The sequence below is a fragment of the Eucalyptus grandis genome, chromosome 6 (genome assembly GCF_016545825.1).
Source record: "Eucalyptus grandis isolate ANBG69807.140 chromosome 6, ASM1654582v1, whole genome shotgun sequence".
Classification (NCBI taxonomy): domain Eukaryota; kingdom Viridiplantae; phylum Streptophyta; class Magnoliopsida; order Myrtales; family Myrtaceae; genus Eucalyptus; species Eucalyptus grandis.
In genome coordinates this window covers 35789255-35930480 of record NC_052617.1, presented here as the reverse complement: position 1 = coordinate 35930480, position 141226 = coordinate 35789255, and the positions used below count along the sequence as shown (strand labels likewise).

General features: G+C 39.4%; 13 protein-coding genes across 17 annotated transcripts in view; 8 read left to right on the top strand and 5 right to left on the bottom strand.

Moving 5' to 3' along the window:
* The first annotated feature begins 20673 nt into the window (after nt 1–20673).
* Nucleotides 20674–27231, top strand: LOC104449446 (LEAF RUST 10 DISEASE-RESISTANCE LOCUS RECEPTOR-LIKE PROTEIN KINASE-like 2.4). The gene is made up of 3 exons (XM_039316173.1): nt 20674–22304; nt 25682–25711; nt 25795–27231. Exons 1-3 carry the CDS (start codon nt 21533–21535, stop codon nt 26967–26969), a joined length of 1977 nt encoding a protein of 658 aa, XP_039172107.1. The 5' UTR covers nt 20674–21532; the 3' UTR covers nt 26970–27231.
* A 3986-nt stretch (nt 27232–31217) lies between these two features.
* On the top strand, nt 31218–35176 carry LOC104451915 (LEAF RUST 10 DISEASE-RESISTANCE LOCUS RECEPTOR-LIKE PROTEIN KINASE-like 2.1). Its single transcript, XM_039314524.1, has 4 exons — nt 31218–31304; nt 33412–33634; nt 34032–34695; nt 34747–35176. The coding sequence occupies exons 1-4, from the start codon at nt 31218–31220 to the stop codon at nt 35174–35176; spliced, it is 1404 nt and encodes a 467-aa protein (XP_039170458.1).
* A 4675-nt stretch (nt 35177–39851) lies between these two features.
* On the top strand, nt 39852–43242 carry LOC104449445 (LEAF RUST 10 DISEASE-RESISTANCE LOCUS RECEPTOR-LIKE PROTEIN KINASE-like 2.8). Its single transcript, XM_010063605.3, has 3 exons — nt 39852–40715; nt 41823–41861; nt 41946–43242. The coding sequence occupies exons 1-3, from the start codon at nt 39869–39871 to the stop codon at nt 43088–43090; spliced, it is 2031 nt and encodes a 676-aa protein (XP_010061907.2). The 5' UTR covers nt 39852–39868; the 3' UTR covers nt 43091–43242.
* Nucleotides 43243–44410: 1168 nt separating this feature from the next.
* On the bottom strand, nt 44411–50676 carry LOC104449444 (chloroplastic group IIA intron splicing facilitator CRS1, chloroplastic). Of its 4 annotated transcripts, none has more exons than XR_001988372.2 (9): nt 49736–50676; nt 48420–48939; nt 47899–48029; nt 47472–47822; nt 47243–47399; nt 46612–46904; nt 46435–46494; nt 45963–46268; nt 44411–45322 (listed from the first exon to the last, which is right to left on the bottom strand). XR_001988372.2 is itself a non-coding variant. In XM_010063602.3 (8 exons), the coding sequence occupies exons 1-8, from the start codon at nt 50537–50539 to the stop codon at nt 46239–46241; spliced, it is 2346 nt and encodes a 781-aa protein (XP_010061904.2). In that variant the 5' UTR covers nt 50540–50676; the 3' UTR covers nt 44413–46238. The 4 variants fall into 4 exon arrangements, 1 of the variants encoding a protein (XP_010061904.2); XR_726554.3 differs by having other exon boundaries at nt 44411–45297; XR_726555.3 differs by having other exon boundaries at nt 44411–45261.
* A 1827-nt stretch (nt 50677–52503) lies between these two features.
* LOC104449443 (plastidic glucose transporter 4) lies at nt 52504–58856 on the bottom strand. Its single transcript, XM_010063601.3, has 14 exons — nt 58523–58856; nt 57974–58255; nt 57508–57622; nt 57243–57310; nt 56794–56926; nt 56615–56714; nt 56426–56538; nt 56014–56107; nt 55708–55864; nt 54681–54827; nt 54519–54592; nt 53468–53556; nt 53263–53377; nt 52504–53071 (listed from the first exon to the last, which is right to left on the bottom strand). Exons 2-14 carry the CDS (start codon nt 58218–58220, stop codon nt 52889–52891), a joined length of 1635 nt encoding a protein of 544 aa, XP_010061903.2. The 5' UTR covers nt 58221–58255; nt 58523–58856; the 3' UTR covers nt 52504–52888.
* A 2654-nt stretch (nt 58857–61510) lies between these two features.
* Nucleotides 61511–67467, bottom strand: LOC104449441 (pyruvate dehydrogenase E1 component subunit beta-1, mitochondrial). Its single transcript, XM_010063600.3, has 15 exons — nt 67414–67467; nt 66872–66947; nt 66710–66784; nt 66404–66484; nt 66280–66306; nt 66111–66173; nt 65903–65989; nt 63388–63513; nt 63093–63226; nt 62938–63010; nt 62787–62852; nt 62498–62536; nt 62293–62417; nt 62098–62212; nt 61511–61874 (listed from the first exon to the last, which is right to left on the bottom strand). The coding sequence occupies exons 2-15, from the start codon at nt 66920–66922 to the stop codon at nt 61806–61808; spliced, it is 1131 nt and encodes a 376-aa protein (XP_010061902.3). The 5' UTR covers nt 66923–66947; nt 67414–67467; the 3' UTR covers nt 61511–61805.
* An 8045-nt stretch (nt 67468–75512) lies between these two features.
* LOC104449440 (zinc finger protein 6) lies at nt 75513–76524 on the top strand. Its single transcript, XM_010063599.3, has one exon. The coding sequence runs from the start codon at nt 75700–75702 to the stop codon at nt 76378–76380; it is 681 nt and encodes a 226-aa protein (XP_010061901.2). The 5' UTR covers nt 75513–75699; the 3' UTR covers nt 76381–76524.
* Nucleotides 76525–78962: 2438 nt separating this feature from the next.
* Nucleotides 78963–82781, top strand: LOC104449439 (chloroplastic group IIB intron splicing facilitator CRS2-B, chloroplastic). Its single transcript, XM_010063598.3, has 9 exons — nt 78963–79092; nt 79400–79615; nt 79739–79823; nt 79950–80017; nt 81044–81094; nt 81191–81264; nt 82042–82100; nt 82177–82253; nt 82513–82781. The coding sequence occupies exons 2-9, from the start codon at nt 79403–79405 to the stop codon at nt 82627–82629; spliced, it is 744 nt and encodes a 247-aa protein (XP_010061900.1). The 5' UTR covers nt 78963–79092; nt 79400–79402; the 3' UTR covers nt 82630–82781.
* A 1459-nt stretch (nt 82782–84240) lies between these two features.
* LOC104449438 lies at nt 84241–85648 on the bottom strand. The gene has a single exon (XM_010063597.3). It carries the CDS (start codon nt 85307–85309, stop codon nt 84521–84523), a length of 789 nt encoding a protein of 262 aa, XP_010061899.3. The 5' UTR covers nt 85310–85648; the 3' UTR covers nt 84241–84520.
* Nucleotides 85649–89913: 4265 nt separating this feature from the next.
* LOC104449437 lies at nt 89914–94131 on the top strand. Its single transcript, XM_010063596.3, has 10 exons — nt 89914–90296; nt 91105–91200; nt 92268–92352; nt 92689–92810; nt 92948–92972; nt 93057–93140; nt 93238–93267; nt 93355–93460; nt 93575–93639; nt 93881–94131. The coding sequence occupies exons 1-9, from the start codon at nt 90207–90209 to the stop codon at nt 93636–93638; spliced, it is 702 nt and encodes a 233-aa protein (XP_010061898.1). The 5' UTR covers nt 89914–90206; the 3' UTR covers nt 93639; nt 93881–94131.
* A 14234-nt stretch (nt 94132–108365) lies between these two features.
* LOC104449436 (G-type lectin S-receptor-like serine/threonine-protein kinase At2g19130) lies at nt 108366–111305 on the top strand. Its single transcript, XM_010063595.3, has one exon. It carries the CDS (start codon nt 108433–108435, stop codon nt 110926–110928), a length of 2496 nt encoding a protein of 831 aa, XP_010061897.2. The 5' UTR covers nt 108366–108432; the 3' UTR covers nt 110929–111305.
* Nucleotides 111306–126951: 15646 nt separating this feature from the next.
* Nucleotides 126952–132263, bottom strand: LOC104449435 (elongator complex protein 5). The gene is made up of 10 exons (XM_010063594.3): nt 132050–132263; nt 131822–131914; nt 131357–131523; nt 131233–131279; nt 129246–129315; nt 128692–128918; nt 128495–128584; nt 128337–128412; nt 127976–128201; nt 126952–127483 (listed from the first exon to the last, which is right to left on the bottom strand). Exons 1-9 carry the CDS (start codon nt 132214–132216, stop codon nt 128023–128025), a joined length of 1116 nt encoding a protein of 371 aa, XP_010061896.2. The 5' UTR covers nt 132217–132263; the 3' UTR covers nt 126952–127483; nt 127976–128022.
* Nucleotides 132264–140958: 8695 nt separating this feature from the next.
* Nucleotides 140959–141226, top strand: part of LOC104449434 (mannose-6-phosphate isomerase 1) — a 4642-nt gene continuing 4374 nt past the window's right edge. Inside the window, exon 1 of one of the 2 annotated variants that reach the window (XM_039315945.1) lies at nt 140959–141226. This exon is cut by the window's right edge and continues 394 nt beyond it. The gene's annotated coding sequence lies outside the window, so the exon portion shown is untranslated. The other variant, XM_010063591.3, reaches the window with a different exon arrangement.

The window sequence follows — 141226 nt, the reverse complement described above, 5'->3', positions numbered from 1 at the left end:
TTTGCAACATCGAGTTTCTATAATCCACCACAAAAATAGACATTTAGACTCGAGACAATCCAACCACTAGCAAGGATCATATGTACCACTTCCTTAAAACATACCAAACAAAAATAGAAGTCTCCAAAAGTTTCCCACCGACGGTGCTCTCGCTTTATTCGCCGCTAACCGAGGAACCTAAAAAGATTAAAGGAGGAGTGTGATGAGCAACCACAGCTCAGTAAGTAGTACATATCTTCTAAACAAACTGAACAACCACTATGCATGTATACAAAGCAATACCAAACTTCATAACGCCAATTCAATATATAAAATACATATTGTACCTTATAAGAGTTATTTCTTATCATCAAAGCTTTAAAATAATATGGAAAACTCATTTAAATGGTCATCAAAAGTCAAGTATCAATGGTCGAATCCATTGAATAATCTCTATCAAAAACACATATCAATGGTATATCCATTGATCAATATTTTGCTCAATAACTAACTATGGTCACAACACAACGCCTTGTGACAAGGCGATCAAGATTCTCCCATTGGCAAGGTCTCCACCTACAAAGCCGATGGCTAGGCCCAGAAGGATATCCTAAACCTGGTATGCATACCCCAAAAACTCATCACTAGGTTCAGTCATATTGAGCATAAATAACCATTCTCCAATACCATAAATCCAATCCTAAATCAATATCTTAAACCAAACAAATAACATTTTGCAACGTAGCCCATCATCCATTTCATATCCGTTTCTCAAATCATCATAAACCTTTCCATAAATCAGTCACAAAGCAATTTCATATATGTTTCTCCACAAACCTTGTATAACATGCTTTTCAAAGATTCACAATAAATCAAAGGGTAGCAATTGCTCGATCTGGCTTTTATACAATAAAAATGCTCTTCTCAATTCAATATATATACATATATACTTCAATACATGATTTTACAAAACTAAAGAACATATAGTACCACTTACCTCGTTGTCTACGACCAAACGACGAACGATACCTGTATCGTTGAACTCACGGCCCTATGAAATAACTGAAGAATAATGTTAAAATCTAATAAAATTCTATCTCGACTACGACATGACTAAATTATGTCTTAACTCTAACAAAAGGACTTCTACACGCTAACAAATCGCATAACCAAAGCGATTGTTCAAGCCATTTGCAACACGAAGTTCAAGCGCAAAACTTGATCGCGCCTTAACTTTCTCTTCCGAACCCCGATCCGAACGTATTTATAGTCAATAGAGAGCCCTTGACACATATTACAAGAATCCCAACTTGGCCGCCCCGGAATCAAGCCGAAAAATGACAAAATACAGGCCCGAAGCTGCTGGACCCGTACTGTTCATTGCGCGCAGGAAACTTTGAAATTTTGTTTCGGACAAACCATAAGCTCAAATCACGATCCGTAAAATCTCACGGCTCCATAACACCCTAAACTACCATTCCTACAAAAATACGCAGATCAACAACTCCAAAATCGGACTTCGCCGCTCGATTTTCCAAAAATTCCGAATTTGAGCCCTAAACCCAAAAATTACTTCAATCGGACGAACGAGGGGCTTGATCTCTTATTGAGATCGAGACGTTTGAATATGAGATTCACAAATTGCGAGTCTCCGTATCTCTAGCATCATCCGTACTCGTTGATGCGCACGTATGCATATTAAGGTTAGTCCAAATCTTCTCTAGGACTGCACAAACCTCGATTTAATACACCCAGTTGAGATATCAACTATAATTAGTCGGAATCAATTAAGGAAAATATAAAAAATTCTCTTAAATATATCTCTAACACACCCAACGTCTTCTTCACACCATAAGGGAATTAAGATAATGCCATGGTTTTCTATAGAAAGTGATATCTACATTCTAATTATATAAAGCTCGTCTTACCAAGTTGGGAGGACCAATCTTTTGTCCCTCGTATCGCTTCGTGGCAAGCCGTTCCTTTCTTTACATTCGTCCCACTCAAACCAACCCCAACTGAATTTTCAACGTAAAATTGGATGCTCTGCTTTTGAGACAATTTCAAATAGAAAAAAAAATTACCAAAAAGTTATAAATTTATTGCGCTTTTACCAATTTAATCATAAACCTTTAATTGTCCAAATTGAGTTCTAAATATTTTCATATTTTACCAATTGAGTCCATTTTGCCAATTTATTTACTTGAATTTATTTACTTTTTCTTTTCTTTTCTTTTCTTTTCTTTTCTTTTCTTTATCTTTTCTTTCTTTATTTTCCTTCCCCTCTTCCTCCTCTACTTAGTCCCATGGCACCGGCGATGGTTGACGACCGACCAAAGGCGAGGGCTGGCGAGGCTCGCCCTTGCCAATGCCGACCCTCGCCTCTGGCCAGCAAGAGTGAACTTTGCCAAAGGCCAATGCGTCGACCTCATTGGCCCTACTTCTTGCTAATTGCCAAGGCCCATCAACTAGCTAGACAAGGAGGAAGGGAAGGAAAAATAAATAAAAATTCAAAAATATTAAAATATTATTTAAAAATGTAGCCAGTGCCTACCATGCCATGTAGGATGACCGGTATCCACATCAATGATTTTTTGTCAAAATTGGCTAAATAAACTTAATTAGCAAAACATGAGAATATTTATGACTCAATTGGCATAATTAAAAAGTTTTTGACTAAATTGATAAAAGTATAATAGGTTTAAGACTCTTTGGGCAACTTTCCCATTCAAATCGAATTCATAGCTGTAGGTCTAAGAATATGATGATTGTTGTTGACTTCATCCGAGGCCAACGAGAAATTTTCTGCCCGTGAACTATCGAATTAAGTATGATGCAAGTAAAAAGTGAATTTCTTCCATAGTCTTATCAAGAAATGAGCGAATCGTATCATAATCATCTCGCTCTTTATATGTTCTCGATTAAGAGGAAAGGCAATGACCGTGAACGAATTTGGCAGATTTTGATTTCGTCAATAAAAGATATAGTGGGTTTAATTTGAAAGCAAGTTTGCTGATCCATCGCCATAAATATATCAATCTTTAGATAATTTGGGACATGCCAAAATATCTCATGCTTGAAATTCATCTCAGAGAATTGCATGTGAAATTTTGGTCACCCTCCATCTCATAGTTAAACTTCTGAATTCCGTTTTCTGACTTTAATACATTTATCAATCAAAGCAACAATTCTCTACGGTGCAATTTCACATCCAGCTGCTCGAGACTTGAATTATAGGAGAAGGCTGAATCGTAATGAATGAATCATGAATGAAATCAAAGCTCAAGTCAATTCAATTACCTCCCAATGGAGGTTTAAACCATTGATATGAGTTTAAACGAAAAATATGCTTTGAACGCCTCTTTTTCATTTTTAGGACATGATTTTACAAGTCATGGAAGAGATAAGCATCACACCGCCAATCAAAATCAAATTAAAAATTACACCGCCTGAAATTTTCAAAATTCTATCAAGAAGGATTAACCAAATGTAAAACTTAAAACTTACGTTCCAACTAACTTTGACTAGGACTGTTAGGCGATGCTATTTTGGGTCAAAACGTCCACCAGGGTCGACGAGAGGAAAGCTGTTTAAAATGGCCTGGACTGCAGCAAAAACAACTCCAGTTCTTGTCCGCCCATCGAAAGGGGCACCTCTCTAGATAAATTCCTCTCGAGACGAGAGAAGAGAACTAATGATAGGAATGAAAAATGAACCAAGAAATGTAAGGGCCCTTGGGCCACAGAATTTCAGAGTGGCTTGGCAGTCGACACTCGCCATATCACTATATCAAAGAGATTACATAACGAAGTCTAATAAATACTTTTGTTAACATTCACTTCAGTAAGATCAATACTGTTACAGGTTTTGCAATACCACGTACTCTATATGGTGAATCCAATTCGACCCATCTAGGCATCCATCGTTTTCCAAGGTTGTAGAGACGTGGGACTTGCTTGAATGAACCGTGCCCGCATCTATACAGCATGACACAAGTCCTTAGCTATATGTTCTTTCCTATGGCGTCCATGTTGTCTATTAGCCAAGTTAAGATATGTTGAAGATGTTGAGAAAATTTCTCAAATTGATTTTGAAGATTTACAAAACTGGAGTAAATACTTTGATTCTAATAATAAGTATTTTTCCGGTAGAAAGTCTGATGGGATGTGATCAAAGTTATCAATCAGAATCGGAATCGCTTAATTATTTCCTTTCTTATGTGCTTTGTCAAACGGTTAGGAAGAAGATAATATCCTCATGCAACGGCTAGTAGCGATTAGTTAGATTTCCCGCCTTCTATATAAGGAGTTCCAAAGGAAAGTGTCTCTCGAAGATTTGGATTTCTTGGAACGTTAGACTTGAGACGAAACATTCTTTTCAAGTTGAAGCACTTGACTTATGGAAACTCAAACTACTATATGAGTAGCAAAAATTTTGAGAAGCATCAACCTCGCGATCATGAGGCAATCGGAGATCTTCTCAACCGAGATCCGAGGACCAACGGGTAGATTGGCTGGATAAGTCATCCCGAAGATATGTCCAATGGTCAGCTTGAATTCAAAGGAGTATAAGAGGAGGTTTCAAAATTGAAGGAAACATAATTCACATTTACGAGAATTGAAGCTTTTAATTCCAAAGTTTGAAGACTGTTTATGATCTTATACATTTGTCTCTCTGAGTATCATTGTGTAACCATTTAGAGGTTTAGAATATGTGAAGAGTTATACACACGAGCTTGAGTGTTCAAAGCTCGGATCTTGTAACCTCTTATTTATTCTTATCAGTAGATTTCAGCCAATTAGCTGTAACGCGAAAAAGTGGCGTAGGCTTGTAAAAGTTGACTGCTATAAACTTTAAACTTTTGTGTGCAATTCTCTATCTCTTGCTCTTTTTATTCATTGTAATAAAATTGTACACCGATAAGATCTGACAACTTCATCAAAAGTTGTCTTGTTGCAATATTTATTTAAATTCATTCATTTCCGCACTATCATCTAGGTGATAAATCTAGCCATAACTATTGGTATTTAAGCCCGATTACTCTTTACCGAAGTGTTTTATTACTTCTGAGTTAACGATCTTTCGATGGCTAGTAATATTACACTAGGTCTAATGGAAGGTTAGAGTGATACAAGGAGATGCAAACCCCTAGAGTATCATAACTTGGCAGAAAGAGACACTTAAGTGCCATAACTTACGAAATGTACACTTAAGTGCCAAAATAGGAGCAAAATGGATCACTTGAGTGCCAATTCGGCTAAAATCCGGCCAAATTGTATACGTGGCATTTTTCTAGCGAAGCGAGTGTAGAACGACGCCGTTTTAGTATTTGTTTCCTTTACAAAAAAAAAAACTACGTCATTTTACACGCTAACATGGCCAAATAATGCAAAATTGGCATCGATTTGGGTTGACGTAGTAAAATAATATAAAAATTAATTAAATTTAAATTCAGTTAAAATATTTAAAATTAATAATTTTAAAATTAAAAAAAATGGGGGAGGTGGTTGAGGCTCAGCCCTTAGCCACCGTTGCCGCCTCCCGCCATTTGGGCCCCGGCCAGGGTCGCGACCCATTGGCCGATCGACGGCAAGGGCTCGCGAGCCCTCACCCCAAATCGAGGCAAGGGTTGGCGGCCCTCGCCAGCCGGGAGCCAGGGCCACCACCCCGCTAAGGTGACCCCATGGGGGTGGCGGCCCTTTGCCCGGCCAGGCGAGGCTGTCGACCCTCGTCGGATCGGGGCGAGGGTCGCGGGGGGAGGAGGAGAAGGGAAGCAGCCGGCGAATGAGGAGAAGGAAGAAAAATGGGGGAAGGAGGAGGAGGGGAGGCAACCGGCGGGGAGGGCTGGGCCACGGTGGCCCCGACCGACCCTCCCCACCTTCCGCAGTGACGGCGGGGAGGCGGTGGTGGCGAGGGCTCGGACCTCAGCCGCGGTGCCTTCCTCCTCCTCCATTTTTTTAATAAATATAAATTATATTATTATTTTTTAAAATTTAATTTAATTAATTTTATATTATATTAAAATTCAAATTATGCCAAAACGACATTGTTTTGGCCGATTTAGGAGCTCTATTTTGGCTAACACCCGAAATGACATCGTTTGGGTGAATTAGAGTGACTCGGCTCTCCCCCGAGCCACCACGGCGAGAAATATTAATATTTAATTGCCACATATGATTTCCGGCCAGCTTCGCCAGAGGTGGCACTCAGTGTCCCACTTTTCTTAAAATATGACACTTAAGTGTACCTTTCGTAAGTTATGACACTTAAGTGTCCCTTTGTACCAAGTTATGGCACTTGAAGCATTCTTTTGCCATGATACAAGGCCTCTGTACTTCAAAGATTACAACATTTGGAAGAACAAAATGAAAGCATTCATCGGATCCAAGGATCCTTGGAGTGAGACATTGTTATGAGGGCATAAATCCGACACTTCTTCATCTAAAGAAGAAGGCAAAAAACCTTAAGTCTCGGCCTCATCTAATGCGAACATCAAGAAAAGAAAAGCACTAGATGCTAAAGATCTTAATTCGTTATATTGCGCATTATCTCCATATGAATATAACTGAATTTCCTCATGTGAATCTCGCAAAAGAAATTTGGGATAGGTTTGTAGGTGACGTATGAAGGGGCGATTGGGTTAAGGAGGTGAAGATAAACATTCTTCATCGGGCTACCCTACCAAACGGAGGTAGGCCAGCCCTTCCTCTCGCTCTATTTGTATTTTCTTACAAATGTATATAGGTATCTCGGAACATCAGGGGTCTTGTTAACCTAGTTAAACAAGCTGAGGTCTGCACCTTGGTCGCCTCAAATAGTCTTTGCTTGGTTGGGCTTTTGGAAACTAAAGTCTTGGAGTCTCTATTTTCTACCATTTCCAACATATTATTGTGGGATTGGTGCTAGATAGCGAATTATAGTTGCTCCCCCAAAAGGAGGATTTGGATTGGCTGAAACCCTGCCATCGTTAGTTTTGAAGCTTCTTCGATTAATGCTCAAGTGATTCATGAGAATCTTAGATAGTTGTTGTCTGGCGATGACTGTTGTATTTCAGTAGTTTATGCTGAGCACACCTTTCCCTCCTGGAGACTGTTATGGGAGGACCTCATCCGTTCAAGTGTAGCAATGCAAAACTCACCTTGGCTTGTGGCGGGTGACTTTAATGCTATAAAGGAACTGCTTGACAGACTAGGTGGTACAAATGCTTGGATCCCTTACTTTGACGAATTTGGTCAGTGCCTAGCTCAGGCAAAGTTGGATGATCTTAGGTATATCGGTTTTAGATTCACTTGGTCAGCTTCCTCTAGCTCTAGGCGAAAATTAAGAAAGATTGATAGGGTATTGGTGAATTTGAGATGGAGTTTCGTTTTCTCCTATTTGGAGGCTACCTTCCTTGCCCCAAGTATCTCAGATCATTTGCCGATGATTGCTAAGGTGTTGAACTCCGTCAAGCGGAGGATCCCCTTCAAGTTCTTCAATTATTGGATGAAGCACCCTAATTTTCATTCATTTGTCTCACGGGTTTGGGAGGATCATGGAGTAAGTGTTCCTATGTTTAGACTAGTGTCTAAATTAAAGTTTTTGAAAGGTCGCCTCAAGCAGCTTAATAGGGAATCTTTCTCCAATATTTCTTCTAGGACAAGCCGAGACATGGTTTGAGCTTCGAGCTATCCGAACTCGCCCTTCAACAAGACCCAACCAATGCTACTCTTACTGAGTTGGAGAAGACATAATGAATAATTTTCATGGACCTTCATGAAAAGGAAGAGTCATTCTTCAGGCAAAAGTCCATGATCAGATGGCTCTCTGAAGGAGACCAAAATACTAAATTTTTCCATCACTATGTGAAGAACAGACAAATGAGGAATAGGATACTCTCTGTCATGGATAGCTCTGGTAGTCTTATCATGGATCCTAAGCTGGTACAGTAGACCTTCGTCTCTTACTTTCAGGACCTCTTAGCACCGAGGGATGTGCAAGGAAGACCCTCAGCATCGGAAATTCGGTAGTATATTCGGCATCCTTTAAAAGTTAACCAGCTGAGCTTGCTTTTCCTTAGCTCGTGGGAAGGCTCTTGGACCTGATGGATTCACTATCAAATTCTTCAAACATAACTAGGAGATTATAGGTCTGTTGGTCACTAATGTGGTGAAGGATTTCTTTGCCACGAGGGAAGTTGCTAAGAGAAATTAATAATACTATCTTGGTTTTAGTACCAAAGTGCCTAATGCCACTTCGGTGACAAATTACAAGCCTATTGCCTATTGTAACACTATATACAAATGCATCACCAAAATGTTGGCCAACCGGATAGCCGTGGTTCTCCGAGATGTGATAAGCCCTTTCAGTAACGCTTTTGTGAAAGGTCGGCGGATCGAGATCATATTCTTCCGGCCTAGGAACTCTTCTTGGATTCCACGTCAAGCCATATACTACTAAGTGTGCAATTAAAGTGGATTTCTAAAAAAGCTTATAACACGGTTAGTAAGGATTTCCTTGAGCTTGTTACGCAGCTTCGGTTCCCGAGTATTTGGTTCGTCTCATTCTAGTATGTGTTCGTACCCCTAAATTCTCCATTGCATTAAATGGGGAGTTACATGGATTCTTTACTAGTGGCAGAGGGTTTCGGTAGCGTGACCCTATCTCCACCTACCTTTTCACCTTGGTAATGGAGGTTTTCTCTGAAATCCTCTATAGGCGCTCTTTGAGGCCGGTTCAAATATTTTGAAGGTGCAAAGTAACAAGCTTGTAACATTTATTCTTCGTAGACGATGTCTTCTTGTTTTGTCAAGCTGACTTGCCATCGGTTTGCATCATAAAGGAAGGCCTTGACTTATTTTCTTCTTGGAGTGGTCTTCTTCCTAACCCAATGAAGAGCGAGGTCCTTTTGGTAGGAGGTTCGGCAGCTTCAAGGAGTGAAATCCTGCACTCACTAGGGTTTCATGATGGAAGCCAGCTGTCGCGACCTCCCCGAAGTGGGTTGGACCACCTAAGGGTTCGGCTAATGGATTGTTAAGCCTAAACTTAACTCGGGCTCTCCCAAGCCCATACCAATTCACGACTTAGGTTCAAGTTCTTAACATGCAATTGATTTTCAATTAGGAGTCGCCACTAATCTATTTTTGGTGGGTAGATTAGAAACCCAAGTAAAGTAATGGGAGAATTACTTCACTCCTACGAACGAGAGATTGTGAGTTCGGGGGACTTGGTTACACTAGATTTCTCTAATGCCCTTTCGGTACCATTCTTTTTATTTTCAAAATGTTTTTGCAGGCAGCTTGAATTGATTTTAATTTATCTTCCTAACATGTGAGGTGATCATGCGGGTGCGTAAACCACCAATTTAACACCCAAGAAAGCGATAAATAAATTGCAGGACTTACCTCATAGCAACGTAAAGCATGCGGTGTTAGATTGGAATTTACATCGATAGTCCTAGATATGATTTCTAATTAACACGCAATTTCTTTTTTTTTTTTTTGGTTTTCACTCATTTAATAAAAATCATGCAATATGCAATGCATGCTACTAATCTAACATGGAATAATATGACATGATAATATGGCCTAATGCGATGTTTTTGCATTTTCTTAATAAGCATGCAATATATCCTAGAGAATAAAATTAATTCTAAGACAATTCTTTTGGTATTTTTCATGAAATTGAAATGAAAATTGTCCAATAATTAAAGGTGCAATCTAAATTAACCAAATGGCCTAATTTTAATGACAAGCAATTTCTAATTAAGCGATAATTACTAAATGACGTGCATTTCATGAACCTAATTCTACATGACATGCGCATGATTTTTTTTAATGAAAATTCGTAATTAAAATTGCTAAAATATAAAAAAAAAATCTAACTAAAGCGAGACATTATCTATTTTAAGTTAGGATTAGACTAATCTAACTCCTATCTCAACTTAGAAAATTATCTCATCATGCAATTTAATTCAAAAGATTTTATCTAACCTAGATGCCATCTAAACATGCATTTTTACTATCTATTTTATCATGTAATTTTATCTAGGAAAATCAATTCTAATCTACATGAAATGCAAATGCAATTTTTTTGTATTTTTGAAATAAATAAAGCAATTAAAAACACAAAATCCTCCATGGTTGTTTCGCTAATAAAATCAATAAATTGATCTTAAGCCTTAAAGACCAAGATATCAATTTTATTCCCGCGTGATTAATTATTCCATCTAAAGCCTTATAGATGAAATAAAAAAAATCATTGTGCGGTTGCGAATTAGGTGATACGTCGGGGATTTTCAAACATGCATCAAGAACTAATTCAAATAAAGAAAGAAAGCATAAAATAACATAACCTAAAAAAACGAAATATTAAAGATAAAATAACATAAAATAAAACAGATCTACCTAATAAAATAAAATAAACTTACCTAATTTGGACTTTTTCCAAATTTGCCTCAACAAGTGGTGCTTTATGGACCAAGACAGGGACTCAGCTCACGGCCGGGGTGGCTGCTGTTGCGACGGGCAACAGTGGGCGGTGGACACGGTCGGAGGAGGAGCTCCGGCAAAGGGGCAGCGAACCCGCGGCGAGGGAGGAGCAGGAGTCGCGTGCGGTTGATGGTGCGAGGCCGACTCCGAGTGAAGCTGTTGTGGGGACAGGCGAGCAGGGGCGTCGGGTCTCGCGAGTTGCAGCGGCAGCGAGCAGTGGCGGAAGCTGGCGGAGGCGCAAACTGTGGCGTCACGGGTGAGGGAAAGCAAGGCGGGCCGCCGCGTGACGAAGCAGCAGCAGGGCGGCTGGCGCGGAGGACAGCAGGCGGGGCACGGTGATGCTGTGCGGGGGTCGGTCACAGCGCGAGGGGGAGGCCGACGCTCTGAGGAGGGTGCTCACGGCATCGGACGGAGTTGCAGGCGCGGGCAGAGACGGTGGCTTCACGGGCTGCTGGTGTTCGGGCGAAGGACTGAGCGGTGGTGGAGAGAAGTGGCGGGCTTGAGCGGTTGCTGTCACGACGAGCAGCGGAATGTAGTGGTGCTGGCTTGGAGGTGCTGCTCGCGGCGTCGGACGGAGGTGCAGGCGCGGCGCAGGTTGCTGGGCGTCGGGTCGTCGCGGGTCGGCTCGAGTTGCAGGCGGAGACTGGCGGGCGCGATGGAGACGAGCGACGGCAGCTGCGGAGGCAGAGGGGCCGTCGGGCGTTGCGGGTGGAGGCTGACTGAGAGGCAGCGGCGCGGGCAGTAGCAGTGACAGTGTTCAAGCGGGCTGCTGCAACGGTTGCTGCGGTGGGGGCTACGAGCAGAGGTGCTGCTGGTGTCGCGGACGGGCAGAGGCGCAGGAGCAGGGGCGCAGTGACGAGAGCTCGCGGCGTCGGGTGGTGGTGCAGGCACGGGCTGCGAGCGTCGGGGTCGGCTCAGATGTGGGCGACGGCAGCAATGGTGGCGGAGGTGGAGGCGCGGCGGTGCGAGCTCGGGCAACGGGGGTCGACGGCAGAAGCCTCGCCAAGAAGAAGAACAGTATCTGTTCTTTTTTTTTTCTCTCGCCTCTCACGTCCACTCCCTCTCTCTCTCTCTCTTCTTTTCAGTGTACTTTTCTGTTTCTGTTCAGCTCTTGTACCTGATTTCTTTCTTTTTTTCTTTTTCTGGCAGACTCTCTATCTTTTAATCTCCCCCTCTCTCCTTTCACTTCCCCCCTGACTTCATTTTTTCTTGGTTCTCTTGACGAGCATCTCTTCCTTTTTTAATCTCTTCCTTTCTCTCCACTCGGTCTGTCTCTCTACGGGCTCTCTCTTTTTTAATAGCTCTCACACAACCTCTTCAATCAATTTTCTTCGTTCTCCTCCTCCTGACTTCACTCTTTCCTCGCTTATTTATAGGCAACAGGTGAACAGGAGGCAGCCGCAAGTTTTCCTTGCTTGTTCAAGTTTGGTTCTTCTTTTTCAAATATGGTGGCCACCGCCTGACAATTCACCTATTTTATAATATTTTATGAGTTCATCTTGCTTCTTTGAGGCTCCTTACGTCCGCCGAATTGTGTGCATGCATGTACATGCATTAATGAGCGTGAGACAATGGACGTGTTCTTCTCCAGCCGATTTGCTCTCTAGGAAGGAAAGTATTATAAAATGTCAGCCCATCTTTTTGCATGCGTCTGTAGAATTTTCACGTCCCCCATTCATGCGCGCATGTGCAGGCATTAATGAGGGGAAGAAAATGCACGTTCATGGATTCTTCTTTCTTCTGCATGCTTGGGGTTTCTTATACGGCTACTTGTCTCTCCCTTCTATAGGATAGCCACAACTTTTGACTTTTCTTGTTTGCTATTTGCTTCCTCCTTCAGCAAATTTCTCGCTGCTTCTCCTGACAACCCACACTTGAGAGAGAGCATATTATATAATATTATTTCATGGGCTCATTTTGCCTCTCTAAGGGTTCCTCTAGAGTCCGCACGTCCGCCGAATTTATGCGTGCATGCGCATGCATTAATGAGGGAGAGACAACGGACGTGCAAGAACTTCTTTCCTCTTCTTTTTTTTTTTTTTTACTTTCGCTCTTTTGCGTGCTCAGACCAGTGGAGAGAGACCGTCTTTTTGTGCATGCAATCGACCACGAGCCGCTGCGTCTTGTTGCCTTTTAGTATCGATGCAAATGCGACTACATGAAAAATGCAATTTTACTATTTTTTCTTAGGGGTTAAAGATTAATCCCTAAATTTTCATGCAATTAATTATTAAATGATTAATCAAAATTTAGGTGTCAACACCAGCCGATTCGCTACTTGGGGGGTGCCAATCACTATCAAGAGGCTAAGTAAGACAGACTGTCGTATGCTTGTTGACCGTATTACAACGATGGTACAATCTTGGACCCATCGATTTCTATCTTTCACGGGCTGGCTACAAGCGATCAAGTCGATCCTTCATGCGAGTCAAGTTTTTGGGCTAATGTTTTCATTATTCCCATAGTTGTATTGGACCGATTGAGTGAACCCCGAGGCGTTCCCGGAAAGGCCCCGCCCTAGGTAAGGGAGGGTGCAAAGGTTGCTTGGAAGGATGTTTGCCTCTCAAAAGATGAGGGAGGGCTTGGCATTAGAAGGCTTCAGGATTGTAATAAGACAGCTATGCTCAAGCATATATGGATCTTTTTCTCTGATAATGAGTCATTATGGTACAGGTGGAACCACTCCACCTTTTTAAAAGAAAAAATTTCTGGGTTGCAAGCAAACCAACCCACTATTCGTGGGCTTGGAAGAATATCCTCCAACTTAGGTAGGGGTGAGCATGGTCCGGGTTGGTCCGGGCCACCCCCTAACCCTAGGACCCAGGCTGATGTCGGTCCTCAATTTTTAGGACCGAGGACCGACCCTATTGAACACGGGACCAAAAGACCGGACCGACCCAATGGGTTCGGTCCGGTTCTAGGGTCAACCCGGATCGATTGATAATTTTTTCGTCTTATTTTTATACTCCTTAAAAAAGCAAACCTACAAATTCAAATTACACATCCATCAACAATGCGGCATTGTGCAACTAAACTATAAATACTAATACATATTTAGCAAATTTAAGATGACACAATAATATAAATTTCGTACCTGCTAACCGCTCATCGAGATATGGGACAAGATGGAAAGTTCTTGTAATTATCTATCTTTAATATTCATAACACCATATGCAAAAGTGTTTTCTTGCATTTGATCATGTAGAGTCCACTCAACCAAAAAATGAACTTCACACCACTTGACTAGCAAATCACCGTAACAACTGCAGTACTACTCTACTCTTCAAAAACTTCTACCATTTGACACAAATTGAAATGCAAAGTGCAATTGAAATTTATTAGTAAAATACAATTAAACCATAAAAATTCAAAATACTTAATATAAACTATGAATATAAAACTTCACATCTTGTTAATTCACTTGAACTTCTAAACACCTGAAAACAAAACAAATGACACATAATTAATACTCAACAAAAGTTTTAAATTGAAATTATTATTAATGCTATTGATAGAACATCTCAATATACTATAATATAACAAACATTTTACTTAGGTTTGAATATATAAAATAATTATAAATAATATAATATAATATGCATGGTTGGTCTAGGGTTGGACCGACCCAAAACTCTTAGGACCGAGGACCAACCCGTACAGTGTTGGTCCTAGAATTTCAGGACCAATGACCAACCCAGTCCCCTTGGGAACCTGACCAGGACCGGCAGGGTTGGGCCGATCTAGAGTCGGTCCAGGGTCGACCCTAGACTCCTGCTCACCCCTAAACTTAGGAGGCTTTATCGAAACTACTTCAGGTGGAGTATAGGGGATGGTTGCTCAATTTCCCTCTAGTTCAACTACTAGCATCCTAGGGGGCCATTAAATCTAATCTTTTCAGACTCTTTCATCTACAGCTCCAGGATTCCATAGCAAGCAACCGTTGCGGATCTTTATTCCCCCACTGGTCAGCCTTTAAAGGACGTTCTGGATTCGTGGCAGCATGCTCTTCCCATCCCCTCTCAAAATGTAGATCGTTTCCAGTGGAAGGAGTGTCCGTCTGGGAGTTTCACTATCACTTCAGCTTAGGAGGCCATTAGGCGAAAGAAGGATCGTGTCTCCTGGCACACCTTCATTTGGAGTTCTTCCATCTCACCCCACTACAAGTTCAATCTCTAGCTTATTACCAAGTATAGACTCCCTACCCAAGCACTATTATTGTCATATGGTAGAATTGATAGTGGCTTGTGTGCTTTTTGCAATGAGATTCCAGACTCCATTGACCATTTGTTCTTTGGGTGCCGTGTCACCGCCAGCCTTGCTTTTTTTTTGGGCCGCCAGGTGCAATCTACCTTGGCGCAACAGAACCTGGGCGAATAATCTTCAATGGGCTATGTCTCTACTCTCGAGTAAAGAATTCGTTAAATGCATTGCTCGTTTCTCCATTAGAGCCCTCTATCACATTATATGGAAGAACATGAATGATATTTTGTTTAGAGAGCTAACTCTTACGATCCCGGCCATGAAGAACCATCTCCTTGAGGTTGTCCGAGATAAGGCTCTAACTTTCAGTAATGTTGATAGTACCGCGAGGAACAGGAGACTCCAGTGTGCCTAGGGCATTGATTCGATTGTTTTCTCTACAATGAATTCTTGACCGAAGCCATGAAGCTGCTTTTCGTGTAGCTGCTTTTTCAACGGCTTTGATCCTTGGGGATGGCTGTTCCACCAAACAAAAGGCATGCTTGAAATGTGCCTTTTGTGTTTTTGTTTGGTGCTTGGGGTGATCTGACTGCGTCCGTTTTGATCCCTATGTTGCCTTTTGTTTTTTGCTTGGGTTGGCCGTCCTATGTGGCTGATACCATTTGTTGCTTATTGCTTTTGTCTCGGCACCCTTCCACTCGCCTTGACGTCTTGTCATTCTGAGTGCAAGTTTTTTGTGCCGAGATTTCATCTTGTATAGTTCGTAAAGCTCAATACAACTACTTACTTTCACCAAAAAAAAAAATTTATTCTCCAGCAATACGAAGCCTTTAAAAAGAAACTTGAAAAAACCGCAATTGACATGTTCAGTAGATTTATTGATATTATCAACGGATTGGTGTATCAAGGGCAATTTGTATCAGATCCTATGAAAGTGAACAAGATTCTTCGAGGATTGTCAAAAGAATGGAACAGCATTAAGATGCCCATTTGAGAAACTCAAAGGATATCACCTCTCTGCATGGATGAACTCGTGGGAACACTCAAATCCTATGAAGAAGTACATCTGAACGATGAAGATCCTAAAGGTAAGAAATTGATGACCTCAAAGTCTAAAATTGATTTTGATGTTTCAGATGTAGAAGATTCAGAAGATGACGGCCTGGAGATAGAGTTGCTGACCAAAAGATTTCAACATCTTACAAGAAAGAGAATAAACTCTAAACAGAAAAAGCCAACCAAGAAATTCGAATGAAGAAATTTTTATGATAGAGACAACAATGAAGGTAAGGACGTAATATGTTTTGAGTGCAGGGAAAAGTGTCACATAAACTCCGGTTGTCCTTTATTCAAGAAAAGGAAGGGGAAATTTGAAAAAAAAAAAAAAAAAAAGCTCTAAAATCTGAGACGTTGAGCTACGAGTTTGAATCTAGCGGTGATGAGCAAGGAAATCTATGCATAACGGTGGATATTGAATCAAGAAGATGAGGTGATTTTTTCGGATCCTATTCTCGGCGATGATGATCTTTTTGAAGAGTTATGCGCTAAACATAAAAAAGTGTTGAAGAAAATTTTCGAGTTGAAAAAGGAAGTCTCTAAATTGAGATAGCAAAACATTATGAATGAGAAAAAGATCAGTGAGCTGGAAGAGGAGACTTCTTCGACAAGGAAGAAAAAGATATTTTTGCAAAAAAAAGTTGATTCCTATAAGGAAGAAATTTCAAAAATTTGCAAGAAATTCTCTCTTGGCTCAAAGACATTCAAGCATGCCCTCTCTATACAAAGGTCGTACTACAACAAATCTGGCATCGGCTTTGAAAATGCAAGCAAGATCAAGATGACTCTCCAAATGTCAAGGAAAGATTAAAGCGCAGGCCATCAATCCAAGTATTATCGAAATCATTTTGGTAAACAATTTGTCAAGCCTATTGTATCTCATTATTATGATTGCTTGAATTGTGGTGATCCTAAAGCAACAATGTCTATTTGATTGGAGGAAATCCAAGTCAATCAATTGTAGGTTTGATGCCTCCACTAACTAGAAAGAACCGAAACAAATTTGGGTACCAAAGAATAAATGAATTGCTCTCTTTCAGGTACTAAAGAAAAAGAGAAAGAAGATTTGGTAAGTAAAGGTATGTTTTTAATTATCTATTTGCTATGATTATATATTTTGAATTTATATTCTCATTGTTTTTTGATATCCTGTTTTCATATTGTGCCTAATATGACGTGCTCCATAAAGTAAAATTGGGTTGTGCCACAAATATCTTTTATGAAAGGATTGTGTGATGCATTTTTGGTGGTTCATTCGATATGATCAATAATATACAAGTGATTGATTGATATATTGTTTAAAGATAATTTAGATTTCTTGGGCTGATTTTATATTTTTATCATGTGTTGCGAAGTGAGAATTTTTTTAAAAAAATATTATTTGATTATGCATATTATTCACGTGATGATCTTTCTACGCCATTAGATTATGGAAAGAATCCTTGGATGTTTTATGAGGTTTTCCTATTTTGCGTCTAACAAAAGGAAAGGATCCATTTATGTGGATACCAAAAAGGAATGAGTTTATTGCAAGCAATTGTACAAAGAAAGCTTGATTGCGATTTATGTAAATCATGATGCAACCAACGAAGCGAGAATTTTTTAAAGGAAAGGTATTTTCTACATGCTATTGGGATATGAATTGGTAATATGTATTGCCATATTTATAAGATCTTTAAAGATTTAATACATATATCATCTACATTCCTTTTGTGAAATATGTTAATGTTATATTGATATTTATATGCATTTGAGATTTATGTTGAAGGAAGAAATTTTTTTCATCTCGAAAGAATATTATTGCGTATTTTCATATATTTGGATACACTTGCTATATTTTACAAGTTATCTTATAATTGGCAAGATTGATCCGCAAATCAAAGCAAGGTACATATGTGATATTCTCTATATTTTGCAAATATTGTTATCTCTTTTACAAGAAATTGCAGGTGACAAAGGAATCTATTCATATGAAGTTTGGAAAGTTTGATCCGAAAAATTGCGACGATTCTGCACAATTTTCAAAGGATTGAAAATTCTCCTCTTTGTGCAAAATTTGTGCAAATTATTGAAGAAGGAAAAAGTGGATGCAAAGAAGGAGAAAATCGCAATCATTTCAAAAAAAAAAAAAAAAAACAAAAGGGGCATCAAATTAAGGGGAGCATAAGTCAAGTGTGATTAAGTCAATTTAATTTTTGTCTCCTCTTGATTATGAAAGAAAAGGTAACGTATGTTTGAACTTGATAAGTTCTACATGATCCGGTTAGTATATTTTTTATTTACACTTACTTTTTTGTCACTATAAATCTCATATTTCCATTATTTTTTATTATGACAAAAAGGTATGTGCAATTTTTATATTGCATTTGTGATCATGGATATATATTGATGTCTATGGTATTTGATTCTACAAGAACATGAACTATATTGCATATATTTATGTTCACAGTAGCATCTATAAGGTATTGTTTCAGAAAATTACGTTTCATGCCAAATATGTTTTCAAGATTGTGTGTGAAGATGCATAATCTTTGTAATATTCCTTCCATTATTATTTTTTTTTTTTTTGTGATGCTGACAAAATGGGGAGAAAAAAAAAAAGCATAACACTAAATGTAACATGAAGATTTTGAAGATCTTTCATGATCTTGCTCTGCTCACACGGAGCTATATAAAAACAAGAAGTTTTCTTGAATTTATTCTTATCTTAGACTTTTTAATCAAAGTTTCTTTACAAATCTTATTCACTCTTATTAGCTCGATATTCTATAAGGAGTTTGTAATTATCTTTACTATATCAACAAAAATTCTTATAGAATTTGCATTGTGTCTTATCTAAAATCATGCTTTTGATAGAGTTATTTGATTATTAAATTTTCTCAAAATCTTTTGTTAAGTTACGCTTAAAAGTTTTGTCATCATAAAAATGGGGGAGATTGTTGATGAAATTTCTCAAATTGATTTTGAAGATTGACAAAACTTATCGAAGTAAATATTTTGATTCGATGATAAGTATTTTTAGGTGGAAAGTCGATGAGATGTAATCAAATGTTATCAGACGTTATCAATCAGTATCAGAATCACTTAATTATTTCCTTTCTTATGTGCTTTGTCAAACTGCTAGGAAGAAGATAATATCCTTGTGCAACAGCTAGTAGCGATTGGTTAGATTTTCTACCTTATATATAAGGAGTTCCAAAGGAAAGTGTGTCTCGAAGGTTTGGATTTTCTAGAACATTAGACTTAAGGCAAAACATTTTTTCCACGTTAAAACACTTGGAAACCCAAACTGCTGTATGGGCGGCAAAAGTTATAGGAAGTATCAACTTCGGCGATCCCTGAAGCAATTAGACCTTCTCAACCAGATCTAGGACCAATGGGTAGATTGGTTGGATAAGTCCTCTTAAAGATATATCCAGCTAACTAGGAGGAATTTAAGAGGAGGTTTCGAAACTGAAGGAAACAGAATTTACATTCACGAGAATTGAAACTTTTAATTCCAAAGTTTGAAGAGTGTTTATGATCTTATACATTCGGCTTTGTAAGCATCATTATGTAACCATTTAGAAGTTAAGAATATGTGAGGAGTTATACACATAAGCTTAAGTGTTCAAAGCTCAAATCTTGTAACTTCTTATCAGTTCTTATTAGTGGATTCTTCGCGAGAAAATGGACACAATCTTGCAAAAGCCTAATTACTATAAATTTCTTTGTGCAATTCTCTATTCCTTACTCTTTTTATTTATTGTGATAGAATTATATACTAGTAAGATCTAACTAAAGTTATCTCGCTGCAATATTTATTTAATTTTTTTTCATTTTCACATAATTACTTATTCACTCTCTTTCTCTCTAGAGGATAGATCTAGCCATAATAGAAGAGGCACCGGCTCTCTCTCAAATCATCCCGCAAACTGTCGAGCAACTTGCCAACTTGCGAAGACTTTTACGGCCGTCTAGAATTCTCTGAAGAAATATCGGCCAGTGCAAGGTGGCAAGCACTAAATGCTTGAAGACCACGGACTTCCCATCCCTACCAATAGGCAGCCTCGCCTTCCCAATTAGCGTGCGTGTGGGTAGAGAAAAACAATTTAAAGGGTTGATAGTAGAGGAAGAGTAGGAAGGATTCTCCTACGTGTGAGGTCCGCAAACAAAGCAGGGGGTGAAGTGACGTTGCTAATTATTATTTTTTTCAGAATATATGATTACCCATGTTCTCGGCACTAGTCGTCGCCCAGGCTCGTCTTTGGCTGGGAATATTTCGGCTCAGGACAAATGGTATTAAAGCGGGTTTACAAACAATATGGGCAGATACCAAGAAGAAATTTATTGTCACATTTTCAACTAGCTAGTGAAAAGAGGTGTTGTCGAGGTAGCGCGATTAGCTCTGAATGCCACACTTTTGACGAAGAGCACAAGTAATTGGAGATTCGCAAACAATTTTGACCGAAGGAAAATGATCGATGTTATAAGGTAGTCTTCCATCGACCTCCCATTTCTAAGGTGACAGAGACGTTGTAAGGCAGCCTCCAACTCTTGCCTATACCACCTAACCTTCGCTTCTCCACCGGTATCACCGAGGTATTTTGAAAGAATACATAGTCGTCATCAGTGTTCATCAATACCGAGGGGCAGGAGTCGGGAGAAACTGTGATTTAGGCAGGAAACACGGATACCAGCGTGGCAATACGTATGGTAAAATAGGACCTGAATCTCCTTGGACATCTACTTTTCGCACCTTCAGCTCAAAATCAAGTCATTTGTAGATCATGTATATACGGGAAAGACATGCATTTCTCCTAAGGTGTACGAGAAAATATTGGGGACAATAATTGTGCCCAATTAGGGGGAAAAAAGAGTCCATCCGTTTATCGACACGTGTCTAGTAGGTCCACATCTCAGATTTTTCAAAAAATCTTTTCTCAATCATTTTCTTTCTCCCATAAACACCCTACGTCTCTCTCCTCCGTCGCTCTCTCCATCTCTTTCCTTTAGGAACAGAGGCAGAGATCTTGGCGTTTATGGAAGCCGGTCTTTCCTTCACCAAGATCTTGGCCTCCGTCAACCGGCCGGCAACGGAGTAGTCGATGGAGGCCGAGATCTTTGTGCGGGGGGAGAAAGGTGACGGGGTGGTGGAGGTCGAGCATCTCGCCGCGGAGCTTGTCGGGCTTCGCATTGATGAGGGCCAGCTCGTCGGCGAGGTCCTAGGTAAGGGATGGGTCTAGGCGATGGCTATGCCGACGCTGCCGACCCGGACGACGGCGATCTTAGTGTGGCGCTTGGAGGGCGATGGCTGGGGATGTTCTGGATCGGCTTGGTGAAGGCTTGGGTTAGGTCCAAGCCACCGGGGATGAGGTAGGAAGCTGACGAAGCTTTGTGCATCTGCGACAGTGTTTTGAATTTGAGGTTTGAGAGAGAGAGAGAGAGAGAGAGAGAGAGAGAATCGAGGATGAGTGAAGACGGAGGAAGAAGAAGAAAGAGGGAGGGGTGTTTATGGAAGTCAAAAGACAAGTGAAAAAGATAATATTTTAAAATCTGAATTGGGCGCAGCGGATGGACTCGTTTTTTTTTTTGTTGACCGGGCACAACAGCTGTGCATTGACTACAAGTCAACAAAAGGGAGCAAAAGCCATCGTGACGCGGAAGTTTCCAAGTCTTCTCAAACTGCTTTAACTTTTCCAAACCCATCTCCCATCTTCCGTTTCTCATCTTGCACTCCAGTGATTCATCCCTCACAAACCATCTTTTTGAGCCTGCTATCTGTTTTCTGAAGCAACAGCAACAACCACGCTCCATCCAACCGAGCAGGAACTTGTTTTTCCACCAGAATGATTGCTCATCTTCAGATATGTGCCATGTTCTTGGTCTTGCTGATTGAGATCACTCGATCGCGAGGCAATGATGACTTGTACTCGAATTGCAGCAACCTATTCAACTGCGGGAACATCCAAGGCGTCGGCTACCCTTTTTGGGGCGGGAACCGATCCGAGAGTTGCGGCTACCCGGCGCTACGACTTGATTGCGAGAACAACACTGCCAGTATCACGATATCCAATGTCAAATACAAGGTTCTTGATTTCTACCCCGACACCGACGTACTACAGATCGCCCGTGAAGATTTCTCGGCTGGAATCTGCTCCCCTGACTTCACTAACACCACTCTCGACCCTGCACTCTTCAGCATCCTCAACGGCTACATCAACTCCACATTCATCTACGGTTGTGCATCTAAACCGACAGGGAATGTTTCGAGCAACTTCTTGTGCACAGACAGTTATGTGATTCCCGAGGCTGTTGGTTATGTGATTCCCGAGGCTCTTGGGCAGGAAAGATGCTTGGGGAGCGTGGTGGTCCCCGTCTCTCAGACCCTACCGTCCCAGTTGGGAAAAAGCCGGGCGAGCGTGGAGAAGATATTGCAGCAAGGATTTGAGGTCAAGTTAGGTGTGGATACTGCAGCGTGTAAAGAGTGCGCTCCAGGAGTCTGCAGTTACGATCTCTCAACGAATAAAACGGTTTGTCATTGTGCGGATGGATCCTCGGGGTCGGCAACGTGTGTGCCGTCTGCCGCCGGAGGGCCTCAAGGGCAGCCTGGTTCAAAAGGTATGTCTTTCTGCAAATTAATTTCTGATTATTCAATTGACAAGAAATTAAGAAATTAAGGGAATGAAAAATCCCCCTGGTTAACTCAACGATTATCTGGCTGAACTCTGCATTTTGACTAAAGTGAAAATTGCACCAGTAGTCCTCCCAATATTGGCCTGACTCCTGAGTATGTTAAACATGACTATAGCAGAGCTGTGGTACCATGACTATTCTGATAAACAAGCCATTTTGCATTCGGTCCAAATAGTAGTCATTGAATCATCCTGTGTATGAGGAACGAATTGGAGCTGTAATGGTTTTAGGGGAGAATTATATACTCCTCTGCCTAATATCTTTATTTGTTTTGATGCTTCTCGTACAAAATTCATGTAGAGTGACATTTTCAGTAATGCATCTTGGAGGTAGTTTAAGGTGAGGCAGACTTTGCACCTTCTTTTCTCTATTCTTCCTTTGTTGTAGAGGCACAATGAGTTCGTCAGGCCACATGATTGCCTGCTCTCTCAGAGCATGTTAGTCTGCTCACTGAGATGGGACTGAATGTTACTATTTTCCTAATCAATGTTTCTGCTTAGAGCTTCTTACCAGACCTGACAGTTTTCTATCACACAAGCACAAAGGGAATTTTTAGTACTTTCAGTACCATCGTTGGCCATTTACCTCATGCAGCCAAGTTAAAATTGCCAAGACTGATATGAGGATCTGTGATAAGGACCTTATCTTGAGTTTCACCATACAGATAATTGAATATTCTGTCTGTGATCCATTATAATCTGGAGGTGGAAAAAAAGTAAGCAGGCTTAGCAAAGCTTGCTTAATCAAAGTTGTGGATGGCCAATGCTCCGCAAAGTCCAATAGGAGCTTTCAGTGGACCGAGAACCACCAAGCACCAATAGCTTCCTAACCTGTTCATTCCCTTCCACTAAATTTCTCATGTGGAAATTCTTCTTTACTTTGAGCTCTATGAATTAGGTCATTCCAGAGAAACCATTCCTTGAATGTACTGGTTGCTCTAGCATAGCTAAGCAAGTCATTACCAGAACTGAAGTGGCCAGTAGTTGTGCAACTCTCGGTGTTATGTAGAAAATACAGTACATTTTAGATCATCAACCTCCTACCTTTATTAAAATCTCAGTGTCATGCCTCACTTCATGGGCATAAATTGACTCAGTTCATTATATGACCTTATCCTTTAATATTCCTCTTCAGCTTTCTGATGCTGTGCAGTGGCCTGATTTCTAGAGAAAGCACCATTTAGCTCCATATTCCAATCCATGGTTCATGTGGAAACTCTTCTTCACTTTGAGCTGTATGAAATAAGTCATTCTGAACAAGGCAATTTGTGGAACATACGGGGTTGTTGCAAGCATATCTGATGCTATTGCCATTACAACATTACTCTGTCAAGGACGAAAGAGCTAAAATTGCTATAGCTATATGCCTTAGGCCATGACCTTGCATTTGAATGTTTTGCCGTGCTGCGCCGACAATGTTAGAATCTTGTCCATCTGAGATCTATGAAACTGTTGATGACCATTGTTCCCCCTCTTTTTTTAGGGCATCATCACTTAATTCAAAAAAGGCTTGAAATGGCAATTATTGCTAAAACAAATAGTGTATTTTGTGCTTGCTGAGATGATCATACCGGAACTCAGAAGCCCTTTAATTGGTAATCATTAACTCTCACCAAATTACCAAACTCAGTAGCGCTTTTGCTTGTCAAAAACCTGGCTAGACTCGAATTTGTAAATTAATTGATAAAGAGAGACCAGATCAGACCAAGTCGCACATATTCAAATTGACTGGCAGCGGCATCTAAGAATTTTCATACCAAAGGTTCTCTTTGAACAATTTCTCTTCTTTCTTTACCAAAATCCACCAACTTCTATCATCGATTCCTAGTCAAGCTTGGAAATCATTTTACTTTTCCTTCTCTTCCTTTTTCAATGTGTTAAGTCCAAACTAATGTTCTCTCCTCCTGATTTCATCTCCCAAAAGAGATGCATCACCATCACCATGCTCTGTGGCATCTCTCCAGATGCGTTTTATCAGAATCCGGATCCCAACCTTAGCTTCAAAGTCATATGGTGTCAGCCTGCAGAACATCATTTACCCCTTCTGGGGGTTGAATTGCGCCTCACATGGCAGCTTGGCCAAGTGCGCAGAACACCATATTGAACCGAGCTTATCAGGTTCTCTGGGTTGCTAACACCTTCTAAATGAAGTTCACTAGAACAGACTATTGGAACACGATCTGCACAACATATTTCTATGTACCACCCAGAAATCATCAGCCCTTTCTCCTGCATCACACATTCACGTGACCCGTAACCTGACTCTGTAGTATAGCTGCCAGGTAGGCCTAACTGAAGCCTCACTGGCTGTGAACGGCCAGTTTAACTGGTCCATCAATGACACCACTTTTCGATAAGGAAAGTTAGCAATATCACAAGTTACTCTTGTGTCGACCTCACGTCCTTTATGGGCTACTTTGGCACGTGCAATAAGAGCATGGTACTGGCCGTGAACCAACCAACAATTTAGCAGATAGAGTCTAATCTGACCAACATAACAGTAATAGCAGCCCATGAGGCTTTGGTCTGATGTGGACGGTGGGTGATAACTGCAACAGTCTCTAGACTCAGGCGGGCAGTGCAGACAGGATACAAAGTCTAGCAATTTTGTGTGCTATTGTCAAGATAAGTCCTACTCAATACATGCTCAGCTATGTCATGTTCTAAGTCTTCATTGGGTCATTAGTTTGATCTCCGGCTGAGAAATTCATTAGGTCACTGGAAGTGAAATCTTGGACTTTGAAATGCTCAATGACGTTCATAATGCTGCGCCATGGCTGCAGCTGGGCATGGGCGAATAGATTATGTGGAAATTATGATCAACCATGATGAAAATTATGAATATCCTGGAAAGTCAATGTTATATATAGGTCCATTCTCACTGTTCGATTTATTTATAATGTTAGTATAAACTGTACTGATGAGTCATAAGATGGTCAGTATGGTTTTAGGCCGACGAGTCTGAGAAGGCTCCACTGTGATCAAACCTTTTGTAAGTCATCTTAATCCATTAAAAACCTTCAGACTGCAAAAAAAAATATACTAACAAGTAAGAGGGCTAGTAGATTTTCTATCAAGACCTCCAATCCAACGGCAATTGGGTCTTTATACTCTCAAGAAATTGAATCCGCCATTCAGTTGTCCCTATTTGTTACCAATGCCTCTTATTTTATTGAACTAATAAGTGTTTGAAACATGCGTAAGACATAATTAAGTTTTTTACTGAAGCACTAAAATAGATTCACAAAACATTTTAGACATAATTTGCATCAGATTTGGAAATAATAGATATTCCTTTTCCAGGATTCCACGGGTGGGGTGAAATCTTCTCAGGTAAACATCTCTTTGCTATCACTAAATTTGTATCTCTTGCTTTGGTAAATCACTAATATCTTTCAAGTGATTGAAAATGACAGCCGGAGTTCTTGCTATTGGTGTTTCCATATCTGCAATTGGCACCATTTTCATCTTCAAGATTACAAATGGAATCTTCCCATGGAAGCTTCTACTCTTCAAGAAAGAGAAAGATCAGGATGTTGAGAAATTGATGGGGATCCATGGATCTCTTGTTCCAAAAAGATACCGATATATTGATTTGAAGAAAATGACAAACTCATTTTCAGAAAAACTTGGTCAAGGAGGATTCGGTGTAGTGTACAAAGGGAAGATCGGAGATGGTTGTCCTGTGGCAGTGAAAATTCTGACAGAGTCAAAAAGTAGCCCAGAAGAATTTATCAATGAAGTGGTGAGCATTACTAGAACTTCTCATGTTAATGTAATCACTCTTTTAGGTTTTTGTTTCGAGGGGAACAAACGAGGTCTAATATTCGAGTATATGCCTAATGGTTCATTGGATAAGTTCATATCTGCTGGAAGAGCTTTAAATATGAACAGTCTATATCAAATTGCGATTGGCATAGCTCATGGGCTAGAGTATCTACACCGAGGCTGCAATACCAGAATCTTGCATTTCGATATAAAACCTCAAAACATCTTGCTTGATAGAGATTTTATTCCCAAGATTTCAGATTTTGGTCTTGCTAAACTTTGTCACGGGCAAGAGAGTGCTGTATCAATTCCCGGCATGAGAGGAACAATTGGGTTTATTGCACCAGAAGTTTTCAATCGAAACTTGGGGAGAGTCTCTCACAAATCAGATGTTTATAGTTACGGAATGTTGGTTCTTCAAATGGTAGGCATTAGAAATTCCGACATCAAAGTTTCCAACAGCAGTGAAATGTACTTTCCAGAGTGGATTTATAAGAACTTAGAGGTTGGCAAACATCTAAAATTGCCGATGAATGTGACCGAGGAAGAGGAAGTGCTAGCAAGGAAGATGCTTATCGTGAGTTTGTGGTGCATTCAAACCAATCCATTTGATCGACCTCCAATTGCGAAGGTGATAGAAATGTTGGAAGGAAGTTTTGAATTATTGCAAATGCCGCCGAAGCCCGTGTTCGATAATACAACACGGCCACCGTCGCAACATCGGGAAATGACGACTTCGAATTCCAATGGGAGCCATGAGGAGGACAGAATAGTAGAGAATTTAGAGGAAAGCAATGACAAATGGCAGAGTGGTAATGCCTGACACAACTTCTCGAGGTAATTGTCATGCCTTTCTTTAGATTCAAATTTTTTTCGTAGAATTACAACGAAAATAGAGAGAACAGATAAGCGGATTTTCATTTGGACAATCGTAGCTACTTGCAAGACCAGTAGCGAGAATGATATGAGAAGTTCAACTAAGTAGATCAAAGGCTGTTTGTAAAAACACCGGAACTTGGAAGATCAGTGTCATCTCTCATAGGACTCACACTGAAATTGATCCCAGCTACTTCACACTTCTAACATCATGTAGATTGATATTCTTTGCATTTATGACACGACCAAAGAGTTGAGCGACGTTTTCGTGAAACTCCAAGGACTTTTCGTCTGAAAATCCTGGTGGTCTTCCTCGCTTTTGCCAAGCATCAGAGTTCGAGACGTCACACTTTCGCGTTCTCCGGTATTTAATGCTGTTCATTTTGTGGATTATTCTCAAATTTCCATTAAAAGTAAAATGTATGCCAAGCCTCATTATCCGTTACACAAAGAACAATTAGCTTTCTCATTTCACGTCGCGCATTGCATCAATCACATGCATGTATAACAATAATAATAATAATAATATAACCATGTATGTCACAAAATTATCAGCATAGACCTTCCTTCATAATAGTGTAACAATGGACAATACATTAATCTCATGATTTTTTTTTTTTTGTATAATAAATCAGGTTCCATGTATCTCATCAATGCGCCATAATAACTCCACACTACATGCTGCATAATCACATCCGTGAATATCACATGGCATTAATAGCAATGCGGCTCATGTGTCAATTTTCTTTTTAATCAAGCTCTACTGATCATTCATTTGCCATTTGATCCCCATGACTATCTTGTTGATACTGTCATACATGTCTCAGATTTTTAAAATTACCAAAGCAACTCACCCTTCATTATAATATCTCAATTACTTTAAATTTCAAGAGAGAGTCCAAATTAGGCATTCAGTTGTGAAATTAACTAAGAACTACCATTATAAACATTCTTAACATGTAATTTTGCTACCTAAAAGTACGGCTACCTAAAGTACGGTTTCTAGGATTGGAAGGCTTCGGTTTATAAGAAGAAGCATAATGAAAATTGTTGCGGCATTGAATCATTTGTGAAAATCTATAGATCTCTTGCCTAAAGGAGATGCAACTATTCCGAGGTGAAGAAAATGACCAACTCACTTTCAGAAAAACTCGGTCAAGGAGGATATGGCGAGGTCTACAAGCGAAGTTAAGTAATCTCCGTCTTGTGGCACTAAAATTTCTGAGGAACTTGGAAGCTAATGGAGAATGAAGTTGCAAGAATGAGTAGAACAGCCCGTGTGAATGTCATCACTCTTTAGGTTGTTGCTTTGAGAAGCATAAAAGAGCCTTGATCTACGATTTCGTGCCCAATGGATCTTTGGTTAAGTATGCCCTTCGGAAAAGACCGAAGTGCAATAGTTCCTTGGGATGGAAAGTTCTCCATCACATTGCACTTGGCATCGCTCCAGGGGTAGAGCACACCCGTCAAGCTGCCACACGAGAATTTTTGCCCTTTGATTTCAAACCTCAGAACATTTTGCTTGATCGCGATTTCATTCCAACGCTTTCGGTTTTTGGTCTCGCCAAGCTTTCCTAGGGAAACGAGAGCACGAGGTCGATGTTCAGCACGAGAGATGGTAGATGAGCTCGTGCTAATGCCACCAAATTCCTTTTTATCTTCTCCAGCGAAACCACCTTGATATTCGGAACACACCTCATTGTCGAAGTTCACCGCTAGGACTGCAAAGAAGAGGAATTTAGAATGAAGAAGTATATGGAACAAAGATTGCATTGGGTGAGGTTTAGCTAGTATCAAAAAGCTTTTGAGATAGCTTTTTGCAACAAATTTGTGACTACGGTTCACATGAAGGATGTGAAGGACATTAGTTAGTCTATTTGTTTGGATTCCAATTTACAGTCCATTTATTTCAAAAAAAATAAATAATTTGAAAAATATTTCCCTAAAAATAATCATTTATATCGATTAATATAATTAGTCAATGAAAAAAGTTTCATTCATTCATTTTTTCAAATAATATAAGTGATCAATTTTAGAGAATCCAGATTTTTTATTTTCTAAGAAACAAACGCATGAATTGTGATTTTCAGAGCTTAAAATATTTATCATGAATAAATTTCAATCTTAACATTTTTATGATGCACAAATTCCAATCTCCAATCAGAGTCAAATTGTACTAAATTGGAAATGGCACTTTGTTTGGCATAATATATTGAAATGGTAATCGTGCCTCTATAGCTCACCCGTGAGAACGTTACAATGATCTAAAACATACACGATTATGGTAAATCAAAAGCATGCTAAAACTGTGCGTTCATTCCAACTTGTCCTAACATAGGATTGAAATAGCATGTTGTTGGCATGAATTGTCGATTAAGACTAATTGAAGAAATTGTAGGGCTGATTGATTGCTAAATTTGTATTGTATAATATCCTAATTTGAGAATCAACCAGATTCTTAGTCTAAGTATTAGTCTATAATAGCTTTGGTGATTTGTTCTCTAAGAGAGAAAAACATATATGTTCATCAACATGGACTTCTTAAGCTTGATGGACTTTAATTCTGTGATACGTTGTATTAAAAAGTTTGTTCTTTTCTTCTTTTTTTTTTTTAACATTTTATTGGTTTTGATTTCATGAGGCTGATTAAGTTTGAAATATTTTTGCTCTGTTATTTTAAGAGAAAAATGTTGGCTAATCATACTACCGATAAGTCATGCTCAAAGGGCCTTTAGATCAATAAATGTCTAATGTAAAACCATCTTGTCGAGGTCCGTGAAAACTTATCTGGACACCACTTGACATGTTATATTCCACAAAAGTATCAAGTTTAGCCCCGCCCTCATGCCAGTGAAAATTATATTAATACAGTCGACGTCTTCTTCACACCATATGTGAATTGAGGCAATGCATGAACATTGGCGGGTCCAGTCTTAATAGAATGTTATATCGTCATTCCGACAATATATAGCCATTAGTAATATGTCGTCTTCCAAAGTTGGGAGGACCAATCCTGTGGTTTCTCATTGATTCCTTCGGCAAGATGTTCCTTTCTTTAGATCCCTTCCTCACCCAACTGCATGTTCGAGCGACAGAATTGGCTGGCTCTGTTTTTGAGACCGTTTCAACTACGGGCTTCGGAGTCCTAGGTCTGAGAATGGATGACTATTCTTGACTCCGTCCATGGCCAACTGAAAGTTATCTCCCGATGATTTATTAGATTAAGCACAACGAGAGTAGGACAGTCAAAATGGTCATAGATCCATTTTTTAACCCATATTTAATAAGCAGAGTTATTATGTAGGCAAATAATGTTTAGTAAATAGATCCTAAGTGACTCATATATAAGTTTGAAATGGTAAAGCTAAAATAATTATTCCATCTATATTTTTTGACGAACTTGGATTTAGACTTCTTCTTGGCAATTTCCCCAAGTGAAGGTATTGGACTTTTGCTGCGCGCTTTTAACAAAAACATCCTACTTGATTAGGACTTGTTTCGAAGATTTCAAATTTTGGCCTTGCCAAGTTGCAGAAAAGGAGGGAGTGTTGCATCAATATAAGGCACAAGAGGAACTTTAAGGTACATTACTCTTGAACTAATCTCTAGAAATTTCAGAGGAGTCTCTCACAAGTCTAATGTCTACAGTTATGGAATGTTGGTTCTTGAAATGGTAGGTAGGAGAAATAATTCTAATGCTCAACTATCAAACATAAGCCATATGTACTTTTCGGAGTAGGTATATAGGCATCTCAAGCTAAGAACAATTGAGGGGGACTAACACACCCGAGGAGGAGATAGCAAGAAAGATGATCATTGTGAGGATATGGTGCATTCAAACTAATCATCCAGATCAACCTTCAATTTCTAAGATGATTGGGATGTCGGAAGGTAGCCTCAAACTCTCACCTATACCACCAACTACCTATTTGACTTCTCCACAGGTATCAAGATATCCATTTGGATCAACCTTCACTCAAAAGCTTAAACTAATAAGTTATGGGTCAACTAAGACATATTAACTACTCCACGCCATATTAATTCTCTAATGTGGGATTTTTTAACACAACTCAGACACGCAACTCAATAATATCAATATTCAATGCAACAAGGATGGTTGGTGAGCTCTTGTTCGTGCCACCAAAACCCTTTCTATCTTTTCCGACGCAACCACCTTCAAATTCTGAGCACCTCAATGTTGAAGCTCGCCAATAGAGACTACGAAGAAGAGGAAGCTAGAATTTGGGATGAAGCATATGGACCGAAGATTGCATTGGGTGAGGTTAGCTAGTATCAAAAGCATTTCACATAGCTTTTTGCCACAAATTTTGACTAAGGTTCAAATGAAGGATGCGAAGGATACCAATTGGTCTATCTGTTATTGCAATGGGTGAGGTTAGCTAGTATCAAAAGCATTTCACATAGCTTTTTGCCACAAATTTTGACTAAGGTTCAAATGAAGGATGCGAAGGATACCAATTGGTCTATCTGTTTGGTTTCTAATTCAATGAATTGTACTATTCAAAGCTTATGATGTTCATCTTGAATAAATTCCAATCTAGAATCGAAGTTTGGTCGTGTTAAATTGGAAATAGCATTTTGTTAAGTTTGGTCATATTAAACTAAATGAAGTCCAATCTATTCCAACTTGTGCTAAAATATAGAATTGAAATGGCATGGATAAGTTTGACGAACTTTTATTTCGTGACTAATTGTATTAAAAAGCTTCTTTTCTCTTTCCAATGGGCACGATTAAGTTGACAATGAATTTGCTTTGTTACTTTAAGAAAAATGTCTGCTCATCATACCATCACCGACGAGTCACGCTCGATTGGCCTTCTGATCAATATTTGTCTGACGTAAAAGAGCATTGCTGAGAAACATGAAAATTACAACACTAGACCTGCTAAGCCCATTTTTGCGAGAATAGGGTATGACTCTGGGCATGCTCACTGAGCCTTGATCTTGACAAAACTGGACACAAACACAGAAATTTTTGTAGCATGGTTGATGAAATGTCGAATTGATGCACTCAACATCTTATTCACACCATAAATGAACTGAAATATTGCCTTGGTCATTATGGTCCCGTTTCAAGAGAAAATTATATCGACATTCTGACTAAGTCAAGCCTTAATATTATATCGTCTCACCAAGTTGGGAGGACCAATCCTGTCATTTTTTGTGCTTCCTTTGGCAAGTTGTTTGTTTCTTTAGATCCGTTCCTCTCAACCAACCCAACTAAAGTTTCGAGCGACAATATTGCCTGGTCTGCTTTTGAGAACGTTTCAAATGCGGCTTTGGAGTCATAGGTCCGAGTACTGATGACTGTTGAATTGAGTATGATTTTTATAATAATCATCTTGCTCTTTGAATATAGGAAAGGAAGTGACCCTGAATGAGTTCCCTTTGAACCAGTCACCAAGGTATTATGGAAAAGAAAGGACTCATATTGACGACAAATTTACCAAATCAATGAATTTTCTCGCACTCTTACCCAAAAAGAGACATATCTATCTCTTTCCCACTTATCAGCTTTGTCATTTTTCGTGGACGTTGACTTGCAACCGAAGCATTGCAATAATATCTATCTGGAGTTCTTGCCCATCAGGGTCAACTCTCACAATTTGGTTATATTAATCGAACATTTGTCATCCAGTTTTATTATTAAAGTTCAAGGTCTTCATCATCCTTTACATCCTCTTGCATCTAGACCTGATTCCTGATCCTCTCTCTCTCTCTCTCTCTCTCTCTCTCTCTCTCTGTGCACAAGCACTAGATTTGCAGGGAAAAAAATGCAACAGCCGCACCGTATCTTCCCTGTATTGGGCCTCGGTTTCTTGAATATATTCCTGAACCTCATCCAAGCTCCAATATCTTTCTGTGCTGATGATCCACGGTACTTAAACTGCAGCTCCACAATTCAATGCGGCGACCTGCAAGGCGTAAGCTACCCATTCTGGGGTCTGAACCGGGCCCGTTACTGCGGCCTGTCACCCGAGTTTCAAATAACTTGTAACAAAAGTGCACCAATCATCACAATCACGAACCAAAACTTCCGAGTCCTTCACATCAATAATGCCTCGCGTGTTCTTACTGTCGCTAGGTCAGCCTACTGGTATAACCTCTGTCCCCAGTACCTGCATAATACCTCCCAAGTGGCTCCTTTCACTTACACTTCGGATACGGTCACTGACAACCTGACCCTCTATTACGGATGCCCATCGAGTTCTTCTACAAATGTAGGATCAATGATGGAATCTAGTCGTTTCACTTGCAACGACTAATCAGAGTAGTATTGTTGGTTATGTCTTGGTGAAGAAAGCCGGTGATTTTACCAGTGCAAACCTCACATCCATAAGGGATTACTTTGGGGCCTGCAATACCAGTGTTATCATTCGGTAAACCTGTCGGCGATTCAGGACATTGAGGCAAACGTGACCCTGGACGCCCTAAAAGCAGCAATCAAGCAGGGGTTTGGGATGCAGTGGCCAGATGACGACGGTTTGTGTCAAAAATGTCTCAAGTCGGGCGGGCAGTGTGGACAGGTTCAGAACTCTGGCGAATTCACCTGTTATTGCCGCGAGCGGTCCCACTCATCGAGTTGCCCAGGTATGCCTTGAATTTAACCCGCCATATTTCTGTTGAGTGTATTTACTCAAAGCATCTTACATGCTAGTTTCCCTTGGCCAAATTTATTGTATTTTAGACACCACTGTTAGTTTCATGGCTTAATAAAGGCCTTCGACAATGCACAGCACCGAAAGGTTCTGCTAATTATTTAGCTTAGCAAATCTCGTCATGAATTTTTTTTTTTTTTAATACAAATGCAATCAGTACAATAACTAGCGAAGAAATTCAAATGTCCTTCTACTGCATCGCAGGATCAAATTCCAAGGGGGGGCCCAAAATTTTGATGATAGGTAACGTTATCTTGACTAATTTCCAATTGAGAAGTTCTAGCTAGCCTAGGCAAAGTATTGACTGTTTCCATTAAATTTAAATGCAGCTTTTCTGGCCGCGCTTAGTGTCTCCATGACTACCGTCCTGCTGATTTGCTTTATTAGGAAGACTAACCTTTTCAAAAAGGAGAGGAGTGAAAATCACTGTGATGTTGACGAGTTCATGAGGAATCATGGGTCTCTTGTTCCAAGAAGATATAAGTACACCGATGTCAAGAAAATGACGAACTCCCTTTCCGTGAATGTTGGTCAAGGAGGATACGGTGTGGTTTATAAAGGAAAGCTTAAAGATGGTCGCCCCGTCGCAGTAAAATTCCTTAAGGAGTCCAAAGGTAATGGAGAAGAGTTCATCAATGAAGTCACAAGTATCAGCAGAACAGCCCACGTAAACATCGTCGCTCTTTTAGGTTTCTGCTATGAGAAGAATAGAAGAGCTTTGATATATGAGTATATGCCCAACGGGTCTCTAGACAAGTATCTTCCTAGTCAAGGAGCTTCGAGTGCAACTGGTCCTCTAGAATGGAAAATCTCATACAAAGTTGCACTGGGCGTTGCTCGAGGGCTTGAGTACCTTCACCGTGGCTGCAGCACTAGGATTTTGCATTTTGATATAAAACCTCAAAATATCCTACTCGATCAAGACTTTGTTCCGAAAATTTCAGATTTTGGCCTTGCCAAGCTGTGCAAAGGGAGGGAGAGTGTTGTGTCAATGTTAGGCACAAGAGGAACCTTAGGGTATATTGCTCCTGAACTAATCTCTAGGAATTTCGGAGGAGTCTCTCACAAGTCTGATGTCTACAGTTACGGAATGTTGGTTCTTGAAATGGTAGGCGGCAGAAATAATTATGATGCTCAACTATCGAAGGGTAGCCAAATGTACTTCCCGGAGTTGGTATATAGGCATCTCGAGCCAGACAAAGGTCTGCAATTGAGGGGAATCAACACACCTGAGGAGGAGGAGACAGCAAGAAAGATGATCATTGTGAGTATATGGTGCATTCAAACTAATCCATCAAATCGACCTTCGATTTCTAAGGTGATAGAGATGTTAGAAGGTAGCCTCGACCTCTTGCCAATACCACCAATACCCTATTTGACTTCTCCACCAGTATCGCCCAAACATTTCGAAACAACCACATCGTCGTCATCAGTGTTCATCAACAGCAAGGGCCAGGAGGTGGATAAACTGTGATTAAGGTACAAAACAGAATACCAACATGGCAACATCTATAGCAAAATAGAAACCGAATCTCCTTACGTAGCTAGCGTTCGTTTATTTAGCTTGAAATTAAAAGCAATTTGCAGATTATGTACATGGGAAAGTGCGAAGTGTTGGCCCTTAGACACATATTCAAAAAAAATTAGTATGGCGCACCTTTTTCGCCGTCGGAACTCACATAACATATCCTCCACACTTGATCTTAAAAGTTTCGTCGACCACAAAATCCTCAATCGGTATGAAAAGAAATCAATGCAGCTCAAAAAAACTTGATCTCAAATTGTTTGATTGTTGCAGTCTTGAGCACCTTCCAGAGTCCAAAAATGCCCACTATCCGCTGAAACCAGAAGAACTTGATGGATGCAAACACCTGTATTTTAAACTCTCTAAATGCTAATGTTGCAGAAAAACGAGCGACCAAAACAGCAAAGTAGATATATTAAGGGAATTAATTGGTCATTGGTTTGATTGATGAGACCACCACGGGAAGAGTAGTTTATAAGTGCACTCGAATCACTCAAACCTTCTCTGTGTTTTCCATCCATAATTAAATTTAGTAACACATACAATGTTTAGCCCTCATAATTCCTCTTAAAATAATTTCTCAATCTTTCAAAAGAATTAACACATCTTACCACAATATTTATTGGCTTCAAAGCACTTGCAATTTATTCAGGATGTCACCAAAATGCTGATGAATTGATTGTTTTGAGCCAAAGGTCCTCTACTCTGGTGTGCTAAAATCAAAACCCACACCTATTTGGATGCAAAATAGGAAATCCTCTTAACTGGCTTGAACTAAATCTACTCCAATTAAGAATCCAACTCATGTAAAGTATTTCAATAGTTGCTTACTTGTTCAGACGTCAAATACACAAATCCTATTTATTTGGAATTTCTATTGGAATCGGATTCCTTCATGGATTCAAACTTGAAACATGTTCTCAGATTAATAAAGCAGACAAACACAGTGCCATAACTCTCTTTTTTTAACCACTTGACTACTATAAATTATAACAAACATTCACTTGAATGTCAAAACTTTTTAAAAACATTTACCTAAGTATTGAAAATTTGACATTGTATAGCACTTGCACTAAATGTTATCAAATAGTTATGGCACTCAGACAATCTAAGAACTCGACAAACATGATGAAGAAGATAGAGATAGCGGAGAAATTGACAGACGTGATGACAAAGCATATTCATTTGGCAAACTTGAGCTCAATTGGCATCCATCGGGGCAATGGAAGAGTAGCATGAATGATGAGTATTGTGATGTGGTTTCAAAAGTCGAGCCATGATAAAGAATTGTTAAATTATACCTCAAGTTTGAGCTAACGTATGAAAACCATTTCAAGTTGGATGATGTAAATCAACATTATTAACTGAATCCTCTTTTGTTGTTGAAGAATTGTTGCTGTGGCATTATCTATTAATCTTAAGAAGACGCACAGTGGACATCTACTCAAGAAAGTCATGAGTTTGAATCTTCGGTGGGGTCCAAGTGAAAGTTGTTTTTGTTGACCCCTACAAAAGGAAGATCATAATGGCACACAAAAGTTAATGGATTCGTTCATTGAACGGATAATGACACAAATGGTCTTCAAATTTTAATATGGTCCCTAAACTTTAAATTTATTTAATATGGTCCATAAACTATTGTCCAATATACAATGTAATTCTGAACTTTTAATTTGTTCAATATGAACCATGAACTTTTGGTATATATTTAATTTAGTCCTAAACCGTACGAAAAATTTCAATATTATCCCTGAACTTAAATAAATGGAAGAATAACATTGAACATTTTCATATACTTTAACATTGAAAATTTTCTTATAGTTTCGAGACTAAATTAAATATGTATCAAAATTCTAGGAACCATATTGAAGAAATTAAAAGTTCACGGACTACATTAAACAATGGGCTAAAGTTTAGGACCACATTAAATAAATTTAAAGTTGAAATATCACATTGCAAATTGGGCCAAAGTTCAAAGACCATTTATGTCATTTATTCTTCAGCAAAAGTTGTAAAAGTTGTTGATTTAATTGCAAAATCCTATCATTTTTGTTAGGAGTATATAACATAAGCCTAATACTATTGTTTAGTGAGATCATTAGGGAAGAGCCCAAATCTAAGCCCATCAACATATCCGTTTGGACCAACCTACAGTTAAAAACTTAAGTTAATGAATTATGAGCAAACTAGGATATATTAATTGCTCCACACTACACCGATTCTCTAATGTGGGACTTTTTTGCACAACGCCACATGCAACTTAACAATGTTAATGTGCAATAGGGATGGTCAGTGAGCTCTTTTCTATCTTCACCGGCGAGACCACCTTCATATTCTGAGCACATGGAGTTCACTGATGGTGAATACAAAAAAGAGGAAGCTAGAATTTGGGATGAAGCACATGGAACAAATATTGCATTGGGTGAAGCTTAGGTAGTATCAAAAGCATTTTACAAAGCTTTTTGCAACAAATTTTGACTAAGGTTCATATGAAGGAGGTGAAGGATATCAATTGGTCAATCTGTTTGGTTTCTAACTCCATGAATTGTAATATTCAAAGCTTACTATGTTCATCTTGAAGAAATTCCAATCTAGAATCGAAGTGTGGTCATATTAAATTGGAAATAGCATTATGTTAAATTTGTTCATATTAAAGTGAATGAATTTCAATTTATTCCAATTCATCCTAAAATATAGAATTGAAATGGCATGGATTTCTTAAGTCTGACGGGCTTCTAGTTCATGATGGATTATATTAAAAAGTTTCTTTCTTTTCTCTTTCCTATGGCCATGATTAAGTTGACAATGGAATGCTTTGTTACTTTAAGAGACAAAAGTCTGCTCATCATACCATCACCGATGTGTCACGCTCAATTGGCCTTCGACATGTAAATGTCTGACGTAGAAGAGCAATGCTGAGGTACGTGAAAACTAATTCGGACATCATTCGACCTGCTAAGCCCGTTTTCCTGATAATAGAGGTTTGGCTTTGGGCAAGCTCTCTGAGCCTTGATCTTGATAAGACTGGACACAAACATATGAAATTTTGCATCATGGTTAATGAATTGCCCATTAAATACACTCAACATTCTTTTCACACCATAAATGAACTGAAATAATGCCTTGGTCATAGTGTCCCCTTTTGATTAGGGAAAAAAAAATTATATCAGCTTTCTGACTATGTCAAGCCATTAATTTTATATCGTCTTACCAAGCTGGGAGGACCAATCTTATCGTTTTTGTTGCTTCCTTTGACAGCTTGTTCGTTTCTTAAGATCTATTCCTCTCAAACCAACCCCACTGAAGCTTCGAGCGACAAAATTGGCTGGTCTACTTTTGAGAATGTTTCCAATGCGGGTTCGGAGTCATAAGTCCGAGGACTGATTGTTGGGAAGAACCGAGCAATAATTTACCGAGAATTAGGCCTAATTTAGGATCAATTTTTCCCTCAAAACTAAAATGATCAAAATCGACTTAATCCCAACAACAACCAGCAATATATAATACTGAAATGATGATAAGACAAAGCCAATGACAAACCTAACGCTAGAAAAATTATGAATCGTTCAAAAACTTTCACTAATTATTAAGAATAATAGGGATACACAAAGTGTTACTCTAGTCATGCACCAGAGGCACACTAGAAGCTCAATATCAAAAATATAATCATATTTCCTTACCACACAAAGCTGGATTAATATAAATAAAATAAGAAAACTTTAACCGCAATTGAAAAATTTGGAGGAGAGGAGGTTCTCAAGAAACAAAACTGATCAACTCATAAGGCCTCTATCTCACAAACAAAGTATTCAAATTTTCAACTAATTTCATCAACGTTTGGCCTTCAAACCAAGGCCACAAAATCTCAGGCGTCTTCTTTTCCTTCGCGTGCTCTCTCTCGGTGAAGGCACTCTGTTTTTTTTATTTTTTTGGCTCTCTCTCTCTCTCTCTCTCTCTCTCTCTCTCTCTCTCTCTTTCTCTCCTCACTCTCACGTGCGCACTCACGCTCGAAGCAGCACTCGCTCACTTCTTTCTTTTTTTGCTTTTGACTTTATGAATTATTTTTTCTTTTATCTAATGTCAGCTGGGCCCCACGAGAGGCGGACCCAGCCGACACTGATGAGTATTGAATTGCGTATGACTCGTGTCGAAAGTGAATTTCTTCCATAATTCTACAAAGAAACGGCCGAATCGTATCATGGTCAACTCGCTCTTTGAGCAGACGATAGGCAATGGACGTCAGGGAATTCTCTTTGATCCAGCAATTAAGGCATTATGGAATAGAAAGGACTCAGATTGATGACAAATTTAACCAGATATATGAATTCTCTCTCTCTTACCCAAGCCAATAATAGACATTCTCTCTTTCCCACTTTCCAGCTTTGTCATTTTCTGTGGACATTGGCCTGCAACTGAATATTGCAATAATATCTATCTGGGGGAGTTCTTGTCCATCAGGGTCAACTCTCACAAATTGGTTATATGACGATTTGGTTACATTAATCGAACATTTCTTATCAAGTTCTACTATTGAAGACAAGGTCCACAGGATTTTTAACATTCTCTTGCATCTGGACCTGAGTCCGGATCCTCCTCTCTCTCTCTCTCTCTCTCTCTCTCTCTCTCTCTCTCTCTCTGTGCATGCGCACTAGATTTGCAGGAAAAAAGGGAATGCATCAGCCTCTCCGTATCTTCCCTGTATTGGGCCTCTGTTTCTTGAATACATTCCTGAACCTCATCCAAGCTCCAATGTCTTTCTGTGCTGATGATCCGCGGTACTTAAACTGCAGCTCCACAATTCAATGCGGCGACCTGCAAGGCATAAGCTACCCGTTCTGGGGTCTCAACCGGGCGCGTTACTGTGGCCTGTCGCCCGAGTTTCAAGTAACTTGTAACAAAAGCGCACCAATCATCACGATCAAGAACCAAAACTTCCGAGTCCTCCACATCAATAACGCCTTGCGGGCTCTTACTGTCGCTAGGTCATCCTACTGGTATAACCTCTGTCCCGGGTCCCTGCATAATACCTCCCAAGTGGCTCCTTTCACTTACACTTCAGATACGGTCACTGACAACCTGACCATCTATTACGGGTGCCCATCGAGTTCTTCTACAAATGTAGGATCAATGATGGAATCTAGTCGTTTCACTTGCACGACTAATCAGAGTAGTACTGTTGGTTATGTCTTGGCGAGGAAAGCCGGTGATCTCACCAATGCAAACCTCGCATCCATAGAGGATTACCTTGGCACCTGCAATACCAGTGTAATCATTCCAGTAAACCAGTCGGCAATTCAGGACCTCAAGGCTAACGCGACCCTGGACGCAATGAAAGCAGCAATCGATCAAGGGTTTGGGATGCAGTGGCTAGATGATGACGGTTTGTGTCAAAAATGTCTCAAGTCTGGGGGGCAGTGTGGACAGGTTCAGGACTCTGGCGAATTCACCTGTTATTGCCGCGAACAGTCCTACTCATCGAGTTGCCCGGGTATGCCCTGAATAAAATCTGCCATATCTCTGTTGAGCGTATTTACTCAAAGCATTTTATATGCTAGTTTCTCTTTGGCTAAAATTATTGTATGTTAGACACGACTGTCAGGTTCATGCCTCAATAAAGGCCTACGACAGTGCACAGCCCTGAGAGGCTCTGCTAATTATTTAGCTTAGAAAATCCCGTTGTGTGTTTTTTTTTTTCTTACAAATGCAATCGGTACAATAAGGACGCGTTTGGTAACGCTTCTATTCTCAGGAACAATTTCTAATTAGAAATTATTATTTTTTATTCTTATCCGAGAACAATTTCTAAGTATTTTAAGAAGTTTGGTAACTATCCAAAATTTCAATTCCGGAATATAATTGCATTTAGTATCGTACTCAAAATTTCTACTCCAAATTATTTTTAAAATTTTTAATTAATTTTATTACTTTTTTTCTTTTATTCTTTTCTTTTATTCTTTTTTTTTTTCACTTTCTTTCTCATATTCTTCTTCTTCAAGTGGCCAATCGCTTACGGTGGCCGGTGACCGGCCAAACGAGGGCCGACGACCTCACCGGAGTGTCGCGGCCCTCGCGAGGCCGGCCCTCGTCAACCGAGCCTCGCCATGGCTAGGCGAGTGGCCTCACCCAAATCTGGCGAGGTTGAGCCCCACTGGGCGGCTAGGCGAGCTCAACCTCGCCAGATCTGAATGAGGTCCGCCTTGCCGATAGCTAGGCTTGCCTCCAGTGAGCTCGTCGAACCGATTGCCGGCGACCGGCGGTGGTGGGCGACAGACGACAACCGCGGTAGTGGCAACAGATGAAGAAGAAGAAAAGGGAAGAAGAACAAGAAAAAAAAAAAAAAAGAAAATAGATTTTTGATCCTAGAATTGTTTTCGGAAACAAGAATCAACTTTTTTTTACTCTTGATTCTATTTCAAATTTACTTCAGGGAACAAAAAATAGAAATTTATTCCCGGAAATAAAAAATTTTACCAAACGCAATTTTGTTCAAAATTTACTTTCAAAAATAAAAGAATAGAAATTAGCACTATTTGGCTAGTTACCAAATAGGCCCTAACTAGCAAAGAAATTCAAATATCCTTCTACTGCATTGCAGGATCAAATTCCAAGGGGAGGCACAAAATTTTAATGATAGGTAACCTCATCTTGACTAATTTCCACTGAGAGCTCTAGCTAGCCTACGTAGAGTATTGAATGTTTCCATTAAATTCAAATGCAGCTCTTCCAGCCGTGCTAAGCGTCTCTGTGACTATCATCGTACTGATTTGCTTCATTAGGAAGACAAAGCTTTTCAAAAAGGAGAGGACTGAAAATCACTATGATGTTGACGAGTTCATGAGGAATCATGGGTCTCTTGTTCCACGAAGATATAAGTATACCGATGTCAAAAAAATGACAAACTCCCTTACGGAGAATCTTGGTCGAGGAGGGTACGGTGAGGTGTATAAAGGAGAGCTTAAAGATGGTCGCCCCGTTGCGGTGAAATTCCTCAAGGAGTCCAAAGGCAATGGACAAGAATTCATCAATGAGGTCACAAGTATTAGCAGAACAGCCCATGTAAATGTTGTCGCTCTTTTGGGTTTCTGCTATGAAAAGAATAGAAGAGCTTTGATATACGAGTACATGCCCAATGGGTCTCTGGACAAGTATCTATCTCGTCAGGGTGCTGCGAGTAGAACTAGTCCTCTAGAATGGAAAATCTTATACCAAGTTGCACTAGGCGTAGCTCGAGGGCTTGAGTACCTTCACTGTGGCTGCAGCACAAGGATTTTGCATCTTGATATAAAACCTCAAAACATTCTACTTGATCAGAATTTAATTCCGAAAATTTCAGATTTTGGCCTTGCCAAGCTGTGCAAAGGAGGGGAGAGTATCGTATCAATGTTAGGCACAAGAGGAACATTCGGGTACATTGCTCCTGAAGTCATCTCTAGGAATTTCGGAGGAGTCTCTCACAAGTCTGATGTCTACAGCTATGGAATGTTGATTCTTGAAATGATAGGTGGGAGAGATAATTTTGATGCACGACTATCAAACGGTAGCCATATGTACTTCCCCGAATTGGTATATAGGCACCTTGAGCCGAGCAAAGGTCTGCAATTGAGGGGGATCAGCACGCCCGAGGAGGAGGAGATAGCAAGAAAGATGATCACCGTGAGTATATGGTGCATTCAAACTAATCCATCAATTCGACCTTCGATTTCTAAGGCGATAGAGATGTTGGAAGGTAGCCTTGACCTCTTGCCCATACCGCCAAAACCCTATTTGACTTCTCCACCGGTATCACCGAAACATTTTGAAACAACCACATCGTCGTCATCAGTGTTCATCAACAGCGAGGACCAGGAGGTGGAGAAACTGTGATTTTAGGTAGAAAACAGAATACCAACATGGCAACATGTATAGCAAAATAGCAACCGAATTCCCTTACATAGCTAGTGTTCGCATCTTTAGCTTGAAATTAAAAGCGATTTGCAGATCATGTACGAGAGAAAGTGCAGAGTGCTGGCCATTGCACACATGTCAGATGTGCACAGCTACGGGATGTTGGTTCTAGGGATGACAGGTGGAAGAAGTAACTCCAATGACCACAAGTCGGACAGTAGCAAAATGTACTTCGCCGACATGGTATATAGGCACTTGACCCAGACAAAGGTCTACAATTGGATGGTATCACCACAGAAGAGGAGGAAGATATAGCGAGAAAGATCATCATCATCAGCATATGGTGCATTCATGCAAATCCATCCGATCGTCCCTCAATTTCAAAGGCGATAGAGATGCTTGAAGGCAGCCTCGAACTCTTGCCTATGTCACCGAACCCAGCCTCGTCTTCTCCAATAGCATCGCCAAGAAATTTTGAAATAATCTCCCCGTCAGGGACGTTCACCAATAGCTAGAGCCACCAAGGGCAAGAGCCACAAAGAGGAGAGAACTATGCATCGGTACGAAACCAATAGCAGCTTGCACCCCATCGTACTGGGAATACGACCGTCAACTGTCATTTCCGCCAGGAAGATTAGAAATCCCTTTGTTTCGTAGGGCCAAAGCTCCGGAGCTATGGCTTCAACCCCATTTATTCTCATGCATATGTCACTTCAATCACATTGCTTCTTTGAATCTTAATTGGTAGACAAATACAATCTGAGCAATTGTCGTAATTTTTATTTTTACGTTAACCAAGCTGTTCAAAGTGGCCTCTACCGTAACAGAAACAACTCCAGATCTTGTCTGCCCATAGACACCTCTCTAGATAATTCCTCTCAAGACGAGGGGTGAAATGGACCAAGAACGTGTAATGGTCTTGGACCACAAAATTTAGAGGTACTAGGCACTCGCCATATCAAAGATAACAAAGTGTAACAGATGTTATTGTCAGAATTCACTATGATGACATCACTAATGTTACAAATTTGGCAAGACACGTAGTTTTTGTGGTGCATCCGAACCGATTTGTCCAAGCATCGTCAATTTCCAAGGTTACTGAAATGTTGGAAGGAAGCTTTTTACTTTTTCTATGGAAGAAACTAGAAATATCATCTTGGAAGGAAACCCTGAAATCTTGCAAGTACCACCTATCTCAGCCCTGTCATCTTTAACCATAAGCACCAAGTCATTTTTAAGGATCATCATTATCATTAATGCTTGAAGTAGCAACGCATACAGGAGTTAAAGGCCACAGCACAGAGGGAAAGCTAGAGTTATACGCACTGTATTCAGAAACAATGTGCATGCAAAACTACCAAGTTTACACGTATTTCCTGAAAGTATACTTATAAACTGGCCAAAAGTGTCTTCCGCAACAGCAAAAGTTATTAGTGGAAGAAAAACGAGGAAATTAGCAGTTAGCTGTTTCATTTTTCTAATGACCACAGATTTTTCTCTAGGTTCTCTTTGCCCAATTCAACGGCAGATCCATTAGTAAACAGGAGCTGCTATCGTTCACCTGGCTGGATGCCTTGGGATTAATTCGAATGACATCTGACAGAGAGATGGTACATGAAACAGATCGACCTGATTCTGATACACAAAGGAAGTGCTATTACTTGTCGCTAGTTTCTCCACAACTGAATATGAAAGAAGCCATTACCTCACACGGAGAAAACACCACACCATAGCATGCAGTGGCTATAGCCTCATAGACCCATAGTATCAACTATCTTAACGCCCATTTCAACAGTTGGAGTTAGAGAAAGCTATTAATTCCATTTGAATAACTCTGTTTATACAGCTTGATTGACATTAGGATGTCTTGTCAATGAGAGCAAGTTCACTTAGCAATGCCACAATCACCAAGAAGGAAAAGAAACAGAGAAAAGAGAGATTCTAGTGATCGTGGGAGATGAGGCTCCAGTATATATCTGTATTGTGAATGGTTAAAAGGATAAATTAAAGATAAACCTGAAGGGGTCAATGCCATTTGATCACAACCTTCCAACCGCCCTTATGTTAGCGGGAGTGAATGACTTATTAACTGGCAAGTGAAGCACTAGGCTCAGAGGCTCCACTGTACTTGTAGACCCAACAATCCAACCCTGGTGATTAATCCGAAAAGCATGCCCTTCATATTCCTGAAGTCCAGAGCCGCACATAGATCTAAATGCAATTTAACATGGAGCAAAGCAAAGTACAGGAAATTGGAAAATGAGACATAGTTGTAGATAGGATTCTTAGTTTTATTCAGTCACTTACACTTGCTTCCCCATCCACACTTCAAAATGGAACAAAAATATTCAATTATAAAATGTCATTAGACCTATCAAAGCAAATGGAATCTAGATAACGATAATTTTAGAGAACCCACATTAGCACTAGATTTTTTCTTAGTTCCATCTATGAGACATATTTTGTGCCACGCAACATCTCTCATCTTTCAACCAAGAAATTGAAAAGATGGCACTTTCCTTAAGTGAAGTATTTGATTCATTACACTGAAATTTCTCTCAGATGTTCCGTAAATTCTTAATGGGTTCAAGGGGCAAAGGCTAAAAAGCTAATAGTTCAGAGTGAAAAGTTGTATAAAGTGAATTGCTTGCAGAGGGGCTGCAGGCACTTTATGGTGAATCTACCAGAATATGGCAATGTCCCTCTAGTTTAGTGTCTTAAGTGCCAAATTTGCCATGAATTAGGAGGCCAAAGAGAAAATTTCCCCAGATTTTGATTATTCTGAAAGTGCGCTTTAGATGGCATGTCCAATAAAAAGATGGGAAGTCCAGTGCAAATGTTAGAGCCATACCATTGTCGTTGCATGCTCACCCCGATATAATGAGCTCTGCCATAGGAGGTCCCAAGTAACAAAATCAGGCACCATGGAGTTTGTGCAATCTGCTGCCCTCAGTTCCACTTCCACTCAAAAGAAGTCAAGCAACCAGATTGTACAAGGAATCCCAAATGATGGATGAGAACCTTCATAATTCATTTCATGCCACAAAGGAATCCTTGTGCATTTCGTGTACTGAAAACCACAGAAATGCCCTTTATGATGATTTACAAACTTCATCGTATTCTGTCTTTATTGTCCCAGCTGATCTTTTAGTTCTGCCTACAAATTTTCCAGAAAGCATCCCATTAATTACACTTACAAGAAGTAAAACCAGATAAATCCCATCTACACAGAAGAAAGTCAAAATGTTACTTTATTAAACCTTAATATGATGCTAGCACAAGAATTGAGTAAACTATATCATTACAAACACTTCAACATTTACCAGTTTCAGTTGCAAGTCAGAGATCTTCCGTTGCTTTCGATTTGCAAAAAACTTCAGTGACTGAGAAAAAAAGAAGCTTCAACCTCAATAGATGCAGCTAAATACGTGCCACCAAGAAAATGATGACATAAATCCAGAAATGAAATGGTTGGTTCAGAAAGGTGGATCTTCACTTACACCAAATCGCTGCATTTCAAGAGATCGCAGAAGTGCTTTTCTTTTTGTTAGTAGATGCTCTGTTGACAACTTTACAGGACGCTTGTAGTTTTTGCCACGGTATATGATTATACCATGGCCATGCTTCAGCTTGTCAACTGAAACTAAAATCCCACCAGTTTCTGCTTCGAGCAGTTTTGCAGTACACATGACCTGTGGATATGCCCTCTGCATAGAAATGACCTTGACCACTTCTCTATGCTTCCAGTGCTGATGCATTGCTTCAATAACACCATCAAAGACACCACGCCTTCCTGAAGACGGTATGAATGAAACGACTAAGAGGACTGAAAAGAGTAGTACTGCAAGAAACTAATGATCTTCTAATCAACAGATCGTTTACAAAGATTCTACCTCTATTTTCAGTTCTAACGAGCAAATGAATGAATTAGAAGCCTAGCTGTGGTGGCATGATTGTTTGACAAATAAACAGATTAGTCCAACCATGAGACTTGCAGAAGTACTAGCATGTGATAACAGTCAAACTTGAGTCATTATTCATTTTTTCCAATATATGAGGTCAAATATGGCATTCCCAGAGCAAAAGAAGAAGGGAAACTTGGATGATAACACAAGTAATTGTTTTTCTCACCCAGCACTAAACTACCGTCCATTTTCAGTCCTATCTTCCTCAAACACTCTTTTTCCTCTTCTGTCATCATCTCTTTGTCTGTGTCCTCCTTGGCAGGTCTCCATCCAGAATTCAACTTTGACAGCTGTTTTGCTGACTTGCTCATCTTACTTTTAAGCTGCACAGACACTATTCATGTTATCACAAACAGCATGCCAAACAGAATTAAGGCAATAGCTGTGGACCTTACAATGAAAAGCTTGTGCTGCTCCTGTCGTAGCTCCTTCTTTAGTCTTTCTATTTCCACCACCACTCTGATATTGACCTCCCCCACTCCTCTTATCTGCTCCTGAAAATCTGTCTGGATTTTTAGGAATTCTGATAGTGTTCCCATGGAGCAAGCCTTTGCCAATGGCTCATTTGCTGCAGCTAATCTTTCAGACGCCTTTATTCTTGCATCTTCCTCAATAACTTGGCATTCTCTCAGCTCCAATTCCCTCTTCACTATTGAACTTGTAAGTGTTTGAGGAAGAAAGTCCTTGCCTCTATGAAGTATAATGTAGAACTTGTTTCGTAGCAGCAGAATCCCTCCAGTGAGACACTGCAATGTTCTCCAAGGTGTGACTGGAGATGTCTATCATTTATTTTAGCAGAATGCACAGTTATTTATGACTCACCTTGAGCTCATCTGCCATTTGCTCATTGTTAGTGTTAGGTACACCCCACTTCACCGCAATCTTGGCTATAAGACTCTTCTCCCATAATTTCATAATTGCAGCAGCTAACCCTTGCAATTTCCTGTTTCTCCCTTCAATATGAAGAAGTGACAACAACCAAAAAACCTTAAACACAGCCACCTCATGCTGGTGCACAATGCTGCTAGCAAATTGCATGTTACTGGAAGACTATCATAATGCATCAATTGAATGTTCATTTACCATAAAGTGTTGATGCAGCTTAAAATAACTGAAGAAGCTCTTGAAGGAACTTAGCTGGCTTACCAACATTTCAGGTGATCATATAAATTTTGAAGTTAGCAAGTCAAAAGGAAAGAATATTCAATTAGATCTTCTGCCTTTCACCAACTAAACAAGACCAACTAAGAATCAACTATCCTCTTTACAACAATATAAGATGTCCCTTGTTGAAATTTATTTCTGGAAAAACAAACGAAGAGTTACTAGGAAGATTTTCATACCAAGGACAAAATGAGTTGGCAATGGGTGAGCAAGCTTCCTTAAATATGTTAACTCATCATCAGTGAGCTTTGGCCGTTCATTTGGGGGACAGAGTCTTAGCGGGGGACTAAAGCCAGGTACCACTTCTGGAAGCAAATCAGCATCTACAGGCAATGGCTTGTGCATCCACCAGTCAACAAAGCGAGGACCCAAGCCATCCAACAATCTATCAGTTTCCCTCTCATACAGTGAACCATTGATTGACTCAGAACATGCTTTATAGTCTATTGAGATGGCAGTAGACTGCCTTTGTCCATCCTCTCCTTTCATCTTCTCATCCAGAATACGTTGATTATCTTTCAACGGTGTTATAGACATGACATGTTTAGGGTTAGACTGCATGCAGACAAAGGAAAGTCTTTCTTGACCATTAGCTGGGATGTGGTCCTTCTCCTGAAAGACTTTATAGGGATAGTGGATTCCCCTGTATAAGACAAGAATGTCTTTTTTCCTCCAAATAACCAAGCCGCCAGTCTTCATCTATTCACAAGAAACAATCAAGGAATCAACCATGGGAAGCTTCCCTTCATCATACATAACTGGAAAACATAACCTAGATAAGGTAATGGCAACAATGAGAAAGGGGTTCCAACTTTTTAAATATTTTTTGGTTTCTATCGTAACAGTCTAAACTGTATACCAGCATAAATTAAACAGAGGCATAAGGAAATTCAACAGTGAAAATTATTTCATTTGAACAGTGTCATCCCAGTTATGGCTCATGAATCACTCCACCAAAAGTTCAGCATGTGTTACTCCACCAACATTCCAGCCAAAGAAGTGAGATGTGCCAGTAAGGAGATGATTGACATACGAGAAGAGCAGGAGTGAGTACTTTGGTCCCTTTTTTCCTCTCTTTCTCTGTTGAAAGAGAACAAAACCAAACGCACACACAATCCAGACAATGCCCCGGACTGTATGATTTCTAAAGCAACACCAATTTTAAATTCATAAAAACATGAATCTTTTATTCCATAACCACCTTGTTAGTTAATGTCAATGAGCCACTGTCTAATCACAAGGAGGAAAGGAAGCCATCAAGATTCAAGAGCAACGAAGGTACTCTTGACTCATCATGTTGCCCAACCTCATGCACAAGCAAGCAGTCAGGAATATCAAGGACAAGCTCAGATATTCCAATCCCCCATTGTAACCAACAACAGCTTTAAATTTTACAAGTCACGTTCCAAAGCTTCTGATTCCGCATAACCGGAGGACCACAGCAAGATATCAAGACGATGGAATCTCGTCAAGAGGGACAGGAAAGTGAAAGAACCTCGAGGATTTCTTGAGCTCTGTCCATGTTGCGGCACAGAGGGACGTCGAATTTCACCATGGCGAGCTCGTTCCTCCTCCAAGTCCACTTAATCTCATCCACAACCGCCTGGGACACTCCAATCTTCTTCACCTTCACCCACTTCCGCAGCTTCGCGGCCTCCTTCCTCAGCCTCCCCAGCAACTCCTTCTCGAGGCTCAGTTCCGCCACGTCCGCCGCCTTCTCCGCCTTCGCCCTCCCGAACACCGCCTTCTCGCCTTCCCTCACCCACGGCATTTTCCCGCCAAAACCCGACCGGGCTCCTCCCTCCTTCCTCTCCTCCGCCTTCAACGGCCCCAGACAGAGCCCGAACTCGACCTCCCCCGATTCGTCCCCTCCTCCGCCCGCCTCGCCCCTCCCCGCGAGCTTCTCGATGCTCCGCACGATCATCCGCACCGCCTTGTTTCCTCTGACGCCACTGGCCCGGTCGAGGAGAGCTCGATCCGACTTCTCGGGTTTCCGATCGCCGGAGCCTCTGTTGCCGCTCCGAGGCCTCGAGAGGTCCAAGACCTCGCGGGGCGGGACGAGGAGAGGGCCTCTCATCCACGGGGCCGTGGGCATCCTGACCGGATCGCTCGGCCGCGAGCCGGGGTCGATGGAGACGGAGGAGTCCGGGCTTCTCGTGGGGCGATGCTCCCCCATTACTACTCTGGAAGAAGAAGAAGAAGAAGGAGAAGGAGAACTCGTCGCGCTTGGGGAGGAAGAAGCGAGAAAGCGCGGCTTGTTCGTGAATGCGGGAGGAGAGAGGAAAAGGGTGGCCGCCATGGCTACGGAGCGGCTGAGGTTCTTTCTCGGTGAGCTCTCGCGAGCTGCGAGAGCGGTCGCGGGACGCCTTTCGGTTCGGTCTCTGCGAGCGCGAGCGCGAGATATTTCGAGTGGGAAGCTCCACGGGAGGATGCCAATTCCCACGGTGACCAGGATGGGGATTGTTCTGGTGTACTTGATAATAATTTTATTTTAGAAAATAATTTTTAATCATTTAATAATTTTTTTCATTCGGTTTCTGAAAGTAATTTTTAATATTTTAAGATATTTAATAACAGTCCAAAATTTGTATTCTCAAAATAAAATTACATTTAATATCATTTTTAAAACTTTTAATCCAAATCATTCTTTTTAATATTTTTAATATTTTTTTTTCTTTTTATCACTTTTTTTCCTTTTTTTTTTGATTTCTTTTTACTTTTATTTTCTTCTTCTTGAGCTTTTGGTTAATCATTGACCTTAGGACGACAATATTAAATAGATGACCAGATTTTTAATATCTTTTACGACGTCAATAATCCAAATAATAAAGATACGAAGGCTGCCTCGTCTGTTGAGTCTCGCCTAGCTCGCTTTGGGTCACCGGGCTCAATGAGGCTTGTTGCTTCTGCTCGCCATTCGATACTAATTAAGTTCGTGGCCAAGGAGGCCGAGGCGAGACCTCAATGCTTTTTAAGAAATACAAAAAATAAAATGAAAAATTATTGAGCCTCTCCGATGGCAAAAAGGCAAGCCTAAAATCGACAAGCTCGCCTAAGCTCAAATTTTGCCCAACTAGTCGTCACCAACCAACAATGGTGGACAGCGACAACGCTTTGCGGCAGATGAAGAAGATGGAAGGGGAAGAAAAAAAAACTAGAAAGAAGAGAAAAAAAAAAAAAATTGGTTTGATTCGAAACTATTTCCTAAAAAAAAAAACTTTTTAACTCATTGACTCTATTTTTATTTATAACTCAAATTGATTTTATTATAAATTTATTCGAAAACAGTTGCCAAACGCGCTCTTAGTGTAATAAAAGGGAACACCTCCTGATTTCTAGTGCGTTTGGTTAAATTTTTAGAATAGACATTGGGAAATGTAAATGACTTTAACTTAAAGGAATTTTTCAAAATACAAATTGTATTTAGTTAAATGAAATATTTTTGAGTAAAATTTTTATTATAAATGACTTTTTGTAATAAAAAGAAAGGAAAAAATAGTTGGTCGGCGAAGGGTAGGTGGCCGCTGCATTGCATTGCGCCCAACGTCTCAAGTTGCAAGAATAGGACACCACGGCAAGGGCCACTTGGTCACACGACGAAAAAGAATCAGAATCAAACACTATTTGCGACCTAGATCTAAAGTTGCCAAACGTGCCCTTAGTGTCATGGGCCTGCGATTTTCACTTTTTGCCTACTCAATATCAAATATCCAATGCACTTTATGATACTGGCGTTTTGGCTTCCTCCAGATGCTTTGCGAATCTATGATCTTTTTTTAGGTAGGGAGATTCTTTAGCCGGATTGATCCCGGGAGCACAATGCCTGACAGAGAACTCCAATCGGCATTCCGTATGACCTTGAGATTTTACAAGTCCGGCTCTTGTAACGTTCCGAAACTAGTTCAGCGTTGTAGCATGCTCCCGGATAGGGATGACAGAGGCACTTGTACCGCAAAAATAAATGCATCAGGGTGCAGTAAGGCAATCGAAGAAGTTCGTGAATAGACCGTGCTCCTTGTTGGAATCAGAACCCTGTCATTCTCGCTCATTCGTAGGGAAAGAAAGCTAGTGACCATGTCAAAATATTCCAAGTTCATCTCCACTCCAGTAGCCCTTCCATCATGCCAAACTCATTTACATTACCATCCAGGCTCAGAGCATTTTACCCTTTTCGTCTTTCCTAAATTTTCGGTCCAGGCAAACACAGATCTCGTTTTACACTGCGATTCATTTCATCGGTTCTCCTATTTCCATCACAGCACCTGAGGAAAGATTCCATCTTATTTTGACGTCGTTTGAAAATCAGCCAATCCAACAGTTCAACTAGATACATGAGGTTCCGCTCAAGAGATACAACGATGAACAGAGTTGTCATCTGCTACCCAGATTATTCCTTCTCAACCCACCACAACGTGTCCTAGAATTAGAAGTCAAGTACTCAATCCAAAAAAAGAGCAAAACAGAGCCTCTTGACGACTGACTTGAGATACAACATAGAAGAACATCTTAAGGGAAAAGGAAAATCCAGTATGTCCCTGGGTCGAGTCCTAAATGAAAATGGAAATGCTATCTGCAGGAAAAGAAGAGAGTAACCATACTGGTACGATCTCCTTGGATGTGTAGTTACAGAAGAAATTGTCCGCATTGATCAAGTTGACGGGTTAAGAGCACGTTCAATTTCCTCCAGGGATCTCCCCTTCGTTTCCACAACGTTACCAGCTATATACAAGACAGCAAGGAGACAGACGGCCGCGAATCCCAGGTACACTGAGCTGATTCCATACTTGTTCACGAAACTCAAGAAAAACAACCCGATCACAAAGTTGGAGATCTGGCAGATAAGAAATTCCCTTAGTATCACGAGGATTGTGCAGGTGAGAGCATAAAACTTATTTTCAGTAGAATGTGAATCCATTTTGTTGTTTACAGTTGTACATCGTTACAAGAGTAAGTTATTTAAATGAAAGATAATCCAGAAAACAGCGATAACCATGAAGACGTGATCAAGTTTGTCAAACTCACCCAATGCATGCCAAGTGATAAAGAGACGGCTTTTGCTCTGATTCTAGAGGCAAATATCTCTGGCAGAAGCAGTGCAGGAACAGGTCCAGCACCAAGAGAGAATGACAAGACATACCTAAAGAAACAGAATCAAAGTAAAATTATGTAACAACTCATACAAGAAAATGAAGCCCACAAACTTTGCTAATCAAATAAGAAAACTCACAGCACAGTTCCAACTACTGCAAGAGGGCCAGCATAAGGTGCTAAGACTTTCCAGGTGAAGGACAAGGAAAGAAGCAACATGGAAGTAGCCTTCAAAAAAGGGGGAATAATATAAGCATCCAACCAATAGGGAAAGATTCGACCAAAAATAAATAAATAAATAAAAACCAATAGGGAAAGATGGAAAAAAGACCCAAAAGAGGAGATTATATCCGGAAGGATAACAATGGGGTGGGGGGAAGGGTTGTTTGTGTGGGTGTGGACAGAGAACACGCTGAGTCGCAACAATAAGACATTAAAATCACCAACAGGAAACATCCACTCTATCAAGTCCCAAGGATCCAAGTCCATTAGGCATCTGTTCAATACCAATGGAGGCTATGGATGCCACCCAATATCAACCCGGTTTAGCACTGGAGATCTGTGTGATGAAATTACCAAGCAAGATAAATTCACGCCTGACAATCAAAGAAAAAGCCGTAGCCATCTACAACAAAGGTGTTACATGGGATCAGGAGGCAAGCAGAGAAGCACCACTAGTTATTGCGAGAAGAAAGATCTTATTACACATTGGAATAAAAAACTTAAATGAACCAAAATCTGAACAAACTCTGGCTCTCTGGCTCATGTTCACATTATGGGTCATTATAAGGTGGAGATGCTATAACAGAGTCGATAAGGTCATAACAGAACTTCGCACAAGTGACCAGGAGTGTGAAATTGACTGATCTTCAGTTATAAGAATCAAAGAATAAACTCTCTGGTTCCAAAATCATTACCACCAATCGTTTTTAAGTTGATCAATAAACACTAGACTCTCATACAATAAGTTAATTTCAGGATGAAAAAAGAAAAAAGAAAAAACAAGAGATTATAATATGGCATGTAGTTTATCAAGGATTTAAAATCAGGGAAAGAAACAGTACCATCTAGCTGGAAAAGACGATTTACCCTACACATATTATTAGGCAACATGCTCCACTAGAGGCAATACTCAAACTATAGGAGAAGGTAATTAATCCGTTTCTGATTCTTAAGTAAAGGAACTGTACCATTCCAGTGAAGCTTATCATCAGAAGACTTTTTCTCCCTTGCTTGTCCATCAAAGAGGAGGCAACAGTTGTCCCTGCATACCAAAATATGCACCCCTTAGAAACTTATCTAGAATATAGTATATTTGCTCAGACTCGTGAAGATGAGACGAAAAAACTAACCTAAAACATTTGCTGCCCCAACTAAAGCACTTGCTGCAACATCAGATGCAATGCCAGCACTCCGGAAAACAGATGTAGAATAATATACAACAGCATTAATACCAGCCAACTGTTGAAATAGAAAGAGTGCTGCCCCAACACTCACGACTGCATAAAGAAAATGAGAGCCAAAGCATGATGAGGCTGATAATGTGATCATTTTCTGAGAATAAGCAGGAATACAACAAAAACAATGCCACTCTCAAAAAGAATGCTTATCTGCTACCAACTATCTTTACCATTTGCTGCTCAAAATCAGCTTTATCAATTATCCATGAAGGATTGGATATCAAGATTATTTTAGAAAATAACTGATGAAGATAAAACCAAGCAAGATATGTACGAAAATTACTAGAATGTAGAATAAATTAAAGGATCGAACAATAAGGGAATGGAATTTTGGCAGGCACAACCGATGATTCATATTATGAATGCCACATATTGGACATTACATCTCTAGGCAGCTAAGAAGCATGCTACTACTCTAAGGAAATAACACAAACTAAAACGCAAGCAATGCAAGTGGCAGAAAACATCTTATATTGTTCAGACACTACAGAATTTATCACGTTGACAGCATAACTCAAACAAAAGTAGACACAATGCTTCAGCAACAATGTCACAAAAAGGCGCTATAAAATTGCTCCCTAGTGGGATAACAAATGAATGAACTAGTTGAAGTGGTGCATGAACCAAATCGTAATTTCTCAGTCAACTCCAATCATGAGGCTCAATCAGTATGAACAAGGCTAAAAGACCACTATTATTTTGGTTTACTCATATATGACAACAAGGACCTGTTACACAGATGTGATGCAACACATATTGATTTCCAAATTACATCATTCCATATTGTTACACCAACGGCAGCTGGTTTAATTGGAACTGAAGCAAATATATATATAAGCAATACTATGCACATCATATATGTCAAAGAAATTTCTCTAGACAAATATATTGGGCTCTTCATAACTCCTGATAGAATTACCTTTCCAGTAGCGGCTGCTGAATAAGTCAAACCATCCAGCTTCTGGTTCAGCAGAGCCGCCCTGACTAGCATAAGTTAAATCTTGCATAACCTCAGCTACCTTGTCCTTTCCACATAGCGTCTTTATAGCCTTTTCAGCTTCAACAATTTTTCCTTGCTTCAAATAGAATACCCATACCTCAGTGCTCTCATCAATGAACTTGCTAAAAAACTATGCTTTCTCTTTTGCATTAGAAGCTAGGGCAGGTACATAAATTGCTGACATTATGGACTTTTGTAAAACTCATAAATAAGCCAACTCATTACCTGAAAGAGCCATCGAGGACTTTCTGGAGAAAATCCCATTCCCAATGCCAAGAGAACAGAAGGGATTAGTGCAATCCCGAACATTGTCCTCCACCTGTCATAGCACAATAGGAAATAAATGAACATTCCACACTATTCCTTCAGAATGACATTTCAAAATCAGAGATAGATGGCATCTAAGCTCTCAAATTACAAGACCTCTCTTCCAGACTCTGTCACTAAAGCAAGTAATCCTCATTCACAACTAGAAACTACCTCAGAAGAAATTGCACACAAAACAAAAACAACAATTATTCCACCTACTTCTTCTTTACTCTTGATGTTAATACGTAAAGCAACAGTATTGAGCAGAAAACTGATGAAAGACAACTTTGGAGAAAATTTTACTAATATCTGTAGTGTATAGAAGTACCATAAAGGGTTCCCTGCTAAGGGTAACCCAGCAACCAGTGCGGCAAGAATCCCGATGCATATGAAAAGTTGATTCACTGATCCAAGAGCACCACGAATCTCGGTAGGAGAGATCTGACCATCACGAAGAAAGTGAGCAGTGTTGAATTTAAATTTTAGTGACCATACTTAGTTAAAGATATGCAAGTACCTCAGAAATGTAAAGTGGCACAATAGCAGAAGAGATGCCAATTCCAATTCCAGCAAGTAAACGACCAATTATCATAGTCTGCACACTCTGGGCAGTGGCACTTCATTATTGACACAGGTCAGTTTGAATTCAGGAATGCTTATGCATGACAAAAAGCGTGAACCCATGAAGAAACATACCAAAGAAAGGCTCCAACAACCAAAGGGATTGCATCTAACTGAAAAGTCTTTGTCCTGCCAAATTTATCAGCCAATGCACCTCCAGTAAATGAACCAACAGTGGCACCGGCAAGAAGTGTGCTGACAATCCACCCTGCATGATATTACAACATGAGGTTCAACCCCACAGAAAGCAAGAACAAAGCAACATGACAAATAGCAACAGATCAGCAGCGATAGTTTGTTGAGGATTTAATACTCATTACCATTGCTTTTATGTTCGTAATCACCTCCAAACTAAGTGAGTCAAGAAATCTTAGTTCATCACAATTAAGTAATGCTTCTTTGGTGGGGTGAAGCACAGCAGTTCACGCCCATGAGGTACATAAAACAAGGTAAGGGCGCCGTAGGGAACAAGAGACGAAAAGGATCAAAGACCGTAACACAGGTGGAAAATGAAATGCACTTGCCTTGTGCGACAGTGTTTTCAGCAATTCCAAGATCCTTAGACAGGTACTCAAGAGCGCCATTCACCACCCTGCCTCATAAGAGAATCATGAAACGCTTCACGGATGCAATAAAGTAAGAATTTCACTGATGGTAGTCCAAGAGTTCTACCAAAAATGCAAAGAATAGCCAAGAGGATCACCCATCAATTTCTTTGGTCAAATGTAACATTCGAAACTAACCACAGAAAGACGAACTTATGGCACTCGATATTTAATCAAGCCATACCCTAGATGATAGCCAAACAAGATAGCTCCAAGACAGGCCACGCCAACATAAGGTAAGACTATGCCTGAAGATGCAGTCTGCGGCTTAAGAGGAGCAACACCCTCAATATCTTCTTCTGAACCTCAGCAAAAAATCAAAATCAAATCAGCATGGTGAAAAATCACAAGGCAAAAAAAGATTTATTATACATAGACCACTAATATACCAAGCATATGATTACTTGAAGCAACAAACTAATACATAGCAGATCAGAAAGCATTCCAAGATGTCATTTCACAACCCATAAACTTCTTAAGTTGAAGCAAACCTATATTTCACTTCTCTCACGACAAGAAAAACAGCACGAAACTAACCGCTTTTCGAACATGTGCCACAGGCTTTAACACGCGCACACGAACAGCCACAACACAACACGTAGGGCAGAGAGAACGATAAGGAAGGGAATCCAGCAAACGAGTTAGCTCACCAGAAGCTTGAGCCCTGACCGATTTGGCCTTGGCCGAGGACCTGAGCAAGCTCCCGAACCCGATCCTGGCGCGCGCGAGCTCGGTCTCCATGAAGGCCGAGCCGCGACGCAACCCGCAGCAACCGATCCCGCCGCTCATGCGAACGCTCGATCTCGAACCCCTCCGACCTCCGCACTCGCCGTGGTATCCAGTCAAGCCCAATCCACACCCCGTCCTCGCTTTGACTGCAAGCGCGGCCCCTTGCATTTTTCAGCTGACGTAGACAAGACTCCTCCCCAGCCCTTTGAAAAGTCAAAAAGCCAATAAACAAACGAGTCCAAACGTATACTCGAAGACGCATAACCTCGAGTGCACGGAGCACTAGGCGCGAGCTAAGCAAAGCGAAGCACGGAAAACCCGCTGAAAGCGACGCGGACAACAAGCGGAGGACGTGGAAACGGGGAATTCAGCGAATCTCCCGCGATTCGAGCGAGACGGCGAGCAATGCGGCGGTCGAATCGCGACGCCGGAAGAGGACCGATCATCGGAGCAGGGAAACGGGGACTGACCTCTGGAATCCGATTCCGAGTAGTTGCAGGCGCCGATCGACGACGAAGAAGAAGAAGAAGAAGCGGTGGAGGTCTAGGAGATCAGCGTTGGTGGGGCCGCCTGGCCGTCTCGAGTGGAGGAGGGAGGAGGAGGAGCGTCGGGATTTGTAGGAGAGGGAGGGAGGGAGCATGGAAGAATCCGCTGACGAGAACGAGGCGAGAGAGAGAGAGAGAGTGAGAGTTGGAAAGGGAGAGACTGTTGGGTATGCTCAGTGCTGAGCGCCAGAGGACAAACAGGAGAGTCGGTCCAGTTGGTGGAGTCTCCAAGTGAGAGCGTCCGTCTCCTGCTTCAACCGTCCTTCTTCTTCTTCTTCTTCGTCGTCATTTTCCTTTCTTCTCTTCAGAAATTCCCGAGGACCATTATTTAATTGACTTAATATCTTAAAAAATCATAAATTCATATATTTATAATAAACTTATCATAAATTAATTGTTCTCGTAAAAAATCTCACATCAATACACATGCCACAAATTTACGGTCGTTGTTTTCCTTTCTTCTCTTGAGAAATTCCCAAAAACTATTATTTAATTGAGTTAATACCTTAAAAGTCACAAATTAATACATGTATAACAAATTTATTTAAAACTAATTTTTTTATTACAAAAAACCTCAAATCAGTACACCTACCACAAAAAAGTCATAAACCGATATACTTATAATAAATTTTCTTCAAATCCCACTAAAACTTAAACTAATATATTTGTGATAAATTTCCTATCCGGTAAATTAGATTAATACCACAAAAAAACCATAAAAATTATATAACTATCTCAAATTAGTACACCAGTAAACTGTCATGTATCATCCAACTTAGTAATTTGATAGTAAAATTTAACGAAAATTAATAAAGACTAAATTTATTACCAATGTACTAATTTTTTTGTAAAAGGTGTACTAATTTAGAGTTTTTAATGGTAAAAAATCAATTTGAAATAAATTTATCGCTACTATACTAATTTAGAATTTTTTAGAATATTAATCATATTTAATCTCCTCGATACGAAATGGTTACAAGAATTAAGACATCGCGAATAAGCAATTGATGGCCGTCGATTCAATGCTGGCGTAGCGAAAAACAAAATCATGTATGAAAAAGTAAGTGGGGAAAATCTTAAAAAGAGAGAGGAGTGAGGAGTACGTGGGGATCTTTGGGATTAGATTCGGCATCGTGTTGGACATGTCGCAGCGTACGTGGCTTGCTGGGCTGCGATCCCCTGCCTCCGGCACCACCGTAAGCACGCGTGCGCGTCAACGTCACGAAAAGAGGTGGACGTCAAATTGACGGTGGGATGGACTCCAAGCTGTGAAACCATGCTCGCTTGGAGACCCCCCTCGCCAGATCGGTTCCGGTCTGGTCCGGTAGTTTCCCATTTCTAAAACCGTGAACCGGTGGGACCAGGTCAACTGGTCTGGTTTCCGGTGGTCCAATAGAACGGGTGAATTCACGTATCTTGATTGACAATTTTGGATTAATTGAATTGTCGGTTTATATTGCAATTCAAATATGGGATTTCATCCAAGATTTGCGAGGAAGGCTAAGAGATAATGGGGCCGTGATTATAGGGACACGCTCAAAAAAAAAAAAAAAAAAAAGAGGATTTGGTGGATTTTTTTTCATAATTAGCAAATTCACAAATTTAAGGAATATGTGAATAAGCAAGAGAGGTACCGACCAAAAAAAAAAAGAATAAGCAAGAATGGTAAAATTAGTGAATCTTTACAAGAAAAGAAAGAAAAAGAAACAAGAGAAAAGGAGCAAGCTAAATGATTAGTGCAACAATGTGAAAGAAATAAAGAGTTGCTTCACCATCTCTTATAAGTGAGACGGGATAGGTTTAGGTTTACACTCTAATTTGTTTAGAGATAATAAAAAAAAAAAAAAAACTTAAATTGGTCTGATTCAAGTAGTCCAAACCCTATCTTGAAATTGTAAATCGAATCGATGCCCCTTAGAACCACCCAAAGCTACTCGATTTGGTTTAGGGCGCACACAAAACTCTATTTCTCTATTTTATTTTATTTTTTGTCATCCGGAACAAATTTAGAATAGAAACCCATTTGATAATGCAATTTCATTTTTTATTTTTGGAACAAATTTTTATTTCATAAATAAATTTGAAGCAGAAATCAAAAGCTAAGATTTTTAATTTTTCTATTTTTGGAATAAGAATGAAAAATAAAAACTCTTCTCATCGTTCACTTTCATCATTACCCGCCGCTACCACCCGCTGTCCACCCGTCTCCTGTGAGACGACGCCAACCGCCCACCTCTAGATGCCATATGTCGGTCCCCCACCTACCCATCACCCATGGGGACATCGAATGCCAGCCCCCTAGAAATAAAAATTTTATTCTATTATTAAATGAATTTCTATTTTAAAATTGAAAAATTTTAAATTATTATCAAACGCGTTTTTTTATTCAAAACTTGTTTAGGATATAAAAATTAAGAAATCAATTTTTGACTAGAAACTAATTTCTATTCTAAAAATTTGTCACCTTAGTTTAAGCGGTTATGCTCACCCCTACTCTCTATCGACTAACAAATGAGTATAAGATCGTCACGCATTCACATTAACTAACATATACCTGGCAAAACCATCTACTGATAAAAATCGATACACATTCATACTTTACATCGCCTGAGAAGAGAAGCAATGTTCGAAATGCCCGTAAATGACCCAAAAAACCTCGTAATCCAAATTCGTCACGAGAATGCAAATCGACAGCTCCGGCCCATGTCCAGTATGGGCCAACTCACATTTGTCTTTAGAGTAGGATTTTCTACCTAGGCGGCAGATAACTAGTAATGAAAAGTGAAAACGCTGTGCAGCAAAATAGCACCGCAAGTGCTCACGAGAGGAAGAAGATCAAGCACCATGATTTTCAAGTACCAGAACCAATAGGCTTCCCCCCCAAAAAAAAAAAAAACGTCTTGCTATACTTTATTTCGAAAAATAAAAATGTCAACGAAGCTTCTTTCCAACGCCATTGCCATTTTCCACTTTCGGACAGCAAAAGTTATTCCTTCATGATAAGAAAAGATGAACTTTCCAAGAAAATTATAGCAGTTCAACACTTCTGGCAAAAAGCAACCACCCCCCAAGAAGGCCAACAAACAAAAGGAGAAGATGTCGCCTCTGTATGTGGACATCCATATCCATTAAACCGGAAACCTAACTAATTCAGCAAAGCCAACATTCGGCTCGAAAAAAAATCTTTATTGGTTTTTCTCCCGTCAATTCAAGCTGCTGCAGCCATTGGCACGGATCTGTAGCAAGCTCGCTTTGCCGCACGAACAATATCTTCAACCTGCACAATGCACGATGAGAAACCAAAGCACGTCAGGTGCTAGGCAGTGCTAGAAACCCCTCCAATTCTTCAAGTAATGCTGATAAGAGATTTCTTAGTTTTGTGTATGCAGATTCAGTGAAGAAGAGGTGGTGAAATAGAGATAAGGGCACTCTTCAAGCAGTCTGCCTCAGGTGACTACATCTACTAACTACGTAGAAGAATCTGAAGGAAGTTAATCGACCTGAGGGACAGCCATCCTCTCCAAGTTGGCTGCATAAGGCATGGGAACATCAGCACCAGCGATTCTCTCGACTGGTGCATCGAGATAACCGAAGCTCTCCTCAATAACTGATGTGCTGCACAAACAAGTAGCAGAGATTATTTGTGCCTCTGTTACTGAAATTAGAAAATTAAGTAGCAAAGAGAGAGGACAAACCAGATCTCAGCACCGACGCCATGCTGAGGGAACCCTTCCTCAACGGTCACAAGCCGATTGGTTTTCCGGACTGAAGCATTGATAGTGGCTCTATCAAGAGGTCGAATAGACCTCAAATTAATGACCTGGATTAGAAGGATTGCTTCAGTTTACAAACATTTAACATAAATCAATTTTCTGTAAGCCTTACAGAAAATTAATTTACCTCAGCATTAATTCCTTCCTTTGCAAGAATATCAGCTGCCTGAACAATAGGCAAAAATCTCATTTAGATTAGTATAATCAAATTAAATGTCAGCCTAGTGACTGAAGCAAACCTAGAGGCATGCATTTCCCATAGAACTCACTTGAAAGGGGATCAGTCACTAAAGGGGATTCACAAGAAAAGAGCAAACTAAAGGTTGATACATTTCCTGTAAATACGTGTTCCAACTGGCAAGGACAATATATAGCATCTCAGGCAATAAAAGGCAGATAATAGATGGAAGACAAACCTTGAGAGCAAGGCCCACCATCTTTGAAAAAGCCGTTATCGTCACATCCTTCCCTTCCTTCTCAATCTGTTGAAAGTAAAAGGCGGAAAAGATGAGAAAATTGACCATATGAAATTACCAGTTCTGCAAAATTCACATGATTAAGAAATACCTTGGCTTTTCCAATGGGAAGGGAAAAGCTGGAATCTAGCACTTCAGCTGAAACAGGGAATGACTCACCATATCTGAATCCCAAATATTACTTCAGAGTTACCCCTAAATCAGAAAGAGAAATGCATACAAATCCAATAGTGAAAAACTACTCACAATAACTCATTCTCGAGGAAAACTACAGGATCAGGGTCCCTTATGGCAGCTTTCAACAGCCCACGGGCATCTTCAGAAGAGTATGGAGTCAATACTTTCAAGCCCGGGCAAGAGGCATACCACGAGGCATAACACTGGAAATAATCAACTAAATGGAATCAGTCATTATTATGGCCAAAACAAAAAGGATCAGTTATATGTAATCACAAGCAGTGCTCATCCAGTGGTCGAGACACTCAATCCATCAATTGTAAAGACACCAAGTGCTAAAAGGTTAGACATAAAACAGTCATACGTGAGAGTGTTGAGCGCCAACTCCTGCAGCAGCTCCATTTGGACCTCTAAAAACAATAGGTACTGACAGTTGGCCAGCAGACATATAATTCGATTTTGCAGCTGAATTAATGATGTGGTCAATTGCCTGAAGATAAAGCCAGGATTTATATTAGCAAATGAATTAGAACAAACCTCTAATAACTACAAAACAAATCAAACTTTTGACAATGTAAAGCATTTATGATATCTGAATCCAATCTGATGCAATAAAACTGGTAAATCCGTATAAACAAAAATGTCTTATTAGGTCAACTTTAGGTCATTGTCTAAGCAAAACAAATGGACAGTAACAAATTTTCCTTTAATGGTGTATTCAATATTCTTTATAGTTTCATCATAATATAACTGAAAATTTGAATAACTTATATGATATGGCACATAAATCTTCTTTTTTGCAGATGTCATACTTCTTAAGAACAATAATATGCTATAATATCTTATGTTATGCTTTATATGTGTTAGAATACTTAAATAATAATAAACCACATTTTCATTTAATAACTTGAACTTTTAGAACACTTGGTAATGATCCCACCAATATCTGATATCAATGTAGAAGATCCTGAGTTCAAATCTTTCTAGTCTTCATTTGCCACCCCAATTATATATGTCCACACTTAATACTAGGCAAAAAGACCAGACTAAGCGTGATAGGAAGTGTTAGAATACTTAAATAATAGCAAACCCCTCTTTTATGTAACAGCTTAAGTTTTTAAAATAGTTGACAATGATCCCACCAAAATCTCATGATATGTAGTAAAAAATTAGTCATCTTTGTCTTCGATCATGAATTTTGCTGAAAACGCAAGTTTTGTACTTTCCACTTGCTTCATATGAGTTCATGCCTAGAAAAATTAGTCAATTCTTGATCAATGATTTGAGTCAATTCTCGATTCATGATTCATGTATTTGAGATTTCATTCACAACGCGTATCTCAATCGGAGACCTACAAGTACAATAGAGATATAATCATCATCCTCATACTTCATAGTCAAGACAAAAATAAAAGGCCCACTTCACTTCTTAACCTAGTTTAGAGCATCTATTCAAACCATCTCGCAACCATGTTGTATAATTGATTAACAAAACCCTTTAGAAATACAGACAATTATCCATTACATGAATTTTTAGGTTTCTTTGGTCTGTCATTTTGATCATGATATCTACCTACTTCTTTTGGACTGAGTGAAAAACAACAAGCAGAATATGCCAACCCATTGAAAGTACCACAAGATTCCCTAGTAAAAACATACTAGCATGATGAGAAACATTCTGCCAAAGAGGATGTGTAAAACAAACAGCCTGAGAGATTTCATAAGAATGCTCCATTAAAATTTTCTGATTGTAACGATTACAATATCCTGAGTCAAAAAATTGACATAGTTGTCCATACAACGCCGTCACAACTCACAGTAGCCATTTACCCAATGTCACGTCATTTTTTGATAATCCATAAGCACGACCGTAATTAGCCTTGCACCTGGAGGGTAACTAGCACAGGCAGGGTGAGCATGATTCCAGGTAGAACCAGAAACCGGACTGGACAGACCCTAAAGATTGGTCCAGTTCCCAGTTCCAGAACTTCTCTATCCAGTTCCCAATTCCCAAGTATGAACCGAACTGGAACTATAGAACCGAAGAACTACATTGAGAACTGGAGAACCAGACCATCCTAAAACTAGTGGTATCTATAGATCTTTTAACAATTTTCATACTAGTAGTATCAAACTTTCAGAAATTCCAAACATCATTTCATTCCCAATGTTATTCAATATGTTCTTCCATTACTAGGATTAGTTTAAAACTTGCTTTGATGCAAGTGGAAGACATGAACATTAGAATCCACCTGCAGCATATATGGATATCCACTGCAGCAGAAATCCAATACATTATGCACTTTCAAAACCTCAAATTAACTAATCACTATTATTTTACACATGTTTCTAGTTTACTTTCATTTACTCTAAATGACAACATAATACAACTTCTCTTCTTAGGTTTGACAGACGATTTCACTTTCAGACGATTTCACTTATAAATGGTAACTCTATCTATCAAGACGGGAAATTTTTTTGTTGCTTTAGTTTTCATTTTGTTTAGCTAAAAATGAAGCACAAAAAAAAAAGAATAAAAAGATGAACCAAAAAAGTAAATAAATGAATAAAGGAATTGGCCGGTTCAGGCAACACGAGGTAGATTCCAAGTTCAAAAACTGGGAACTGGTTTCGACAGGGTAACTTCCACATTCCAAGTGGAACCAAAACCTCCCCTAGAACTGCTCACCCCTAAGCACAACAACCTACTCCCCACCCAAGTTCCCCTAAACAAACATCGTACCCACAACCATCGATTCCTAAGCCCAAAGCATGGGAATGCCCTTACCCAAGGTCAATCCCAGGGTGCATCTTATTTTGTCATAGCATAATGTCATAATTTAGGTGCTTATCATACATAATTTAGGAAAGCCCTTAACCTGCATGGAGAAGTTGAAGGTCATAAACTCTATAACAGGTTTGAGACCGTGGTAAGCAGCACCAACTCCAATTCCAGTGAAACCGGCCTGAAAACAGCACCAAAAGATGGGAATGAGAAAGTATTGCAATAAAAAAGGAGTACATTTCTTGGAGAACATGAAATTGAGAGGAAAAAAAAATCACATAAGATCATGCAAAAGGAATAACCTCTGTGATTGGGGTATCGAGAACCCTGTCGGGGCCATATTTATCAAGTAGACCCTTTGATATCTGTACGTATCCAAATCAGAATCAAGCAGCAACACATTAATAAAGCTGAACATGTCACTTAACCATAACCACAGGGTACACGTTCATCTCTTTGACTAGAACTGACCTTGTATGCACCTTGATACTCCCCAACCTAAATTGAAAGGGAGAAGAAATGCCGCATAAGAAACACAAAAGAAGGGCCAAAGAAGCACGAAAATTAAGCATCATCAGATAATTGCTTTACTTACCTCTTCACCCATCAAGAATACCCGTGGATCAGCTGACATTTCTTCATCAAGCGCCGAATTGAGAGCATCTCGCACTGTCATCTGAATCAGCAGAGATACTTTAGTGAGATTGATAGAAGAGTCCCAGCTCTATTAGTGATGAGGGAAGGCACAAAATAATGGGATAAGCAAATCTGTGTGGTCCAACACATTGGCAATTGTGGTAACCTTTAAGAACTACATGATCACGCGTGCACAAACAATATGCAGAGCTCTTATTTTGAGCAAATTGGAGAGATTAACAAAGAAATAAGAATCTGCACTCGCCTCTTTAAATGCAGATGAGTAACTCCTCAATGGTGCCGCTGCCGCACGGAGGAATGGCAATGTCTGCCCGAGAATCTGGACATGTGAAGATTGAATTCAAGAAAGACATAAATAACGGAGTGCTACTACAAGGAAAATAAGCATGGAATCACCAAAGCATACCGTGAGAGGCGAGCGGCCGGCGCTAACTTTTTGCCTCACAACCCCCAACATCTTCTCTCCCGAACGGTAGGTACCACTGGAGACAAATCACAAAGGACATAAGCAAAGAAACAAAAGCACATATCCATCTAATGGCAAACTGAAAAGTAATCCCAGACAGACATTCAGCCTACAAATCAAGTCGCAGCTCGACTGTAAGAACAAAACTTGCTTCTGGAAACACTTGTCAATGCTCGAAATGCATGTCTCGACTTCCGACACTCGGTTTCGACGACAGCGGAAGCAAGAATCAATCTCTAAACAGATGCGCCGACGAATCTCAAGATGTCAAGACCCGAGAATTACGACCAATCGTTCTCAAAAAATGAGACGCCGGTCAGAAATCGAAGACCGCCAAATCGCGTCAATCTCTCCCAAAAACAGAAACAACCAACGACCGAATCGTCTATCCCGAGACGCGAGGCCAGATCGGAAGCGAAAAAGAAAGCGCATGCCCGAGCCGGATTTGGGCGAGAATCTAATCTCGGAAGCGGAGAGAGGACCTGGAGAGGGAGAGGCGAGCCGCGGCGGCGAGAGACGGAGGAGCGGCGACCGGCAGCCGGCGACCGGCGGAGGACGACCGGCGTGCGCGAGCGCGAGAGAGGGAGGGGCCGAGGCGGATCGAGTCAGAGACGACGGGCGGGTTCGGCGGGGGGCAGCGAGAAGAGGACGAACGTGCGTCTTACAATAAAAGGACTCAAAATCGCATTAAACAGAATTTTCAGCCAACGCGAAATTGCGGTACCTCTCGCTTTGAATAGGCAAAGGCCGAAATGGCTTTTTGTGCGCTCGTCGGGCCGCCGTCTTACGCCCGGGTCAACATCGCTATGTACTTTTATGATGAGCATTTTGCTGGATCGAAGAAGCATTTTGACAACTGGACTTTGTTTATTTGAGTTTTCTTCAGTGCACGAGAGCGTGGGTGCGGCCATCTGAGGAGACATCAGGTACATTGCAAAGACCATAAAACGATCAAAAATCTAAGCTTTTGACCGATGCTTAAAAGTAGTTTGCTAATAGTTTGGTAACCACCTCAAATTATCGAGTTGAGAATTCATGGACACTCTCATTAATTATGTTAAACTGATGTATTCGCGATAAATTTATCCTCCATTGATTTTTATTAAATTAGATTATACCACGACAAATAAGTAGTAAAATCACAAACACCCGTTAACTGTCACATCTCATCCAACTCAACCATTTGATGACGAAAAAATTTAACGGAAGCTAATAAATATAAACATTTCTGATTTGGGTTTAGGATTTTTCATAATATAAACTGAAATAAAAAACGAAAAAATCTTTTATATTTTCCTATCAAAATATAATATATTTTTCAAACTAAGAGAATTTTACTTTTTGTGGAAGTTTCAAGCCTTTAGGATTAAAAAAAAAAAAAAAGCCAAAAGCATGAGATGCAAAATGTTAATTGAATAAAATTAAAGGGTAAAAAATGGGTCCGAAGGGACCTTTACCAAACCCGATTTCTGGAGGGATGGACCCGAGCGAGTTGATGGGAACGTGCTTTTCACGTGCTTTAACTACCAAACGATGCTTCGACCAAAAAAAAAAAAAAAACTACCAAACGATGCATCGGCTAAAATTCAAGAGGGCCCGGAAAAATATCTGGGAATGTCTACGCTTTTGGGGGAGAAGGTTGGAGAATTGATGGATCGGCGGAGAAATTAGGTGAGGAGGTCAGGGATCGACGGCCAGGACTAGGGACTCTTTTTGTTCGTTGAAAATTCCAGCTTCTGTCCTTTGACTGAGTTTCAATAATTATTTATTATTGACAATAGCACGCCATTTATGATATAGCTAATCTTACATGGACTATAGTCACTAAAGGGCCTATATCACACCATTTGCCAAAGACATTTGTGTGTGAGGAGAATCACCAAAAAAATCATTGTGCCAATTCAATCCTAAATTTTTTTTGTTAATTCAGTCCCAAATCTTATGTAATTATGCAAATTTAGTCCATCTGATCAAATTTGGTCGGTCAACGCTAATTTGAACTTTGGGTGTTCAATGTACGATGACGTGGATACGTTTTTAATAATTTTTTTGAATTTTTTTACTAATTTTTCCTTTTTATTTTCTTTTTCTTTCTTTAGTTTGTCCTCTTTTTTTTTTTTTTTTTTTCTATTCTTCCTCTAGCCGATCAACAATGGCCAGCGAAACTCGAACTCGCCCTGCCATGGTGAGGTTCACCTTGCTAGCCACTCACAAGGTCGATCCTCGCTAGATCTAGAAGGGCCTCACCCAACGACAGCGAGACCAACCTCACCATGGTTAAGTGAGGCTCGCCCCCGCCATGGTTGGCTAAGGTAAAGCCTTGCCATTGGCCAGTAAGGCTGACCTCACTTGCCTCGACCAAAGAAAAAAGGAAGAAAGGAAAAAAAAAAAGTTTGTTTATTTCCACATCGATTGGCTAAGTTTGGGCGAATAGACTAAATTGACATAATTGTAAAAAAGTTTAGAACTAAATTGACCAAAAAAATTATGATTGAATTGATACAATTACAATAAGTTTAAGATTTTTTTAGTAATTTTCCTCATTTATGTGTATATGTGAATGTAAATAAAAAAGCTATAGACAAGGGCCCTCGAAACTAGAAGTGTGCAAAAGAACCAAGAGCCGCTCAGAATATTTTCATTGTTCACGATTAAGCATACCGGCTTAAACATACTGGCCCTACGTAATAAGCTTGAGCATGCTAGCCCTACGTAGTAAAACAAGGGTTCCCGATTTTAGTTAGTACCCGCCGTAGTAGAGATAGGGATACCCCAAGCCACTTTTGTGTATATGAGATTGGCTTGTAATCATCACTACTCACATAATATATGAAGTATATTAATGATGTTTGTATCTCACATTCCCATGTTATTTGTGTCGGAGTTGTATATTCACGCTTTTTCGCATGTGCATAAATAAGAAGTAAATGAATTGGGGACGGCGACAAAGCTTGGGATGTCGCAAAATAACTCATAGCTCAATCTCTAAGTGAAGGGGGTTGTGACATCTTTACTACAACTTTAGTGAAAAATAATATTAGAACTCAGGTCTACATCATTATCTTTAGGTTTTTGCCAAAATAAAGCCAAAATCTAACACGGCCCAAAACCGGTCGGGGCATGGGATTTTCAAAAAGAGTCCAACCAATCGAATGCCATCACAGGCCGCCACCTCAATAGAAATTAGACTTGTCATCCCCTCTTGAGGTGTAGAATGAAGACTTTTGATTCAATGGGGCTCGTGAGGTTGAGACACTTAGGCATGGAGGATTTCGTTTTGGTCGTCATTATGTTAATTAATCCAATTCGTAATCCCACGTGCCGGCATTTGAAAATTGATTTAAGTCCGCTCTTGATCTTTTTGAGTATTGTCATGTGTTCAATTTGGTACTCGAAACTTTTTATTTTGTGCAATCAAATCCTTTGAATTATGAGCAAAAAAATCTTTCGATGACTACTGCAATTAATAAGTCAACGTGACAATTTTTTTTTAACTCCATGGAACGATTTAATTGTTAAGGAACGCACTTGTTTGCATAGATTGGACACACACCATATTTGGACCATTCTTCCTAACTTTAGTTCACGTCTCACCTGGATTATGAAGTTAGTGGAATTATGTCATGAGTTCATAATTTATCTATCTAAGGTGGGCTTTCTTGTTATTAGAAAGGAATAAAAAGACTATCGGTCTCTTTTGAAAAATCATAGCGAAACCATTTGAATTAGGGTTTATAATTGTGTGACATGTGCCTTCATCGGGAAAAAAAAGGATTAGAGGCTTCAAACCTTTATTTTGAACGAGCGGCGTGGTGACACCCCTTAAGAGGTGAGGAAGTCTACTAGTTCAATTAAAGCTTCTGGCTCCCATCAGAGATGCTCACCAGCCCGACAAGTCGGGCCATCATTTGGGTGGGTCAGGCCCAGCTCAAAATGTTTCTAGTGGGCGAAATTCACATAGAACCCCCTTTAAGCCTCCCGTCTTTGTTTTAATCTTATGTATGACGTGTCTACAATACATGTATATGTTTAATTTTTTTTCTCTTTTTCCATAGTCGGAAATTTCTTTTTATCTATATAGGACATGGCCAAAGCCCTCCTCAAGACCCACGACGCCATTTTCGCTTACCGGCCCAAATCCACCGCAGGGAAGTACACGGCATACGATTATTCCAACATGACGTCTTTGATCGGCTCGTAAACTCTTCTTACCACATATGCTTGGTGCCGCAAGGCTTTAAACGTTTGAGTATATAATAGTGGAGGAGAAGAGGGTGCTTATGAGAAATTTGTTCGAGGCAAAGAGCCAATCAAGAAACTTGAAAGACCATCTTTGGGATCTTACTCTCAATGGGATTGGTTGTATAATTTAAGATATGAAATTAATTGATATAGTTCTCTCTATGATTTTTGTTAAGTTTACTAATAGTGACATTAGTGTAAGAATTAACTTACGTGCTCATCAGTGGATGATTGACTTGCACAAGAATTCGAATTATATTTACACATGTCACTCATCCAATTAATTTTTGTTACTAATAATAATCCTTCTCTCTCGATGGAATTCTTGCAAAAAAGTTCACTGCACACTATTTTTGCACAAGGGCTTTAGGCTTCCCAAAAAAAGGCATTTTTCTGGGTCTGTGGGTGACTAGCGACACTATCCCCGGGCTTTATTATGAAAGCTGCACATTTGCAGCCAGAATATTCGATCTGATCTTTATCTACTGCTCGTTACAAGCAAGCTTGTTACCTATTGCTCCATCGATTGCACGTTGGGATAAAGTCAGAGTTACTGCACTTTCGGCACACGCCCAACCTACAGGAGGAACGTATCGGTGCTCAAGAGAGTTTCAAATCACATGTCTAATTCAGCCAAACATCTCATTGGTTTCTAGACATGGAACACATTTTAAGCCTTTCGTCTTTGTTTTTTATCTATATTTTTAATACATACAAATGCACGCATACATTCAATTTCTTTCTTCCTTTTTCTAGACTGACTCGGCCCATCCTTCAAATGACAAAAATCACCAACTCCTCACACAACGACGGGCAAAAAGCACGATCATCGATTAATGACCCATCGATGTTTTTTCCTCAGCTTGGTAGGACAAACTACTCCAAGAAACAGTGGCTGCCGATGATTGATGAACTACCCTGGTGGAACCAGAATCATAGCATCCCATCATTACTCATAAGTGCCATATTCCAAGAGGAATAGATACGATGTATGTGCTAGAGAGGAAAATAGATTATGTACATGAAACGGTCATTTTATAAGTTATGAAGCAAGCGGAATCAATTGTAATGCTAAAAAGGAACCGTAACGCATTAGGGATACATTGGGATCTACAAATAATGAATAAAATTTCTGTATAATTTCAAGCAGAGTTTAAATGCCTATGTTCATTGGTTATTAATTTAAAGATTTTGAATTGGAGGGGGCATCAAGTAAGTGGTCTCAGAAAGGAAGATAAGGATTTCTAGAGAAAGAGGGAGAGACTTCATCGACAAGTGTCTCCCCACGCATTAGATTAGGTAACACCACCCGCATGTGCTCAATCTTCTGTTTTCTTGCACTGATTTCTTACAAGAGGACAAAGCTTTCGTCACTTACATGTGTGTTGGGAACATTGGTTGTGTCTTCGATTAGGTCACATCACCATCGACCGGGGATCACGCAAAGATACATGTTGTCGCCGTATACGGTTAGCTGAGAGAAGTGCGTGCAACTTGGAAGCGACACGAGCCCGTGTTTGGGGCATCAACTCGAGAAGGTTAGAGTCAATTTCTTGTCTCCCTCGATGCGAAGAACTTGAAGCTTTTTCACGAGACCTTTCGTCAGTTAGGTGGGAGTGAGGCTCCGTACCCAAAGATCTCCGCGAGCTTTTTCAACTGAGCGTTGCATCATTATCAAGAGCCTTTTCCAAAGCATGTATGCGGTTTCTTTCCCATCGCTAAGTCAGACCTAATTCTTTGATTAGGAAGGGGAGAAGAACACCGGATGAAAGAAAATTTTGGTGCCCGATGATAAATGGTTAAGGGGTGTGGAACAGGAGAGATCAGAGGGGAGAACATGAAGTGATTGTTGGAAAAACTAAGGACAAAGGTTTAGGTTGGACTAAAGCAAACTGAAGGAAGAATAGTAACTAAATTAATATTACGTTATGATAACCACCAAGACCTCCCACTCCCAAAAGAAAGAAGAATAATAATTATGAGATATAGAAAAAGTATTCGCTTAGATTAGGACATGTATGCGCACAAGATTCTATACCTTATATAGATTACCGTACGAATTCACGAAAATATAAACGGGAGAGTTCTATTTATGAATAATTATAGCATACTACCTTACACTAGCAGTGCATGATCTATTTTTCGATTGCTTATATCATGACTTCCAACCACTCCCAATAGAGTTTGAATTATTTTGGGAGGTGAAAAAAATGTTGCAAAAAGAGATGTTTGGCGAAATTATATCTTTAGGGACATGAAGCGAACTACAACAACGGTTATGCGACTGAAATATTTCTCTATAATACAAGGTGCCATCGAATCAAGTCACCATCAAATTGGTGGAGTCCACATGGATTTTGGGATCCAATGACGACGCCGTGCTTGATGCATGCTGCTCCACGTCCGTTTAATTTCATACGTAGTGTCCAAAAACTCAGAGGGCTATAAGACAAATTAAGCTACAAGGCAACACCAGGTAGTCAAATCATGCTTATTCAAGGGGGGGGAACTTAACACATTACACTGTACCTATGTTCAAAATAGTTTCCACGTGAAGAGAAATAGAAGGGAATCCGACAAGATAGGACGGTTTTAGCTACTGACTTAGCTGGATTTGATGATTGTCTTAGCCATCATTTCGGTTCAATGAGGCGAGACCCTCTTTCACATCTCTATACGTTCTTCCATTGGTCATGTCCCCATCAAGCAACATCAAATGGAAATCCTAGTGTGATCCGTGAATTGGTCATCATTTCATGAGACACCACTACTCCCCAAGTTGATAATATGATTGAAGATAATTCTAATGACTTTGCGTAGCAGCTAACTTTTGTTTTGAATGCCATCGCTAAATTAAATGATATAGATATGGAGATTCTCTATCCCTTTACAGTGTCTTGATCGTATGCAACATGATGAATAAATATATGCCCAAAGGGTATAAGGATCAGAGGCCAAAACTGATGAAATGCATCGTCCCTTGGATGGAGATTCTCCATCGCTCTACTTTTGTTTGAATTTGTGCCACACACCGCCTGAGATACAATAACACGCATCACTTTGTATATCAAACATCAATTAATCAAGTAAGAAAAGAAACCGTCGACATCTTCCGCATGGAGACCCGGTGAAGGGGTTGGATCCAACGTATTGCACCCTCCCAAGTGATGATGCATGCATAAAATATACATTCTACGGACAGCGACGACAACATCTAGCAAGTGGCGTGTAAAAAGAGACTAAGCCATGGCAACATCGAAGCCCCCCTAAATCATGGTAGTTAGTAAGATTCGAGGAGATTTTCCCTCTATAAACAAAACCTGAGAACCCGTCGTCAATCACGCAAGCATGCAAAGGACAAATCAAGCACCCATCATTGTGGACCTTTCCCTCTCTTTCCTAACACCCCCGGCAAACATCACGTAAACCCCACTTACTTGACAAAGATTGGTCTTGTTTAGTTTTCTTGAACTAACATGTTTTGGTAATAATTGCATATATTGTGCCGTGGAAGTATCTACCCAAACCTCTCGCCTAACCTACGAAGTCCACATGATCAAGAGAACTTAGGCAGATGAGAGGTCGTTTAGAAAGATGTATAGCTTCGCATTAACTTCATTCATGTCCATGCTAGAAAAAGAAAAGATGATTTTTAATCATGTGAGATCAAAATTCGCAAAACGATGCAGCAAAGGTTAGTCTTTATGATTAAGGCCTTTTCTTACATTATACCCTATTCCGTCTTTGTACATGCTCGCCCACGTATGACTGTAAAATTTACTTTTAAAGATATATCACGCAACAATGTGTTCATGAATAGGGAAGTTTAGTAGTTGCTGATCATCACCCCTTTCGGAAATAGAGGGTCAAAAGTTGAGTTCCTGTGATAGTTTCAGTAGGTAAACATTTCTTCTCTGATATTTAATTGGAAACAAACTTGCCAGTATGGGACACTAATCCAGCAAACTTGTGGTAATCAGGTCAACATATGGGTTTCACTTTGTTAGAGTGCCATTCGGTGCAAAAGTATATTCGAACCTACTACATTGCTTTTTCCCTATTTAATAATATATGAGGTAATGTAGATTAGAAATTTATTTTTTCAATCGTACTCCTACGACGATAATATATCTAATACATGCCCTCGTGTTTCTTTATTCTTTTGGGTATCTGACCGACATAATCTCTAAGGTTTCTTGTTTGATAACCCCATACATTGAAGTGTTCCTTCGATGGCGCATCATTGAGTTTTCTTGCACTGTGTCATCTTCCCAATGACAAGGCTTGCTTTCTTAATAACCAACCCTCTTTCTCTCTCTCTCTCTCTCTCTTTTCTTGTCTTTGTCAGTCATCAGTTTCTTGCAACTGTAAGACACCAGTGGAACATATCAAATCTTTATATATTTAACACATCCAACCACTCGAATCACCTAAGCTACCTGGTCTTTCCACATTTTCATGCTCCTTTGTCTCATCCTGTTCTTCTAAACTCTTTCCCTCTCTCTCTCTCTCTCTCTTTTTCTGTAATGGCGGAAATAGACTGCTCTCTCCAAACCAAGCCATTTACTACTAACATCACTAGCAATAACATCACACCACTGAAGCTCTTTGGCATCGACATATCATCCTCGCCACCGCTGGAAGAGAACACAAAAGAGAACATCCATGGAGATGATTCGCATTCGAATTCGACCAAGTCTTCATCATCCGGGTCGCCGGAATCCGACGGCCGGAAGTTCGAGTGCCAGTACTGCTGCCGCGAGTTTGCCAACTCGCAGGCCTTGGGCGGCCACCAGAACGCGCACAAGAAGGAGCGCCAGCTCTTGAAGCGCGCTCAGATGCGAATCGCCGCTGCCGAAAGCCGAAAGCTGCACAACCCATTCATGACCACCTTCACCCCGCCGCACCACCTCCTGGCCCCGACCCTGTCGCCAGCAGGGACCCCTCCGTGGCTGATCCTTCCACACACCAGCCACGCACCTTCGTTCCAAGTTGCGAACGGCGTCGGCTTGTATTTCGCTGGAGGGTCGCCTCGCGTTCCCGGGAGGCAAGTGAGCGGAGGCAGTGGTGGCGAGACGGCCGCAATAGCCACGAGGTCATTTTTACTTGATGAAGCGAGAGCTCATGGGGGTCGATCTTCCTCTCAGATCGAGAAGAAGGGTTTGGGGTTGGATCTGCACTTGAGTCTTGGACCAGCTGCCACGTAACTTGTAATTTTCGTTTGGTAATTTTTAAGTCGATCCATTTAGTACCAACAGAATGTGGAGTTAGAGCATTGGAACATGTATAATTTGCGAAGTGTTCTCTTTTGTACTCAAATATCATCCGTATCAAGTGAGGAAATTGTCGTAGAGAATGAGTGAAAACTTGCAATGCGCCATAGATCCATTAACTTTGAATCTTTCCCACCTTATGCAGCCCAAACGAGTAAGTTGACTAAGGAACTCGACATATAGGAAATGCATTGATAATGTGCTGGTTTTTAGCCCATTGACTTCTTCCCCCCGAATAAACTTTAAATTCAAGAGTGTTAATGATTAGCCGGCTCAAACTTTAAGGTTAAAACAAGTTACTCATGGGCTACAGCTCAAGAAAAACGTTAGTGGAGGACAACTTAGCCGACCCAGAAGAGTAGAGCCTATATTGCTTACAAAGACAAGAAAAGATCACGTGCAATCATCAACTCTAATCGTGACAGGTATTATTGAAATGCACATGATTGACATCTCGCGTCTGCATATATATATATTTATAATAAAAATGACAGTTATTTATGCTTCAATTAGCAAGATAAATTTGAGCCATCAAAATGATCACAGCTGTCAAAACTTGTATGGAATGGATTTTGTAGGATCTATGGTCGATAGCCACTCTAATTGGTGGGGCTGTCGATCTGGCTGCCATTTCCAAGTAAGAAAATGAAGGAAATCGTGCAAAAGTTAGAAGAAGCGTTAAATAAACAAAGTCAATTGACCCTCTACTTGCCCCCGGCGAAGCCCCCACCACTAGTTATCACCGCTCTCCGTTGAGGGCCGTCATGGGACCACCAGCTTTTGCCTTTGTTTCTAGACTAAGCTACTTGGTAAAGCTTCTCCTGGGCAGCTGTTAAAAAAGTGCTAAAAAAAAGTATCATAACTTTTTATAAGATGTTCGGCAAAACGACTTATGTTTACGGCTGCTTTTAAAAAGTTAAGGAGACCTAGATTTTGAAATATGTATGAACACACATAAAAAGTTTAGATAAGTGCATCAGATATTTTAAAATTCGATGAAGCCCTAAAATTTTTAAAGTTTTGAAAAATACAATCCAAATCCTAAAATTGATCAACTTGATGTGATCAAATCTTTCCGTAAACTCTGTCAGTTTAGTTAATAGAAAATGCTACATGATATTTTTTTAATTATTTTATCTTTCTACGTGGTATATTTTATTATTATTTGCTCTCTCAAATCTTACTTCAATTAAATTGAATATATAAAGAAGACAAATCTAGGTTTGAATAATTAAGATAGAATATCCGAACTCGCATTATCGGCCCGATCATCATTGAGCTCCGATATGTTGATTGGAAGACTGAAGCAATAACATAATAATCTCTCTCTCTCTCTATAATTAGATAAAAGAACACAAAATTTGGACACAAAATTTGGCGAGGCCTTGTATGGGTGGACCAGCTTTGTTGACCCCAGCCCCAGGCGAGGCCTCACAAGTGACCCTCGCCCTTGCCCTCACGAACTTTCGGCAATGCCCCAACAACCTTCACTAGGCCTTACCAATGATGGGCAGTGACGACTCATTGGCAAGGGGCTAAGGCTCCCTTTTCTTTTAGCTTGGATTTATATAAGAAAAAAATGTATCACTTTTAATATAAGTTAAGTATGATTTGAAAAAGAGAATAATAAAAATGCCATGTATGGGGAGAAAATAATTTTTTTTTTAAAAAGGTCATATCAAGACGTTGTCAATGGTAAAATTTGATTATATCAATTTGACAAACTTTTCACGTTAACGATAAATTTTACAATTTCTAGTATTTCTAAAAGGTTGCAATACTTCACTGTGCATTACATCGCGATTTTGACCATTTGGCATGGATCCAAATTTTGGCCCAACAATAAAAATTCAAGGAGCTAAGCGAAGGTTTTGGGAATTGGCGCTCTGTTAATTAAAGTTGGTCAGGACGATTAATCCATAAAAAAAGGTCTAATTTTTTGGACCAGGAAGCGAACATCAAATTCGACCTCCAAAATATTTGGCAAGAAGGTGGAAAAGAAAGGGGAAAAAACCACTAAAAACCCTAAACCTTTTTTATGACATGAAAAACTCCGAAATTTGCCAATCATGATACATTTATCTCAAATTTTTTTTTCGTGCTACAAAAAATCATGAACTTCTATCCATGTGATATATTTAATCTAAACTATATGGCATTTTGATCCTTTTACTCTTTGATATTTTTTTCTTCTTCTTCTCATGGCGGAGGGAAGCCGGCATCCGGCGAAGGCTATCCTCATCGGTGTCGGGCAAGGCCGGCCCTAGCCAACCCAAGTGAGGGCAACCCTCGTCGGACACTAGCTTTCCTCCGCCATGGTCAATGGAGGAAAGAGAGAAGAAGAAAAAGGAAAAGAAAAATATATATAAAAAGATGAAAATGTTTTTGATTGGGTAAATGTGTTACAATTTGTAAAATTTGAAGTTTTTCATGTCATAAATTTTTTTTTGGATAAATTTGTTATTTTGAGCAAAATTTGAGATTTTTGGTTGTATTTTCCGGAAAAAAAGAAAAACTTCCAGAAATATCTTCGTGCATGAAACAACGAGCCAGACGGAGCAAGAGCCTCGAGCAGTTATCCCCTCTCCTCCGCTCGTCGCCGCTCGTCGCATCTTCCCTCGAAACCCTTTTCTCCGTAATCCGACGGTAAATTTCGATCCACTAGATTGCTATCCGTTTTCAGGCGAAACCCATTTGATTTTCTTGATTTTTCCTTTTGAATGTTCTTGTTTTTCTGCCTCTCTGCTCACCCAAGCCTTCTTGCTATCTTGCTTTTCAGCTTCTGACATTACCAAAATTACTAGGTTTTACTCCTGTAAATCCTGCAATCCCGTGCTGTGTGTAATTGTAATCAAGGAACCAATGAATGAGCGTGTTTGCTTCTACTGGGTTGCTGCGGAAGTTTTGTTATGATTAGGATAAATGAAGTGTATCGGGGGTGGTGTGTATGCAGGTCATGTTGCATTCAGGTTCAGTCCCTAGAACCAGCACATGCCCCCCGCAGAGTCTTCGACGCCCTGGCCTTCGCCCGCAACGCGCGGTTCCGGCGATGGTTCGTGTCTCTGCTGTGATGTCGGATGGTGACAAGAGATTCAAAGTGGAGTTCACTCCTTGGTTGATTGTTGGATTGGGAAATCCTGGGAATAAGTACCATGGCACGAGGCATAATGTAATTGATGACATAGCTTTTTTTTAATTATTATTATATGCATATAAGTAATTGATGACATGGCTAGATGGCGCTTGCTTTCATCGATCTTTATTTCTACCTGTATCTTTGTCTGTTTGTTAGGTTGGTTTTGAAATGATTGAGCGCATATCGCAAGCCGAGGGCATATCATTGAACACAATTCAGTCGAAAGCCTTGATCGGAATAGGTAGTTGATTAATCTGTTTTTCCTTGTCCTTGTTGATACTTTGAAATTTACCTGCAGAAGCTTGATTAGGGCTTTAAAATCATACTTAAGATTGATCAATTGGACGTCCTTCGAAAATCAGTGCAGGTTGTATTGGAGAGGTGCCACTAGTTTTGGCCAAGCCACAAGCATACATGAACTTCTGTGGTGAATCTGTTAGTTCCCATCCTACATAGCATATATTTATCTGGCTCCTTTTTTCAGCTGCCATATTTGCTGGCATAAGTGTACCATTATAGATGCTGCTTTCTTTTCCTATGATCAATATGTTTTATATGGTTTCTAGGTATTTGAACTTTTTGGCTTCCTAGATTCAGAGCTCATACAGTTTTATAAGTATAATTGACAACTGAACACCAAATGGTGATTTTGTAAATGGAAACTCTTTAAATTTCGGGAATATATTTGCTAACGGTTCAATGATTTCAACCGTGTTAAGACATCATTATCATCCTTTTAGCCTTTCTTCAGGGGTTCTGACTTCAAAATTGGCCTGGATCGAATTGACACTCTCACAGTTTTGCTTTTGAGTTGCATGCCTTCTCATGCAGAATGAAATTCTCTTCTATACAGCAGAGAAGAAAAATTAAAAACAAAGGATGGTTCATTTTATCATCAAGGATAAGTTTCAATGTGACCATCTTCTTGTGAGTCATAAGAATTTCCTATCATCATTTCTTGGATATGACAGCTGACTAGATAGTTTTTCAGGAAAATTTTGGTTAGCCATCCAGCTTCTTCACAGCTTTGATATACATTATGACAAAAATATTGATTGTTTGAGCTATGCATTTTTTTTTCTTTGAAGCGAATAATGAGCTGGGAGTGTGTGCTTTGTGTCGAAGAGGACTAGTTCACGGTAGTTGATAAAAGAGTTGTGTGACCTGGCTGGAGAATATCAGTGCAAAATACATGTGTTTATTTCTATTTAACCAAAACTTTCCTCTGTGGTTGTTGATTGGAGTTGCATCATATGCAAGTATGATGTAGTGACTCCAATTTCTGGGTCTTTAGGTCCTTCTTTTTCTTCACTGTTGCTTTATCTTGATGTATCTTATTTTTTTGCCATCTTCAGCTTATTCGTTTTCTTTTTTTAAAATATGGACCTAGTGCTTATTTCATCTTTAGTCACAAAAGACTGGGAGTTCCTATTTTCAATGTTTTCTCTCCTTTTCATTCAGGTTGCACCGCTTGCAGTATATTACCGAATTCCTCTTCGACATATATTGTTGGTAACTACGTGTACCTCTGCTATTTGTGGAAGGACCACTTTATTTTACCCTCAGTTTTTCCTCCTAATACTGTGTAATTTTTATTTATCTGTGCAGGTTTATGATGAGATGAGCTTACCAAATGGTGTTATGAGGCTACAACCCAAAGGAGGACATGGTCAGCACAGTGGGTATAGCTTCTTTGCTACTATCATCCACTTGTCTGCAAATTCTACAGCAGCTTTTCTCTTGAGTATCAAAACTTAATTGATCCCATGGTTTGTCACTCAAATTATAGCCTTTATTAGTCATAATTGCTGAGCAAGTAAAATTGATAGTAGGAAGAGAAAAGCTTCCTTTGGATCTTAATTAGTTTGATGCAATCAGTGTGGATGAGTGTATGGCCAAATTGCACTATTTTGTATGGATATTTGGACATTTTCTGATACCTATGTTGACACAACACTGTTGATGCTGGTTTTTTGCTCTTTGGGGTTCATTTTGTGCTCAAGAAAGGAATAACACGTCAATGAAGCAAATTTACTCCTCCATGTGTTGTAACTGGCTAGTAGCCATGCCTGTAGCTGTTTTTTTATGCTTAATAACTAAACTAGGTAATTCTTTTATTGGAAATGAGGCCTTATTTGATCTAATTGGATGACATGATCCTTTAAATGGTGCTCGTGGTGCTTGTTCTTTGGATTAAAAGCAATGCTACTAAATATTGACTGGAGGTAATTCAACGGATACCTGGTGTATTTCAATTTCATGTGACCTTGAATCAAGCACTCATATATGTATCACTGTTGGAACCAAATGGAACCAAACAAACTTAACTTTTCATCTTAGTTGTATTTTCACATGTTGAAAATATTCAATCAGATTTAGAGGCATATCCCTCTGCTATAGTGTTCATTGTTTCTTCTAATTTGCAAGCATATTATCATGGAGCTTCTATCCTGTGCCAGGATAAAGAATGTGATAGCTCATTTGGATGGTCACAGTGAATTTCCTCGGCTCTCAATTGGTTGGTTCCTTGAGATCATTTTAAGTGCCCCTTGTAATTTATGTAGTATAATAATTACCACCCATTATAATTGCAGGTATTGGGAATCCACCAGGAACTATGGATGTGAAAGCTTTTCTTTTGCAAAAGTTCAGCTCAGTGGAACGTGAACAGGTAAATCTTTGTTTTAATACCCTGCAATTTCAAACTCACCTTGCAACCAGCAATAAGTGCAGTGTTGTCTTGGTAAAAATGTATATGCGTATACCTATGCATATGCATATAGTTTTGTCTAAAAGCCAATGCAGTTTGTTCTTTTCAGGGTTAAGACTCATGTTCTCAAAAAATAGATTGTAAAGGATTAGTCACAGGGTACGAATAATTCTGCTGAAAATTGGTGGGACTCTTTACTGGGTATTGGCTTTTCATACAGATGGATGAGGCATTGGATCAAGGAGTTCAGGCTGTGAGGGCATTAGTGCTCAACGGATTTAGCCAGCACATAAGAAGATTTAATTTGGGGCAGAAGTATAAGTATCACAAAGTTTGATGTTAGTAATTGAATTATATTGTATTCCTCCCATATGTCTGGTCAACAAGAAAGAAACAATTGCAGTGCCCTTATTACAATTAGTGCAGTCAGTTAATGCGAATTCTTTCACGTTATTGTGCTAGTCATGCAGCCGAGAATCCCTTGCAAAATTTTGTCTGCGTGTCCTACTGACCCATCTTGAAATTTTGTTTGTATTTAGATGACATGCGCTAGCTTAAGGTTTTAGACCTAAGTAATTAAGAAGGGATCCTCCTTAACATTGAGATGGGCAGTTGTTTCGATCCAATTGCTGGTTTTCTCGTTTGTATGATTTCTCTTCAGCTTATTTGCTTTCGAGCACACTACTTCGTTGCTTCTTTTTGTCCTTTCCATCTGAACATCTTTAGCCAATAATTAGTGAGATTGTGGAATTACGTGCAAAATACTATACGAAAAGCTTTGACGAGTACCAAGGTCGGAGAGTATTCAAGTTTATGCCTTTGAGGCAAAAACGTGAGTTTATGTCTAGGATGGACATCCAACCACCTTGCCACCTCCAGGAACGGTTGTTCGAAGCATTATGTTTTGTTTCGATTTGTCAGGTAAACAGTCCCGGTGCATCCAACCACCCTGCCACTGAAATGGAGTACAAAAATGGGTGATCAAATGATGGTCATCTTCAAGGAAATCCGAGGAAGTGTCACTAATTTTTCTGGCACGCGAATTTCACAAAAATAGCTACGTTAGGTCAGTCTCTTTCACAGCCAAGAGAATCAGAACATGGAAGGCCATGTGTGAGCGGAGACCAAAAGAGGAACAGCATGGGGACAAGCAGGGAAAGCCATTCTTATCTGTCAATTTGTCCTCCAAATAAAGCATGTGGCTTCAAGCCTTTCAATAATGTCTCCACTGGCCCCTCCACTCAATAATCCAACCCTTTTTTCTGTCTTCTCATTGATACTTTTCGGATCTCCCCATCAGCTGACCCTTGAAGAGGCAAAGAAAAAAAAAGGAAAGAAAAAGAATTTACCGCAATCGGAACATGGCAAGTGATGGGAAATTGGGCATGGTTCTAGGGTCCACACAAGAGATATGAATGTGGGTGCGATGTTTGCCAGAGGTGGGAGCTTGTTTCGGTGACTGTGTTAACTTGCTATTTTAACTGGTACGTTCTCGCTATCTATCCATTGGGAGTTGGTGCTGGTGCTTTTAGATGCGTAATGCTAAGTAGTAATCTTACAGTAAAATCAAAGTTCAGAGCCAAGTTCATCCTCTCTGCTTGAATCTTATTGGTTGCTTACGAATGGCACGGTTCACATGTATCGTGAGGATGGATCGAACCAAAGATTTAAATATCCATCTTTCATCATGATTACAGACTTAAATTCCAAATTGCCATGGTTAAAAGGACTTTTTCAATCTTGTTCAGGACGGGCCGTGTCAAGTTTTCCATCAACTTAAGGTATTTAGGCACCCTAGTTAAACAATCTTAGATCATGTGATCCAAACAGGGGAAGCTTCCAAAAAGACCTCGAGCTAAATTATATATATTACAAATAAAGAGTAAATGCTCATACATAGAACAGATTACACAAATTCCACAATAAACCAAAGGAAAACCGCAAGAACTGTCCATGAAGATTGAACTCATCCATTCCTCACTACTTTGAGCACACATTACAATTTACGAACAGCTCAGTCCAAGAAAAACAAAAACGAAGATGGGAAAGTGACATAGTCAGAAGTCCAAAACACAACAAATGGGGGCCAAGCTTCCAGTCCATCCAATGCATACAGCGCAAACATATTGGCTGAAACTCCTAAACGACGCGAAAAAAATATAACTTAAAGAATATTAGATACACTTGTTCGACGAATGATGCAAAAAGAATTGCACCGCAAAACCTAATCACTTCCTGATCTTGCTCTTGTCCTTGCCACTGAGGAACATGGAACCCAAACCGAACAGATTCCCTGAAGGCACATGCAAAACAGGATTGACCCGAAAACTGCCATTGCTGTGGTTGAAGTTCCCATGAAAGCCATTATTGCTCTTCCTCAGCGGAGGTTTCTGATAACCCGACGATGATGGCAACGATGAGGAAGCTTGAAATGGCTTGAGTGGAAAGCCTTGCTTGTTAGGAGAACAAGACGGCTTTTGAAAATGAAGATGGTTGTGGTGGCTCTCTTTGCTGTTGTTGCTGTTTAGTGGTGATCCGGTCGAGTTGCTTCGTGACAAGAGAGGCAAAGGACACAAACTCCTTCCATACCCACTTCCGCAAGAACTCAAGTTCAAGCTCCTGCTACGCTTGAACTTCCAAAACGACTTGGAATTATTGCCGCTCTGTTGCTTCTCTTCGCTCTTCAAGCCCTGCTTCTCGGAGTCCTCAGAATGACCCTCTTGTTTGAGAGGCTGGTTCCGGGAAGCATGTTTCTTGATTTGGGTGGTGGGGACGATCTTGCCATCGGAGAAGAGCTCGTCAGCGGAGGAAGGCTCGTGGCCGAAGATTTTTAGATTGTTGGAGAAGTTGAAGTCGAAGCTCGGGCTGCTCAGATGGCTGGGAACTCCTGCCGAGTCTGAGCGAAAATGATGGCGTTGCTGGTCTAGAGGGACGACGGCTTCCGAGAGGCGTAGGTCGTGCGAGAAGGAGATTCTCGGGCTCGTGCTTGGGTTCTCGGATAAGAGCTCGATCGACATTTTTCTTTTTGTGGGAACTTCAAGAAACTCACGTTGGACGAGACACAAACGAGAAGAAATAGGAGGAGAATGAGGAGAGTGAGATGAGACAGCGACGGAGAGAAGGGAATGTTGGGTTTTTGAAAATGATCTGACCCAGCGAGAGAGAGAGAGAGAGAGGTTTACATGCGAAGGCTGAAGATTGAGTTTGTTCCGAGCTCAAAGAAATGAAGAAAGGGAGAAGTCTATTATTTAAGGGAGGACGATTGAGAGAGAGAAAGAGAGGGATAGATAGAAACGTGTGGAGAGATTTGAGCATGCTAAAGCAGGCATTTGCAGAGCTGGAAACAGTCTAGTTTAAGGAGCAAGTCGGGCATTGCTGGATTTCGAACAGGGCATTGTCCATTATAGATTCCTGACGTGGAGCCACCACGAGGTCAAACGAGAGGAAATCGTCCGTCTCATCCTTTGATTTTACGCCCTGCGGTTGGTCCATCCCAATCGCAGAACTTACAGCTTCCATCTTAAACTAACCTTTCAACGACTAAGTAATTAAGTCAAGGCGAGTAAAAGTGATTTTTCTATTGAGGCTCCATTTATTTTCTGATTTTTTTTTTTTGAAATATGTTTTCAATAATTTATTATAAAAAAATGACAATATTTTTCGGTATTTAGTTGAATTCTAAAAAAGAAATTGAAATTATTTTCTCTCATTTGAAAAATAAAAATTGACTTTATTTTCTCCTAAAGAAATATGCACTATTCAGACGCTAGTGACTTAAGCACAAACAATTGAGGAACCAGGCCGAGCCTCGATGGACCCCAGCCTAGCCGATGGATAACTAAGCACTAGGGACCCAATTTTGGGCACGAGCACGAGCATTAATCCAAGGTCCATAGAAGAAGGGTTGAAGACCCCAGCACCACCATTGAGGCCAAGCCATGTCCATGGAGGCCAAGCTTGGGTCTACAAAGGTAGGGATCAATCCATGTGCTTGTGCCCAACCCCTTAACGCTCATGCCTAGTTCTATTAAGGTGAGGCTCGGGACTCCAATGCTCATGCTTGTTTCCTTGGCGCCCAAACTTAGGTCCATTGATGATAGGCATAGGTCCATCAAGGCCAAGCCTAATACCCTAGTGCCTATGCCCCAAGTCCTTAGTGCTTGAGTCAACAATCATCGAGTTCAGGCTTTGATTCCATTAAGGCAAGGCTTGGGACTTTGAGAGTGTGTCACACTTAGGCTTGATGGACCCGAGCCCAAGATTCAAGGATCTAGACACAGGCATCGGGGTGCTAGGAGTTGCCTTGATGGATTTGGACTTGAGCACTACGGTCTCAAACCTGGCCTAGATGAAAGACTTGAATGTTGGAAATTCAAGCACAAGCACAGGGATCTCAAGCCTTGCCCCTATGGACGTGCTTGGTCTTGATCGACTATGGGCTGAAAGCCATGGAGTTGGGCACAAGTATTGAGGTCTCGAGCCCATCCTCTATGGATCCAAGCACGGGCATCGGGGAGTTGGGCATGGGTACTAGTGCTCTAAGCTCGACTTCTATAGACTTGGGCCTAAGCGCTGAGGAATCAAGCATAGGTATTAGGGTCCTAAGTCTAGCCTTTATGAATCTATGCCTTAGCCTCTATGAACCCTACCCCAGCATTGGGGACTTGGGCACAAGCATCGGTATCTTGGGCTCGACCTCTTTAAATTGGCCTAGGCACAAGGGTCCTCAACTTGGCTTTTGTAAACATGGGTCGAAGCCTCTATAAAAATGAGTGCGGGCACTAGTGTCCTAAGTCTAGCCCCAGTGGACCTAAGCCAAGCCTCTAAACCTGGGCCCAATCACCAAAAGTCCAGGCTTGAGCATTGGGATCCCTGCCCAAATGCCAAGTTTTTTGTCCTAGCGTTGATATCTAGTTGTATTTTGTTAAATGATTTCTGGTTTTTGAAAGAATATATCATTTTTCTGAATTTAAGCATAATTTTTTGTTGATAAGGAAATATTTTCTGTTAACTCATTTTTCTAAGCAATCCAAATATACAAATATGAGGATAATATTTTTCACGAACAAATTATATAGAAGCTCAAGATCAACCCGACCAAATTATGTAGAAGCTCTAGGACGGGATTCTTGAGCTTGAGACTCGAAGATGAATTCTAGCTCCAAAGAGCTTGATTTTAATCTGGACCTGTAGTCTAGGAATAATCATTTAACAGACTGATACTTGTTTTGACCTCTGGCGTTGAAATGCCAAGACCTGATATACAAGACTAATAGAGAGTGGATCCTTTTTTACTATGGAAAGTGACACTAAACTTTAACTAAATGTATACAATGATTCTTAAACTTTTAATTTGTTCAATATAATTTTTGAACTTTAACCTGGTATTTAATATAATCCTCAAACTTTCAATTTGTTCAATATGATCCCTAAACTTTTGATATATATTGAATTTAATTCTTGAACTTGAATTAATGGAAAAATAATATCGAACATTTTTATATAATTCATGGACTAACTTGAACATAAATAAATTCATGAATCACATTAAACAAATTAAAAGTTTAGGGATCCCATTGCATATTGAGCGAAAGTTCAGTAATCACATTGAACTAATTTAAAATTCATGAATCGCATTAAATATTTGGTCAAAGTTTAGAGATTATTTGTGTTATTATTCCTTTCTACTAGTGACAGAACACATTAGCTAATAAAGATGCATCAATTTTTGTCTATCTGAACCATATAATCTCGCACGTTGAGATTCAAAGACCAAGTCACAGACTACGCACATATCAGCAAACGCATAACTTATAGTACATTCATTTATCTTATTACATCTGGCATCTGTAAATGCACAATGATCGAAATTACTGTCATGATGCAAGCTCCTTTTTTTTTCTCTCTCTCTCTTTTATGTATTCTTCTTAATGCACAAATAGTGGTCATCCGTTCACCGGCACTTTAATCTTTTCATTAAGTTTGCAAGGTGGTTAATAGAGTTTACTAACGTAGATGTTACGAAAAAGAGAGGTAAAATTTTGATTGTTGAAATGTTAAAACTTTTGCAATCACTTAACTACAGAGTCCCAAAATGGCAAATAGCCCAACTCATTAGTTTCGCACTTTCGATTAGGTTGGAGCCAATTCAATTATATTCATGTCATACTGATGAACCAACGTCATCTAGGGGGAAGGTGCAACATATGGAGGAAATGGTGTATGCATTTGATGCATATGAATTTTTCAGTTATTTTCTATGTTCTAACCTGAGAACTAGTTGGTAGATGATTATGGACATGATCTGATGACATTATTGCTAGATAACATATATCTAAGCACATAGGTACTTAGTGACTTTAGGACTTCATCGGAAGGGACAAAGTTGAAAAGGCCTAACACCCTAAAAAATCCTTAACTTTAGCTCAGGTTACAATTTTAACCAAAACTTATTTTCGTCTCACAAAATACCCCAAACTTTTGGTTTGGTCTCAAATCTACCATAAATTTTTTTGGTTTCACAAAAAATCAAAAACTTTAGGCCTAATCCAAATTCTATCCTAATCTTTTTTTTATCTCATAAAAAAAATCACAAACTTTAAAATCACTCTCAATGATATGGAATTTCCATGTCATTACCCTAGTTTTTCCCCAAACTTCAAATCCAAGAAGACATCTTTTAAAGATGAAGTTAGCCCAAACAATGTCTCTATGGATATGAAATTTGGATAAAATTTAGAGTAATGATCTTTTTCAATTACTCTTACTTTTAAGATAGTCTTCTTTCTATTTTGTTTAGAGATCTTCGATCTTCTACTTAATCTTCAATTTCTAATGCTCAGAACTCTTCCATCGAGCTTGTTCTTAGAGAGCTTGCAGGACACTGAGCTCAAGACACTTGAATAGTTTGTGCTTGGGAGTTTTCCATTACTAGATTGTCAAGAAAGAATTTGGATGGAGGGTTAATATGGGACTCAAGTAAAAGTGGATGGTTTTTTTATTGGACAAATAAAGTTTAGAGTTGATTGAGATTAGACCTAATTTTGGCGCTTTTTTACTGTAAAAAAAAAGTTTAAGGTAAAATTGAAACTAGACCTAAAAGTTAGAGGTTTTTTATAAAAAAAAATTGAGGATGGAATTGAAACTAAATCTAATGCTATGGGTTTTTTTTTAGGTTATTAGGTCAAGTTGAAAAATCTATTCATTGTCTTTTATAATATTGCCATCAGACCCAACATAATAATATATGTGTAACCCGATTAAGCGAGTTAAAAGTCTACACGAATTCACTCGGCTATCTTAACCCATCTACTATGTAACGAACTTTTGGAAGATGAAATGCAAACTGCAAATTATTTTTGAAAGGATAAATAGAATTGTTTACATCTTTACATCGTGGAAAGCTGGAATCTAGTTATCCTTTCAAAAGTAAATTCAAAGGAACCACAAAAAGCCATGAGAAGAAAAGAGCATAGGGCCCACGAAGTTCCCATCCCCGGTCAAATCGGGCCAATCCGGTTCGACGCCTTTCTCACTGGGAAGGCTACACCTTCACACGTACACGCAATTGGCCGGTTGACTTTTCAACGAAGTTCTGGAAGACCCCAGCAGCACCAATACCAAATCATCACCAACTCCCTCTTCCTACAATTGGCTTGTCTCACAGCAGGGCAGTTTCGATTGAAATTCTTGAGACACGCAAAGAGCCGGAAAGAGAGAGTCAGCCGGTTGACTTTTCAACGACGCTCCGGAAGAACGACCCCAGCACCCGTACCAAATCATCACCATCCTCCTCTTCCTACAGTTGGCTTGTCTCCCAGCAGAGCAGTTTCAATTGAAATTCTTGAAAAACCAAGAGCCGGAGAGAGAGAAGTCAGCTGGAGCTCTGGTTTGAAGGCATTAACAGCGGAAACAATGCCCGATTGGGAGCTCAAGAGCTGTTGCCAGCATGACCAGGTCGTGTTCCTGGTCTGCGTGGGAGTCTTCACCGTCGTCATCTTCGCGGTACGCCCAGCTTTCTTTTCCCTTTATATGCTGATTGTCTATCTGGGTTTGGTTCTTGAACGGCTGATCGAGAAATAGAGGGAAAAGAAAAGGGTGGACTGGCTTTGTCGCTGGGGCTCTTTGGGAGTTCCGAAAAAGTGGAACTTTAAGTTGACTAAATGAAAAAGTTGGATTGGAAGATTTTTGGGTTATTTGTTTCTTTGCTTTAGTATGCCTTATTCTTTACCCCCACCCGAAATCAGTCGTGATTGAAGCACACTGAGCAGACTAATTGAATGAATTGTCTAAAGAGATTGTTTGGCGTTACTTATTAACCGCAATAAGAGGTGGATCTCTCAGAAGAAGTTAGTGTTAGACAACTTTTGCGATGATCACAAACAAATTCTTTGGGGATTACCCAATTCCAGTGGGGAAAAGATCACTGTCAACAAGGAGTAGATGTGAGACATAGGGATGATCATCCTGGATGAAGCACGAGTTCCTGTAAAATTGATCGGGCATAATGTAACAATGTTTAGGTGATACTTGTATTTCAATTAACTTCCTCAAATTATGTGAATGTGCACCAATGTAACGTTACATACCAAGAAAAAGTTTAAGCTCTGTTTCTTTCCTGTTAAAGGATAACTAAGGTTTCGCAATCGATTCATTTCACATGCAAAGCTAGTCTTGGTATCTGGTTGATTAATCGACATCGTGTTTTGCCAGTAAAATTGGTCGTTTATTTGAGACATAATGATACAATTGTCCAGGTCTCTTCATTATTTACTTTAATCTCATGTAATGTCCTTGATTTAAATGGAGATAGCTGTGGCGAACGTTCCTGTTGACACCTTTTAAGCTCATCACGGTATTTCTCCATGAAGCAAGTCATGCAATTGCTTGTAAACTCACGTGTGGTCAGGTAAGAATTCTCTCCCATTATTAATTTTCTTCATGAGAGCTTACGTTGACATTTCTGTGGACTATGGACAATTCCAGAACTGTCTTGACATCTAACCTCTATGAAGATAATGTGATATGCCAGATTAGAATCAGCTCATATACAGTATGATTTCCATGCCTGCCAACTTGAGTCTGAAGTAGTCTTCTCAGAAATAGTGCTCCTAGTTAAATTCTCATGCCTGCCAACTTTGAGTCTGAAGTGGTCTTCTCAGAAATAGTGCTCCTAGTTAAACAGCATAACTAGCTGTTTCATGATTTTGAACATTTGATGCTAGGTAGAAGCATTAGAGATGTAGCTGGGCCAACGATGCTTTTTATTTCTAAAAGTCTCGTTATTCTGAATGGACTTGGTCTTCTGGATTTGGTAAATCAATGACCAGTTCAGAAGTTGACTTGGTAGAAGTTCATTTGGCAAGCTACACGTGTAAGAAGACTGCACTTGCTCTGGCCCTTGCTGCAGCATAAAAGAATTGTTTTCCTATTGATCTGCAGCATCTCTAATGACTCGATCACCTCTTTTCACTCTCCAAGGGTCACAACAAAAAAGACTCGTATCATTCTGAAGAATTAGAACCCAAATAAAAATCTGCTTTTCTAACGGATGCCATCAATATAGATTTTTTCTTTATATAAATTGTAGTAGCTTACTGTTAACAGTGCAAAGCTGGATAAAGAAGATTCCATCTGTCATGCCATATTTTGGTTATTGCAATCCTGAATTGGATAGCCAACAAAAAGGAAACTAAAACTAGGTGGACTGTTGATCCAATAACCCCTAAGTAAAGGATCTTACTAAGAAAATGACTTTGGATTTGGTTTGTCCAGTCAATTCCTGGTTTTGAGCAATAAGTACTTAGTAAGTGTCTTCATGCTTAGAGGTTTTTCCATTCTTTCCTTTTCGTTTGGTTGGAAGCATGCTCAGAGTTATGAAAATAGGGAAAAAAATTGCAATTTTCCAGATTACCTTAGTCCATTTTCATGCCATTTAACTAAATTGCAATCGGATGTTGCTTCTGTCCAATACAGGTGGAAGGAATGCAGGTTCATGCCAACGAGGGAGGGGTAACAGTAACACGTGGTGGCATATACTGCATAATTTTACCTGCAGGATGTATGCACTACTCTACCTGAAAGCTTTTTCTTTCTTGTGAAAAATATATCCAAAAAGCATGTGAATGACGTAGCTAAGTCTGCGAGGTCTAAGAGTAGGCAGTTCATGCTTCTTTTTTATAATGTCTCAGACCATTTGGCTTTTAGTTGTATTGTAATAAATTTTGGGAGTGATTGTTGCTTATTGCTGTTACTATTTCTTCACTTGTTCTGTTGTAAGTCCTGGGTATTAACATATTTCTTTCTGTATTTTCTTTTTTGACCCAAAAAAAAAGCATTTGCTCAATTCTTCTGATATTTGTATGCTGAGTGGGACTTACAAATTTTGTTTTTCCAGATCTGGGTTCCTCATTCTGGGGAATGGCTTTAATAGTTGCTTCAACAAATCTTCTCACTGCGAGAATCGCTGCTGGTTGTTTTGCTCTAGCTCTATTTGTTGTCCTGTTTGTTGCCAAAAATGTAAGGCAATCACTTACTCAAATATAGTCTTACTGAGATTAGTTATACAAATGCAGATGTTAGAATATCGATTTATTAAATTTCAAAGTGTCTAACCAGCATTTATGTTCTAATTCTTCCTTTCTACCATCTGGCAGTGGACACTTCGGGCACTTTGTATTGGTGAGTACTTATGATTTCCCAGAGACTTTAGTATCTGGAGCCTTCTTGCTCATATTGTGAGAGCTTATTGTCTGAGCCTCGCAGGATTTATCATTTTTCTGGGTATAATTTGGCTTCTGCAAGAAACGACAAAAGTCCGTGGTCTTCGATACGTCATTTTGTTTATTGGTAAATCGAATACTACACCATGAGTCCCTCTCAAATACTATTATTGTCACCGTGTGAGAAGCATAATGGGTTCTTTTTCCTATTTGATGGACTGCAGGTGTGATGAACAGCTTGTTTTCTGTATATGGTATAGCTCGTTCCTCCTTTCTTGTCTAGTAGATAACTTTCACTGATGTCACAGTAGTCTTATATCCAGAACTTTTTCATGATTCAGATATTTATGATGATCTGATATCTCGAAGAATCCACTCAAGCGATGCAGAGAAATTTGCAGAAACTTGCCCATGCCCTTGCAATGGCGTTGCATGGGGCTTCATATGGTAAGCATGACTTTTGAGCTTACTCTCAACATACGTACATTGACACAATTAATTTCGATTTGTGTGGCGAGATCATGCTGCTTTTTTCCCCTTATCGCTATCCCTGTCGTGCAGGGGAATGATCTCATTAATCTTCCTTTCTGGAGCTGTGTATCTTGGACTTGTCATCTTATCTTAAGGTAACAAATAAAATGAGCCAAAATGGCAGCCGATGGCTTTTTCACAAGCATAAAGATGCTTCTCTATCAGCTTTCTCGATGGCTGAGATAGAGGATGCAAAGATATCATATGCCGTTAAATCACCAAATGCTAGTGGCATTTTGAGCTATACAACTGATCATGTTTTTTCTTTTTTTAGGTCGAAATACAACTGATCATGTTCAACGTATATATTAATCATTATCATCTGCTTCATTTTAGGTTTGTCAAGTTGCATTCAGTGCTTGTTGATATGGGGGAGAGCTCGAAGATCAATTCTTTGTGTTTCATGTGAGACACGATTTTATTTTGTTTGCAGAATGTATTCTTGCATTACATTGATGACTCGATTCTTTTGACCCTTTATTTCTAGGGTGTATGTAGATACACTGAACATCCTAGTGATGTACCTTTACCCATTCAGCTAGGAAATCAAAAGTTGAGAGTATTGGAATGTAGCAGATTATCGCTAATTAAGCTGTGTGTGATGGTGAATAATCCATATCGAATTGCTGCCCTAAATACCGGATTACTTGCTGTCAAAGCCACTGCCTCTTAAGATAACCGCCAGCACCAAATGTCTGAGATTTAGCTTAATTATCCTGAGTTATCGCTCAATTATCCATGTCGTATTTAATGGAACTTGAGAAACCAATAAACTCGTAAGGATCGTGATCCAGCAAGGGCAAGCCAACTCTAAAACCTCGTTCTCGGCTCTTCGTCACTTGGGGTTATGGTATGTTCCAAGTACTATTTACTTTGCTTGTTAGAGTCGCAGGAACTCCATTTCCTTTTAAATGAGAGGTCACTAACCAACTTCTAGGAGATATAATTGATTGCATTTATCTCGATAGTGACACCACCCACAAAAAAAAAGAAGTAGCTTGAATTTTTCCATGGTTTGCTTATTTTTTATGCCAAGCAACGCTACTGGGACTTGGGCCTCTTCCTTGGGAGAGGCATGTAAGTACGTGTACTTTTACCAGTAAACCGATTTCTAAATGACCTATTAAAAAATTCTAAAATGCCCTTTGGACTACATCACAAGAAAATGAACCATTTGTGACAATCAAATTTGATCGCTAAAAACACTTATTATCAGCAAAATAAATTTGATTGTGAGAACAGAATTTGTCATAAGTGAAAATTCAATAATCAAAAGTATGGCTCTCTGGATGAAGTTCACTTTAATCGTGAGAGACGTCATTGTTTGGACAAAATTCACGTTGGTCGCCAGCCATGATAAGGATATTGCGATTTACGATGAACCGTCTAGCGACCAACTCAAGCTTGGTCGCTGGAAGTTCCTCTAGGGACGACAGCAGCCACATCTGGTCGCCAGAGGCCTTCAACATAATTGAGATGGGCCCAAATTTTGCTCTTCATCTCTCTCCTTCATTCCTTCTGTCCTCTCTTACTCGGACTGCACTCGGCCGGCCACGCCCAAACGATTACCACCTACCGTCGCCCACCAACGTCGATCTCCACCGTGAAGCAGCTCCACCACCGATCGCCGAGGTAAGGATCTGTTCAAGTTTTCTTCTTATTTTACAGCCACGACTATGGATATATTTGCAATTCTTTTGGGTGGCTGCGATCTGTGTGTCTCCATTTTCCATGTTTTTTTTTTTTTTTAATTTAATTTGCATTTTTATTTGTATTTAAAATTAAACACTAGTATAGACTACCTGAGGTACACTTTAGTTCCATAAATTTGTTGCGTTTGCTTCCTGACTAGTATATAATATGGCCTAGCGAGATAGGCAATGTTCGCATGATATGAAAAATATTTGATCGTTAATCATTTGCATGCTTGTCAAATCAATACATTTAAACCCAAGGATTCTACTTAAGGATGGCTTGTGAAACTTCTGTTAGTCAGGTTTTTTACTAATAAGCACAACCGTATTCGATTTTGCATACTGTTTTTGAATTGTCCTCGTTGGACTGTTTGGGAACATGGCAGTAACTTACGTTGACTCGCACGTACGTTAGTTGTTTAAGGTCTCCGGTTACGTAGTTTCTTTTGTTCATTGTGTACATACTAGACGTGGAGTACGGTTGTCATTTAACAGCAACCCCGTTATGCCATTTTCAAGTCATGTGTCCGGAGAACTTAAGGGAGGTGCTGTCAAAATAACTTCAAAAATGAAAGAAGTGTGTGACAATACAAAATGTTTGTGATTCTGAATGGGATGGGACCCCTACTCTCCTCAGGAAGATGACAATTTTAGCTCATGAATTCTTGTAAGTTAGCTGATGATTGTACATAAAGTAGGCATGGATAGGAGTAGGATGTTGGTGCAGGATTTTGTCTTAAGTATATTGCAGGTGTGAATCTATTTATCGAGATCATTGGAAATCACATAAGGGATGGTGGGAGAATTTGCTGTCCATGCCGCCGCGGAATGAATTTTTATTGGTTCCAACTCTTTTGAAATGCAAAAGTATCTATTTGATAGGACAATATATACATCTTAAAAATATTAGACTCATCATTATGAAAGTACATATAGAGATCGATGTTGATTTAGAAAGGAATTGAGATGAAGGAGAAGATAGAGAAATATCGCATGACTTGTATCCGACCTTATCTCACACAATAACATATGAAGGGACATCATATCAGCGCTTTGCTTCGGGATGACCATCAAAGGATGTGCCGACGATGGGCAAAAATGACGAGAATGATAATTCTTAGAGAGGTTTTCCAGGAGTGTCCACGTATGATAAACAACATATAATCAGCTGAAGGGCGGCAGAGGAAATATCAACTGCTTGTGCAGGTCCTGCAGGATCGAGGAAATTGACTTCCTTTTTTCAGAATCATCAGCTTCCTATGCATTTCATTCGGCAGGAATAGTCTCTTTCTCCGTATAATTCACAAAAATTGCAGAACTCTCTTTATCTGGTCTAGCAATTCCATCTGGTTTCTCATTTCTGAAGGGCTAATTTGTATCTGAAGCTCTTCAACTTGCCAACAAGCTCGCCGGAGCCTCGGCATTGCCAGATCTTGGCGAGGCCGAGGCCGTGGCTAGGCATTGCCGGGGGCTGGCAACGCTCCGGCGAGGTTGCCAGCCCTCGTCTGGTTGGTCACTGGTCATGGCCGAGGCCGGCAACTGGCCAAAAGGAAGAAAAAGAAAAGGGAAGAGAAGAAGAGAAGAGGAAAAAAAAATTGGAATTTATTCTAAAAATTGTTCTCAAGAACAATAAATAACATTTTTTTTACTTTTTGATTATATTCTAAATCTATTCTTAGGAATAAAAGAAATTGATTTTTGTTACTGGGAGCAAAAAATTTACCAAACAAATTTATGTTCTTTTTTCGCTCCTGGGAATAAAAGAACAGAATAAGTTGTTCCAAGAAGTGTTACCAAACATGGCCTAAATGCCTTGACCCAGTCGACCTAGTCTAATCAACTGGTTCAGTCAATGGATTGGGCTCAATAGCTCCAATAAAAGTATGATACTTTTTAGGTCATTGATCTAGAGAGCACCAACGTACGCGCACTGCTACGTGAGTATTAATATTCATTCAATTTAGAAATATTACTTTTTAACTCTCATTGATATTATTTCATGTCTAAGGGCAATAAAACGGCGTAGTGCCCGGTCCCCCACTCGGAGTCCGGTGAAGGTGTTGACGCCGAAGTGGAAGAACATGATGATCTCTCTCTGCTGCCATTTGAGCAGGGAGTACGAGGGGAGAGGGAGGATTGGCAACGGGGGAGTCGGGACTCGCTCTCTCGTCGAAACGGCGAATGCAAACGAGGAGAGCAAGACCAATGATGTAAGGCACGAAGAACGTGGAAGCTTTAACCATAATTGGCAAAATGGTCGTTTCTCGAGTGTGTTTGTTTGTTCTCTCTGCTTTTGTGAATGATTAATGTGGGGGTAATGTAATGAATGGAGAGGAGAGATGAGTTAAAACTTAAAAGGGACCGAATAGCAAAAGTTGGGAGAGTAGCCGGGCCAAAAGAGAAGCAGAAAGATAGAGGAGTGAAATTGATTTTGATTTTGATTTTGATTGGAACTTTGCTTATGATGCTTTCTCAATAGTGCGGCTCAAGTTATTGATGTTGTCGGGTCTCATTTTGGATTGATAGTGTTACAAATAATTGAGAATTTCTATAAGATAATTCTCATTTGTTAAGGATTTTTCGATCATTCTGTTTTTTTTTTTTTGTAAGGATTTTTTTATGATTCTGTTGATTACTTATATATTGCGAGATTGCATGGATGTCTCCCATTGATTATCAAATAAAGTCTAAACCTAAGTATTCTCCACTATTATATTTATAGAGATATTTGTTAAGGATATTTGGATGATCCTATTGATTATTCATATATCTCATGATTGCATGTATGTACCCACATTGATTATCACACTTTTACTGTTACCGTGGACCGTGGAATGACTCGAACAGTTGATCCGGATGGTGAAATGATTTCATCAATTCTTCTTTGTCGGGCAAATATCTTTAATCTCCACCTCGAGAAGGCCGAGCTAACGGCGACCGCTGCAGCAACTTGTCTTCAAACATCAACGCCGTTCTAGAGTTGTGGCTCCGCCTCTCCACCTATGTAGCACCGATACGGACACGCGACACGCGATACGACACGACACGACACAAGGACACGTTATTTATTAAAAATAGAGAATTTCGACACATTCCGACACGTTATATATTAAATATATTTTTATATATAAATACATAAATAAATAATAATAAAAATAACCTAGAATTAATTTACACGAAAAATATTAAATAATATCATTTATTATTTTAATTTATTACAATAATACACAAAAATTAGAGGAAAAAAACATTGTTTAAAGAAAAATGCTGAAATGATATTTTTAAATTTATTTATTTATCATATATAGCATTTTTTATTACTTCTTTCTTAGTAAAAGACTTTAAAAAAAAACTGAAAAAAAAAATTGACCCCGTGCATGTATATTTGTAGCAATTTTATTACTTCTTTTATTACTTTTTTTGTGTATATTTATATTTTGACCCCTCAAGTATTAAAATTTTTTAAAATTGACCCCGTACATATTAGAATTGCATGTCAGAATTTTGGACCCGCGTGTCGGAGCGTGTCAGAAAGAGTTGACCATATGTCGAATTTTTCGACACTCGTTAACTGCGTGTTGGAGCGTGTTGAGACGTGTTGAAGCATGTCGGACGGAAAGTGTCCGTGCTACATAGCTCTCCAACCCCGAAACGCAACAACCCAAGATTCATTTCCTCCTCACATCTTCATTTTTATATTTTTTTTCTCCCCTATCTGGCCAGTTTTATTCTATATTTATTTCATTTTTTTTTTTGGAGTTATTACGCGAGCACTGTGGTATTTTAAGCAAGTTCTGGCGCCGCAGTTAATTTTCTCTGTTTTTGGGAAAACCCTGTTTGTCTGCACCGAGTCGCCATAAATGGGTTTTTTTTTTTTTTGGCGATTTCGAGGGGGCGATGAGCAGGATTAAAGGCCCTTTTTGCTTCCATAAAAGGGCAAAGATTTCACAATTCAAGCTTTTCTTATAGCCCATTTTTTTTTTCTGGTCAGAATTTTTTATAGCCCATTGAAAGGGGACAAAAGATCCATTTTTCTTTACGCGGTGGGGGTGGTTTTTGCCTCCTTAAATTTAAAGTATCCTCCAACGTGAAGACAAAGCATCTGGACACATACATAGTAGAGACTACATATATATTATGTATGTTTATATCTATATTTGTCGTTTTGCCAGAACATGAAATCATGAATGCCTGATTTATGTATGTCTAAGGTAAAAGGAAAGCCAGCTTTCTGAATTGAAAACACGTCTTTTGCGGGTGTCCTTCGAGATGATGAACAGAGCAGAGAACGCATGGGAATCATTTTGTGTTTGTTTTCCTGATCAGATCGCAAATTAGATGCATTTCCTATGTGCGGCAAGGAAACCCCGGTCGGAAAATATATTCGCCGTTCGCTCGAGAAATGCACGAATTCAACGAAATGCCACACTTTGCTTTGACTAGATCGAGCAGCTCTCACTTTGACCGGTTGCTTTTTTATAAGCTTGTCATCGTTTTCGCATGCTTCTTCCCCCAATCGAGTTGCATCAACCGGGAAATTTAAGTTATTTTGGCAACATAAGTATGGAAAATCATTCTGATTGCTATCGTTTAAGAAAAAAAGGGTTGCGTGAATCACTTAAATGGGAGGGAACGCAACTAGCCACTAGTTGCAGCGAGTACGGCAAGGGCAATGGAGAAACCGGGGCCATGTGCGTGAAGACATCAATTTCACGCCAAAAATAAAAAATAAAAAAACAGAGAGAGAGAGAGAGAGAGAGAGAGAGATTTAGGGCGCGTTTGTTTGTGTTTATTTAAAAATTGTTCCGAGGAAATGAGAAATAGAAAAAATATTTCTGTTCCGGGGAACAATTTTTGAACAAAAATACGCGTTTGGTAAACTTGTTCGGGAATAAAAAATAAACAGAAACATGTTTGGTAAATTTGGATAATTTTTTTATTTCTTTTATTTTTTTCTATTTTTTTTTTTTTTTTTTTTTTTTTTTTTTTTTCTTTTTCATTTTTTTCTTCTTTTGGCGGTCGCCGGCCGAGCCTTGGCGACCGGCCAAGCGAGGGCCGAGCTCGCCCGGCGGCGCGGCGAGGCGCGCTCGCGGCCCACCCAGCGAGGCCGAGGCTCGCCGGCCGCCGGGCGAGCTCGGCCTCGCCGGCTGGGCGAGCTCGAGGCCGGATCCGGGCGAGATCGAGCTCGCCGGGCCGGCGCGAGGTCGGCCTCGCCTTGATCCGGCGGGCCGAGCTCGCCCGGCGGGCGGGCGGCGCGGCCTCGCCGGGCCACCGCCCGGGCGAGGCCTCGCCGGGCCACCGCCGGGCGAGGCCGAGGCTCGCCGGCCGCCGGGCGAGCTCGGCCTCGCCGGATCGGGCGAGATCGAGCTCGCCCAGCCGGCGCGAGGTCGGCCTCGCCATGGCCGGGCGAGCTCGAGCTCGCCCGGCCATGGCGAGGCCGACCCTCGCCCGGCTACGGCGAGCCTCGGCCTCGCCGGGGACGGCGAGCGTCGGCCTCGCGGGGGCCGGCGAGCCTCGCCGTGGCCGGGCGAGGCCGCCGGCCCTCGTCGGTCGGTCGCCGGCCATGGCCGAGGCCGGCGACCGGCCAAAAGAAAGAAGAACAAAAAAAAAAAAAAAAAAAAAAAAAAACAAAGTGTTTCGATTTGTGTTTCGAAACAAGAAACAAGTTTTTTTGTTTCTTGTTTTTGTTTCTTTTTTGTTCGGGAACAAAAGAACAAAAAGGAAGAAACGCACACAAACGCGTTTCTGTTCCTTTTTGTTCCCAGGAACAAAAAAACAGAAATTTCTGTTCTGGGAACAGAAACAAATTGCAAACATGCAGGCCCTTACTTGTGATTGTTCTTTCTAATCAGCACACGCATGCACGCAAGCAATGTCAAACAAGAAAGCATTCCGCAGAATCATTCCACGAGGGAAAGATAAATAACCCATAAAAATGATCTTATCCAAGAATGTTGCGAATCCAAGAATGTTGCGAATAATTACATGATGAAATATCGAAACTTCACAAGAAGGAAAAAAAAACACACACACACACAAGCTTTTATCTTGTGATGCGTCCCATGTGGTATTGGTAAGTGAAAATTCTTTCTTTAACATACGCGGATTTTGATGCAAATGAGCTACTAGTAGCTTGCCTAGTTTGGGATACAATGAATGGTCATAATTGGATGGCCTTTGTGTTATGATGTTCTTTAGCAAATGAGCGTCAAGTAACGCATTGCACGTTATTTTATGATAAGCAGATAATTTGGTAGAGAATCTGCTTGGAGATTTTGAGTATGAAGTTCAGGTTCCATACTTGTTTTTTTTTTTTTTTTTTTTTTTTTTGGTGAAAGGTAATGAATATATAGAGCAATCACCAAATGTACAAAAAAATCATGGCATCAAAACTTACACTTAAGACGATAGAATGTTATGAGTGTAAGAATATCGGGATGTAAAAGCCACAGGTAGCAACCAAAACAGCAAATACAAAGGGACACGAAAAGCACGGCATGAACAACCGGCCCCAGAAACACAAAAACCCTCAGCTAGGGAAGAGAACAACCGCCAACAAAACAGCAAGCTGTTGCTCACAAGGCTAGAACAAACACGCACCAGCTGAAAAGGAAGTAACTAAGGATCCCCGGAGAAGATGACCGGGTCAATACCCCAACTCCTCTGCAACATTCTATTCCTGAAGTTATCTACGATATTCCTAAAAGTGATCGTCTTATCTCTAACCATTTTAAAAAGATGGTTCTTTATAGCCGAAATAGCAAGAGGCTGTTTTTTTTTAAAAGATGTTGTTCTTGTTTTTCCAAATAATATGACAAAGTGCTCCAAAGGAGAAACAAGCTATGCTTTCCCATCAGGAAGGTAGTGGCCCAGCGGAGATTCTCTTCCCATGACCTATTACACCAAGGTAGATTGCATCTGGCCGTCCAAAAAAAGGCAACCCCGGCCATAATACATCAACTAAAAAATAAGTGGTCAATAGAATAGGCACCTCATTATAGAAGGCACAAGCACTACTATCAATCCTTGTTGTATCGTAATGCGGCACAAGAAATTAATGGCATTTGGTTCTACAATCCACGCGAATGCGAGGAGGTTGCAAATCTCTTTATTAGGTAAAGTATTGTTTCCAGTTCGTTTCCTGTACCAGTTATATTTCCGTTGTTATCAAAACATTTAGGACGAAATGGAAATGTAGATGAGAGGACGGATAATCAGAGTAACGTCCGATAACTTTTGTCAGCCAAACAGATGTGGGTTTGGAAGAAAAGGTACTTATTTGAAATGATGTCATTAGAACTAGGCTGAACCAGCAAATTAGACTAGGTTAAGGGGATACCAACCTCGAGATTGTACCGGTTTGGCCATCTGTTGCACAGATTTTCCATTAAACTATCGAGCCTGCTTCATTAATTTCGGCTCTATGGTGAGGCTATTGTGTCCTGGATGTTCATTTTAAGACCTAATTACCTATTAGCGCAGGACTCTAGAAGGGTTTCCGAGTGAGCCGCACCACCAACAGACTTATTGATCAATGATATCTAGTTTGCTTTCATCTAGAAAGTATAAAGGGAGAAATTGCTGAGAAGAACTTTGAATCTTAGGAGGGAAACATGGTTTGACTTTGGTTTTACCTTAGACAGCAGCTACTGTTATAATTAGGCAACTACTGCTGCTTGAGTTAATCAGTGCTTAGAGTAGGGCAAACAATTCTTTCTCTTATTTAGGCATGGACACTGATGGGGGAATGTGTTTGTAATACTTCTAGACCAGCAAAAGATTGAATATGTTCCAAAATTGCCGCATGAGAGTTCATGAACCATGTATTACAAAAGCTTCGATGCTGGTGGCTTATGTGAACTTTTTTTTTTATTTCAATATTATACGCAAGGCATTTAAGAATAGCATGTATCAATGTGCTGTAAAAATTATTAGTTGCTTATTTATTTTTTGGATGAACTCGATACATCCAAAGCATTCAAAAATCATGAATTATTGTTGTGATTCGATAATATCACATACCTTCCAAAGTAGATTTGGAATGACCAATGAAGAGAGGCTAATAATCTCAAGAGCTGTCGATCAAGTGGGTTTTCCATGGGGAGATGTGCCGAACATGTACTGTCATGTCATTTGGCACCCACAAAATCTAATGCCCATAGCAATACAAAAACCATCTCTAAAGAATACTCAAGTGTCAAAACTTGACACAAAGGGACCTTAAGCGCCAAAAGTTATAAAAAAAAACATTTAAGTGCAACTATTTTTTAAAAATGGAACATTTGAGTATCAAGTTTAGTGAACTCTGCCAAATCCTATGTGGCAATTTTTTTATTAGTATTGCTCGCCTACGTGGATTGGCGAAGAGTTGACTAAGTAAAGAAGTGCTAAAACGACGTCATTTTGGTGCAAATTTGAATTTTAATATAAATGTTAATTAAATTAAATTTAAAACCAAATTTAAAAACAAAAAAGAGAGAGAGAGAGAGAGGAAGAAGATGAGCAATTGCAAGCGACTGAGGGCTTAGCTCTCGTCGCCGCCTCCCCGCCATCACCAGAAAAGGGCTAGTGACTGGGGGGGAGGGATCAGCTAGGGTCGCCGGGCCTTGGCTAGGGGCTAGCAACCTTGACTAACCAATGGGGAGAGCTTGCGAGCCCTCGCCCAAATTTGGAGCAAGAGTCATGGCCCTCCCTAAATCCAGCGAGGGTCACCGACCTTCGCCAAGCCACGCCAAGGGCTGTTGTTGGCCAAGGCAACCCCCTAGCGAGTGGTGGCCCTTGACTTGACTAAGCGAGGGCCGGCGACCCTCGCCAAATTTAAAGGAGAGCCGTGACCCTTACCCCAAATTTGAGCAAGGGCTCGTAGGTCCTTGCCGCCAGTCAGCTAAGGTCATTAGGCTTCCCCCATTGTTGCCGGCCCTTCACGACAATGGCGGGGAAGTAACGGTGAGGGTTGAGCCCTTAGACGCCCGCAACTGCTCATCTTCTTTTTATTTTTATTTATTTATTTTAAAAAATAAATATATTTAGTTTAAAATTTAATTTTATTAATTATCTGGCAACGTCAATAAAATGACATCGTTTTTGCACTTATTTAGACATGTTAGCGTGCAAAACGAAGTCATTTGCACTTGCTTCGTCGGAAAAAACGCGACATATGCATTTTGACTAGATTTTGTCGTTGTTGGCACTTAAGCGATTCATTTTGCTCCGATTTCAGCACTTAAGTGTTATTTTCTTAACTTTTAGAACTTAAGTATCCCTCGTGCCAAGTTTCGACACTCCGAGTGTTCGGAACTCCAAAAACTATTATCCGTACCCATTCATAAATTATCAATTGAGTGGCTATTGCTGTCTAGGAAGTGCCAATACTTTCGAGGAGCCTTCATATCGTGTTGAACACAACGCACTCACCAACACTCTTCAACACTTTCCGACACTCAGTCAACATATGTTAAAAATTCGACACCTGATCAACTCTCCCAACACTCTTTGATATGTGAATTTGGAATTCCGACATGTGAGTTCAACACGTAAGAGGTCAATTTTAAGAAATTTCAATAAATGATGAATCAAAATATAAATATATAAAAATAATAATAATAATAAAAATAACAAATGGGAAAAGAGGAAAAATCTAGTTTTCTCTTATCTTCTAACTCTCATTTCTCATGACACGCAATTTACCCCCAAGTTTTTTTTTTCTTCTTTTCCAACGCACTTTGACATGCAAGTCTTTTCTTCAAGTTTTATGGATCAATGGAACGGAGTTGAATTTGTAAAATTGAAATAATGAATGATATTAACAAATGGTGAATTAATGTTTTTAGTGTAAATTCATTCTAGACTTTTTTTTTCATTATTTATTTATTTTTGAATTAGAAAAAAATTAATTGAATTAAAATAATCATAAAGATGATAATTTGTTATGTATATATAAAGATATATATTAATATATAACGTGTCTCAACATATTGGAATTCTCTATATTTTTATAAATAACTTGTAGCCATGTTATGTCGTGTTGTGTCATATGTCATGTGTCGGAATCAATACTACTTAGATTCCCGTGAGCTTCATGGCTCAAAACTCAAGCAAACATGGCTGCTGGAAGCGCAAAGCTCATGTAGCCATTCTGTGAGCTCAAAGATCAAGTGGCTAGGGCTCAAGGCTCGTGTTTCAAATAGATTTCTCAGCCATGGCTATTTGCAAGCTTGAGCTTGAATGGCCATGGTCGCCGCTAGCTTAGAGTTGGAGAGCTCGCAGTTATGGTGGCCATAATGGATTTCTCTCAATTGAGTTTTTTTTTTTTTTTTTTTTTTAAAGTTTATTGTCTAACGTAACACCTATTTTTTGCCACATAATTATATGAGTGGAGTATAGCACAACACATGTATTATAGCATCTTGTTCATGAAATTTGAATGGCATGAGAAACAGTATAATAGAAAGATTAATTGAGACACTTCTAAATAGTAGGGAGATGCTTTAGAATAAAGTAGAGGAAGATTTTGATTTTCGGCAAGAATATAAGGGTCACTGTTGAATCTAATCCTATAAAGAAAGTTGCATATGTATAGGAATTAATAAAACAGTATGTTTGGTCACTTGGATTTCTAATCAAGATAGGACTTTATAGAATAGGGTATAAAATCCAGGGATTTTATTATATCATATTCACTATTTGGTGATTTCATCAATAAAGTCAAATATATTCATGTCTTATCATTTACATTGTTTGGTATAAACGGTATATTAATAAAAAGAGTAAAAAAAATTTACAAACGGAGATAGTAAAAATCTCTCGCAACACTTTCAACTACTTTATCTTTATTTTTTTAAATTTTATTTTTCTCTCTTTTTTTAATTAATGTTTTTTTTTATTTCTTTCTTCCCCTTCCATCATTCTATAATAAAATTTTATTAAATAGTAAACTATACTAATATACCTAAAATACTAAAATATCTAAAATATGTAATAAATATGAATTTATATTGATATTTATATATTGAATTTATATTATAAAGTAGAATTAAATTTGAATATATAAATAAAAATAAGATTAAATTAAAATAACTAAATTTTTACTTTTTTATTTTGAATTTCTTATATTAGAATTCAAAAATTATTTATATTGAAATATAATTTCAATTTTGCTAATTTAAGAAGTTTGTTATTGAAGAAAAATAACTTTCTTATTATGAATATCATAAATCCTATCCACCCTTATCTCACTTCTCTTATAGAATAATTTTATCCGGTTTATATCTCCCTTATATTCGATTTTATCATGTCTTGAGTAGGTACCAAATGTAGGATATGATAAATTTTATCCTATCATGAATTTTATCCCGATTATCAAACATAGCCTAAAAGACTATAATGGACACAGTGCCAAGTAACAATTGCTTCGAGTCTAATCTGAGAGGTCTCTTCACTCCATCATCTGTGGCTAGGACACAATCTATAAGGTTTATCTGATAAAGGCATGCAACCATGATGTTACATATAAATGAATTGGGGGAATAAATCAATGCGTTAATCTAGAGCTTAGTCCCTTGATGAATAGGTCAGCTCAGCGTGGCACGAGCACATTTTGTTGAACTTACCTTGAGACTATAGGGACCATAAGGATTTTGGACCATGCTTCATGAAAATCAAATCTTGTTGTATCAATGACTTTGACACTTGGTTTTCTTCCTTTCTTGTTGACTGGAGCTGGTAAAACTGTGTTCCTGCTTAGGTTGCACCGACACGCGACACAGATACGCGACACATCAATTTTCAAAAATAGAAAATTCCAACACGCTAGGACACGTTATATATTAAATGAATATTTTTATTTTTAATTAATTTGATTTAAATTTATAAATAAATAATTAATTAAAAAACCAACAATGAATTTACACTAATCATTCAACATGCAATACTTTTATTTTTCGAAATTATTTTTTAATTTTATTTAACAAATTTTTCAATTAAATCAAAAGCCCCTTCGATTAAATAAAAAGCCCCCCCGCCCCAAACCCCTTTCAATTAAATTAAAAAGACCCCACACGTGTCCGAGCGTGTTGACGTGTCTGACACGCTTCGACACGTGTTAGACACGACACGGAGACACATGTAATGTGTCCATGCAACATAGGTTCCTGCTTCATCAATGTCCTGGTTTGCCTATGTTTTAATTCTTGCTTGATGACATGTCCAAGTTGCACCACTAGCGTCTTCTTCACTCTGGCATATGCCCATTCTTGTTCATTGGTACGATGTTTACTTAAATGCTTCTACCAACTTACTCGATAATAATGCACTAGTCTCAGTTGAAGTTTCCACACGATACTTTGCGCGTTTCTTGACCTGAGACTAGCTTAGACAAGAATAGGGACCATAAGAATATTGGACCATGCTTCATGAAAATCAAATCTTGTTAGTCCAGCTTTTCAATGTATCGATGACTTTGACACTTTGTTTTCTTCCTTTCTTGTTGACTGGAGCTGGTAAAACTGTGCTCTTGCTTCATCAATGTCCTGGTCTGCCTATGTCTTAAGTCTTGCTCGATCACACGTCCAAGTTGCACCACTAGCGTCTTCTTCACTCTGGCATATGCCTGTCCTTGTTCACTGGTACGATGCCTACTTAAATGCTTCTACCAACTTACTCGATAATAATGCACTAGTCTCGGTTGAAGTTTCCACACAATACTTTGCGCGTTTCTTGACCCGAGACTAGCTTAGACAAGAGTAGGGACCATATAAATATTGGACCAGGCTTTATGAAAATCAGATCTTGTTAGTTTAGCTTTTTAATGTATCAATGACTTTGACACTTGGTTTTCTTCCTTTCTTGTTGACTAGAGTAGGTAAAACTGTGCTCTTGCTTCATCAATGTCTTGGTCTGCCTATGTCTTAAGTCTTGCTCGATCACATGTCCAAGTTGCACCACTAGCGTCTTCTTCACTCTGGCATATGCCCGTCCTTATTCATTGGTACGATGCCTACTTAAATGCTTCTACCTACTTACTTGATGATAATGCACTAGTCTCGATTGAAGCTTCCACACGATACTTTGCGCGTTTCTTGACCCGTTCTTCTTTGAGATCTCTTACCTCACCCTCGCTCAGCACAAACGGGTATATATACTTCCCCGTGTATCTTGTTTCTACACCTGTCCGCTCGAACCCTATATGGTACAGCCATGGATAGCAAAAACAGTAGTCCGTGGTCGTTCATACTCCCAATTTTCTTGCTTTGCTCATCTCTATGCACCCACCTCTGTCTTGGCACAGACACGCTCGATGCAAATCGGTCTCTATCTGGTAATCAAACCTTAACCTCCTTGGGTGGCAACTTTACGCTTGGCTTCTTCTCGCCGGGTAACTCCACGTACTCTTACATAGGCATCTGGTATAACAAAATCAGCGTGCAAACCGTCGTCTGGGTTGCCAACCGAGACAACCCCATCACTGACAGGCACTCCACTGAACTGAAGGTCTTGGGTGGCAATCTTGTGATTGTTAACAACTCCGAAGTCCCCGTTTGGTCCACGAATCTGACTGCTTCTTCATCTGGATCGAGCTCCATGGTGGCGGTTCTTGAGGACGACGGCAACTTCGCTCTCAAAGCGGCGCCGAATTCTTCCGTGACTCTGTGGCAGAGCTTTGATCACCTGACGCACACGTGGCTTCCCGGTGCCAAATTAGGGATCGACAAGCGCAAAAACACGAGTCAGCACTTGACATCATGGAAGAACGCCGAGGACCCTTCGACAGGTTTGTTCTCTCTCCATCTCCAGCCATCCAGTGACGGTGAGTACTACATATGGTGGAATGAGTCTAAGCAATACTGGACTAGTGGGGCGTGGGACAATCAGATGAAAATTTTCTCTTTGATCCCTGAAATGAGATTGAACTATATTTACGATTTCAAATATGTGGACAATGAGAACGAGAGCTACTTCACCTATTCAGTCAAAAGCTCCGCCAACACCACATCAAGGCTTGTGATTGATTTTTCTGGGCAGATCAAGCAGTATTCCTGGTTGCCTTCTTCCCAGTTGTGGAACTTGTTCTGGTCGCAGCCCCGGCAACAATGTGAGGTGTATGGACTTTGTGGGCCTTTCGGTGTTTGCAGCGAGAATACCATCAATTTCTGCAGCTGCTTGCCTGGGTTTAGCACCACGTCTATGAGGGATTGGAATCTGAGCGATTGGTCTGGCGGTTGCAAGAGGAATTTAGACTTGAATTGTGAGGAAAATGCTTCAAATGCGGAGAGAGACCATTTCTCGCTTAGTTCTAACATGAAATTGCCTGATGATCACCAATCTTCAGATGTCGAGAGCGATACAGAATGCCGAGCTGCTTGTTTGAGAAATTGCTCTTGCACGGCTTATGCTTTCGAGAATAATGCCTGCTCAATCTGGATTGGGGATCTCGTCAATGCACAACAGCTCTCACAAAGTGACACCAATGGAAAAAGCTTCTATCTCAGGCGTGCCGCTTCTGACGTTCAGGATACGAGCAAGAAGAGCAATGTAATTGCGATAATTGCAGGATCTGTTAGCTCCGCAGTAGCGATATTAGCCATTGTCTTGTTTGGCGTTTGGAGATGGAGGAGAAGGGCAACCGTAAAAACAAAGACAATGGAGGGTTCGCTGATAGTTTTTGCATACCGGGACTTGCAAGTAGCAACAAAGAATTTCTCAGAGAAGTTGGGTGGGGGTGGGTTTGGTTCAGTTTTCAGAGGAACATTACCTGATTCAAGTCACATAGCAGTCAAGAAGCTTGAAAGCATAAGCCAAGGAGAGAAGCAATTCCGAACAGAAGTAAGCACAATCGGCACCATCCAGCATGTGAATCTTGTTAGGCTCCGCGGGTTTTGCTCTGAGGGTGAAAAAAGGCTGTTGGCCTACGATTTCATGCCAAATGGTTCCTTAGACTATCATCTCTTTCATAGAAAGGACTCGAAGACCTTGGATTGGAAAACAAGGTACCAAATTGCTTTGGGAACAGCTCGAGGTCTGGCTTATCTCCATGAAAAGTGTAGAGACTGCATCATACATTGCGACATCAAGCCAGAGAACATCCTTCTAGATGCTGAATTCTGTCCAAAAGTGGCAGATTTTGGCCTGGCAAAGCTTGTTGGCCGAGATTTCAGCAGGGTATTGACTACCATGAGAGGCACAAGAGGGTATCTTGCGCCAGAGTGGATCTCTGGAGTGGCCATAACAGCAAAAGCTGATGTTTATAGCTATGGAATGATGCTTTTTGAGTTTGTGTCAGGAAGGAGGAACTCAGAGCTATCGGAAAATGGGGCCGTCAAGTTCTTCCCAACATGGGCTGCTAGTAAGATAGCTGAAGGAGGTGACCTGCTTGATCTTTTGGACCCAAACTTGGAGACAAACGCTCATACTGAAGAGCTAACTAGGATATGCAGAGTTGCTTGCTGGTGTGTTCAAGATGAGGAAACTCACAGGCCATCGATGGGGCAGGTTGTTCAAATACTCGAGGGGGTGTTGGATGTGAACCTGCCCAGGATACCGAGAGCCCTTCAACTGCTTCTTGATAATCAGGAGCATGTAGTTTTCTTCACTGAGTCATCATCATCGAACCAGAATTCCCAGACGAAGAGTAATGCCTCAACTGCTTCCTTGCAGAACCCAAATAGTTCATCTTCGACGAAGTCCGAGTCTTGAGGATGATAAGATAAATGCGTAGTACAAGAAGTGCTTCAGTTGGATAGTGCATATGCTCTTCTGCTTTTTCTGTAGTCAAGAGAGAACCTCAGCATTCGCGGCTTGGCTTTCTTGGGGCTTTTCCCCTAGCTTTTTTCGTTAAATATAGCTACAAGCAAGCTTCGAATAAGTGCTAGGCCAGACCAGTTGTAAAGATCCTTCATTCTATACAATGATCTGCTGTCAGGCGCGTGTGTAGTAGCCTGCGTATAAGGCGTCTATCTTCACTGCATTTGGACTTTTATAGCATCGATTCATTGTTCGTCCCTCCTGCCTTTTGTAACAAGGACAACATATATTGCGGGGAAATATATATGAAGACGTATAAGCTACATTTAGTTACTCTAGATTTGTAGCTATTATAAGCCCAAAATAGGTATGGAATTCATGGATTTTTTTAAAGTGGATTTTTCATATCTGATCATGTCCATTATTTAGCGGAGATGATAAGAAATAATTAAGATTTACGACTTGGAAAAGCCACAAATGCTCAAATGGGGAAATCACCAAAAAAGTTATAAATTGATTGCACTTGTATCAATTCAATTCTAAACTTTTCAATTGTGCCAATTAAGCCATAAACAATTTTTCACATTTTACCAATTGAATTCATTTGGCTAATTTTAGCTGAAAATCACTAACACAGACATCGATTGTCTTACGTGGGATAGCTTTTGCTGATGTGAATCATTTTTAATATTATTATCTTCTCTTTTTTTTTTTAGAGTGAAGGTCAGAAAGAGGCGTCGTCCAACCCTTGCCGGCCACAAGGGTGTGGGCGTCCTGGCCCTTATCGGTTTGGGGTAAGGGCTATGGTGCCCTTGATATGACTAGCGCATGCATCAGGCGGGGCCGCCATGCCCTAGCTAGCCACAACAAGGGCTCGTGAGCCATGCTTATGGCCAACAAGGGTTGGCCTCTCCCTAAAAAAAAAAAAAAAGTAAGGAAAAAAAAAAAAATACTATTATTATTATTATTAAGAAATTCAAAATATTATTAGAAATGTCCACGTCATTAAGATGGTGGATGGCCAACGTCTACATCCATGATTTCCTGCCAAAATTGGCTAGATAGAATCAATTGACATAATTAAAATATTTAAAACTGAATTGGCAGATGTCGATGTCTACGTCCACAATTTCCTTCTGAAATTGACTAGATGAAATCAATTGACATAATTGAAGGATTTAGAACTAAATTGATAACATATTTAGGACTTTTTTTGGTAATTATCCCCCAAATGGAGATAGCATTCAGCAATCAATTCATGATTATCATCATCATCATCATCATTATTGTTGTTATTATTATTATTATTATTATTATTATTATTATTATTATTATTATTATTATTATTATTATTATTATTATTATTATTTATATATATATATATATATATATATATATATATATAAATTTTCGAAAATAAAAATTCAGAAAATGGGTTAAGAAAATGCTACTTCTTGTTTTCTTAGTCTGATTCATGCCTTTAATTGCTTAGTCGCCGGTTGACTTCTGTGCTTAAATTGAAATGTTTAATTGCCCTTATTCGTGTGTGCATGCTATTTGCGGTTAGCTTAGGCGGGGAATTAGAATTCTAATTAGGAGTTAATGATGCTAGACTACTGCTTTGCGAATACAAGGTTGGTTTAATAATCATTGCTTTTAATTAATCCCTCGTTTGATTAGGAGGTGATTGGGTTGATTGATTGCTTGTTTGTTCGCCAAATAGTAAGTAAATAGGCTTATCTTATATAGAATTTAGTCTCTAATTTCAAGCTTATGGGGTTCTTATCCCAAGCTTCCAAACGAGGCCATGTATTGTATTTGCCCAACGAGTATCGGGTTTTCTTTCTTGTACCTTACTTTGAGCCTTTTGAATACGTGTGTGCTTAATGCTTGCACTCTCACTACTTATTTGTTTTATTACCACATTGCACTTCAATAACTTGTTTGTCAATTTCCTTTGTAGACCGGTCAGAGATGGTTTAGGGCCATAATAAACCTTCCAAGGACTTTGCATGATCACTCAGTGGCTATAATACCTTTAAATTTATAAGTGATAATCAAGATTGCATGACCACTTAAATAAACAATCTTTCAAGTCAGTGGTATCAAAAATGCACTACTAGGAAAGTTAGCCTGGCTATTCTCTGGTTACGTGAAAATCAAGACAAAACTCCTATGTTTCGATTGGTTTTTGATCAACTCCGAAAATAGCTAGTGGTGCCTCCTAAAAACACACAGGTTTTGTGCTCTTAATTGATGGACCATTTGTTGTGACATTTGGTACTTTCATTTGAATAATCATTTTGATGAACTATTTGGACTACTTTTGAGCAGTAACCCTAAACCTTGTATTTTTCTCTCTTTGGGTGGAAAAATGCAACATGTACAATGAGATTTGAGTTTAAACTCATAAAGAGAATATCAAGCATGAATCAGTCTGGTGATCTAAAAGCAACAATTATAAGGCTTGTTGTCAGTTGGCTTGTACTTATGCTTTGACATCTAAGGGAAATCCAATGAATAAGGAATTGGCATAAGCACAACCTAAATCCGTCCAAATCGCCTAGTACTACAGAGAGTATACCTCAAATCAAAGATATAATCTTCCTTTCTTTGATAATCTCAATGGGAAGTCAATGGGGGTGACCACATTGATCCACAACATTCGAAGAAATTGCTTGAACGGGGAAACGCCACTTGGAACAAGTAAAGAACGATTCAACAATCGGCATCCGACAGAATCAGGAAAGTGAGGCTGAAGATTCAATTCATCGTATTGAAGCAAGACACGGACTTGATCAGAGAAAAGGGATAGGAGACATAAAGCATTCAAGCCTGAAGAGACCAAAAGAAGCCAAAAAAGGGACCGGACCCTTTTGGCTGCATAGCCAAAAGGGCATGGGTGAGGCCGTTGTACAGAGCAACGAGAATCAGCGGGCCCAATGCAATCGATGTGCCTTCTGCTAGACTGGAGGCGATACCGAGGGTGAAACAAACATACTTGGAGAGCCAGAGTAGCGAGAACGCCAAATGTTCGATATTGGTAACAAGGCTAGACGTTTTACAGAATTTGATTTAAAAATTTACGTAGGAAAGAACACTGTTGTCGATGAACTTGAGATGTTTGGGAGGACCAACGTCTTGTGCGGGTGTGACAAACGGAAGAAAACCAGCTTGGCATAAACGAAAAGAGAGAAAAATGAAAGAAAGAAAGTGCTAAAAGGTGATCCATTTTTGGGAAGTCCTTGAACAGACTACCCTACACATGCTTAGGGAGGAAGTATGCTTAACCAAGGAGAAAGTTGGCAGAAATAATTTGCCAAGTCGGGAACAAAGAAATGCAACAAGCAGGAGCAAGGGAAGTCGGTTAATATTTGCTGTGGGAATCTTGAAGTCATTGAGGAACGTCCAGCAGTAACATACAAAAAACAACTTGCAAGTTGAAAATACACCTCAACTTGTCAACCTATAGTCTACATCAACTAGAAACTAAGGTTGAGTTTGGTGACATTTTTGTACCTGATAATAATTTTAGCTCAAAATATTTTTTTTATTTCTATTCCTCGAAAGAATTTTTGAGCAGAAAAATGATTTTGATAATTACACAAAATTTCTATTTATGGAATAAAAAAATAATAAAAATGTGTTTGGTACAACCACTATTTTTTTTTTTGTTTTTTTGTAATTTTTCAAGATTTTTCTAATTTTTTTGGATTTTTTATTTTCTTTTTTTCCTCCATTATGCTTCCTCCTCTAGCTAGTCATGGGCCCTCGTCTCTGGCGAGTCACCGCCTGGTCATCGTCGAGGCCCAAGTACTGGCAAGAGGAGGAAGAAGAAGAAATGAAAAAAGAAAAGAAAATGACCTTATTTTAGAAAGAGAAATGATTGGATGATGGTTTGAAATCTAATATAAGGATAGCAAATAATAAACTAAATAATAAACAATTATAAATTGATATGGGATCCATTCTTTTAAAAATATATGACTCACAACAAACTGTTATTTTCACAATAGCCTAAAGATTGCTATGCTTGCAAAGCTTTTTTAGAAATTATTTCCCAGAATAAAGAAGTAAGTTTTTTCTACTTTTTATTTATATTCTAAACCTATTCTCAGCCACTGATCTGTTCTAGGGAATAAAATTAGCTCATGTTACCTAACGGATTTATGTAGAATAGAAAAATAAAGAAATAAAATAGTTACCAAATAGGGATTAAGTTTTGACTAAATAAAAAGGGCCTAAGAGAGCTCCTCCTAAACTTTTGTACCACACTAGTACTTGAATAGTATATCCTTTCCACTTTCCTTTGTCCCTTCCTCCATTCCCTTGCTCCTTTGCTATATTCCACGTACACAAATACACACTCACACTTATTGCAAAAATCCAACCGAAAGGAAAAGGTTGCAGCTTTTGAATTCAGTGTGAAACTAGTACTACCTTTGTAATGGTCATATTTGTTGTGGTGGAGTTCAAGACTGTGTCAGATGATAGAATTGAGAATCCATTTTCTATCGTCTTTATGTCTATTGTGTTCAATCTCATGGTATCACATTCTATTCTTTAATATTTGAGAATTACCATTGATGTTAATATCACGCTTTAGGTCCGAGAATTCCATAGTCCAAACGAAGCTTCCGTAACCCACCTCCCCAATTACCATCACCAAGGTGTCTTAGTCTTATTGGTGACTGTCAATGGTGCTCTGATTTCCCCTGAATACTCACCAGTCGTCACATTCCTTTAACAATAAATGTTCAAGCGAAAAGAAGCAGTGCACATGGCTCAAGCAGTGCACATGGCTCTCACTTCCACTGATGATCAATCAGTGATCGGTGATCACTCTTCTTGGTGCATACCTCCACCCCTAGCAGCTAGATTCTTCACAACACTCTCCTTGATTGGATGGAATGGGATCAAAGAGCTATCCTTGTCCAAGAAGAAAGCTACGCTCTCCATTTTCTATTTTTTTGAATGGAGAACTTCATGGGTTTTTCCCTAGTGGCAGAGACCTTCGTCAAGGGGATCACATCTCTCCATATATTTTCACTTTGGTTATGGAGGTCTTCTCTGGGATCCTTAGTGCTCGTGCTAGGCAACCGGGATTCAAGTTTTTCTGGAGATGCAAGGTTTTGAGTTTATCTCACTTGTTCTTTGCGAACAATGTCTTCCTGTTTAATGGAGCTGATTTGGTATCGATCTCTCTCTTAAAGGAAGGTTTGGATACCTTCTCCGCTTGGAGTGGACTGAAGCCAAACAGCAATAAAAGTGAGATCTTTATTGCTGGAGGGTCAGCTGAGTTACGGAGTGAGATTCTTCTTGTCCTTGGTTTCATTGAAGGGAAATTGCCGGTGCATTATTTGGGAGTTCCTATTATTTCCTATCGGCTCGACAAGATGGACTGTGTTTCCCTAGTTGATCGTATAACGTCCAGGGTCCAATATTGGACATAGTGCTTTCTTTCCTTTGCTAGTCGTCTTCAGCTAATAAGGTTAGTACTTCATGCAATTCAAGCTTATTGGGCAAGTGTTTTTACTATCCCCGTTGCAGTGTTGGACCGTATTGAGCAAATCTTGAGACAGTTTCTATGGAAATGCCCGGGCCTAGGAAGGGGTGAAGCCAAAGTTTCCTAGGAAGACGTTTGCCTTCCGAAGGAGGAAGGAGGGCTTGGCATTCGCAAATTGAGGGATTGTAATAAGGCAGCGATGCTGAAGCAAATCCGGATCCTATTTACGGACAAGGAGTCCTTGTTGTGCAAGTAGATCCATTCGACTTTCCTGAAAATGAAGAGTTTCTGGGTGGTTAGAAAGCATACTTTCTACTCTTAGGCTTGGAAGAGAATCCTCCATCTCAGCACCGAGTTTTGACTCTCCTTCCTCTGGAGGTTAGGGGATGGCCTTTCTATCTCCTTCTGGTTTGACCACTAGCACCCGAGAGGCCCCCTTAATCTTTTATTCTCGGACTCTCTGATCTATAGCTTTGGTTTATCCAGGCTCGTTATGGTGGCTAATCTTTTTCACCGGCTGGACAGTCCATTAAGACAATTTTAGAGTCTTGGGAGCAACCCATTCCTTTTCTTTCTTAGGTACTGAATCGTCTTACTTCGTTATGAAGCTCTTCCGATTTATTCTCGGTTGCTTCAACGTGGCTTGCCATTAGAAGAAAGAAGGCTCAGGTTGATTGGGCTTCGTTGATCTAGAGGAATGTTATGGATTCGAGATATCAGTTCAATCTCTAGCTTATTACCAAGAACCGTCTTCCCACTCAGGCCTTGCTTTTATCGTACGGCAGGATAAGGGATGCTTTGTATGCTTTTTGCAATTTGACTTTGGATTCCATCAATCATCTGTTTTTTGATTGTTGCATCACAGCCAGTTTTGCCTTCTTTTGGGTTGCTAGATGCAACCTCCCTTGGCATAACAGGGCTTGGTTAGAGAATCTTCGTTGGGCTTTGAAATTTCTTTCCGATAAGGATTTCTATCATTCCATTGCCCACTTTTCTTTTGGTGCTCTTTGCCACCTTATTTGGAAGCACAAGAATGAGATTCTATTTAGAGACCATAATTTGGCGGTTCCAGCCGTGAAAAACCACCTCATTAAAGTTGTTAAGGACAAAGCCTTAACGTTCAGAAATGTTGAGGATAACTCGAGGAACAGGAGATTTCTATGTAGTTGGGGATTGATCCTTGCATTTTCTCTTCTATTCCTACTGGTCCTTAGTGATCCTGCTTGGGGGCGCTGTTTTTTGCTACCGGATGGCTGGACACTGTTGAGTTTCATTGCTGGGGTTGTAGCGCGAGTGGTGGATTTGCTGGTGGGTAGCTTGCTGGTTCGGTTCGGTTCGCTTCTGCCGCAGAACACTTCGTTGGTTGCGGTTTGTAAAGGGCGGTAGCGCTCTTGCTTGGGGTTTTTTTGGGCGTGGGTAGCCATTGTTTGGCAGGCTAGTTGCCTTCTTTTGTTAGTTGGTCCTTGTTCTAGTTGTTGCCTTGGTTGAGCTGGCTGTTGCCGTGTAGCTTATTGTGCCTTGTTGGCTTTTCCGTTTTCTTTCTTTCGGTACCCTTCCACTCATTATGTCTTTGTTTCATTTGGAGCGTAAGCTTTGGTGCCGTTCACTTGTATATGTTGATTAAAGCTCAATACAATTACCTTTCACCAAAAAAAAAAAAAAAAAAACATTGTAGTAAAAGTCATTTCAGCTAATGTTCCACTGGTTCGCATGTTTCCTTACATTAATTTTTGTCTTAGCTTTAGCTGATAATCTCTTTGTAGGTCGATCATCAACTTCATTGCGATTTCTTGAAAACCCCTACCAGAAAATGCAGCAAGAAGAGCAAACCCTGAACTGTGGCACCGCTTAGGGCTGAATAATGAATCCTTGTCTTGCTCTGCTTCTCCTTCTACCATTTTTTCATATGGATATGATATCGACAGATTCCAAAAGGAGAAAAACTAGCAGACATTGTCACAAACATGTTCATTACTTCATAGGTCCTCTTTGCAATTTACTGCATTGACCTTTATGGACGCAAATCCAACATATTCATGGGAATGTAGAGCAATCGAAGATCAGGTTGTTCATCCACCTAATCAATTACTGGGTATAATATGTCAAACCCACGACACTTTTTGGGTAGAAAGCATGATGATATATAATGTTTTGATTAAGTGGATAGCTGACAAGTATAACACGCTCGAAGCATCTAAAACCCTCTTTGAATCTGTCTAAAACCTTGTCAACACTTAGGACATCCACCCTAATCCCTCCATACATGCCTTTCAAAAAGTGAACATTTTGTATACTCATCTATAAGTAAACCTACATGAGCAAATTTAAATCATTATTAGATTTTAGCAACATAGGTCTCTGGATTATTAACCCTATATGTTGTCATGGAAGATTGACGAGATCTCTAGTTGGTCTAAAAGAAACCAGATACGTTGAGTCATAGCTTTATTAGCAACTTCATAATTGGCATTTCAAACTATATAGAGGAATTAATGAGCGACATCTAGTACCAAAGCACATTTGTCGATTTTTTAATTTAGGAGTTATATTGGTATTAAAAAGATCCACCTAATAACTACTTCAGCAACTACAGAAGGCAGGACCTCCAAATGGACGCGACTAAATTATGCTTAAGTTAATCACAAAATGAAAAAGAAAAATAAAAAATGGGCATGTAAATTAGGAGTTGTTGGGCTTGGGTTGGACTGAACTTAAAAACAAGCGCTTGTGTGGACTGTATCTATCATAAGCCTCAAGTTGGTTAGAAATATAATAAAGGAAGAGTTGTTACTGAAATGACTTCTGGGTCAAATCCTTACAATTGTTCTATGGCTTCATTGTTTTACATATAATGCATGAACTGATAGGAGAAACACGTGCATGAAGAATGAACTCATTAAGTGTTGGCCTACTGCAAGTTGAGTAGAGCCGATGCTTTGGATAGATTTTAATAGTGTTTCCAAATGTTTATCATTCGAAGACCCCAGAAGCAAGAAAATCAGTGTTTAAACGATAACCGGTGCTCTTGATTTACAAATCACCTCTTATCGCTCAGGTGATTTGAAAGACTTCATATTTATGATTGATTGAAATAAACAAGGGTAAGCGGACCTTTAAGAATTAGAAGTCAGGACACGCACTATGCTAACCTTATGAATGTGTCCAAGTATTGATGCATGTCAAATGACATGGAGATAGAGAGAGAGAAGAGAAAAAGAGAGACAACAAATTATACCTGCTGGCCGGTTGACAATTAGCACTCAAATGAGTCCTCGAGAGGAGAATTCTTTGTGGAGTTATTAAGAAGGAGAATGCGCATGCAGCAATGCCATGAAAATTGATGCCCAACATACCTATACATCAGCTCCAGAAAGTTGAGACTTTAGAGTTCAGTTGTTCTTTGTTTTTTCATCGACATGATCGACCAAACTGATGGGAATACGATCCTTAACTCCATGGAGTCAGCCTTCGGTATCCCTCAGATGCAACCAATATTCCAATATGTCTGATGGAATATTGGAAGCCTCCGAGGGATACCGAGGACTTCCGCCAATTCACTTGAAGGTTCCCTTTTCCTTCAGAAATATGGTGTAAGCCTTCAAGATCCCTACAAAGGTTCCGACATCTCCAATCTATCTATTGGCATATCGAAAGCCTTTGAGGGAATATTGAAGAGTTCACCAATTCTCTTCACAGCTCTAAAGTCCTAAATAAGCAGTGTGTATATATAGAGATCTCCCTTTTGGCTAGCTACAGATTTTGATGCATTTTCAAGTCCGGAATCGCCATATATTCTAATTCTCAGTTTTATTCGGTGTTTTGCATATTTTTCTGTCCAGACAAGTTCTACGCATATCTAGTGATTTTGTTTTAATATGAGCAAAGTGCGCGACTATGCTGGAAGCGACAACAACGTGTGCTTGACTTATAAGCTAGACATTCTCTCGAGGATAAAGAGGGGCAAATCTTGGATGGACTGATTCTCCATCTGAAGGGCCATGCAAATTTCTTGATGTGATTCCACCTTTTCACGAGCACAATAATATTAATCTCACAGAAGTCCACCCACTTCCCACAAGTGTTTCCATTCACTAGCTTGTGGGAATCCATAGCATGATAATAGCCTTTCTGTAAAAGTTCTTATCTCTCATGTTTCAGGAGGAATAAAGCGGTTCAATCCATAAATGGATAGTGTTGCACACTTGGCAATTTGATCAAATGCCAAAACGAGTATTGGGTATAGATATTGGAACTCAATAGTCTCTTGAAACATACACATCAAGGTTCCGCATAGTCAGTGCAATGGTTGTTGCTATTTAAGAGCCATCGTTTTGTTTCCTCAGGTACAATCAGAGAGGTCAAGTGTCGATGTCAATATTTTCATCGATCAGAAGAGAATAGGAAATCTGTGACGGATTGAGATCACTTGCCTAAAATCCTTTGGGCTGAAATAAATAGATACCATCACCGTCGTCTCCCACGCTCAACCATGAAGAAGAAGATAAAATCTAAGCACATATTGTAAACCTAAACTAAACCAGGAAAATAAAAATTTCCACGTTTGTTTTCCATGTTGATAGTAAAAACACTAGTTAATCTCAAAAATTCCCTCCGCTTCCCAAAACAATATAGACTTACTATTTCGACATAAGCCCTTTGGCTGTCCTAAGCCTAAGTCTCTGGTTCAATTTAGCCTAAGCAAGGCATCTTGTCTTGACAAACTCCACTTCATACGGGTTGGGTGCATCTTGACTCTTAAAACAAGTGTCAAGCGGCCAAACACTCAGGCACTGGCAGCAAACAGTGTGTTGGTGTTACTCAATGAATTAGACCACGCCGGGGTTATTCGTATTTGCTATCTCTCTCCATTCTGAAACTGCGAAGAAAATGGTAGATCTCGTGCAAATCAACCAGCATAAAAAGGCTGAGTGATGCATTGCAACCTGACTTATATGAATAAAACCCAGCATTCCAACTCATAGGGTCACGAGAGCCGCTGCCCGCTCTTTTATCCATGTAAAACATAAAACAAGTTGACTAACATAAACACGAAACAGTTTTGCAGGTACCAAGCTTTTCCCAAACAAGCAAAGTCGGGAAGTCCAATTATGGATAATTTACTGTACAATTCATGACAAAGATGCTGGTTTGCTCAGCTGCCCTGAAATTGCCTTCGTTACTGGCGTTTCTCTTTATCGCATTCTATTATAAAATCTTTGGGAGGATTTTTAGCTCCAAACATACTGTCCAATGATGGGAAGTCCAAGCAAACGCAGAGGTTAGAGTATTGTTTATTAAATTTTAAAGTGTCCAACCAGCAATTTATGCTCTAATTCTTGCTTTATACCGTCTGGCGGTGGACTCTTCGGGGAATTTGTATTGGTGAGTACTCATGAACTCTCAGAAATCTAGAGCCTTCTTGCTCATTTTGCGAGAATTTATTGTCTGAGCCCTGCAGGATTTATCATTTTTCTGGGTATAATTTGGCTTCTGCAAGAAACGACAAAAGTCCATGGTCTTCGATACGTCATTCTATTCATTTGGTAAATCGAACACTACACCATGAGTATTTCTCGAATACTATTATTGCCGCCATTGAAAAGCGTAATGGGTTCTTTTTCCTATTTGATGGTCTGCAGATGTAACGAGCAGCTTGTTTTCTGTTTATGGTTTAGCTCGCTCCCCCTTTCATGTCCATTCAATAACTTTAACTGATGCCATAATAGTCTTGTATCCAAAACGTTTTAGTGATTCAGATATTTATGACAATCTGATATCTCGAAGAATCAGCTCAAGCGATGTTGAGAAGTTTGCAGAAGTTTGCCCATGCCCCTGTAATGGCGTTGCATTGGCTTCATATGGTAAGCGTGACTTCCGAGCGTCATTGAGTTGTTACCGAAAGGACTTCTGGGTCAATTCTTTATGTTGTTCTAAGGCTTTATTCTTTAACATATAACGCATGAACTGATGGGAGAACCACGTGCGTGAAGCATGTACTCATTAAGCGTTGGCCTACTGCAAGCTGAGTAGAATCGATGCTTTTGATAATCTAAGATATTATGAAGAAGAAGAACAAGAATGTGGATCGGTTTCAATTCTGTATTTGCTCATGATTGTCGTTCGAAGACCCCAAAAACAAGGAAATTGGCATTTATACAATAGCCGGTTGTTGAAACCTAAATTTTGGCGATTTACTTTGGTACTTATTGCATAGAAAAATTAGGGTTCAACCCCAATCCCTAATATATATATATATATATATATATATATATATATATATATCAATTAAATTGAAGGAAATCTTATTTAAACCATATATTTGCATTGGACTAGTGGCAAATAGACTTAGTTGAATGGTTCTAAACTTAATTAATAAATTGGACTGAGCCCATTAGAACACTAAATTTAGCCAAGCCCATGAGATGATACATTATAGCCAAAATTTGCATTATAATTTCCAAGATGGAATGATGGAAATATTAAATAACATTACTTGGAAGATAATTTAGAAATTTGGCTAAGTAGGATTAGTAAATAAGAACCCTAGGTTTGCTATTATAGATAGAGATTATTTGGGCTGGAAAAAGCGGGGGCCGTGCAATCGAAAGGCACGGCCACAGTCCAGTAGTTCTGGTGGCGATCCTCACGTCCTCAGCGACACCTGCTGTTTCACCAAGTCCTTCTGTATCAGGCCCGACCACTCAGGAATGGCGGCCGGCCACCAAGTGAACGCCACAAACGCTGGCGACCTCCTGCCGCACTCATCGCTCGACACTTCCAGCCATCAACAGCGAGCCCGAAGAACTACTGCACTGCACTTCCTGAAGTCTCTACGTTTTACCGACGATCACTAAGAATTCCTGTGGTTTTGTACTTGCTCTATTTTAGCAGGAATTTCTCGGTGAAGTCCAGCGCAGTGACCTTCAAACGTCCCCGCAATAGCTACCAGCACTGGCTGTTTTCATCTGTAAAGGACTCGGCTTGATTGCCTTTAGTCCACTTGATGCCACGGTGGTGTTTCCCGGTAGCTGTCGAGCCAATCCAGTAGCACGGGGGAAAGAAGTGAACAGGGTACAGCTTGAAGCGGGAGAAGTTTGGCCAGTGGTGGGAGAAAGTGGAAGACCAAAAGAAAAAGGAAATTGTGGAGACTCGGTGATAGAGAAAAAGGGTGAAGAGATGATAATGGTTGCTCCTTGAAGATTTGCAAAAAGAGAAAAGAGGCAAAATAATTAAAGCAATTCCTGTGAGTTTTGCGGGAAAACGGTGGATCTGACTTCTTTTGTCTTTGTCCAGACTAGAAACCATCCAGACTAGAAACCAAGCAGCACTCGTCGTGGGTTCTATGGTCTTGTTTGATGCAAGTATAAGAAAAATATCAAAAAGACTGGATAAAAAAATAGTATAGATATCATGATAGATTGCATGCTAGGAGGGGGTTTATCTAGGTAAGATATTTTTCCATTAAAAATAAGATTTATTCTCGTTTATTTCCTAATTTATATTGGATAATATATTTCTCCTGATAATTTGCTTTCATCATTTTTAATTACGAATTTTAATTTAAAAAACCTCGAAAAAAAAAAAATCAATGCATGTCAAACTAGAATTAGGGTCATCCAATTCCACGTCTATAGTCTCTTCTTGATTTTTGCCCATCATAAGAATTAGGTCATGACATGTCATCATGCATGTTTAACCTAGATTAGAATGTCATATGGTTAGTTTTCATGAAGAGAAAGACCTAAAAAGAGAGATAATTAGAATTGCATGATTATTTAGAAAATCATGGTTAGGCTAAGTTTAGTGTATTTAGAGTTTTAGTTTAATTCTTGATGTTCATTTCTTGTTCTCTAATAATTTAATCATTTATTGCTTTTGATTATTAGTCGTTATTTTTATTAATTGTGCACCTGCATAATGATTACTCACATATTAGTAGCTTAGTCTAAAATCAATCCATATTGCTTGCCAAACATTTTTTTCGAAGTAAAAAAGAAAAGTTACATAAAAAGTATTAAAGTAATCTAGCATAATGAATCTTTGGTTTATAGAAGTAAAGTATTCTCTCACACTATACTTAGGTGTCTAATCAACCTATCCATAACCGATTAATGACAACTCTAAATGAATTAAATTTTGCATGTTAATTAAATTGAAAGTTGCGAAGAATAGGGCTTGGGGGAGCTGAGCTAATTTTTTGAACTTAATATTCCACTAGCTTCCCATCGGAGGAATGTCGCGACACTAGTGTTCTTTATTTACAAATCACTTGATATTGGTTAGATGATTTCAAAGACTTCAGCTTTATGATTCATTGAAATAAAGAAGGGTAACCAGATCTTTTGGAATTAGAAATTAGAACATGCACTGTGTTAATATTATGAATGTGTCCAAGAATTAACATGAAGATAGAGAGAGCAGAGAAAGAGAGAGACAACAAATTATACCTGCTGATCAGCTGACAATTGACACTCACATGAATTCTCGAGAGAAGAATTCTCTGTTGAGTTATAAAAAAGGAGAATGCACGTGCAGCAATGCCTTTAGAATTGATGCCTAACGTATCTACTCATCAGCTCCAAAAAGTTGAGATTTCAGGGTTCAGTTGTTCTGTGTTCTTTCATCAACATGATCAACCAAACTCAATGGGATGCGATCCTTAAACTACATGGAGTAAGCCTTCAATATCCCTCAGATGCAACCAATATTCCAATATATCTGATGGAATATTGGAAGCCTCCGAGGGATACCGAGGACTTCGCCAATTCACTTGGAGGTTCCATGTTTCTTCATAAACATGGTGTAAGCCTTCAAGTTTCCCAAAAAGGTTCCGACATCTCCAACCTATATGTTGGTATACCGGAAGCCTTTGAGGGAAAATTGAAGACTTCGCCAATTCCCTTCACAAGTCTAAAGTCCTAAATCAACATGTATATATAGAGATCTCCCATTTGGCTAACTACAAATTTTAATCGAATCTCAAGTCTGGAATCACCACATGGGTTTTATTCTAATGCTCGGTTTATTCTAATTCTCGGTTTTATTTAGTGTTTCGCATATTTTCTTGTCCTGATAAGTTTTGCGCATATCTAGTGATTTTATTTTAATATCAGCAAAGTGCGCGACTCTGCTAGAAGCGAGAATAACATGTGCTTGACTTGTAAGCTTGACATTCTCTTTTTGGATGGACTGATTCTCCATCTGAAGGGCCATGCAAATTTCGTGATGTGATTCCACCCTTTCATGAGTACAAAATTATTAATCTCACAGAAGTCCACCCGCCTCCTACTGATGTTTCCATTCACTAGCTTGGGGGAATCCATAGCATGATTATAGCCTTTTGTAAAAGTTCGTGTCTCTCATGTTCCGGGAGGAATAAAGGGGTTCAATCCATAAATGGATAGTGTTTTACACTTGGCAATTTGATCAAATGCCAAAACGAGTGCTGGATATAGATACAGGAACTCGATACTCTCTCGAAACCTACACATCAAGGTTCCGCATAGTCAATGCAATGCATGTTGCAATTTAAGAGCCATTGTTTGTTTTCCTCAGGTACAATCAGAGAGGTCAAGAAGTGGTACCAGAATTTTCATTGATCGGAAGAGAGTAGAAAATGCGTGATTGGATGGAGATTACCTGAAACCTTTTGGCCGAAATAAATAGATCCCATCACCATCATTTCCCACACCCAACCATGAAGAAAAGGAAGTAATCTCAGCACATAGTGCAAACCATGTCAAACCTAAACCAAACCAGGACAATAAAGAACCTAAAATAATTAAAATAATAACAAAGACGCAGTTTTTGCCGGTTTCTCCACATTTGTTTTCCATGTTGGTAGCAAGACATTAGTCAATCTCTCCGCTTCCCAAAACAGTATAGACTTGCTATTTCGATTTAAGCCCTTCGACTGTCCTAAGCCTAACTCTCTGGTTCAATTGGGCCTAGGCAAGTCACCTTTTATTGCCAAACACCACTTCTTATGGGTTGGGTGCATCTTGACTCTTGAATAAAGTGTTAAGCGGGCGCAACGAACAGCGTGTGTTACTCAATGAATTAGACCACACCGGGGTTATTCGTTTTTTCTGTATATCTCCATTTCCAAAAGCGCATAGAAGATGGTCGATCTCGTGCAAATCGACCAACATAAAAAGACTGAGTGGTGCATTGCAAGCTGACTTAAATGAACAAAATCCAACATTCCAACTCCTAGCGTCACAAGAGCTGTTGCCCACCATTCTATCCATGTAAAACATAAAACAAGTTAACTAACATAGACACGAAACAGATTTGCAGGTACCAAACTTTTCCCAACAAACAAAGTCGGGAAGTCCCATGATGGTGAATTCCCAGTACAATTCATTACAATGATGCTGATTCTGCTGCCTTGAAATTTGCCTTCAAGTCTGGCACTTCTCTTTATCGCATTCTGCTATGACAGCTATACAATCTTTGGCACAATTTCACGCTCCAAACATACTGATTTGATTGCAAGTAAATAGCTGGATCATGTATCGAACTGAGGTTCTAACATAATGATAAGAGGCAAAGAGTAATTCTAGTATGTTTGCTAAATATTCTTGTAAATACAAAACCATTTGCCGGCTAGTTTCTTGGGCAATCTCCACTTTCCACTACCAAAACAACCTTGAAGCATAGACAGTTGTACAGATCGAGAATTTAATAGCCAACACCCTATAATCTTTGATTTCTGACCTTTAATGATCATCTAATGAAGTTCAAGCTCCCCTACACAAATACAAGCTCAGTCACCCAAAAGTTACCAACACTTGAACAAAAAAGCTCTCATGACATCTTCTCTTCTTAAAAACTTGCACTCAATTACCACTCCAAGTGATTTCCCTGATGCATTCTGAAGCCAAGGAAAATCCATACCGCCAAAAGGACCTCCTATCTGGAGAAGTCAAGATATTCCACCGTTGCTGTAATTGCTGGCCACATCAGTGATACGATAGCAGCACCAGCAATGGAGACAAACTGTCAATCAACAGTAATCCTGTCATGACTCCATGCTGAAAAAAATCACTGAGGTGCTGAACATAAAAGGACAAATATGGATCTATGAGGCTTGGAAAGATGGGAACTACAGTGGGATCCTCAATGGGAAAATATAATTCCCCCAGGGCACATCTTTACCAAATGCAAACAGCCTTTTATTTGGAAATCCCACTTGCCCTCATACAAAGTACTTATCACTTATCACAGCTATTTGGGGTATGCAGATCTAATTCAGTTAGCTAATCAAAAGCTTCATAACACATTCTATCAATATCTAGACAGAAAAGTACTGCAGAAAACTCAAAACAGAAGGGTAAGCTATATCATCATGAAGGGCAAAAAGTGCAGATTTTCTGAAAAAGTGAGATGTCTTCTTTTTTGCATTTCTTGAAGCTAAGTGATCTCTATTCAGTCCAACCCAAGTGCATAAAACATGTAGGGAGTCGAGGAGAATCATAGAAGAAAGCTTACCAGGCCATCGCTCCTAAAGTATCAAAAGTGCTATTGCAGGTAAGCTATCATATATCTAAATCATCATCAGGGTCTTCATCGGAATCTGGCATCTCATCATCTGAATCCCGAAGATAAATTATCTCACCCTTGCTAGAATCCTTCATTTGCATTGTTCCAGCCACCTCATTATTTTTGTCGGCAAGAGATCTCCGACCATCATATATCTCAATCGGTTCTCCATTTCCTAAAAGGAAAAGCAGAGGTTTTCGGTAAGCATTTCAATTTTCAGAAAACATGTAGCTGAGTTATGAGTTGGCACCCAATACAGAATTTCAATCCTCATCATACATAGACTGCAACCCTATCAATGTATTAATACCTTGGTGTTCAAATGGAAGTACCACCTTTGCTTTATCCATCTGCTCCTTCTCTGACAGCTGTAGGTTAAATTGCACCTGCCAAAACAAGCATTTTATGAATGGACCATCAACAAGAACCAAGCAGTCAGTTCTCTCACATTAAAGCAAAGCAACTAACCTTAGGCAAAAGGCTTCCGCCCATAGTTCCACCATCAGTCGAAACAGATGAAAAAGTGATGCCAGACCTTTCAATACTAACTTCTTCACTCTAGATCACATATTCATGTAATCCAAAAAGTATTTTCAGCGCCAATCACAACAGTCAAGGAATGATGCATATAGAAAGACAAGGTTAGAGAGAGAGAAAGAAAATACCATCAGCCGCACACGACCATTCCGGCGCTTAAAACGGACAGAAAACTTTGCCCTTCTAAAATTCTGTTCCGTCAAAGATAAATTTTCCAAGGAGATCCTCAGTCCATTGGAAGCGGGAATTGCAGATTCTAAGCTGGCCACCATAGAGGACATGTAATCAAAAACAGCAGCAACCTTGTCTTCAAGAAGGTCTGAGTGCAACAACCAGAAGACACAGGAAGCCAGATCTGCATCATAAAAGGTACTTCAAAACAAAAGCATCCAATAAGGAACAACCAAGGACAGCGTGAGTTGATATCAGATTGTTTACTTAACACCCCAAAACAAATAATTACGTTATTTGATGTCTTAAAAGAACCAAAATTTCACAAAGTCAAAAAGTCTCTTGGGCGACTCTGCTGACAAAGACATGGATCAGGAACAAAATTTTACATAAAGAGCTTTGTTTCCATGTCCATATTACAGTCACTAGACTTCAAAAGTAGAACCTTCAATTGGAAAAAAATAATAAAATAACGTGCTCCTGCATATGCCAGTGCAGAGAGTGAACATACCATGGCTCCGAAGGTCGCTGAGAACACGTGCAACTGAGTGTACAGATGCATACCTCAACATCTCATTCACCTGATGAGATAAGCATATACGGCATTATAAGAGAAAAGGATGATATTCCACTGCATGGACATAGCTGGAAAAAAGACAATACTGGCATGCAAGTTCCTTTTGTCACTAGAACAGCAAACACTCATCGTTACTGACTGATTCTGGCTAAACTATTCTCTCCCCATGGCAATACATTTTTCAGAACGCAAAGTCATATAGCTGACTATAGTTTCATTTCAATGCAAGTAAATTTGCCATGAAGGCAAGGTAGTTAAACTTATCACCTTCAAAAATTAATCTAAACTGACATATTTTGCAGGGTGGATATGAATTCTTCTGCATGTAGGGGAAATAATAAGCTTGTTATATACACAATAAACGGGGCATTTGTCCAAGTCAAATAACAATCTGACCAGCTCCTATGACAAACATCTTATATGTAACTTTTGATCTTTACTAATAATATTTTGTTAATCACTTGCTGCCATTACTCTTCAGTTGATTCGTTGGCAAGATATCAACACTGGTTCAAATCCAGCTCGACACAAAATAGTGTTTAGCAAAAGAAAAGTTTATACAACAATCGCCAAAATATTTGTGCAAGATTATATGTTTATATAACTATTGCCACTTGAAATTGTACATTTTGTTAGGAATTTAGAAAGAACATTTCATTACAAATGTAATTAAAGAAGATATATTGCTCAGCTTATGCCACTGAAATTCAAACATAACAATCATTTTTGCTTGGTAAAAAACATAAGTCTGTTTGTTCCAACAGTCATCAATGTTTCTGCTGCGGACCAAAGTTTGATTTTCATCTCCACTCGTTCATCAAGCACTTTTTCCTCCGGTTACAGAAAATAATGCTTCCAGATCCATTATTAGCTTTTCTCTCTTTCTTTCAGATATAGGTCAGGACTTAGATGCTTGTGGGAAGATCTAGTATGTAGAGTCTATATTTAGTGTAAACAAATCCTTGTAACTATTATATATCCAAGTAAGATGGAAGCTTCCCACATAGAACTTGGTCTAATAAAATACAGTGTTCTCAACCCAGAACATGACCTGTCCAAGGACTCTATGCATCCTTCTCATAATCCGCAAACATTGCTAGTAGATAAGTTATTGTAATTGTAGTACAAATGATATGGCAATTCTCCTATGCAACAATGACTAATGATTGCATCAAAGGTTAGGGCAATCGAAACTCATAAGTCATACTAATTAATCACTTTACCTAGAGATGACAGTAAAGATTGTTACATATGTCCTTTGAGACAAAAGAGTACAGTAGAGTACTACTGCTACCTAAAAAGGGCTCAATCTAGTGAAATTGCTTTCAGTTGAACAAGGAAACGACATGGAACTTAAAAATCTAAGGAACTAAAAACAATCACTCTATGTAGGTGATGAACAATGACCATTTAATTTTACAAGCTAAAACAAGAATATGCTATTCATTTTCAAAGCCTTGCCTAAGGATAATAATGTCAATAGGCACGTGTGAATGCATACTTCAAAAAGGGAAAAATATAAATAAGAAGCCCTATGATTGTACTTGATAAGAAGATTTTGGGAATCTTCTAGGCACCAAAACAAACAACTTTTAGTAGGCCCATCGTACAGAGCAAATTGTCCCATCTTTCTGCTTGCTCAGTGCTCCATAGGAAGTTTCCAAGCATCATTTTCACAACATACAAGTCCTCCATAATGATATTCATAGAACAAGACAACCACATTTATTTCTCATTATTTTTTTGAATTCACCTTTACCTAAAAGTGATCAGTGCGCCTTCAAAGTGCCACCATGACAGAAAATAGTCCTAGGTCCCTAACACTTGAAAAACAGGTTCATATGAATGAGGGCCTTTATTTGAAACCCCCTCAGCAGGAGTAGTAAATATTTTACATGGAAAAAAATAAAGACTTTGTTACCGAGTCCAATGCAAAAGAGAAACGACCTTTCCCTTCTCCAAGCAAGCCTGCGATGATCAATGGCCATCCCATGAGACGATGTCACCAGACAGGACAAATAAACGGCGGCAATCAACGAAGTTACCTTTCCCCAGCTCAATAGCTAAAGAACACAACTTATCCATGTCCTTCACATCCTTACAAAGTCTGGACACACCGGAAGCTTCCTTAGTAGCATCATCGACTTTTCCTTGTCCCATAATGCGATCCTTCCAACCGTGGGGATCTGAATAACAATCCAAGATCTGAATCCTACAAGAAAGTGTCCAGGGGGTTCGCATTCATCAGCATAAACACCATTTCCTACACTTCACAACACCCTCTACCAAATTTATAATAGAAAAGCGGTACGGTTTGAGCTACTGAAGGGATGTACTTGAACTGCCGATGAGGTTTGTTCATACTATCCCACAAAATCGAATTGCTCCCAGATATTTGGCATTCCAAATTTCACTTCCTATATCCCATCTCCGCAATCAAATCCAACCAACCGAAAAATCAAAATCAAAATAAAAAAGAAAACTTTACAAGTTCAAGTATGATGCATCACCATTTCCGAGACGAGTTAACTTCAAGACCTCTTTCCTTCAGCAAATCCACGTAAAACGACGGGCTTCGGGTGAAAGCGACCAGCACGAGCCCTCTGCGCGGCAAAAATCAATCAAACCGTCAAGAGTCGAAAACCACCGCACGCAAATGCGATTTCGTCACTCAGGGAGTGGAAATCGTTCTGCCAAAAAACCGAGAAACGCAAGCGGGAGCAGGACGCCGGAATGACCTCGACTGGGACTTTCCCGCCAAAATGTGGGAGGAGAGCTGAGCGAGGACGTGGGCGAAAACGTCGAAACCGAGCGGCGCGTTGATCGAGTCCTTGATGGTGAGAGCCGGCGCGTGCTCGCCTTCCAACGCGCCGTCTCGCAGAGCTCTGCAAATAGATTCCGCCATCGTCGTTGCTTGGGGCAAGCTCTGGAGCTGATCGACATGGACATCGAGCCCTAATTTTGGAGACGAAAGTAGAATCGTTTGCCAATAGGTCCTCTCCCTTTCGCATATTCCCAAATAGAGCACCCCCAGAGGGGTTCCTTTTTCATTTGTCCCCTCTTTCGCTTCATGAGAATTATCAAAATTCATTGTTCTAACCCTTTAGGTTTAGAGCCCGTTTGTTTTTACTCCAAATAGTATCTGATTCTCTTCTTTTGTTCCCTAAAACAAAAAAATAACAAAAACCCGTTTGGTATAATTTTTGTTTTCAAGAATAGATTTGGAACAAAATTAAGAAGTAGAAAAAAGTAATTTCTTGTTCCTTAAAACAATTCCTAGAATCAATTCATATTTTTTTTCTTTTCTTTTATTTTCTTTTGTTTTTTCTCTTCTTCTCTTCCTCTTTCTTCTTCTTCCCTTTGGCTAGTCGCCGACCTTGGCTATGGCCAATGACCAATCAGATGAGGGCTGGCAACCTCGCTGGAGCATTGTCGACTCCCGACGACACCAAGCCTCGCTAAGGGGTGAGCAGCGGTTTAGGATCGACCCTGGACCAATCCAACCCTGTTGATCCTGGTCTGGTTACCAAGGGGACTGGGTCGGTCCTTAGTCCTGAAATTCCATGACCAACACTGTACAGGTTAATCATCGGTCCTAAGAGTTTTTGGTCGGTTTAATCCTAGACCAACCTTGTATATTATATTATATTATATTATATTATTTATAATTCTTTTATATATTCAAATCTAAATAAAATGTCTATTATATTATATTATATTAAGATGTTCCATCAATAGCACTAATAGTTATTTCAATTTAAAACTTGTATTGAGTATTAATTATGTGTCATTTGTTTTGTTTTCAGGTGTTTAGAAGTTCAAGTGAATTAACAAGATTTGAAGTTATATATTCATGGTTTATATTAAGTATTTTGAACTTTTTATGGTTTAATTGTATTTTATTAATGAATTTCAGCTACACTTTGCTTTTTAATTTATGTCAAATGGTAGAAGTTTTTGAAGAGTATAGTAGTTCTGCAGTTCCTACGATGATTTGCTAGTCAAGTGGTGTGAAGCTCATTTTTTGGGTTGAGTGGACTCTACATTATCAAATGTTAGTCAAGTGGTGTAAAGCTCATTTTTTGCTTGAGTGGACTCTACATGATCAAATGCAGGAAAATGTTTTTGCATATGATGTTATGAATATTAAAGATAGATGATTACAAGAACTTTCCATCTTGTCCCATATCTCAATAAGCGGTTAGCAGGTACAAAATTTCTATTATTGTGTCATCTTAAATTTGCTAAAAATGTATTAGTATTTATAGTTTAGTTGCACAATGCCTCATTGTCGATGGATGTGTAATTTGAATTTGTAGGTTTGCTTTTTTAGAGAATATAAAAAATAAGACAAAAAAAATTATCGATTGGTCTCGCGTTGACCCTAGAACCAGACCGAACCCATTGAGTCGGTCCGGTCCTTAGTCCCAAGCTCAATAGAATCGGTCCTCGATCCTAAAAATTAATGACCGACACTGTACGGTTGGTCCTAGGGTTAGGGGGTGGCCCGGACCAACCCGGACCATGCTCACCCCTAAGCCTCGCACAGCTGAGGTGAGGCGAGGCCTTGCCAAGCTAGGGCGAGGCTGACCTCGTGTTGCCTAGGCGAGATCAAGCCTCGCCAATGGTCAGGCGATGCATTAAAAAAAAAAAAAATATATATAATAAAAATATTAAAAAATTAAAAGAAACAAAAAATTTAAGAATTTTACCAAACACATTTGCTCAAAAATTGATCCTTGAGAATAGAATTAGAAAAAATCATTTATAATAAAAAATTGTTAGGAGCGAGAATCGTTATCAAACGCGCTATTACTATATATATATTTTTTTTAAATTATATATTTAATGAAATATCTCGTTTTTTCACCTCTAAACTCTTTTTATTTTATATATATATATATATAGACTTAAGCCAAAAGCAACCAGAGCACTATACAGCAAAAACTCGGTACTAAGAATTTGCACTCACAAGGACAACAGTTAGAGTGAGTAGAAGGGTACCAAGGTAAAAGAAAACCAATTGCTTAGGAGCAGAGGAAAGCCAAAACGTGGCAAAGCAAAACCTACATACGGATCACAAAAAAATACCGAATCCCAACAACTACACAGGTGCAGGGAGATGAATACAAATAGGACAGCTCGCCAACTACACCAGAGAAGCTTCCAAAAAATTCAAACCAGCACCTTCAGGGCTTCTTTAAACTCTTGTATAGATAGATGGAGAAACCAAAGGTCGGGTATTACTTATAACAATTTTAAAAAATTATTTGGCAACCTTTTCCATTGTCAATATTTCTTATCAATACCACCATTACTACTAAATAAATTTATTGATAAATGGGCCGCGAAATTTTAATTACATAAAAAATAAGAAATTGATAAGGGCTCCAAACACCTCATGCCGTTATAGATCCCTCTCACACGCAAAAAGAAAAGGACACTTCCCACTATAGCTCGTGGATAATTTATAAAATATGCTCTTGAATAAAGAATGACTTGGTTTCTAGACGTTAGAATAGGACACAATGTGTCATTGAACAAAAGATATCAAAGTGGATCACGTTTGATACTCTAGATAATTGATGTCTATTTTAATGTAATATTCTCTGTGTTGTGGGCCAATATACTTATGTTAATATATAATTGAGAGAAAAGTGGAATTTTTTGCCTATAGGTCCTCTCTCTTTCGTATATTCCCAAATAAAGCAGCCCCCGGGAGGTTCTTTTTCCATTTGCCCCCTCTTTCGCTTCATAAGAATTATCAAAATTCATTGTTCTCACTTGTTAGGTTTATTGTATTTAAAAAAAAAAATGGCCAGCTCTAGATTTAAAAAAACCAAAGGTCGAGTATTAATTCTTCCTCTCTTTTTTTCTCCTTTTTTTTCACCTTTAAACTCTTTTATTGATAGATGAAAAAACCAAAGGTCGAGTATTACTTCTAACAATTTAAAAAATTCATTTGGCAACCTTTCTATTGTCAATATTCCTTATTAATACCATCATTACTACTACATCAATCTATTGATGAATGGGCCACAAAATTTTATCTAAATACAAAATAAGAAATCGATAAGGACTCCGAGCACCTTATACGATCCCTGTCGCACGCAAAAAGAAAAGGAGACTTTAGGTCATGGAGAATTTAAAAAATATGCTCTTTAATAAAGTATGATTTGGTCTTTAAATGTTAGAATAGCACACAATTGGCATGTGTCGTTTATGTGTCATTAAACAAAAAGATATTAAAGTGGGGCACCTTTGATACTCTAAATAATTGATGTCTATTTTAATAAATTATTCTCTATATTGTGGGCCAATATACTTTTGTTAATATATAGTATTGATAGGATATTGAATAATTGACCTGGACCAATTATCACAAATCGGGCTCACCGAATTGCTTATCGATCGATCAGAGAGCGCTGGCTTCAAGTAGAGAAAAGAGAGAGCCATCTCGTTGACCCCATGTGCTAAAAGCGGATGAGAGGATGCATGTGTTGAAAGCGAATAATAGGAGTTCATAAAAAATTCTAAATACAAACGAACATATTGAACAATTAATATAATGATGAGAAAAGATGTCATCCCACAAAGATCGATGATTAAATAAATCAATTAATTTTAAAATTTATCTAACAGATCAAAATAGAATTAAGAATAAATAAAAATTGACACTCTTGATGGCAAAATTTCGGGACTAAATGCAGTTAATCAATTAAATAAATATGTTAGAGTATCCGATTTCACCATAACCACTATATATAAATTTCAAATTATTACGCATACAGAAATGATATCAAACATGTGACAGTGGAATTTCTTAATTTATTTATTATTCTATTTCTAGATATAACAAACCTATTCAGTTTATTAATCACCATATCTCTACGTAAATTTAAATAAACATAAGTACATTAAAATTGGTGAAGATTCCTAATTCTGACACAATTTTTTGTCCTCTTAAAAATATTTGAAATACTCATGGAACAATGAAAAATGATATAAAAATAAAAACCTAACTCCTTCTCCAAGCTTTCGATGTTATCTTATCTTTAGGATACATCCAAGACTCCTATCACAAAGTAATTGCTTATTTTTCGCATCAAATTAGAGAATAAATCATAAAATCCCTGATTGGGCCTCTACCTTTCAATGTTTTGTGGGTGGCATATTCCTTTCTTTCCTTTTGTCATTTTTTCCTTATTTTCTCCGTATCTCATTATGCTGCAGAAACAAGGAAAATTTGAGTAAATAGAAAGAAATCCAAATATTATCTCATAAACATTGTATTATTTATTGTCTAAAATAGGTAAAATAAATCTACTTTTATATAGAGTTATTAATAAGACGAACTCCTTCGCTAGAGAATCTTCAAAAAAATTCCCTTTAGGGAGGTGGTGGCAAGCTGATGGCCCGAAGAGGGATTGATTGAGAGGTTCAGATCTAGTCGGGACAACGCCAGGTTGTGAACAGCAAAGCGAGTCCAAGGACTTTTTGTCATTTATCTGTTTTTTTTTTCCTTAATCCCAGCCCTTGGATTTCTTTATTTGGCTTATATCCGGACATATCCAAATCCAATATTCTCCCAAATACTGGATAGGATAAAAATGATCATATCTGGAGTTAAATCTGATCCACCAAGCGCAACCTTATGAAAGAGGAGGTCTTAATACTTGATAAACGCAAATGTATGTCATTTGATAAATTATAAATATATGAGGCATATCTAGATGATGGTGTCATTACAAAAACCAAACACCCGAAAGTTTGGAATGACCCAACTCATAGGCCCAATATATTTAGTTCGCATTCAGGCAGTGTTTTTTGTTTATGTTTATGCTTGGAATATCAATGTTTTTATTTATGTAGTTTGTAAAATTCTTAATACTTTTCGTTAGAAAAATACTTATCGTTTCTTCAATTAAATTTACTAATTGTTAAACTATCGAAATAACCGTGTAAGTTTGAAAAGAGTGGCCCAAAACATGTCAAAATAACGAATCTTTAGGCCAAAAATGGCATCGAATGACTAGGTGGCGACATACTCTTAATATGCATTTTGGATTGTACTTATAAACCTCTTGACTTCATTCGGACTAAATGATATGTTCAATCACTTTTAAGTAACTTTATGTTAATTTTGCAACAGTTCAATATTGAATAATTAATAATACATTTTAGAAAAAAAAAAATAGAACTTGGGTTTTAGGCTTTTAGCTTGGCCAAAAATCCCTTCCATACCTAGTCTAACTAGTCCGTTTGCACCCTTACATTTAAACCGTATGAAGGATTGTGGTTAGGGTTTGTAAAATGTTTAATCTGGATAGTACAAAACCAGACATGAACAATCAATATACTTATAAGTTTTATTAAAAACCTAGGTGAAAGAAAATATCAAAATACAAAGTTTGAGGATTCAAGATGAAAGTTTTGCATTAAAAAAGGGGGATAAGCATTGTTGATACCCTAAAACTTGTTACAAAAGTACAATTAAGTCCTAATTTTTTTTTAAAAATGCAATCGAATAATAAAAAACATTAAGTTTATATGATCAAGTCTTAAAACATGTTTTTTGTTTGTCAAGTTGGATGGAATTAATAAATAATTTGATTGTACTAATCTAATAAGTTTTAGAAATTAATTATATTTTTTGAAAATTTTAAAATTTAATTATATTTTCTTGATAAGTTTTACGGTTTTCATATTTATTTCAATGACGTAACCACCTCTTAAACCCAAATGAAATCCTGTCTTTTTTTAATTGCAAAACCCCTTATAATATGTGCTCGGTGCGTGACCCGCGCAGCCGGAGCTGTGCTGACTGACAATAAAGTGGACGTCACATGTAAACGACGTTTCTTTATTACAGATAAGTGCTTCGGAAAAAGTCAAAATCATGATCCGAGGACACCAAATCGAGAGAAAAGTGCACATCAAAGCTTACGGCCCTAAGCAAATGCCACGTGCACCAATTCCCCCCGCCGTGAAGTAACCCCCTCTCTCCTCATCAAAGGTTCCTTCTCCTTCGTGTACCGTAAAAAAGTATACATGTATAAAAAATAAAAAAAAGATATAATACGTTCTTTCTTTTTTTTTTTCGTGTCCTATATCCCATTCTGTAATTACCCGTTTCACTATTTTTTAAAGAGAGAATATCACTAGGATACAAAAATGACAAAAATGCCTCCCGCAAAATGCCGGGGCCAATCGGTTAAAAAAAAAAAAGAAAAAAAGAGAAAATCATGGGCATCAATTACTTATAACCCACGATCTCCACCGACGCCTCACGGCGTGAATCGCGATGCCGAGAAAAAAGGAGGGAGTGGGGCCCGCAGAACCTACGTCAAGTCACGTGACTCACGTGCGGCTGGCGTATCAACCGAATATTTGTTCGGTTTGATTAGTCCGAAATGGCGTGCGGATTGCTCTCGTGATTTTTTTTTTTTTTTGCGTAAATACATAATTGATTCGTAACTAAATGGTGCCAATAATATTCGTAATTATTAAGTAGGCTAAAGTCCATCACTGAACGTTTCTACCTATAAAAATTAGATTGTGTGTGTTTATGCGAAATTCAATAATCTTTTAAAAAAATAAAAAGAGTTCCAAACAAATCGTGAACGGAATTGATTACGGAGTGAGAAAAGAGGTGGGGAAGGGTGTTATGGACGTGGATTAATAGGGAGGTGACTATCGTTGATCAGAGGAATTGCAAATTTCAGACTCACAAACCTAAATTAGTTTGTCGAGTCAAGGCTAGGCCCTCCAACATTTCAATTTAAGATTCGCAAGTGTGATTTAGCTTCCACTAATTTCTATCAAAATACCTGTAGCCGTGGCAGTAGACATTGAAATCTCAAAATTACGTTACACACCTTGGTATTTAAGAATCTAGATCCAAGCTCAAACTCAAACTCATTTTCAATTGATTAAATAATCGAGTTCAGTCAAGTTTTAATATTCATGCTCATGTTCAAATTGAACTCTTCAAAACTCAATAAAACTCCAGTCGAGTTTGAGGTTGTCATTGTATTGGCCCAAGTCAACTCGATTGCATCCCTAATTCCCATGATGGTAAAGAAAGTACTTTTTATTTTTTCACGGTTAGTTTTATTTTCGGAGACACTAATTGGTTGATGTTAGATATAATTTTATTTGAGGTGATAGAGTACATGGTATCTTTGAGAATTTCAAGGCAATTCTACATAAAGTGCAAACAAGTTCATGTTTGGATTTAGTCAAGCGTGCATCGATTTTTTTCATGCAGTGCCAAATGGTATGATGTTAATCTATTCGATTTTGTTTTGTTTTTTTTTTTTTTTTTTTTTTTGGGTCACGAATTGATGATGTTGCTCTGAAAATACAGCACATAGGTCTTATCCAAAACCCCAAAAAAACAGAATTTCTCCTCGTTTTTTAAATACGGAGGGAAAGCCACTACGTGGTGCAACCACACTCCGTCGCTCAAATGCTCAAATTCTCAAATTCTCAAATTCTCTTCCTTTGATTAGACCGTCGCCACACATAAAAAGATTTTAGATTCTTTATTTGGCCTTTTTTCATTTTCGGAATAAAGGGCAATTTGAAAATGGGAATAATCCCTTGTCGGCAAAAGTCACGGAACACCCTTTTTTTTTCTTTTTATGTTTGGGATTAAATATAAAGAGTAAAAGGCCCGTGAAATTTTAAAAGTTTCATCCAATTTCAAAGGATTACGGAACTATCATAAATGAATTCACATGTCCTACATATTGTGAATTGTTTCGATTTTTGAAAGAATTTAAAGAGAGCATGTCGTCTATCGAGACATGCGTCAAAGATTGTGACGCTGAGTTTTGACTATAACTCATCAACTGTATGACTGCCTTTTGGGTGGATTGCCATGTACTTGGGAACCGAAAGGTCGAAGAGAATCGATGGCCAAGCTAACTGTAATCAAAACCGGTCAAATAAAAGCAGTCTTCTTACGCACAGTTAATGCATTCGAAAGGGATTTTTGAATTTTGATGGTGAAAGTTGGTCAAGCTCCATTCTGAAGTTGGCAATTGCTTTTTGATATTATTATTTTTTTGATTTATTGCTTAATGTTTAATATAATAGTGAAATTTGGAGTATTTTTTTTTCCTTGGATGGATTAGTAGGATGAAATGTAGTTGAATTTGTCAAATTGAAACGATGAATGATATTAACAAATCGTTGATTAATGTTTTTAGAATAAATTCATTCAGAGCTTTTGATTATTACTTATTTATTCGTGAATTCGAATTAATCTCATATATACATATAACATGTAACGTCGCCTAATATGTTGAAATTTTTTATTATTTAAAAAAAGCGACGTGTTGACGTGTTATGTCGTGTACTGCGTGTTGGTAGCTATTTAAGTTTGAGATGGAGGAAAAATACCGTAAGTCTATTCTCTGGTCAACATTAAAAAATTGGCCGAAAGATCTATCCGATCTCTTGGGTTGGGGCCAAAACACGAAGGGAGGAAAAAGGGGGGGATGCGAAGAGGGGGAATAGCGTGGAATCTGATTCAAAGGGGCACCGCCGATGGATCGAAGCCATCGATGCGGACGCGTCCCGTCGCTTTTCGCATAAGCATTTTCCCAACTTGATCCTCAAGCCCCCGGTCCCCGTCCCCGTCCCCCACTCCAATCCCCATCCCATCACGTCACCCTCTTTCTCTCTCTCTCTCGAGCGAGCGCGCGCAGCTGCGCGCTCCTTGCTGCCCTCTGTCGCGGAACGCACGCAATTTCCCTCTGTTTCCCCTGTCCCCTCCCCTCTTTTGAACGTTTCCGAAAGGAGAAACGAAAAGGCCACATTCCCCCATTCCCCCATATTCCCCACCCCTCATGGCGCACTCCCTTATATACTCGCCTCCTCCTCCATCTCCTCCGCATTCCCCTTAA

What these genes read in the sequence shown, in the direction of transcription:
- LOC104449438 (XM_010063597.3), bottom strand. Translation starts at nt 85,309, where the DNA reads ATGTCGATCGAGCTCTTATCCGAGAACCCAAGCACGAGCCCGAGAATC.
- LOC104449446 (XM_039316173.1), top strand. Translation starts at nt 21,533, where the DNA reads ATGATTGCTCATCTTCAGATATGTGCCATGTTCTTGGTCTTGCTGATT. An exon ending in AGGGCAGCCTGGTTCAAAAG is followed by an intron (nt 22,305 to 25,681) that starts GTATGTCTTTCT and finishes TTCCTTTTCCAG; the next exon opens with GATTCCACGGGTGGGGTGAA. An exon ending in GTGGGGTGAAATCTTCTCAG is followed by an intron (nt 25,712 to 25,794) that starts GTAAACATCTCT and finishes TGAAAATGACAG; the next exon opens with CCGGAGTTCTTGCTATTGGT.
- LOC104449437 (XM_010063596.3), top strand. Translation starts at nt 90,207, where the DNA reads ATGCCCGATTGGGAGCTCAAGAGCTGTTGCCAGCATGACCAGGTCGTG. An exon ending in GTAAACTCACGTGTGGTCAG is followed by an intron (nt 91,201 to 92,267) that starts GTAAGAATTCTC and finishes TGTCCAATACAG; the next exon opens with GTGGAAGGAATGCAGGTTCA. An exon ending in ACTTCGGGCACTTTGTATTG is followed by an intron (nt 92,973 to 93,056) that starts GTGAGTACTTAT and finishes TGAGCCTCGCAG; the next exon opens with GATTTATCATTTTTCTGGGT.
- LOC104451915 (XM_039314524.1), top strand. Translation starts at nt 31,218, where the DNA reads ATGTTGAAGCTCGCCAATAGAGACTACGAAGAAGAGGAAGCTAGAATT. An exon ending in CGAAGATTGCATTGGGTGAG is followed by an intron (nt 31,305 to 33,411) that starts GTTAGCTAGTAT and finishes CTGCAATACCAG; the next exon opens with TGTTATCATTCGGTAAACCT. An exon ending in AGGGAGAGTGTTGTGTCAAT is followed by an intron (nt 34,696 to 34,746) that starts GTTAGGCACAAG and finishes ACTAATCTCTAG; the next exon opens with GAATTTCGGAGGAGTCTCTC.
- LOC104449435 (XM_010063594.3), bottom strand. Translation starts at nt 132,216, where the DNA reads ATGGCGGAATCTATTTGCAGAGCTCTGCGAGACGGCGCGTTGGAAGGC. An exon ending in TCTCTTTTGCATTGGACTCG is followed by an intron (nt 129,316 to 131,232) that starts GTAACAAAGTCT and finishes TTATCTCATCAG; the next exon opens with GTGAATGAGATGTTGAGGTA. An exon ending in ACTTCCATTTGAACACCAAG is followed by an intron (nt 128,202 to 128,336) that starts GTATTAATACAT and finishes TTTTCCTTTTAG; the next exon opens with GAAATGGAGAACCGATTGAG.
- LOC104449436 (XM_010063595.3), top strand. Translation starts at nt 108,433, where the DNA reads ATGGATAGCAAAAACAGTAGTCCGTGGTCGTTCATACTCCCAATTTTC.
- LOC104449439 (XM_010063598.3), top strand. Translation starts at nt 79,403, where the DNA reads ATGTTGCATTCAGGTTCAGTCCCTAGAACCAGCACATGCCCCCCGCAG. An exon ending in GGACATGGTCAGCACAGTGG is followed by an intron (nt 81,265 to 82,041) that starts GTATAGCTTCTT and finishes ATCCTGTGCCAG; the next exon opens with GATAAAGAATGTGATAGCTC. An exon ending in ATTTCCTCGGCTCTCAATTG is followed by an intron (nt 82,101 to 82,176) that starts GTTGGTTCCTTG and finishes TTATAATTGCAG; the next exon opens with GTATTGGGAATCCACCAGGA.
- LOC104449440 (XM_010063599.3), top strand. Translation starts at nt 75,700, where the DNA reads ATGGCGGAAATAGACTGCTCTCTCCAAACCAAGCCATTTACTACTAAC.
- LOC104449445 (XM_010063605.3), top strand. Translation starts at nt 39,869, where the DNA reads ATGCGCACTAGATTTGCAGGAAAAAAGGGAATGCATCAGCCTCTCCGT. An exon ending in CTACTCATCGAGTTGCCCGG is followed by an intron (nt 40,716 to 41,822) that starts GTATGCCCTGAA and finishes ACTGCATTGCAG; the next exon opens with GATCAAATTCCAAGGGGAGG. An exon ending in GCACAAAATTTTAATGATAG is followed by an intron (nt 41,862 to 41,945) that starts GTAACCTCATCT and finishes ATTCAAATGCAG; the next exon opens with CTCTTCCAGCCGTGCTAAGC.
- LOC104449443 (XM_010063601.3), bottom strand. Translation starts at nt 58,220, where the DNA reads ATGCAAGGGGCCGCGCTTGCAGTCAAAGCGAGGACGGGGTGTGGATTG. An exon ending in GGTCAGGGCTCAAGCTTCTG is followed by an intron (nt 57,623 to 57,973) that starts GTGAGCTAACTC and finishes GCTGAGGTTCAG; the next exon opens with AAGAAGATATTGAGGGTGTT. An exon ending in GCAGTAGTTGGAACTGTGCT is followed by an intron (nt 53,378 to 53,467) that starts GTGAGTTTTCTT and finishes CTGTTTCTTTAG; the next exon opens with GTATGTCTTGTCATTCTCTC.
- LOC104449441 (XM_010063600.3), bottom strand. Translation starts at nt 66,922, where the DNA reads ATGTTGGGGGTTGTGAGGCAAAAAGTTAGCGCCGGCCGCTCGCCTCTC. An exon ending in ACTCATCTGCATTTAAAGAG is followed by an intron (nt 66,485 to 66,709) that starts GCGAGTGCAGAT and finishes CTGCTGATTCAG; the next exon opens with ATGACAGTGCGAGATGCTCT. An exon ending in TTGGCGCTCAACACTCTCAC is followed by an intron (nt 63,227 to 63,387) that starts GTATGACTGTTT and finishes GATTATTTCCAG; the next exon opens with TGTTATGCCTCGTGGTATGC.
- LOC104449444 (XM_010063602.3), bottom strand. Translation starts at nt 50,539, where the DNA reads ATGGCGGCCACCCTTTTCCTCTCTCCTCCCGCATTCACGAACAAGCCG. An exon ending in GAGCTCAAGAAATCCTCGAG is followed by an intron (nt 48,940 to 49,735) that starts GTTCTTTCACTT and finishes TCTTGTGAATAG; the next exon opens with ATGAAGACTGGCGGCTTGGT. An exon ending in GCCAACTCATTTTGTCCTTG is followed by an intron (nt 48,030 to 48,419) that starts GTATGAAAATCT and finishes TTCATATTGAAG; the next exon opens with GGAGAAACAGGAAATTGCAA.